Source organism: Manihot esculenta, chromosome 4 (genome assembly GCF_001659605.2).
Source record: "Manihot esculenta cultivar AM560-2 chromosome 4, M.esculenta_v8, whole genome shotgun sequence".
Taxonomy (NCBI): Eukaryota; Viridiplantae; Streptophyta; class Magnoliopsida; order Malpighiales; family Euphorbiaceae; genus Manihot; species Manihot esculenta.
Window position 1 is genome coordinate 2,723,798 of NC_035164.2, and position 141,330 is coordinate 2,865,127.

Sequence of the window (141,330 nt, forward strand, 5' to 3'; positions counted from 1 at the left end):
GAATTAGGCTCGTTATTAAACTGAACGAGCCTTTCACGAGTCGAGCTCGAATCGAGCTCGATTATAATATTTAATTTTCGAGTCGAGCTCGAATCAAATATTAGAGTTTGAATCGAGTTCGATCTTCCAAACTTTTTTAATAAACCAGCTTGAGCTTTACAAAGCTCAGCTCGGCTCGGCTCGGTTCGATTACACCCCTACAAATCATGGAAAATTTGTCGTAATTTTTTACTTGATAAAAAAAATCATATATATATAGGCAGGCTTTATAATATGATTGAACGTTAAGACCAACACATTATATGAGGGTGGAGAGGCAGCATTATGTGTGTCCCCTGAGTTTGCATGTATTAGAAAAATTTACCCATATTTGATTTATGACGGAGTTAAAATATAATAATATAATAAAATTTATATAAAAATTAAATAAAATTCACTTATTTTTTTTTTTTTTAAATAGGGGTTGGGGGAGTAGAACCAGACCTCTCAAGTCTATCAAGATTCATTTTCCATCCGTTTAAGTCTCGGAGTGCTAAAATTCACTTATTTATATTTATTAATTTTATATAATTTTTAATTAGATATTGATAGTTATTCTTTGAGAAAATTACCTTAATAATTTTAATTTAGCCTTAAATTTTGCGTTGAATTTGATGGATTAATGGATCGTTTAATTTCAACAATTACTTAACTAAACAGAAGGCCCATGAAGAGTTTCTATAACGGTAACAATCAGCCCACATATATAGAATCTCTCGCTCGAACCTGGCCATGAAACCTGAACTATGGCCTCCATCGAGAAATCCAAGAACGAGGAAGAGCAGAAGAAGAAGAAGAAGAAGAACAAAGAAGGAGCGGTGACCTCCAAATCTCCCATAAAAAAAACACTCACAAAATCACCGAAGCAAGAGGGCGAGAAAGAGAAAAAGAAAAAGAAAAAGCAGCAGCATAGTAAGACTTCCAATGGCACAATAAGCGAACCACCTGAGGTCTTGATAATCCCATCCTCAAGCTGCGACTCCCAGGAATCACAAGATGACGACAGAGAAGAAATTGCAAAGAGAATCGAGCCCAGTAATCGAAGCAACAAAAGCTCCAAACCCGTTAAAACCAACAAGAGAAAAGAAAAAGCAGAAGCTGATAATGAAGATGGAGAAGATGGGACTATGTGTAGGTTTCCAATGGCCAGGATAAAGAGGATAATGAAAAGCGAAGACCCTGGTCTGCAACTTAGTCAGGATGTCGTTTTTCTCGTCAATAAAGCCACGGTACATTATCATTTTGCTTCCCAATTTCATCTCCCGGGTTTCTGATATGTTGCAGTGCTAGGGTTAGGGTTCCTTTTTCTGGGGTTTTGGCTTTACGGACTAATTATGTGGATGGTTAGGGAAATTGTTTAATGTGCAGTTAATCTTCTTTTAAATATTGGGAAATTAGTTGTTTTCTTCAATTATGGTACGAATAAAAAAATTGCCTTTACAAGGTTTTTGGTTGGTTACAGGAGAAGTTCATTGAACAATTTTGCGAGGAAGCATATGGATGTTCAGTCCGAGATCGAAAGAATTATCTTGCTTACAAGCACCTGTGTAATCTCTCTTTCTATCAAAAATTTTCCCTGTCAAGCATAAAATTTTAATTTTTTTTTGGTGAATGTTATGCAATATTGATATAGGATGTGCATTGGAAGTTGGGAACTCTTGCAAACTTGTTAAGCTGCTTTTGAGTATGTTTCTTATCATAATTTTAATGCTCTATCAGAAACAGATTGCAAGACGTAATAGCTGAAGTAAAATTTAGGATTTTTTTGTGTCTTTAGTAATGAATTATTCTGATGATTTCAGCTGTTGAGGTCCAAATTGTAGGGGATTCATGCAATTGTTTGTTCCGAAGGGATTCTGAATAGTTCATGCTATTTGTTTCTTTTATTATTTTATCCTTTGATTTGATCCGTTGAAGGAAATTTTGCTATAGAAGAGCTACCATTGTGTGGAGTCTCCCTTGTGTAAAGATAGGAACCCGTATCCAGCTTGAAAATTCTAAGATGTTTTGATTGTCAACATATAGTGGGATCAAGCCATTCAACTGACCAATGAATCATTTTATGTTTGGATTTAGATCCTTAGTAACTGTGTGCCATTTTTGTGCGACCATAGAATGATTATACTACGCAGTGGGAATAGTATTCTCTTATTAATTGAGATGGTATTGAGATGCTCTCTTTTTGGCTTGTTTCCGGTTTCAGCAACAGCTGTTAGTGAGCAGAGGAGATTTGATTTTCTTTCAGGTACTTTTTACAATTCTTCTCCATGCTCTGTTGTGTCTTTCTCATTTAATGCCTAGATGTAAACTTTTCAGCATGGACCGAGTTATTTCCTATCTTGTTTGGTATTGTCATGTTTCATGATGCTATTACTGTACCTTGCGTTTGTTTATTTATGTATATAATGTTTTGTGTATCTAGATTTCGTTCCTGAGAAACTAAAGGCGGTGGATGCCTTGGCACAGAGGAATTTGGTGGAGAACAGGGAAGGATAGGACCGTGTTAACATGTGAACTGAGATTATAATCCTTGAAATTACACAATTTGCTTGGTAATTCATGCTTATCTCATAGGCCTTCTCCATTAGTTTTCAATTGGCTGTATATTATGGAGCTGAAAGGCATCAGTTTCTAACAACTCAAATAGGTTATTCGCTTTAATTTCATAGTAGCCCTGTGTTTTCAATTGGCATTGTATTTTACTGATGAAAAACAATTCCTTGTTACAAGGTAGATTGGTAAGTTATTTTCATTTGCTGGGCCTTTCCTTTGCTTTCGATTGGCTGTGTATTTTAGCAGGCAATGGTTTTGATTCCTAGTGATTCGGATGGGATCCATGTGTATGCACACATCTTTCTCTTCACGTTGCAAAAGAAAGGGTTGATGCAGCTATGACCCCATATTTTCTGTAAATTGAATTACTTTCACGTTGGGTTAATGACTATGAAATTCTCTTTTGTTTGCTTAAGTATACACAATTCTTGTGACTAGAATTGGTTCATTCTCAGACCCACTGCTGAAAAATTCCCTTCAGAGGATCTCAAGCCATGGGATATGTTAGTTCCATATAAGAGAGATGCTCTGCCTGCCCGCCAAAAACCATCAGCAGAGTGGTTTATAATCCAACAGAATGAAGAAAAAACAACAACAAAATGAAGAAAAGGGCCAGTACCAACTTTATGTTGTATTAAGAAGACATCCTTATCATATTTACATGAAATTTAGTGCCACCCCATTGGTTCTAAGTACCAATTTTCCTAAAAAAAAAATAAAGAAAATCGAACCTTTAAGATTAGATTTAGCAACTAACCAACCAATATTTGGGTCCATGATGATGGTGCATAGGCTGAAAGGGCACTCAGCATTAGATGAAGTTGGCTGGTCACCTCTGTACAACAAATGCAATGTCACTGTTGGTTGGTCATTATATGAATTTCACTTGCAATCATCCCTAAATACACCTACCGAAGCCTCTCATTATCTCTTTTATCATCATTATTATCATTATTCACTTTATGAGTAACTAAATTCTATTCTTTCCTTTAATACTTAAAAAAGAAAAAATTACTATAATGGATTTAATTTATAAATATCGAATTCATTTTTAGAATAAAAAGATTTGAGTTTAAATTAGGAGTGAATTGTATTTTATGTAAATTAAAATAATTGATCGAATTAAATTAATTTAAAATTTTAATTATTTTTTATTTTTGAAATTTTCGGTTAGATTTGATTTTAATTTTAATAATTTTAATGATATCGATTTGGTTAGATTTTAGTAAAAAAAATTAGTAAAATTAAATTTTGTTTTTTTGAAAAGGAGGGATAGAGCCCTTTAATTTATTATACGATCATGAACAACATTTATACAGTCAGCATCTAAGAGGAGCTTAATACTAGATAAAGGCAAATCAATAAGACTCATATCAAAAACTCCACCATGCGCACTATTCGCAAGATAATCCGCTACCATATTAGCTCCCTATATATTTTCACGACCTTAACCACCCATTCCCGCAGGATAAGAGCTCTGCAATTAATAACTAAAGACTGCAGTCTATAAACACCACTGCCTTGACCTTGAAGAAGCTGAACAACAACTTGAGAATCAGTTTGGATAACAATTTTCCGCCATCCCCTACTCCAAGCCACATTCAAAGCATGATATATGGCCCATAATTCTGCCTCAACCACACCACAAACTCCCAACACACAATGAAAACCAAGTAGCCATTTCCCATAACTGTCTCGAAAAGAACCCACACAGGTTGCAGCTCCTGAATTTTGACGCACACTACCATCTGTGTTGATTGTAATCCACCCCATAGCTGCTGGTGTCCAGGCCACTCTAATCACTCGACATTGACGTTGAATAGAAGAAGGAAAATAACCATTCCAGGCTTGATATATTTCCTTAGCCTTGCCCAAGATTAGTGGGTGAGGAACTGATCTTTGGACCCCAATATTGAAGGGTCGTTCATTGCGAAATTTCCATGCCCACCAAACTGTAACCATAAAAACCACAGGCCAGGGAAGCTTACCAATACAAAAAGAGCTTTTAAGACACCAAGACAACCATTCGCGGATATCAACGAAGCCAAAAAAGGTTTGGACTTCCTTAGCAGGTAATAAATTAAGCCAGCAACTCTTAATAAAGTTGCAACCTCTTAAAACATGTAGCACCGACTCAGACTGAATACCACAGCTCATACACAAGTCTGAATTAATCCATCCTCTCCGAAACCGCTGAATATTGACCATAATTTTTTCATGGGCAACTTCCCACAGAAAAACTCGCATCCTCTGCGTGCCAGGTGCTTTCCAAATAAGCTTCCATAATGGTAAGGCAACTAGTAAACCACATTTCTCCACCAGAAGAGAGTACCCCGTTTTAACTGAATACTGTCCACTAATGGAATGTCTCCATATTATTCCATCCCTTGAGTTAACATCATCATGTAGGCAAATGGGGAGTAAAAATGCTAAAACGAAATCAGGTAGCCATAAAGACAACCGATTCCAATCCCATCCATATCCAGGGATCCAATAATATCTCACAACCACCTCTAATTCCAAAGGATCAATAGGAGCAGAAGTCAATCGGAAAAGAGGTCCAACCGAAAGCCAATCATCTTGCCAAAACTTAACATTAGTACCACTACGAACGTCAATAGAAACACCGCTAGAAACTAATTGGAGGCTCCAGCATAAAGCCTTCTAATTCATAGAGGTACCAGGAGGTACTCGAAGATTTCAAGAAATTCTACCATTATTATATTTCCAAAGAAGACATGAGATCCATAAGTCAGATGGTTCATAAATTCTCGCCAACATAATTTACCCAACATAGCTTGATTCATTAATCCAAAATTCCGAATGCCCAACCCACCATTTTTCTTTGGATATTGCAAAGTTTGCTTTGGATAAATATATGAAATATATTTTAAAAAAAAATTATTTTTAGTTTTTAATTTCAAATTTATTGATTTTTTTCTTTTAGTGGTATTTATTAGATGAAAATTAAAATCGAAACACTTTAATTAATTTTTAATAATATAAAAAATAAAGTTTAACAGAAAAAAATCATTTTTTTAAAAAGTCTAACTAATTAAATTGAATCAATTTTAATTGAATGAAAATGATTTGATTTAACTTAATTCATCTTCAAACTCAATTCAATTTGATTTCAATAAATTTCTAAAATTCCATTTTCGGTTTATACAGTTACAACTTAATGGTGATTCTATTTTAAATCTTCATTAAAGCTAATTGTATAAAGATAATTGCTATAATTGCGGAGCACAAGGAGCCCACAGTGTCAATGAGAAGTGAAAGCAGATGAAATGAAACATGGGTCGGAGGATAAACTTAACGAGGGTTTTTGGTGGGGCAGTGGACCCAACTGACAAACCACCAATTAATAGAGTCTTCACAAAAAATAACCAAAACATTAAAAAATGGAAAACCCAAAAACAGCTGATTTCGTAGGATTGTGGCAAGCAATATCAGGCATTTACCCAAAATACATTAACAAAGTAAAAGCAAAGCAATCATGCAAAGTCCCATCTTCCCTGTTCTTTCTGTTTTTCCAAGCAAACTAGCTGATCCCAACAGTTCTCTCTCTCCACTGATTCCCCTCCCACCCCCTTTCTCATAAAGATAAATCCAATAACAGAGTCTAAATTCTTTCCCACAAAAAATCATCATTATACCTAACTTGCATTGTTTCTCTCCCTATAAAAAACCCTTTCCTTTCCTTTCTTTACACATCAAACACTTGTTGTGTTGCAAGCTAGGACTACATTCATTTTTGCTTTCTTTTTAGTAATATGGGCCACCGGAGCCCAAAACAGCCTATCATGGTGGCCAAATTTTTGCTTTTCTTCCTCCTCTATTGCACCACCACCGCCTTTGCTCAAGGTCCGGCAGCTGCTCCTGCACCACCTGGCCCTACCAACGTCACGAAAGTCCTCGAGAAAGCTGGGCAGTTCACTGTGTTCATCAGGCTTCTGAAAGCAACCCAGGAAGATGTCACATTGAATGGTCAGCTCAACAACACTAACAATGGCATCACCATCTTTGCACCAAGTGATAGTGCTTTTCAGAGCTTGAAATCAGGCACCCTTAACTCCATAAACGATCAAGAAAAGGCTGAGCTTGTGCAGTTTCACATCATCCCAACATATCTGTCGAGTTCTCAGTTCCAAACTGTGAGCAATCCTGTAGCTACACAAGCAGGATCAGGTGACAGATTTCAGCTTAATGTGACAACAACAGGAAATGCAGTGAATATATCCACAGGGCTTACTAATACAAGTGTATCTGGAACTGTGTACACTGATGGGCAACTTGCTATTTATCAAGTTGACAAAGTGCTTCTTCCTATAGATATTTTTACCCCTAAACCTCCACCTCCGGCACCGGCGCCGGAGATTCCGAAGAAGAAGAAAGGGAAGAGTGCAGACAGTCCAACAACTTCTAAGGATATTTCTGGAGCAGTAAGCTTTATAGTGAGTAATAATGTGGTGTTTTTTGGAGTTGGGATTGTAAGTGCAATAGTTTCTTTGTGACACAAATGGCTTTTGATGAGGCATGTTGGAGTAAGTTCAGTTTTCCAATGGTGTATGATTTTGATGAGTTGGGTTGATGATGGTGGTGGTGATGATCGAGAAATGGTGAGTGATTTTGAATAATTATTGTTTTTTTTTTTTGTCTCAATTGTATCATTCAAATTTGTGAATTAAGATTGAATTTTTGTGTTTAATTTTTGTTTTTCTTCCTTTTATTTTCTTGGGATTTTAATTATTCCCAATTTTCATTTTCAGATTTATGTACTTTGAGAATTTTGTAACATATTTTTGAAAAATATTGGTACCAAGTAATGTCAATTCTGATGAACAGTGAAAAAAATGAGTAAGAACAAATATTAATTAATGGCTTTAGACAATCGAAATGGAGATCTCAATTTTCCATCAGATTAAAATTGAATTTTCATTCCAATAAATTAATAATAAATATTAATCGTTATTAATTAAGTAATCATAACATGAAAGCTAATTATGATATTATAAAATTATTTTAGTGATTAATAAACCTTATATATAATTAATAGGTAATTAAGTCTACCTAAAAAAAATAATTCCAATTATTTCATTTTTTCACATTGTTTTAATACTGAGAGGTAGTTTCTTTATAATTTGAGGAGATTATAATTTAGTTTCTGGTACTATCATTATTAACAAGTCAGTTCCTATAATTTTAGAAATTTATTAAAACGTACTTATCTTTTTTCTCCGTCAACAAAATAGTCATTCATTTTATTTTTGCCGTTAAAAATATAGTAAAAAAATAAATTACCCTATTCTTTTCCTCCTCCTCATTCTTCACTGATTCTTCCTCCTCGCTTATCTTCTTATTCTTTGGTTCTACTTTTTCTTCTTCTTCTTTGATTTTTCTTCGATTTTTCTTTTTATTCTTCTTTTTTAAGGAGGAGGAGATTTTTCTTTTTCTTCTTATTTTTCTTCATCATCTTCTTCTCTTTCTTCTTCTTTTTCTTCTTCTTCTTCTTTCTTCTTCTTTCTTCTTCTTCTTCTTCTTCTTCTCCTTCTTCTCCTTCATCATCATCATTTTCTTCTTCTTCTTTTTTTCTTTTTTAAGGAGGAGGAGGATGAGGAGGTACTATTTCGTTGACGAAAAGAAACAATAAGGACATTTTAATAGATATGAGAAAAGATAAGAATATTTTAATAGATTTTTGAAAATGTAGGGACTGATTTGTTAATAATAGTAATATTCAAGAACTAAATAAAGGATTTTATTTGAGGGTAAAATTGGATTTTAAAAATTTTCTCTCTCATTCTTTATCTATTTTTAATGGAAAAGATGACAGAAAAACTATTTCTTTGACGGAAAAAAAAGTTAAGAACGTTTTAATAAGTTTCTGAAAATGCAGGAACTGACTTATTAATAATGATAATATCTAAGGACTAAAATGTAAATCTCCTTATAATTTATTATCTAATCATTTAAAATAGTGTTTTAATTAATTTATCAAATATAGTTGTTTCCGAACAGGATTTAATTAATTTACCAAATAATTTGTAGCAAATTAATAAATAATAAAACTGGTAATGATTCCCTGGTTGACTTGAGAAGCATAGTAAAATTATTGAGGACACAATCATAGAATTGTAGATTTCTTATTTGGTACACATTATTTAGAATCATTATTGAAGCTGAATTTCTTACCACAACCGCAAAGCCCTATCAATTCATTCTTCCACTTGCATATTTATTCTACTATGCCTAATTAGCCCATAGGTCCAAAATAATTAACATACTTGAGCATGTGTGTATAAATACACGCGTATGATTTTTTATAGCGGCATCCTCCAAAACCATAAGAATTCTTAACTAAAATGAGATTTTAAATCAAGTCCTTTTTGAAATTTTAAAAAGAATTGCTCTTGAAGAGTATAATATAATGAAAGTTATAAGTTGTGTTTAATTTGGAGAGAATTATTGTCTATTATTGACCTCTAAGTAAAATCAATCGAGGGCTCGATAGGTCATAGTTTACTCTATGACGGATATCAGCAATTCGAGTCTGCTTGTTTTCAACTCGTGAACTTAATCGGTATAGAAATAAAATCAATCGAGGGCTCGAGAGGTCATAGTTTACTTTACGGCGAATATCAATAATTCGAATCTATTTATTTTTAACTCGTGAATTTAGTCGGTACAAAATTATACAATAGTAAGTATATATGTATATACACACTTATCACTATATAAATTAATGAGGGTTTCATAGTAAATTATTATTTTATATATTTAAATTTTAATTATTATAAATTAATAGTAATATTAGGAGAAGTACTAAATCTTTCTCTTCTGTTATAAAATAAAATAATAATTTACTCTCTTACAATGGAAAAAACATAGCTAAATTAAAATTTTATTGGTCTTAAATCAAATTTTTATCAAAATATATTATTATATATAGTAAAAAAATAATTTTTTTTATTTTAAATTATTATTTTAATAGTATTAAAGTAATAATTTTATAAACATTGGTAAGACATAGTAAATGATTTGGCATGATTTATAAGCACTTTTTTGAATTTACTTTGCATATCCTATCATAAATTAGATTCATATACCTTGATTTGTTATGTAAGAAACTGGAACAGACTTACCTGGGCTGAACCCATTAGAGGAAATTTTTGGGTAGCTGTTGTTGCTGGTGCTTTGCAGTTCCTTATTCTTCTAGCTGACCAAAAGCAAACTATACCATAAGAGAAAAAAAAAAAAAAAAAAGAACCGACCTTTTAGCTTGCCTTAGCTGCAGCATGCTCAGAAACTTGGAGAAAATTACCAAATCCAAATCCTCTGCTGCCATTGAGTTTTGCTTTCTTTGTATGCACGAGTATGATGGCTAAAGTTTTTATAGTTTCTACCTTACTATGGTTAAATTAATTGTGCTAGCTTATTTGGATAAAAGCAGGGCTTTAATTAGGCTTAGAACTCATCAAATAATCTGAGAAAATCGGATTGAGGCAGCTGAAACTGAAGTGAATCGACCACTTTCTTTAGCTAAAACGTCACAGCCGACTCTCCTCTCAGTGATAAAGCCATCCTTCCTTCTTGATACATGACAAGCCTCGTATCAGCTAGCAATCATGCACAATCCTCATTTGCCAACTTACCCACTTGAAATCTCCTCCTTTTTTTCCTGCATTTCCAAGCAAACAATTTGCTGCAATGGTGTTATATCCCTCTCCATTGATAATTTGATATACCCTACACCTGTTGCAGATAAGTTACCTCTACAATATAAAACCCTCTCTATCCCCTGTTTGCAAATCAAGCACTTGCACTTGCACAAGTACTAGCTAGCTAGAGCTGGTTTCCTCGTACATTCTTTGCATTTGTTTCTAGTTAACTACCCTACAATAATGAAGCAACAATCTTTCTTCTCATTTTCACTTCTTGTTATCTTCCTTCATTGCACTATAACGCTAGCTCAGTCTCCGGCTGCTGCACCGGCGCAGGGACCTGCGGCTGCATCTCCTCCTCCTCCAGTCATTGCACAGCCACCAGCTACATCCCCTGCACAGCCATCTTCAGTACCTGCACCTACCAATGTAACTAAAATCCTTGAAAAAGATGGTCACTTCACAGTCTTCATCCGCCTTCTAAAATCAACCCAAGAAGAAAACCACTTGCTCACTGTCCTCAACAACTCAAACAATGGCATAACCATCTTTGCACCAAGCGATAGTGCGTTTTCAAGCCTCAAATCAGGGACTCTCAACTCCCTAACCGACGAAGAGAAGTCTGAGTTAGTGAAGTTTCACGTAATTCCAACGTTTCTATCAACTTCCCAGTTCCAGACCGTGAGTAACCCAGTAGGAACAGAGGCTGGAAGCGGTGGCCGTGTATCTCTCAACTTCACTACGTATCCCAACTCAGTGAACATCACTACAGGACTTACCAATACAAGCATTTCTGGCACGGTCTACACAGATAACCAGCTAGCCATTTACAGAGTCGACAAGGTTCTACTTCCGATGGACATTTTTACTCCTAAGCCTCCAGCTCCAGCACCAGGACCAGCACCCGAGAAAAAGCCCAAGAAGGCAACTCCTGTGGCTGATACACCTGTGGTTTCTACTACTGTGAATACATCTGGTGCAGTAAGTTGTATGCATTATCATGTGGTGCTCCTTGGTGTTGGTCTAGTTGCTGCAATATTTTCTTTGTGATCATGCACAAATGGGTTTTGATGGGTTCTTTTTTCTGAATTGGATTGAATGGTGGTGATCAGCATTTGGAGTGCTTTTTAATAATTGCCATTTTTCCTTTCAGTCCTATCTGTATTCCTTTTCTCTTCCTTCCAAGTTTCATTTGTATGGGAATCAGTAATAAAAACTGAGTTTTGTATTAATATATTTGATAAATTTTTTACTTTTTCAATTCTCTGTTTCATACTTTTTAATAACTTGTTAAAGTAAAAGTATTCTCTATTTAAAATTAATGGTGTGTTTGATCCTAATAGATTGATAAATGGTTTGGTTCTGACTGTTTTAGAGAGGAGGATTCATGTAATATATAAAAATAAAAAAACTTGCAATATTACACCAATTTCATGTTTGTTAATGCCTTGAAATACCCAAGGCCATGCACAGGAAAAAAAAAGAAGAAATGTTGAAATATGCTTATTTACTTTTTACTTTTTCACACTTATTAAAAAAAATAATTTTTTAATCATATCTCTCTTAAAAATATTAAATTTTATTAAACATTAAAAAATATTTAAAGAGATTTATAATTACAAATAAAATAAAATTATAATATTCAATTTATATTTTACTATAGCATAATTTTGAAATAACTAAAAAAAATAGATAAAAAGTATATAATCAGAGGAGTATGATTTTAGGATAATAAGAAAAATAGTGAAGATGGAATAAGATTAAAATTTTAAATTAAAATTAAAATTATTTATAAGTTTGATCGGTAAGATTTTTTATTATATTTTTTTATATATATCCGATAACTATTAGACTTTCATATTCAGATCGTGATCAAGTCCATATTGAAAGGTCAAATTATAGTCCATTCAAATCCAACTTGCAAGTCAAGTTACTAGTTCAGATTTAATACGGACATGCCGAACTCAATAAGGAACATGCCCGTGAGAAAGAGGTCCATCTCATTAGAGGTGATTGATACGCAAATATGCAAACCTCCAAGCGTTCGGAATCATATTTGCGTGATGTTGAAAGGTATTAAATGGCTATCCAATAATGAGAATAACAGGTTATAAGAATATATTTGTGTGATGTTGAAAGGTATTAAATGACTATCCAATAATGAGAATAACAGGTTATAAGAATATAGAATGACGGTTAAACATCACAAAAAGACCAAAAAATTTGAGAAAAAAAACGAGACTAAACTTACGCACATATCTTAATTTTATCATTCACTGTAAATAACAACATTGTTATATCTCTTATTCATCTTCTCCCATACACCAAAAAAAATAGTTCTTGAAGAATTAAATGCAACATTGTAGTTATATTTTATACGGGCCATTTCCATGGTATTGGTAGAATTCAACTTTGTTTTGTTAATAGAAAATTTTTGCAGTGTTTATACGTCCAGAAAGCCGATAAAAAAGTCATCAATATGCATTTACAGGTAAACTTACTATAATTTTAGCATATATATTAGTTCTGAATAATTCTTATACATATAGTAAAAATATATATATATATATATATATATTAACTAATATTATGGTAATTAAATAAGTAAGAAGTCGCAGGGTGTTGCACAGTGTCTTTGGATAAAAAGCTTATAGGCAATTCTCCAATCATTGTAACTGAATCTATAATCATTAATAGATATATCTAAACAATCTATAAACCTGTTCATGTGGGTTGGATTATGACTGCTGAAACTTGGTGAATCTTCCTCATTATTTTTCAGCTAAAATGTCTTGAGTGAAAAGTGCTGGCTCCCCTTTTTGATACAGACAAAGGACATTTCCGCACATCCATGCACATATTCATTTGCCCACATACCTACTTGAAAAATCACACCTACTCCAAAATATATTATTATTTTTTCCTGCTTTTTAAGATAATTGGTTCATTTTTGCACCTAATTTATTTTTACCATTATAAAAATCTCTCTCTATCTGCTCTTTACACATCAAGCACTTGCAAGCATTGATCATTTTCCTGCAGCGCGGCCCAAAACCATTAAGCCAGTACAAAGATGAACTGCCAAGCTTTCTTCTCGTTATTTTCACTTCTTCTTCTCTGCCTAAACTGCACCAGAACGTTGGCTCAATCACCAGCAGCTGCTCCAGTGCAGGCACCGCCAGTCTCCCCAGTACAATCACCGCCTGCTCCACCTGCACAAGCTCCGTCTGGAGTACAGGTAGCGGCATCTCCTGGCCCAACCGACGTTGTCAAAATCCTCGAAAAGGCTGGTCATTTCACTATCTTAGCACGCTTGTTAAAAGCCACCCAAGAGAATTCTGAGTTACTTTCAGAGCTTAATAACACTAACAATGGAGTAACCATCTTTGCTCCAACTGATAATTCGTTTTCAAGCCTCAAAGTAGGAACTCTCAACTCGTTAAGCGATGGACAGAAGGCTGAGTTGGTCAAGTTTCATGTAGTTCCTGCATTTATATCAAGTTCTCAGTTCCAAACTGTGAGTAATCCTGTAAGGACACAGGCAGGAACCGGCGGCCGATTATCACTTAACGTCACCACAGTAGGGAGTTTGGTGAACATAGCTACAGGGCTGACAAATGCAAGCGTTTCTGGAACTGTGTACACAGATAATCAGCTTGCTATTTATCAGGTTGACAAAGTGCTACTTCCTTTGGACCTTTTTACTCCTAAGCCTCCAGCTCCGGCTCCGGTACCTGGACCAGAGAGCCCCATCAAAAAGGCTCCTGCTGTGGACAGTGCTACTGTTCCTAACGATCTTTCTGGTGCAGTAAATTCAATTGGGTACAACAATGTGGCGTCTCTTGCAGTTGCTATGGTGGCTGCAATATTGCATTAAGAATTCAATCTTTTTTTTTTTTTTTTTGAATAATTTTGTGGTTATTGACCCTCTGAATGAATCGATGAAGGAGAGTGATTTTGAATAATTGTTTTTTTTTTTTCTCAAATCTAATTTATTATGCATTTGACATAAATTATTAAATTTAGAATAATTTATAATCATTTCAATATTTCAAATGATTTGAAAAATTAAATATTCAATTTAATTACCTATATATATAATTTGATTCAAAATTAATTTGATGGAATTTGAGTTTGATATATATGATATGTTGTGTGGGTAATTAACTTAAATTAATAAAATATTAGTTTTTTAATCTAACAATATTAAAAACTTTAAAAATACTAAATCAAATAAATGGGATCAAAGTCCTTTTGGCTCATTATATTCCAAGCCAGGAGTTCAATTTTTAATGGCTATTTTTCAAGTTATGAAATTTTAAATTAATTTTGATCAAAATATATGTTTTAATTTTCTTAGTTCTTTATTAAATTGATATTAAATTTAAAATTTTGAATTAATTTAGATAAAAAATATTAAAAATTGATTAAATTGAACTTCCTTAATAACTGGAGAGATGAAATTGAGAAATGAACACTTAAACTCCCAAAATATTTCTTTAGAAATTTTACCCTGCAATTCTAGCCTTAAAGTTAGGAATCAGCATTCAATTGATTCGGTTTAAAATTAAATCGAACTGAATAAATTAAAAATTAAAATTTTAGTATTTATAAAAATCAAATCGAATTAATTTTGATCAGAAATCAAATTGAATCGAACCGATCTGATTCGATTTAATTCAGTTCGATTTGAATTTTTTAATTTTTTTAATTTTTTACACTTTATTTTTAATATTTTAAATTTTAACTAGAATATTTTAATCTTGATATGATTTCATCTCTCTATATTATTGAAAATAATATATTATTATCACTAATCGATTCAATTTTTTTGATTTTTTTTATCAAAATCGAATCGAATTAAAATAATCAAAATTTTTAAAATTAAAAATCAAATTGAACAGAAATAAATAAAAAATTAAATTAAAATTTTAAATTAATTCAGTTCGATCAGTTTTGTTTATTTAAATTGAATAGTGACCTATTCTATTAAAAGCTACAAAGAGATATTACAATTTAAATAATTTATTTAAACTCTGATTCACTCGTGAACTCAATACACAACTTTAATATTTTAAAATCATAGTGAACTCAATCTAAGTAAATTTTTAAGTTGGACATTTTCAAAGGATAATTTGTTGCTAATGGTGAAGATTGCAGATACAGCAACCTTAGCGATGATATTTAGAGATGGCAATATTCCGTTGTTAATTTATGGCAATATTCCGTTGTTAATTTGTAACTAATTAAAAAATATTTATGTGATACTCAGTTTTTTATTTTTCATTTTGTATCAGCGAAATATAAAAAATTAAAATTGTATGTAATAATTAATATAAAATTATTAAATAATTTAAATTAATTTTTTTAAATTAAGTGAAAAGTGGGTTAAATGAATTGAATTTAAATGAAATGATAAAAAATAGGTTAAAAAATAGATAAAATGTGTGACGTTAGATAAAAATGTCGAGGAAACGAGAGTTTGTGAAATCTTATAAAATATTTTGATTTAGAAAAGAGTTGCCCACTCACTTTTGTTTTTTTTTCTATTCTATTTCTCTTCAGCTGAAACATCATAAACTGCTCCATCAGTGATGGAGCCATCTTTTCTATTTGATGTTTACAAATCCCATTTTCTTTGTGTACAGATCTAATTTGCTTTGCAGGCAGCAGTGTAATTAAGCTTTTGTAATTAATACATCTTCTCTCTATCCCTATAAATAAAACCCTCGTAGAGCCCTCTTTGCTCATCAATCACCTCTTCACTTCCCAAAGATTTAAGCTTCATCACCTAGCTAAAAACACTAGCAAAATGAAGCAGCAAGCCCTCTTTTCATTTTCACTTCTCCTTCTCTTTCTCCACTCCAGAACTTTTGCTCAATCACCAGCTGCTGCTCCAGCACAACCACCACCAGTAGCCCCAGTAAAAGCACCACCTGCACCTCCTGCACAGTCACCATCAGGAGTTCAAGTAGCCCCATCACCTGGTCCCCTTGATGTCGTTAAGATCCTCGGAAAAGCTAGCCACTTCTCGGTGTTCGTCCGTTTATTGAAAGCTACCCAGGTGGATACTGAGTTATTCTTGCAGCTCAATAACACCAACAATGGCGCAACCATTTTTGCACCAAGTGATGGTGCGTTTTCAGGACTCAGAGTAGGTACCCTCAATTCAATAAGCGATGGAGATAAGATTGAGCTGGTGAAGTTTCACATTGTGCCTTTGTTCATATCAACTTCTCAATTCGATACTGTGAGTAACCCAATAAGGACACTGGCCGGAGCAGGGAACCGATTTGCTCTCAATGTGACCACCGGAGGAAATTTAGTGAACATAACTACAGGACTCACCAATACAACCATTTCTGGAACTGTGTACACTGATTCTCGGCTTGCTATTTATCAGGTTGACAGGGTGCTACTTCCTCTGGACATGTTCACTCCTAAGTCTCCATCTCCGGCTCCGTCGCCAGCACCGGCTCCAGAAATGCCTAAGAAGGCTCCGGTTGTTGAGACTCCTGTTGCTCCGAAGAAGGATATTTCAAGTGCAGTAAGCTTGATGGTGTATGATTATGTATTGCTGGAATTCTTTGCAGTTGGTATTGTTACTGCAATGGTTTCCTTCTGAAAAAGCCTTGTCGGCGTCCATGCATGGGAAACTTTATTTTTTTTTTTGGTATTTCACGGTTGTGGGAAGTTGGGTGATTGAGTAGAGATTCGAGTGAGTGTTTCTGAATAAAGTGTTAATATATATTTTAGACCTTTATTGTATGAAAAATTTTGTCTTTCAACATACTTGACCAATCCTCAATCCACCGTACTGACCAATCCTCAATCCAACAGACTTAATTTTGGTGAGTGCATCTCAATGAGAAATTTCAGATTCTAATTTCTGATTTTTATTTTTTTTTAAAAATATACTTGACCAATCATTTTCTTTTTTCTTTCTTTTTAAAAGAAATCAAATAATTTTTTTAAACAACGTAAATGGAAAGAAAACAAAATAAATAATTAACTAAAAGTTACTATTTAGAATTATTCCTTTTGTCCCAAAAATATAGTTAATAAATTAAACTAATAAATTTTATATTGACTATGTATATGCTCTAGTTATATATTTTTTTAGTAGCAAAATCATTTTTGAAACTTATAGAGTTTACTTTTTCAATGTATATTAAATAAAAGTATATTAGAAAGCTGATAAATAAATGTCAAAGCTAATAAATAAATTGACATCTATAAAAGCAAAATAAGTAAACTTTGAGTTATACGAAATTTTTTTTTTAATGAAACAGTGTGAATATATCTAATTAAACACTTATTAATTAATTAATTAAAGATTTTTTTTCCTTTTCATTATTTTGAAATGGTTCCTTTTCATTATTATAATTTTAATATAAATTGTATGTTTCAAATTAATGAGATCGATTAAATTTAGATCAGATTTAACTCATTTCAAAAACTAATTCAAAGGGGAGGATAAGCGGCATATTACGCTTGATGATAAATTCAAAACTCTTTGGGGTTACAGTATTTGGTTCAAATTGAAAAAATTGATCGAATCAAATTAATTTAAAAATTCGATTTGATTTTTTATTCATTTCGATTTGATTCAGTTTTTAATTTTAAAATTTTCGATTCGGTTTAGTTTTGATAAAAAAATTGAAAGAAACCGAAATGAACCGATTAGTGATAATAATATATTATTTTTAATAATATAGAGAGATTAAATCATATTAAGATTAAAATATTCTAATTAAATTTTAAAATATTTTAATTAAATTTTAAAATATTAATAGTAAAGTGTAAAAAATAAAATTTTTATTAAAAATTCAAACCGATCAAACCGAACTGAATTGAATTAAATCAGACCGATTCAATTTGATTAAGTTTCTGACCAAAATTGATTCGATTCGATTTTCATAAATACTAAAATTTTAATTTTTCAATTCATCAGTTCGATTTGATTTTGAACTGAACAGACCGATTGCTCACCTCTACTTACATCTAGAATTAGATTCTAGACCGAAACGTGGAGTATAACATATTACCTCATAACGTCTCTCTCAACATATATATGCGAGATGTGAGACTAAATAACTTAAAATATTTGAAAGAAAAATTGTAACATCATGATTGTGAATCGATGGATATTGGGAAAATGCATGAGATGCACAAGTGCGAGCTACTGCTGAATGTGATTGCCCATGACAAGCCTTTATAAAATTTTTACATCTTTAAGTCAATTTTTGTCAATGAAATTCTATTAAGAGAGTAAATTAATAATTATAAACCTACTCTAATAAACTAGATGAAATAAAAGGGCTAGCACAAATTTACAATCAATTTGCTAAAGATGATTAGAATGTCAGAATCGGAAGTACTGGCTTAAATTATAGTATTAATAAAAGGTTGGCATCCTTTGTTATTAGGCCTTAAAACAATGAATCCAATCATTGGTGATGATTGGATTAAGCCATCACAGAAGAAAGGCTCAATGATTGACAAAAGCATTTCTCCTCCTCAATTAATCTTTCAGATTTTCATTTACCCTACACACACCCACTTCAGAAATCTCTTCCATTGATACCCCACCTTTTTAGCTCTCTGATAAGGTACTAGTAACCAAGTCTCTATAACTAAGAATTATGCATTGCACCTAATTAACTTCACCCATCTTCATTTCCATTATAAAAACCTCCTCCATCTCCATTTTCCACATCAAGCAGTTTCAAGCAAAACAGCTTAGTATAGCATATACAGTTCACAGCAACATCAAAGCCCAAAACGCCACAAAAATGAAGCAACAATCCCTCTTCTTGTCTTCACTGCTTCTTCTCTTCCTCCACTGCTCCAAAATCCTAGCCCAATCACCAGCTGCAGCTCCAGCACCAGCAAAAGCACCAGCTGCAACCCCTCCTCCACCATCAACACCTGCAGCTGCTGCTCCGGCACCCGCTCTTGTCCCTGTAATGCCATCAAAAGGCCCTCTCAACGTTGTCAAAGTCCTTCAAAAAGCTGGTCACTTCACATTCTTTGTCCGTCTCATAAAAACCACCCAGGAAGATATCCAATTATTTTCCCAGCTCAACGACTCCAGCGATGGAGTAACAATCTTCGCCCCAACTGACGGCGCATTTTCAAGCATCATCAAATCAGGCACACTTAACTCTCTATCTGATCAAGAAAAGATCGAGCTGGTGCAGTTTCATATAATCCCAAGATTTCTATCTGTTTCTCAGTTTCAGACAGTGAGCAATCCTTTGAAAACACTTTCAGGAGCTGGCAACAGATACGCTCTCAACGTGACCACCACTGAAAATTTAGTGAATATAAGTACAGGACTTACAAATACAAGTGTTTCAGCCATTGTTTACACAGATGGGAAGGTTGCCATTTATCAGGTTGACAAGGTGCTGCTTCCTCTTGATCTCTTCGCCCCTAAGCCTCCTGCTCCGGCGCCGGCACCGCCGAAGGCTAAGAAAGATGAAGGAGCAGAAAGCCCTGTGGTTCCTAAGGATATTTCTGGTGCAGTGCTAAGCTGTCTTGCGCAAGAAAATTTGGTGATCTTTGGGGTGATTGGCATGTTTGGTGCTATATTTTCTTTGTGACGAGAATTCTGGCGAGGTATTCAGTTCATCGACAGTGTATGATTAATTTTGCTGGGATGGGATGGACGGTGGTTATCGAAAGAGTGAGTGTGCTTTGAATAATTGCCCTTTTCCTATTTTTATCTCAATCTCATCTGTATCCTACTAAGTGTTTTTTTTTTTTTTTTTTTTTTTTTTTTTTTTTTTTTCTGTATCCTTTTAAGTTCGTGAATGATTTTGGGGGATTTTTTTTTTCTTACTTTTTTTCCCTAATTTTTGTTTCCTTCCTTTCCCCTTCGGCTTTTATGTATTTTCTGAATTTTGTAACACAAATTAAAAATATTCTTGTATTGATGTCTTCATGACTATATATGTGGACCATTATTTATTTCATGTATTAATATCAAAAAATAAATCATTGAAAATATTTAAAATAAAAAGAATAATACCAATTAAATGTTGTATAAATAAAACTTTCTGATTAATAACGATAATATATATGCTAAGAGAATAAATTAATTAAAAATATTAAATTTATATCAGAATTAATATATATATTCCGTGATGTTGAGCTTTCTTTTGGCGCATGATTAGTCTTGGACGAACATACGGTGTTTTTACTATGAGGAAGAAGGGTCGTCAATCGCCAAGGAATGCAAATCGATGATTAACGAAGAGTGAGTTAAAGAAGAATCTATTATAGATTGAGGAGGGAAAAAAAGTGGTTGGAGAGATATCTGAGTTGGAAGAGATTGATGAGGATAGAGCAAAAAGCACATCTAAGATTTAGCATAGGAAGAGTGAAGAACAACAAAACATAGTGAAGAAGGAGGGGAACACTGATGGGAAGAAACTGTGGGTAGATCTGTTTGCGAAGAATAGGATCAGAAGTTCTGGTTGTGTGCTGAAATATATCTCGCCGGGCTGTCTCAAATGGCCAAAAAATTGTAACTTTAGATCTGATGAGGTTGATCCAAATATTGGAAAATGGAAGAGTGCTCTATTTGGAAGTATATATGGATGGAGCCCCCAATTCAAAGGAATGGAGAGCTTTGCTATGGGGAGATGGAAAATGTTTGGTCTAATCTTTGTGCAACTTATTAAAGATAATATTTTCCTGCTTAATTTTGAGAATAAGGAAGGTAAAATGAGAGTTTTAGAAGGTGGGCCATATACTTTTGATCGCAGACCCTTAATTCTGCTTCCATAGAAGTCTAGACTAAGAATAGATCTTGAATCCATTCAAAAACTGCCCATTTGGATTCAGCTACCAAGCTTACCATGGGAGTTTTGGTCTAATATAATTTTGAGTAAAATAGGCAGTGTGTTAGGGAAGCCTCTATTTTCAGATCAATATACTGAGAATCAATCAAAGCTAGGATATGCTAGAGTTCTTGTGGAAATGGAATTAAATGATACATTCCCTGAGAATATAGTCATGAAAGATGAAAATAGTGGGCAGTTTATCCAGTAGATTGTTTATGAGTGGAGACCTTTGAAGTATAAGGAATGTAGTAGGTTTGGGTACACGGTAAAGAATTGCAAAGAAAAGCAAGGGGGATAGATTTGGCAGGTCAAGAAGAATGGTGAGGGAGAAAAAAGTGGGAATATGAAAACAATAAAACAGGTGGAAGTGGAAGTATGGAATATAGTGAGCAAAATGGGGATGAGCTGAGCAGAAATGGCATCACAGAGGCGGTTAGTAAGGATAAAGAAGCATTAGAAGAAAGTGAAACTTGAATCAGGGTTGGTAAATCAGAAGGAAATGACAAAATAGGTGAGAATGATGATAATGTAGAGGAATTAGATGCTGGGAGATCAAAAGAAAAGAATGTAAAGACTGGAGTTATAGGAGATGGGAAGAGATCCAGAAGAATAATTAAACCTCCGGATAGGAGGAAATGATTGGGTCTTGGAATGTGAGGAGTCTTAATGACCCCAGGAAGCAGTCAGAGGTGCACACTCTGGTTGCTAAAATTAATTTAGCTGTTATTGGTTTAATTGAGACAAGGGTGAAAAAGGAGAGATGTCAACATGTGTGGGACTGCCTTAAGTTGCAAGGGTGGAATTTCTTTGATAACTACCAATTTGCAAATAATGGAAGAATTTGAGTTGCTTATAATGCTCGACTAATACAAATACAGGTTGAGTCAAAATCTGAGCAGTTTATACATTGCAAGGTGATGGTGGATGGTGATGAATTTTGTTGGACAGTTGTTTATGGTTGTAATCTATGTATAGAAAGGAAGAGGTTGTGGGAATCCATTCAAGCGATCGCTAATGATATGAATATCCCTTGGATAATCCAAGGAGATTTTAGTGCAATTTTAAATATACAAGGAGTGGGTGGGAACATAGCAAATGGTGAGTTTAGTCAGGACTTTGTTGAGTGTGTGGCTGCAGCAAGCTTGATAAAATTGAGATATAAGGGCTGCTTCTATACTTGGACAAACAATCAAGAACAAGAAAGCAGGATATCGAGGAAATTAGACAGATGTCTGGTGAATTTAGCCCGGCTAGAGAAGTTTGCTCTTTCAGAATATGAAGCTCTACCCTCTAGAATCTCAAAACATTCTCCATTGATTGTGAGTATTGGGAAGGGTATGGAAAGCTGCCATTTATATTCTTTAATATGTGGACTTCACATCCTAAATGTGTTAGGATTGTGCAGAGATCATGGCAGAAAGAAGTAGGTGGATCTGCTACGTACAAATTATGGTGCAAATTGAAGGGCCTCAAGCAAGAGTTGAAGAAGCTGAATAGAAGAGAATTCTATGAGATACAAAACAGGGTTTGTAAGTAAATAGCTGGATAATAATTCCATTTCAATTTCACATCTAAAGTTTAGGAGAGCGTCAGATATTGTTAAATCACGCACTTTTAATCAATTATAAAAAAATAAGTAAATTGTTGTTTTATATTATAGTATCATAAACAAATAGAATTATTAATTTATAATTATAATTTAAATATGTAAAATTATAATTTTTGATCGTTATTTAAAATTTATTTTTGTATTAATTTATTAAAGTGAAATACATATAACTAATTTATAAAATATTATGAAAAAATATAGAAAGTAATTTTTTTTATATTTTTTTAATGTTGAATTCACAATCAATCAATTTTAATGGAGAGGTAACTATTCACAAAAATAAAATAAAATAAAATAAAGAAAGCAAGCAAGAGATAGTTTAAAGAGGGATATATATATTATCTTTTTACATACCCCTTTCTATAAAACATAGATATATTTCAATTTTAACAAGAATTAATTAAAAATAAATAGTAATTAATTAAAAATAAATAGATATATTTCTCACCTTTTTTCTCCTCTTTCTCCATTTGAATAAAACTCTAGCCCTGCCATTACCAAAGTCCTTGAAAAACTTGCCTATTTCACACCTTTGATTCGTCTTATAAAAGCCACTCATCTCGTGTGGTTATTAAATTGTCCTCTGAATTCAACGGCTCAAAGGTTAGACATAATTGGCAAAAGGAAACATTAGTATTTAATCGGGAAAAAATTTATTAATTAATTCCATAATTGTAAAATTTGTATTACAATATTTTTGATATTTTTAAAAAGTCAACTAGTTAATATTTCTGTTAATTTTATCGTTAAATATTTTACTATTTAATTACTTAATTTATTAGTTATTTTTTAAAATATTTAAAAAATTTATTAATTAATCGATCTGTTGATATTATTTTAAATTTTTTTATAATAATTAATGATTAAAATTAATATAAAAAATAGAAAATAAATGTTTTAAAGTATTAAAAATATTTTAATTTATTTTATAAAATTAAAAAATTAATTAGTAAATTTTTTTATACTATAAAAATTAAATAGGAATTTTTCCTTATCGAAATCAAGTTTCCGAGAAAAAAAAAAAAGCAAAAATTGGGCATAGAAAAGGCTGAAGCTTTGCTGTGAAGAAGTAAGTAGGCCCATTTGATGGAGAAGCCCATGCACGATGCTACTCCAAAACTCTACTCAAACTCAATCCATAACACAGATCTCTTAAATTCCTCCTAATTAGAACTAGGGATGCTAGTGGGTTGAATATTTCAGATTTATCCGCTTTAATAAGTTTAAAATAAATTTAAATTTAAAAATTAATACTATCGAATTTAAATTTTATATATTAGATATTTATTAATTAAATTTATTTATATATAATATATATTTTATACTAATGTTATAAATTTTTCCACATTATTTCATGAAAAATTTAAATATATTTTTTAAAAGTATTAATTCTTTTAAGAAGAAATATTATTTTTTTAAAATAAAAATTATTAATAAAAAATATTTTTATATAAATTATTAATATATATATATATATATATATATATATATATATATGTAAGAGTAAGCGAATTCGGGCCATTTTGTATTAACCGGTGATTTTCACAATTAGCTAAGTAGAACCAAGAAAAGTGGAAAAAAAAAAAAAAAAAACAGAGAAAATTGGGAGATTATAAATCATTTCCGAGGATGGTTATGGCAGCTGAAACAAAGGAAACATGTGCATTTTCTTAAGCTGAAAGGTCACAAAAGGCTCTGAAACACTCTTGAGTAGTAGAGCTTTGATAATGCCAACCCCATTTCTACAATTATTGATTACATCTTCATTACTTTCCCTGCACATCCACTTCAATTTTCCTCATCTTTTTCCTGCTTTCTCAAGCAAACTACTCCTCCACCACCATTATATCCCTCTCCATTCATCTGCTCCACCTTTTCAACTAAGACAATTTACTAGCATCTCTTCTTTTTTTAACTAAAAAATGGCACATAATACCTAAATTCATTCTCTTCCCACCATCATAAAAACCCTCACTATCCCCTCTTTACTCATCAAACACTTGTGCAACTTACCATTCCTGCTTCAATTTTCTACGCTTTCTCCAAGCAATTCAGCCCACTACCACCCACAAAATGCACCAATCTATTTTCTCATTTTCACTTCTCCTTTTCTTCCTCCACTGCACCAACACACTCTCCCAGTCACCAGCCTCTGCACCAGTAGCCCCTCCAGCCCAACCACCATCACACCATCCATCCCACCGCCCACACAGCTCGCCGCCGCCTGCGCCAACAGACGTCATGCAAATCCTCCTAAAGGCAGGCCACTTCATAACCTTTGTTCGCCTTATAAAGGCCACCCATGTAGATTTTCAGTTAACTTCCCAACTCAACAGCTCAACCGACGGTATCACCATCTTTGCTCCGACGGATACTGCATTTACAAAACTTAAAGCTGGCGCTCTGGACTCTCTAAACGACAGAGAAAAGTTGTCGTTTGTGCAGTTTCATATATTGCCAAGATCTCTCTCGACTTCTGACTTCCAAACTCTGAGCAACCCAATAAAGACACTTGCAGGATCCGATGATCGTTTCCCAATGAACATATCCACCACCGATAGTTCAGTGACTATAAGCACAGGACTCACAAAAACAAGCATAGTTAACACTGTATACACAGATAAACAAGTTGCTATTTATGAGATTGACAAAGTTCTACTTCCTAAACGGCTTTTTCCTCCGGCAGCAGCTCCGGCACCAGCCAAGCCAGCAGAGAGTCCGGAAGTTAATACTAAAGATGCTTCTGATGCAATGAGCTCTGTTTTCCATTATAATGGGGTGGTGGTTCTTGGAGCTGGCTTAGCTTCTGCAACGTTATTTTTTTGACACTCGAAGATTTGTGGGGTGGGAGAGAGACTCTGAGATTTTCTCTTGGTTTATTATATTGAGCAATGGTGATCTTCAAGGAGGTGAGTTAGTGGTTTTTCAATAATTTCTGATTATGATCGAATTGTAAGCTTTCAATTTTCTTCTTCTTCTTCTTTTTCATTTATTTTATTTTTATTTTTTTCACAGATCATTATTTTAAAGATATTATCCCATGGTCACAGTGTGGATGAAATTATTGGCCATTATTTTAATTCTTTTACTGTTTATTACATTATATATCTTTTTTAAAAAAAAATTCAACTCATTGTTTTTACTTTTTCTAAATTTATATTAATATAATTTTCTAATTTGTTATAGTAATAAATCAGTTCAATTATCCTAAAAATGAGATTGAATTTTAAAAAAAATAAAAATCTTCCAATGTACTTTAGTTTTTAGTATTGAAGACTGAGTGATCTCAAATTTAAGTCTTAAATAAATTAAATTATGAAAAAAAAATGGGTTCATTGTGATAGCTAAGGGAGGCTTTTCTATCAACCAGTACTAAATGTTGTTGTGGCAATTAAAAATAATTTTTAATTATGATAAATATTTAAAATTTTATAAAATATATAATTTAGTTCAGATATTTATAAATTTAATTATAAAATTTTGTTTCATAATAAAATAATTCCTTTAGTTATACTTATTTCTATATTCTTACAAATTGACCCCTAACTATTATTTTTATTTACAAATAAGTACTTATGCATTTTGTTTTCAAATTAATCTCATGCTTATTAAATTTAATATCTTAAAATAAATTAATAAAATAAAAATTAAATAAAAATCTTAATATAATATGCATCTAAATTTAAGTTCAAAAAATCTTTTCTCAATGATTTTTTTATTAATTAGAATAAAAAAGAGATATCATATTTTTATCTTATTTTTATTTTATTATTTTTTACATCTAAAATATTAAAATTTAATAAATAAAGAGATTAATTTATAAATATAAGTAATTACAATATTTAATAACAATTTATAAAAACATAGAAATTAATTTAAATTAAAGAATTATTTATTAATCAAATAAAATTTAATGAAATATAGAGACTAAAATATAGATTTTATTAAATATTAAAGAGTAAATTGTGATTTACCAATGATATGTGATGGAGTTTTGTTAACGAATTTAATATACATGACTTTTTTTTTACAAATTAAAATATAACACTCTACTTGAAATTACGTAAAATTAGAAAATAATTTTTTTTAATTATCACTAAATTATAAATTTTTATAATAAAAGATAACTTAAGGACACTACTGCATTTTCATATTTAGACTATAGAATTATAATTTTATTGCAATTTTTATTCATTATTTAAAAAAATAAATTATTATTTTATGTTTATAGGATGAAGATAGCGATTTTAAAATTGTTATTATTAATTTATAACTATATTTTATATTTTAAATACATGCTATTTTAAATTTATTTTTGTAAATGGATAATATAAATTTATATATATTATAATATTTAAGTTACATACACATATGCATTCTTTATGAAAAGGGTAAACTGTAATTTAGTCCCTCCGGTTTAGTGAAATACAACCTTTCGTCCCTCTGTTTTAAAAAACCTTTAATTTAGCCACTGTGATTTTTAAAAACTATGCCATTAGTCCCTCCCGTTAGATTTTCAGTTAAATCACCGTTAATTTTAATTAAAAGACTAAAATACCCATACTCATTCTCTCTCCTTCCTCTTCTTCTTCTTCTTCTCCTCCTTCCTTTGCAGCCAATTATTAACTACAACCTCGTCTGCATCCGCCTCCACCGTCTCCACCGCCGCCTGGCGGTCTTGGGTATGAAGGTGTAGGTGATGGTTTTATCTCCACTTTTGGTGGTTCAGGTTTTGGTTGCTCTAGTGGTTTCTTCTTCATTTCCTCCTGTTGTTTCCTCTTCATTTCCTCCTGTTGTTTCCTCTCTAATTCCTCCTACATCTACAACACAAATAATAAAGATCAAGTAATGTCCAGCATAATAATTTCAAACCAATCAAATAATGCGACAGAGTACGTACCTTGAGTGCCAAATCTTCAAGGCATTTCTCCACATTTGCTCTAGTTTTAGCACTCGCTTCAAGAAACAAAAACCCATGTTGTTTTGCTAGCACCATTCCTTCTTCACTACTCACAGCCCTTTTCGACTCCTGAAATCATTTGCAAACTCAGAAATCTATAATTATAAAAATTGATAAATAATTTTCAAACAGTAGTAAGGCTGGCTGCATTTTGAAAAAAAAAAAACTAAAGTTAGATCCTTTGAATCCCACATTGTTGAGACGAAATTTATCTATTAGAAAAGAAAACTTACTTTATCAACTTTATTTCCAACTAGTATTTTCACACAGTCTTTATTTGTGGAGTAGAGTTCCACTTCTTTAATCCATATGTTTGCTAAGTTGGTAAATGTTTGTTTCTGAGTAACATCATAAACTGTAATAACAACGGGAAGGAGAAGAAGAAGAAGAGGAGGAAGAGGAAGGAGAGAGAATGGATATGGGTATTTTAGTCTTTTAATTAAAATTAACGGTGATTTAACTGAAAATCTAACGGGAGGGACCAATGACATAGTTTTTAAAAATCACAGTGACTAAATTAAAGGTTTTTTAAAACAGATGGACGAAAGGTTGTATTTCACTAAACCGGAGGGACTAAATTATAGTTTACCCTTATGAAAATTATAAAATATATCAAAAATTGAAAAATGGGTATATGAAAAGAACAAAGAATCAGAATTGAGCAAAATGGTAAACTTAAATTTGGTCCCTTTTTATATTAAGAATTCTTGTTTTTAATTCTGATATATTACGAGATAACAGTGTTTTTCAATTGAGTTTGGAATACAAACAAAAAGAGCATTGCTGCTATAATGGGCCATGATAGAGAATACAAACTAAAACATCCATTGGATTTGGATGTTTCAGGTTTCTGCAGTGACAAGCAACGGATATCTTTTAGGCACTCAGCTGGGTTTTTCAAAAAAAAAAAAAATCTCTTTTTTTTCTTTTAACATTCATGTTACCGTATTTATAAGCCTAAATGACTAAAATACAACAAGTAGAGGCCTGAACCTGTACATCGTTCAGTAATTATTTAAATTAGAGGTTATCATTCAATCAGTTCGGTTAAAAACTCAATCGAACTAAATAAACTAAAAATTAAAATTTTAGTATTTATAAAAATCGAATTGAATTAATTTTGATCAGAAATTGAATCGAACTGAATTGGTCTGATTTGATTCAATTCGGTTTGATCAGTTTTAATTTTTAATAATTTTTAATTTTTACCCTTTATTTTTAATTTTTTAAAATTTAATTTAAATATTTTAATTTTAATATGATTTAATTTCTCTATATTATCGAAAATAACATATTATTATCACTAATCGATTCGGTTCAAATTTTTTATTTTTTATTATCAAAATCGAATTGAATCGAAATAATTAAAATTTTTGAAATTAAAAAATTTAACAGAACTGAATTGAATAAAAAATCGAACTAAATTTTTAATTTAATTCAATTCGATTGATTTTTTCTGATTGAATCGAATACGGGTCATTCCTAGATTAAATAGTATTTATTGTTTTGATTTAATGGTTGGGTGAGTTGTTTATGAAAAAGTTATTTCTTATAACATTTATTTAAATATTACGTGAACAGATATCCACTGTTACAACAGTTAATGACTACTACAATCATTAATATTCAGTTAACGGCTACCGTATTTAAGGCTACAGAGAATACAAATCCAAACCAACTCATGGTAACTTAAGTCTAAACCCAAAAAACTTAACCCGAGCAATAGCACTGCCACTAACCCACACTCCAATAGCCAAGTACCGCCACCTACCACAATGCATAAGCTACCACCACATAGACTAAGAAACCACTGCACAAATGGCATGTAAAATAATTAGAAAACTGCACAGGCAACAATGGATGGAAACCTAGAAGCCAGCAACCCAATATCATGCATTAACAACAGGAGACGGTGGGAGAAACTTCACCAGCATCTCTCTGGTCTTGAAGAAAATCAATTTCCAAATGATGGCTATCAAACTCCTCAGAAGATTTACTACCAGTTCATATAAATAACTTAAGAACAAAAGTGATACCAACCAGTTAAGGCGAGGAGAACCTTCACCCGAATACTTGCAAAATTAAAATTGACTTGAATTCTAAGATATCAGTATTATTACAATAGTAAAAAGCTAAATAGTTGGCTTTTGTCTCTTGCCTTTTCTTTTATGGACGTAAAGAAAACATGCCCTCAAGCCTAGACACCGACCACATGTGAAAAGTAAGCTGCCACCTTCATTGCAATCAATGATCATGAGAATAATGAAATTGCAAGTTTTGTCAATTATGGTAAAGGCATATTGAAAGCTTTGCTATTTTTTTTTTGTTCCTGATACTCTAAGCAAGCAAGTTGCTGCAACATCTCTCTCCCCATTGATTCTTCACTTGTTTTTTAATAAAAATTTTTCTACTATCCACCAAATTTTCCCTTGCAATTTCATCCTCCCCACCATAATAAAAACCTTTTAAGTGCAAAGTCTGCTGCCCAAGAATTTCAACACTTCAAACATGAAGCAACAATTTCTCTTCTCATTCTCTGTTTCTATATTCTTCTTCTTCTTCTGCTTCTGTTGCACCACAACCTCCTTAGCTCAGTCACCGGCTCCAGCTCCGGCGGTGCCACGAGGCCCTACTAATGTCGTAAAAATCCTCAAGAAGGCTGGCCAGTTCAAGACCTTCATTCGCCTCTTGAAAACCACTCAATTAGATAGCAACTTAAACTCTCAGTTGGGAAACACAAACAATGGCTTAACAATCTTTGCCCCAAGCGATACTGCTTTTTCAAACCTCAAGAAACGAACTCTCAGCTCATTAACCCATCAAGAGATTGTGGAGTTGGTGCAGTTTCACATTGTCCCAACGTTCATCTCCACTTCTCAGTTCGATACTGTGACCAATCCTTTAAGGACTCATGCAGGATCAGGCAGTAGGTTTCAACTCAACGTGACGACAAGTGGGAGTTCAGTGAATATAACTACAGGTCTCACCAATACAACAATCGCTGATACTGTCTACACAGATGACCATCTTGCTATATATAAGGTGGACAAGGTGCTGCTTCCTTTGGATATTTTTACACCAAAGCCTCCAGCACCAGCACCTGCACCGGCAGCAACAAAGACTGAGGTAGAGAGCCCTAACGAGGAAGAAGATGATGATGATGTTTATCATAAGAATAAATCTGGTGCAGTAAGTTATGTTATGGATTATAATTTGGTGGTATTAGGAGTAATTGGTATAGTTTCTATAACATTTTCTTTGTGAGAATGTGTAATAGTTTGGTGGGGTGAATGCTACCAAATGTTGGATGATTTTTGCTTGGTTGTGTTATGATGGAAGATGGGTGAAAGGATTTGAAGATGCAAAAAGCAATTTGAATGATTAATCAAGGCTGTGGTTGAGATTGAATTTTGAAGTTATAATTATTATTATTTTTGTTTTATTTGAGCTTTGTGAACAAAACATTAGTCTCACAAAAAATGAAATATTGTATGGAATGGATAATATAGATGGGTCTATTATTTTTTTTCTCCCACTTTTCAAATCACCTTATTGCACCAATTGATGCACAACATCTAAACGACTCGTTGCTTTTCAAATTTTAAGTGGGGAGCAAGAAAAGACGTACATTGTGCCCAGTGCAATTAATAAATAACTATTTGGATTCTATAAAAAATTTTAATTATTTTAATCAATATCATTTAATTAAAATGATACAAAATAAAAAATAGATTAAAAAATAAAAAATTTTATTAAAATTTTTAAAAATTAAAAAATAAATTTTTAATAGTAAAAAGAGATTATTTATAATAAAAAAAAAGATTTGACATGCAAAATTATAAAACTGATAGATTTCGTCAAAAATTTTAATTAATATCATTTAAATAAGATGAAATAAGAGAAAATATAGATTAGAATACTAAAAATTTTTATTGAAATTTCTTAAAAATTAAAAAAAGTGAGTTTTTAATAATTGAGAGAGGTTATTTATAATAAAAATAAAATTCTAATAAGTAAAATTATGAAAAAATTCAAAATTTTAAAAAAATAATTAAAATATAAAATTTACTCTATATAATAGAATTTTCATATTAAATTTTGTCACGGCCCTCATCACACTTTTGAAAGTTGTGTGTCTCAAAATTTTCTTTTTAAAATGTTATTATGGATCTCTATCGGACGTCGACAGTAAAAATTAGACCGATTCAAGTCTGTCGTAAAATTCAAAATTAGTTGCTTCACGTTAAAAACAATTTTGAAAGTCGTGCATTTCAAAATTTTTTTTTCTAATAATTATAGTGGGCCTCTATCGAATGTGGATAGTAAAAATTAGGACAAGTTAAATCTAACTGTGATATAAAATTTTAAAAAATTATTGTGGGTCTCCATTGAAGGTAGATAATAAAATTAGTTCCACTTAAATCTATATGTAACTCTGTGTCGGTAATATTTCGTGTCAGTAATATACGTGAAAAACATTAGTGTATTTAAATAAAATGATGTATAATATTCAGCTCAAATTATTCACTAATTTGGGTTGTCTATCTCTGAGCTTTCTTAGAGAGATAATCTCTCTCCATCTTTTCTCTTTTTCTTTTGAGACAATAGGTTTTTGCCTTGCCAGTTCCGTAGCTGCTCTTATCCATTTTGGGTAGGGGCAGCTTTTCCTACTTTATCCAAGAGGGACTCGTCTTTCTCCTCTTCCGAGTGAAGTTATATATCATTTGTTCTATTTTATTTGGTTATTTTGTTTTTCGGTAGGTGTGCTTTGAATGGGGAAGACTTTTTCTTCCTTTATCCTTTTTGTAATTGTGGTGGTTTTGTTTTTCCAGGTGATGATAGCTCCGAATCCGGGGTTCCGAGAGTTTATTCCCTGTATATGGAGGGCGATGATTGGAGTCTTTTCCCTTCTACCGGTTTTCAAGCTTTAGTGCCTACTTCTCCCCGGACTCTAGCCGATGGCGGCTGCTAGGGTTAGAGAAATCTGTCTTCTCTTTCGTTGATGGCCAATTTCCCTCATCGCTTTTCTGGATCTAAGTTTGCATGTGCTTCAAGCATTTTGCTTATTTCCTTGTCTAAGAAGCAGAGATTATCGATGTCCCATAAACGGAAAGAGGCGTTTGCTGCAAGTGATGATTCTCTTGGTAAAACCAATAGTTTGTTTTATATTTAATAATAGGAATATTGATTAAAAAATTGTATTTAATAAAATTTAATATTAATTTAAAAAATTAATAAAAAATTATTTTTAATATATATAATAAAACAAGATTAATAAAAATTTATGGAACAAATTAGACCGAAAGGTTTAAACAAATTTCAAAATATCAATCTTAAGCAATCACATGCATGATTTGCAATCCGGCTACAGAAGGCCTGTCTTTCTATAGCATGGAATTGAGTAAAGCTTTTTCTTTTTCTTTTTCTTTTTTTTAAAGAAAATAAATAATCAAGTGAATTACAAAATATTATATTATTAATATTAAAACTCAAATCCTAGTCCATGAAATTCAATTTATATTATAAAAATAAAAAAAAATTGAAAAAAAAAAGTGTAGGATAGAGATATTACATGCATTTCCTCATCATCTGTTAGCTTGAAGTTCATGGAGAACTTTTGCATTTTATTGCAAGTCGATCATTATTTCTGTGATTTCATTGAAAAATCTTAACTTTCTGACAAAAGCCATAATATCGTACTATAATATTCCAAAAGCACATTATGATGTAAATGCAATTAAAATTAACTTAAATAATTTTAAAATATATTTTTAATTACCTCTAAAATAATTAATTTAAATTTAAATTATTATTAAACAATTAATTGGATAATCCCACCCTTCACTTCGCAACACATGAGCGCAGTGGTAAGAATAATAAAAGAAATTTATATTTTAGTCTATGAATATTATAATTATTAACAAATCAATCTCTATATTTTCACAAACTTATTAAAACGTCATTAATTTTTCTGTCTGTCAACGAAATAGTCTTTTTTTCACATTTTTTATAAGATAGATAATGGATGAGAGAGAAATTTTAAAATTCAATTTTACTCTCAAATAAAATCTCTTATTTAGTTTTTGGATATTACTATTATTAACAAGTCAATTTCTATATTTTTAAAAATCTATTAAACTATTCTTATATTTTCTCATATTTATTAAAATTTTCTTATCGTTTCTTTCCGTTAACGAAATAATTCATCCTTTTCCTCTTGAAAAAAGAAGAAAAAAAAAGAGAAGATGATAATGAAGAAAGAGAAGAAGAAGATGATGATGAAGAAAAAAAATCTCCTCCTCCTTCAAGAAAAATAAAAAAAAATAAAAAATAAAAAAATGAAAGGAAAAGAAAAATCTTCTACTTAAAAAAAATTTAAAAAAAATGAAAAATCAAAGAAAAATAAAAAAAAAAAGAAGAAAAAAAGAATTAAAGAAGAAGAGAAAGAAGAATCAATAAAGAAAACGAAAGAGGAGGAAAACAATGATGATAATTTGATCTTTTGCTATTTTTTTAACTGCAGAAATAGACAGAAGGACTATATTATTGACGGAGAGAAAAAATAATAATATTTTAATAAATTTCTAAAAATATAAAAATTGACTTGTTAATAATGATAATATCTAAAAATTAAATTATAAATACCCTTAATAATAATTCAATCGCAATCATTCCTTTTGAATTATGGTTTTGCTATTCAATTTTATCTTAGTATTTATTAACGAATTTTAATTTAGTAATTTTTTCTATTTTTATTTAAATTAATTATAAAATTTTAATAAAATTTTTTATCCAAAATTATAGTAATTTGTTGCGTGAACGAAAATCCTTAATAAATTATTTCTTGGAAGCCAATCAACACATTCCATGCAAAACAAGAAATGCCTAAACCATTCTCTAATAGACTAACTTTCCCTATTTAATTTCTTATGTTATAAATAATATTAATTAAAATCACATTTTTTAGCAATAATTGAGTTTTGTTTTTTTTTCAAAAAAAAAAAACATTAAAGAAGAGGGTAGCTCTGAATCCCGTGATCTGTGATCATCTCAGTCACAGAATTAAGTTTTTTTTTTTTCTTTTTTTTTTTCCAAGTTGAAGTAAAAAAAAAAAAAAAGAAAAAGGAGATCAGATGCTACAAACTACATGCATGGAGGGTCCCAGCAACCTCCATTGATTGATTGCCATATCTGTCTTTTTCTGTTAAGTCTCTTCCAACATGCAGTGGCCCCCACGTTCCTGACCACTCACAAGTCACAAGTCTCCCTTTTCAAACTCGTCGGAGTTCACTCGCTTTCTTTCATTGAGTGTCACTCGGAGACTCACTCCCTTCATAAGTTTTCTTCGTCTGTCACCTAGTGTCTACTCCTCAGTTGTATTCTGCTGCAATTTTAAAAAGAAGAAGGACAATCTTTACCTTCTGAAATTCGATGAACTTAGCGATTTCCAGAACAATATTGGCTCAAATCCATGCCTGAACTTATCGATGCAAATTTCGCTATCTCTTGCTGCAACAATGGTCTGCGAGTTTCACCTCCTACACCAAGAAAGTCTCTGGTTAAACTTCCCTCTATTTCACTGGAGCTCCCATGGTTTTGCTTCCTATTTGATTGCATCATCAAATGATTTAAGTTCTTGGTTGCATTATCACTACCCAAGATTGAGCTCGAGTTCGAATCACCCAACAACGTCGCTGGAGTTGAAGCTGGAGAGAGTGAATTTGCTAGTTCGTTAAAGTTTTCTGCAGCTTGATTTGGTTGTCTGCTCAGAAACTTGAAAGTTTCAATACTTTTGCTTTGGTTATAAGAATTCAAGTTCGACACATTTGGGAGAGATGGTGGGCTCATTAATGGAATCCCATTGCTCCTTGTCGATCCCATTTGGGCTGCTTTTTGTAAAAGTGCAGTAGCTGACATGTGAGCTGAGTTTCTTTGTTGCTGGTGCTGGTTACTTGAATACAAGGAAGCTGCCGATTCAGATAAATCTCCTTCGTTTCCTTCTTCCTCTTTTAGTCCTAGTGGCAATGCCGGTACAGAGAGATTGCTGCCACCTGTAAACGGTGCTTCTTGGTACTTGTTGAACCACTGAGCTTGTGATGTTGCTGGACCAAACATATCCATTTGTGGGGTTTGAGCCAATTCAGGTAAGCAAGCTGAGTTGGTTGCCAAGAAAACATTAGAATTAATTAGGTTCATCTGAGGATTGGCATGATCCAGCCATATTGGAAGCCTCGATTTTTGGCCATCAACAGTGCTAAGATCAGCCACCAGCTCTGATCCATTGGCGAATTCTGGTCTGAAAACTGATGAAAATTGAGATATCCCAGTGGATTGATGAGGATTAATACTATTAGTAGGAGCTCCATTGATCAAATCGTTTCTAAAGTTTGCATTAATGGCTGCTGAAACTGAAGTGAATCGTGCACTTTCTTCTGCCAAAGCATCACAGAAAGCTCTGTGGGTGATGAAGCTATCTTTCCTGTTTGATAAACACAAAACCTCGTTTCAATAATTCGTTGTATATTTATGGATAAAAAAGACCCTTTTGATCTGACTTCATTGAATTCCAATGCGTCATATAAAAATAAAAATCTCCATTAAAGTTTACCTGTGAGAGCATTGATTTCTTCACCAAACTAATCATATAAAGTGGAGAACATTTTACACACCAAACAAAGAATCAAAAGAGAGAGAGAGAGAGTTGAAATCCATAATCAAATATGCATGTACCTGGAGAAGAGAGTGCCACAGTCACATCTGTACTCTCTGGTGCCACAGATCTTGCTATGAGCTTTCCAATCTGATTGAACTGCGTATTTTTTTGAACATTTCTCGCACTTCCACTTCTTCTCTCCATGTTTTCTGCTATAGTGTTTCTTTATTCCTGTGAGGTCACCTAGGGCTCTCGATGGATCGTGGTGCACACAGCTCTTTTCAGGGCAGATATATACTTTCTTCCGAATCTCTTTGCTTGATCTTTGCTTGAGCTTCCATGGAAGATTGTGACCTCTTCTATGAAGTTGAAGATTCTGGTCTCTCTGGAAACCCTTGTTGCAGATTTCGCAAATGAATCGGTTTGTTGCCATGAGAGATTTCGGTGATAAAGCTATAACTTCTGCATCTGGATCTGCTTCAAACAAATAAACAAAACCCAGAAAGAAAATTCATAACTTGAAACAATCATGCAGGAAAAAATTAAAAACTATAGGTGAAGAGAATTTAAGCTTGCCTGGTGTTCCTGGTAAATTTCTCTTCTTCTTCATAGTAAGATCAGGATTAGGGTTAGGGTTTGGAGTTGGTTCTTGATGAACAAAGCCTCTGATAGATGAAGGAACGGAATACCCATCTTCAGACATCATCGTAATGGATATGGTGAAGTTGAGAGCAAGTGGATTTGTGTCCTAAAACTAACTAAAAGAGAAGAAGTAACAGAGAGAGAGAGCTACGAAAAATTAAAGCAAGAAAATAAAAACAAAAACTAAACATTCACTGCTCAACATAATTCCAACAGATCTCTTAAAAATTCTCTCACTCTTAAAAGAAAGAATTCCAATTTAGACTTGTCTCCAATTCCATAAATTCCATCCTTACCTTATCTCAAAACTCATGTTTTTGCTCTTTGCTTGAAGCCAAGACAAATACACAAAACAAAAAGACAGTGCTATAACCATACATAGAATCTCTCTCTCTCTCTCTCTCTTCTTTCTCCTTATCTTAATTACACGTCTCCTCTCCAAGTCAGTCACCCGTAGACTCAACTGGACCACCACGTACGTCTATAAACATATATATATAAATAATCTAGGGGTTTGAATATTTGGCTATCAACCTATCCTAGTTATTTAAATTATGAAAAAAAAATATTATAAAGTTTTGTAGAGTATTTTTTAAAATTGAGCGAATCTTCTAGCATGATATTATAATAATATGTATGAGTTGAAGCTTGTATTATATACGTGGAAATAAAAGACAACAAAATTAAAAGAAAAGAAAAGGGCTTAGTATTCTGTTTAAATTAAAAAAATCAATTGAATCAAATTAATTTAAAAATTTTATTCGATTTTTATTCATTTCGGTTCAGTTTGATTTTTAATTTTAAAAATTTTAGTTATTTCAGTTTAGTTTAATTTTGATCAGAAAAAATAAAAAAATTAAACTGAACCGAACCGATTAGTTATAATAGTACATTATTTTTAATAATACAAAGAGATTATATCATATTAAAATTAAAATATTTTAATTAAATTTTAAAATATTAAAAATAAATTGTAAAAAAAAATTTATTAAAAATTTAAATCAATCAAATTGAATTAAATCAAATCAAATCAGATCGGTTTAATTCAATTTAATTTCTAATTAAAATCGATTCAGTACAATTCACCGAATGTTTATCTAAGTGAAAGACCGTATAAAAAGAAAAATTATATAATAAAGCGTTCTATCGTATTAAATTGTTTACAATAATTATATATAAATATATATATTTCAATTATGTTTAAATTGTAAAAACATGATAATTAATAGTAATTTTTTTTGAAAAAAATAAATATTTTTATATTTTATTAATTTATTATATTATATAGATAATTTTAGTGTATAATTTTTGGTAAGAAGGAGAGTGATTTGAAAAAGGAGAATGTAAAGTAATGGGCAGTGGAGGATGGAGAGAAAAGTGAGTTGCCTTTACAGCCAGCAAAGCAAGAGATCAAAGAGATTAGAATGATTATGGTATAATTGTTTGAGAGTTTGCAAGGAGATTGAGAGAGAGAGAGAGGGAGAAAGTAGAAGAAAAAGAAGGAAAATAATTGAAAAGGAAATAATGAGAATGCCGCCCGTGAGAGGTGAGTGGCCAGCCGGAAGAATGGACCCACAAAAGAGAGAGATGATGATAGAAAGACAAAAGAAGATTGGTACTGCTTGATTTGTCGACCAGCCAACCCACGAGACACTCACCACTCCCACTATTCTCTCATCACAATTCTCTAGAAATTCGTTTTTCAAGCCGAAAATTATACAACACAACAGAAATAACACGCCTGTTAATTATAAAATCCAAAAAAAAAATATTTAATGAATTGATAAATATTTTTAGAGTAAATTATAATCTCCCTTTAATAATTTTTATTTATTTTATTTTAAAAAATTTTTAATTAATTTTTAATTATATTTATTTTAAATATATTAAACTTTATTAAATATTAAAAAAATTAAAAAAATTTTAAAAATTAAATAAAATTAAATAGAATTATAATAATAAATTTATATATTACTATAATTTAAAAAATAATAATTTTAAGATAATTTTAAAAAAATTATAAAAATTTTGAAATATTTTTATTATCTTTTTAAATAATAATTATTTATTAGTTTTTAAATTTTAATATAATTAATAGATTGATTCTATATTTTTAAAATTAAATATTTAAATCATTTTATAATCAGTTTATTTAAATTTTAATTTTTTTATCCATTTTTAACTATTAAAAGTATAAAGATATCTTTATTTTTTTTAAAATTAAAAATATTAAAATTAAGGTTTGATTTATTAAAAATTAAGATTTAATTTATTTTCTCTCACCTATTAAAATTTAAGCATTTTAATTTTTTTATTTTTTATTTATAAAAACACTTAAATCTCTATTAATTTTTATCTAAATTATTATATTCAACTAATTTTTAATATTTTTTATTTTTCAATTTTTATTTATTAAAATATTTTACTGCAACATACCAAAGGTGGTAAATCTTTACAAAAAGTGTTGTAAAAAAAAAATTATACTTTCAAATACTCACTACCTTTAAATTGATGTCAATACGAAATAGATTAACTGTAATTTTGGATAAAGCGAATATAGAGAAATTTAAAGATTTAATTTTAAAAATATAAAGATTAATATGTTAATTATATTAAAATTTAAAAATTAAAGTATAGTTTATATAATATAAAATATTTTACATATTAAGAAAAAATTTAAGTATTTATAAAAGTATTTTAAGAATTTAAAATATTTATTTTGCTTTTAATTTGTTGATTATGAAATTATGAATGAATAACTTTTTATTTGGATAAACTTATTGTAAAAAAATTTAAATATTAAATTTAAAAGTAAAAGTATCGATTTATTAATTATTTTAAAATTTAAAAATTAAAAATATAATTCATATTTTTATTTAGTTAATATATTTTAAATTTATTTAAAAAATTTTAAATATTTCTCACCTTTTACATTTATATCATAATTTTAAAATCTTAATAATAAAATCAATTTTTTTGCAGATTTTTTTTTAATAAATCTATATTTTAAGATAAATAGTGAAAAACATCGTGAGATAATCCGAAAGCACCGAACAATTGCTTTCTTCAAATGCCCTCTGGTTTCAGAAGGGCTGCTGTAGTGCACAATTTGGAGAATCTTTTTTCTCTTCTACTTTTCTTTATAATTTTTTTAAGAAAAAAAAATAATAATCAGTGAGTTGACTGGGTCTTTGATTTGATATTTTATGTTCATATCTATTATTTAGCTGCATCTCACTTGACTTGGTTACCCTTTTCTGTCGGGTTGCTTGAAAGACCTGCAACTTTCTTAGGTGGGGTTACTGTGAATATATCTGATATGCTTAATATTAAAATATATTAAATTTAAATTTTCAGTGAGGAAAATCACATTAAATTCTTAACAAAATGGTATTAATAATAATAGAATATTATCTCACTAGATATAATTTTATTATTTTATATATAGAAATGGACTCAAGGATGGACCAAGAGTTATGGCTCCCTTAGATTTTTTGAAATTTTTATAGGAATATTTATATAATATTTATTATTTCTAGATAAATAAAAAAAATTATTATTCAGTTTTTAAATTTTTTAAAAAATTTATTAATTTATTTTATTTAAAAATTATTCAATTAAAATATTTTTATATTTTATAAAATATTTTTTTTTTATATTTATAAATTTATTATCATATTTTAAATATTTATATTATTTATTTTTGAAAAAATTACTTTTTAGTCCCTGAGATTTAATGTAATTAATATTTCTGTCCCTCTATTTTGGTGACCTAACACTTAAGTCTCTCACTTTCTCTTCTATTCAAATTTGTAGTCTTTCCGTCCAAAATAGTCGTTTGGGACACGTGAATTGATAAAATTGACTCTCACTAAAAGTCCCGATATTTTAAAATTATGAAATCCAAACCCAATGCCTTTTCCCTATATATTCTTCTTCTTTTTTTTCTTCTTCTTCACTATAACTTCTATCCTTTCTGCAACTCTCAAATAATGTTTCAGGGAGAAGAAAGGTGGAAAAGAGAAAAAAAAAATGAAAAATCAACAATATCAAAAGAAAATAGAGAAAATATAAGGGAGAACAAAAATGAAAAAGAGAAATAAAAAAGAAAAATCAACAATGTAAAAAAAAATAGAGAAAATATATGGGAGAAAAAAGATGAAAAAGAGGAGAAAAAAAAGAAAAATCAACAATGTCAAAAGAAAATAGAGAAAATATGAGGGAGAAGAAAGATGAAAAAGAGAGAGAGAAAAAAAAGAAGAGAATTAATAATGGATAAAAGGAAATGAAGAATATATGAAAGAGAAGAAAAATAGGGATTTCACGTTGAGAGGATGATATTTTTGGAAAAAATTATCACATTTCACCTTTGAATCTTTTACCAAACGGCTTAAATGGACGGAAGGACTATGGATTTGGACGGAAGAGAAAGTGAGGGACTTAAGTGTTGAGTCGCCAAAATAGAGGGACAAAAATGTTAATTACATTAAATTTTATGGACTAAAAAATAATTTTCCTTTATTCTTTATACATTTAAATTTGGCTAAACAATTTTATTTTATAAAATTTATTAATGTTTTAAGTGAGTGATTTTTATAGAGATGATGATTAATAAAATTTTTAAAAATTCAAATGATAATTCTCATATATAAAGTCTTAACATAAATACAATTTTAAAATTGTTATTCTAATTTATCTTCATTTTCTTTTCTATTTTTTTATTTAAAAAATTTACATTTAATTTTTGAGATTTTAACTGATTTTAACTTCACATGTCTTCTGCTTAATTTTTTTTGTTTTTAAAATATTGATAAAATAAATTTTAACTTCACATGTCTGCAGTTTAATTTTTTTTTTTGTTTTTAAAATATTTATAAAATAAATTATTTACTAATTATTTAATTTATTAATTTAATATATACGTATATCTATAATAATTGAAATTCACTCATTAAACAATAATTAAATATAAATTAACTATTATTAGAAAAATATTAAATTAATTGCTCTAAATTTATTGAGTGTATTCTAAATTTTTATAAATTAATAAAATTAGACAATAATAATTTTATCATTTCATAAATATTTAAAGTATAATTAATACAACTATTTAGTATAAATATATATTTAACCTATTTATTTATATACACCACTTTTTTATTATTAAAAAGTGAAATTATTTTTATTTATTTCTATCTATGTGATAAAAATTATATATTAGACTATTTAAATTTAAAAAATAAATCTTAAATTTGTAAAAAAATAGTTTTAAGAGAAACAGTTAAATTGTTTAATAGGTTTTATGGATTATTTAATTTAGAAAAAAATAAAATTTAAATAAAAATAATTTAATAATTTACTGTTATTTAAAATTTTAAAAATTTTAAATATGGATGAAATTATTAAAATTAATCGAATATGTCCTAATTAGATTTAAAGTTTTTTTTTTTTTATCTTCTCTGTTCAGTAATGATTTTAAAATAGTATTTATCATTTCAACTTAATTAAAGTACTATTATTTAATAATTCAGTGATTGATTTTGTACCTAAACAGCCATTTACTGTTATAATATTTACTATGACAATTAGTATTGTTGAATAAAATTTTTAATTTTTTAATATTTTATTTCTTTTATAATTTTCAGACTCGTTATATATTTTTAAAATTTATTTCCCTTAACGTTGTAAAGCCTTAGATTGGGATTTTGGGATGATAGAATGACTTATTTTGCTAAGTTTTTTTTTTAATTTAATTTTAATAAGAACTTATTTTTTAAAAAATCCACTTTCTAAAACATTGAGGGGAATGACAAATTCCGCCTCCACCTATCTATCAATTTCTGATACAACATAAAACTTTAAGTTTTCTAATTATTAATACTCAATTTATCTGCATTGTTTATACTTATAAATTTTATTATTTCATATTAACTCAAAATTTAATTTATTAAACTTTAAATTTATAAAATTATAACAGCTAAATACAAATAAACTATATTATTAATGATTTAAAAAAAATATAAAAAAATAATTTAACTGTATTCAAAATTTAACTTATTAAATATTTAATTTTTATAAAATAAGAATATAATACTTATTTAACTTTATCAATTTATAAAAATTCAGACCACACGTAATAAAATTAAAATAAAATATATATAATAAATTTTTAGTTTTTTTATGATAAAATATCAATAACGAATTATTAATTTGTATTTAATTATAATGATATTTATAAATTCAGGTTTTTAATAAGTTATAATTTTAATTTAAATATTTAATAAATTAATTTTAATTAATATATAGGTGTAAATGTATATTTAATAATCTCAATTTTGCTGAAAAATAAAGAAATTGAGCTTCTTATATACTTTTGAGGATAAATCTAAATATCAAGAGATTGACTTCAAAAATCAATAAATTTAGATTAAAGAATTTGATTTTAATTTGTTATAATTTAAGCTTAAATTGAAAAATCTAGATTAATTTGAAGAAAAAGTTTAAATTGGATTAAATTAAACTTTTTCAATAAATTTAAAGGTGAAATTGAAGATTTGCTTTTTTGTCATCCCAAAACATTTTTCATATTAACCACAGAATCTTTATCCTAATATAATTAGTTAACACCAAATCTCAATTACATATTAGTAGTTAAATAATTATATTTTATAAAATTCAGATGATAAATGTAAAATAATTAAAAATAAAGATATAAAGTGATTTTTTTTACACAAATTAGAACTAAAAAAATAAGTTTTTACTTAAAAAATATTCACGCCTAAAATTATGAAATGATAGAAGTCCATTATATACGGACGAAATAGAGATATATGTTATGTGAAAAACTCACTAAATTCTATAATAGGAAAAAATTTATTAATTAATTTTTTTAATTTTAAAATATATATTAAAATAGTTTTAATATTTTAAAAATATATTAATTAATTATTCTGTTAATTTTATTATTAAATATTTTATTATTTAATTTTTATAATTTTAAAAAATTTATTAATTAATTTTTTAAATTTTTTTAAAAATTACTAATTAATTTTTTATATTAAAAGTATTTTAAAATTTTTTATAATATTTAATCGTTAAAATTAATAAAAAAATTAATTAATAAATTTTTTAAATTATTAAAAATATTTTAATATATTTTTTAAAATTAAAAAATTAATTAAAAATTTTTTTCATAATGTATAAATTAAATAGTAATTTTTTCTATTAACGATTGCATGTATTTAGATTGGGTGGGCTAATTTGGGCCTTTGGGCTCATACTTTAATAAGATTGTAGACCTTCTATAATTTGGGCAATTTAACTTTTAATACAATAAAATTTACCGTTAAGAAAAAAAAAAACAATTAAAACACTTTATAATCAACTAAACAATACACTCACGCTTTATGTGAGTTTACAGCATAAATATTTTTATTGATATGGATAATAATAATAATTATATTAACATAAATATTTTTATTTATTTAAAATATCATTTTGACTAAAAGTTTTAAATATTATGAACCTCATCGATACTAGTAATCAAATTATAATTAAACATATTTATGAATTTTTATTTACTTGTGATTAAGAATTTTATGTGCGATGAAGATCGTTAAAAATTATTCACATCTAAATTAAAAAGAAAACTCCATAAAATATATTTTATACTATTGTATATAATTATTTTATGTATAATCTATAGTATATATTTTATAATATTAATGCATATGTTAAAAATTTTATATTATTAATATTATAATAAAACCATGTTATCAATTCTATTAATTGTATAATATTCTATTAGTTGCATGATATATATTTGGATTTATTTTATATATATATATGTTGATCTAAAAAAATCCAACATAATATATTACATAATTTTCAATAAAATTTTAAAATAAAAATATAAAATAGTACCTTTCATTTAATAAAATCATATTCATGCTAATTACAGAATGATTACTTTTCGTATTTAGTGCTATCCATAGTTTGATGAGCCTTACTCTGATTCTCTCTGTCTCTTTTTCACTTGTTAATTCATCAACATTACGGAAACTCATATTTTTACAGCCAAAAATTAGTACAAAACTTCTTGCAATGGTATAGGAAAAAGAATTATTTTAATCATAATAAATATTTCTTAACACATGTAATCATTTGAAGAAAAAAAAAAAGCAATATGTATAAAACTAACCTTGATCTTATATGAAGGTATTTCACGCTACCAAAAGAGTTTCCAATAATACTTAAATGCCTAATCAAATTCCATGAATCTCTCTCTCTCTCTCTATATATATATATAAGCAAAATATGTATCCTTTCATCTTTTTACAATTAAATAGTATAATACATTTAATAAATTAATGCAATCTTAGATTTTTATGACCATCTTGATTAATTATTTATATATTTTTTATTGAACTTTTCATTTTTCTCTTAATCACTACACTGACAAATAAAGATGTTGACAAACTCTTAAACTTCAAACGTTATATACATAATTTAATATTTAATCTAAAAAGTAATCGGATCTGTATGAGTTGGTAATCTAGAACTTATAGCGGTTCTCGATAAACATGTATATATATATATATATATGTAAACATACACTTGCTCAATAATGACAGAAATAACTACACAATTGTGGCACATAAAATCTGCAGTCAATTCGTAGGCATAAGAAAGAATGTTACCTCCTCTTCATTTTCCCCATCATCCTGTCACTGTTGCACATCTACAATATTACTTGCATCTAGTTGGTTGAAATATCTCACTAAATGAGATATAAAGTCCTGTTTTTACAGTAAGATGACTGGGTACTGTGACGAGTTAGACAGAGAGCCAATGTGTCAAAATATGAAGTTCAAGATGGCCAGAACAAAGAATCAGTCTGTTACGTAACAAAGATGAAGGAAGCATGCCATACATACACTGATTATAAGACTGACATGATTGCTGATTGTTTAAACAAAGACTGTAGACTCTTAGCTTCCGTACTTGCTGGCCAAACTTTACCTTCTATAGAAACCGTTTCATGTGTTGGCAACCAGGCGAGAGATAAATTAAGGACAGCAATTTTTCTTCGGTTTATGAAAATGGTAGCTACACGTTGAATACTCTGGTAACAATTTCTTCTTTCGACAATTATAGATCACTAAAGAGGAATACTAATGAGGAAAGTAGGAGCGACAATCTTCATCCATCCAACAAGAAGCTCAACAATGGAAATAGAGATGAGGATCTTCTACGTACGTAGAGGCACCATGCAGCACTGATTTGAACTACTGCCGCCAAAACCAATCACGAGAAAACTTCTACACGCCAAACACATTTGATCCAACCAATGGCCTTCTTGAGCTTAATGAGTTGGCCTTCAGTGGCAAGTATTTACAATAATGAACAGAAGACTATTCACAAAAGTGAGACTACAGCACAAATGTATATATGGCAGCAAATGTGGACACGGACAGGTTTGGAGGGAGATGGTCAACGGATCAACCAAAGCAGCATTTAGTATAATCTGTTAGCTAATTGTGACAATAGAAGCAGATTCACAGTTAAGTATTTAACATATGTGAATTTCCTATATGCCAAATTTGTGAAAAATATTCTTAAATTAAGAGGTGCTCATTAGATGCAAAACTATATTTGTATAATATGCAATAATGAATGCGTCAAGTCATCTGCAAGCAAAAGGGCTGTAACATATCACAGTGTGACAAATTGTTCTTTTACTACATGTTTAAAGCTCCAATTATTATTTTCAAATGGTTGATACAAGAAACCAAATATTCGGGGGAAACATAATAAATAAACATACGCTTAAGATACTGAAAGAATCAGAAGAGGCCCTCAAATGATGGAATCCATTATACCAGACGACATTATGATAAAGTAGTCAACAGAACAAGCCCACAGAAACTCTTCATCTCAATGCACTGCAAGAAACAATAAGAACTAATTAAATAGTTTTTTAGTGAAGCAATCAATAAATCAAACAATAAAAAGGTAACAGTCAAAGGCTACAAAATTGATATATAACATAAGTAGTTGTCTAGTTATTATTCTGCTAATATTAGGAAAGCTATGAAGGGCAACATCTCTTTAAGTTCACTATCTCAATAAGACGGGTATTTTGGCAAGATCTATGTGGAAATAGCCCATTCTTCCTCCAATTGCATTAACATTTGAACTTGATCGCTATTTTTAAATGTGAATAAAAAAGAAATAAAGGACATGATTATTGCACACTGAAAATTTGTTTTTGCGGTACTTGGAAGGGTAAATTACAATCAGGTCCCTAAGTTTTGTCAACATCAACTACTTTGTCCCTATTCTTAATCACTCACTTGAAACACCTTATATTTTGTAAAAATAATCTCTTTAATCATTTTGTCAAATGAAATGTTAATCAACTTATGTTAGTCTTAGTTAGAGGGACAAAATAATATTTATATTTAAAATTAAAGGAAAAAATACTTTATATAGTTAAAATTATAAAGACTAAACAAAATAAATGTTCTACATTAAAATAAATTAACTAATGTTTCATTGACAAAAAAATTAAAGAGTTTAATTCACAAAACATACAAATTTTATAATTAAGTAATTTAGAAATAGGGACTAAGTAGTATAGAGCCTTTTTATACATCAGTTTGACAGTTTCTAGCTATTCATATGCAAAAGGACATAACATAACCAAACATTTATTTTGCCGTCAAATTCTCACCCAAATACATTTTTTTTTTTAAACAAAAAATTGCATGGTCAAGCATTGTTATAAGTTATAGGAAGTAAATATGTTAATATAGGAAATAAATATTGATAGATGGGTTAGTTACTTAATCTTAGGGATTGTATAATCATAGGCTTGATTTTCCTTCTTATTTAGATATTGTCTATCATGTATAAATAGGTTGTAATCTCTATTATAATATACAAAAAAATATTATCTTTCTACATGGTATCAGAGCCATTCTCGTAGAGATTTTTTTTCTTTTCTCTCTCGTTAAGTTTTAAAAATTTTTTTTTGAAGACTTAGGGCTCTGTTCATTTGGTTATCCATTTGGTTATACATAAAGGGTAACTTTTGGATCTCACCATCGCTGGAGTCACCACACCGACTCCTTGTCAGGTTTGTTTGCCATTCGGGTATTGGGTGGAGGTGTTTTTTTTGTTCACGGTACTGTTCATCGGCACTGTTCATGGTACTGTTCATCGACACTGTTCACGGGTACTGTTATTCTGATCCTTTGCTATTTTGATTGTTTTGGGTTGGTTGTTCTGATGGCTAAAGTTAAAACCATCGTAACTGATGTGATTCCTATGATGACTAAAATCACGGAACACAAATTAAATGGATCTAATTTTTTAAATTGGAGTAAGACTATCCGTATTTATTTACAAAGTATTGCAATGGATGATCATCTTACCAAGTATCCTCCAACTGATGAAACTAGTAGAGATTGGATGAGGGATGATGCTCGTTTATTTCTGCAGATTCGAAATTCTATTCATAGTGAGGTGATTAGTCTTATTAATTACTGTGAATTTGTTAAACAATTAATGGAGTATTTGGAATTTTTATATTCTGGTAAAGGGAATATTTTTCGTATTTATAATGTGTGTAAGACGTTTTACCGAGTCCAGAAAAATGATAGAATTTTGACATCCTATTTTATAGATTTTAAAAGAGTTTATGAAGAATTTAATGTATTGATGCCCTTTAGTACAGATGTGAAAACTCAACAAGCTCAACGAGAGCAAATAGCTGTTATGAGCTTTCTTGCAGGTCTCCCTCCAGAGTTTGAGACAGCTAAATCTCAAATTCTTTCTGACTCTGAAATATCATCGTTACATGATGTGTTCACTAGGGTATTGCGTACAGAATCTCCAATTCCTTCACACCCCACTAGTGCCCTTGTTAGCCGCAATGACAGTAGCAGACATAATAATAGAGGTGGGCAAAGGGGAGGTTTTAATGGTGGCAAAAGATCTCAGCGTTCTGGGGAAACAGGTTCTACTTCTGACTCAGGAGGAATCATTTGTTATTACTGCCGCGAACCAGGACATACTAAGAAGACATGTCAAAAACTACAGAATAAGAATCAGCGTACACAAATGGCGCATATGGCAGTTGAGGCCCCTTCAGATCAAGGGATTTTGATATCTGAAGATGAGTATGCACAATTCACCCAATACCAGGCATCTCTGAAATCCTCTAATTCCTCCTCTATCACTGCAATTGCCGAGTCAGGTAACTCTACTGCATGTCTTGTATCTTCATCCTCCAAATGGGTTATTGATTCTGGTGCTACCGATCATATGTCAGATAATTCTACCCTTTTGTCCAATCTTGAGTCTCATGCATCGACTTCTTATGTTACTCTTGCTGATGGTACTAAATCTTTTGTCATGGGTTCTGGTCATGTCAACTTAACCCCTTCTCTTTCTGTATCCTCTGTGTTATGTCTCCCTAAATTCGCATTTAATTTGCTTTCTGTTAGTAAACTCACTCGTGCATTGAATTGTTGTGTCTCATTCTTTCCTGATCACTGTATTTTTCAGGATCTTTCGACGAAGCAGATTATTGGTAGAGGGCGTGAGTCAGAGGGTCTCTACGTCTTGGATCAGCAACTACCTAGATCACTTGCATGTTCCACGCGTTTAACACCTTTTGATGTTCATTGTCGTTTGGGGCATCCTTCTCTCTCAGCTTTGAAGAAGTTATATCAACATTTTCATTCTTTGTCTGTTTTAGATTGTGAGTCTTGTCAATTTGCCAAACATCATCGTTTGCCTTTAGTATCTCGAGTCAATAAACGGGATTCGTCCCCCTTTGAGTTAGTACATTCAGATGTTTGGGGTCTTTGTCCTACTGTGTCTAAGTCTGGCTTTAAGTACTTTGTTACTTTTGTTGATGACTTCTCTCGTACTACTTGATTATTTTTAATGAAGAGTCGTTCAGAATTATTTTCTATCTTTTGTGCGTTTTATGCTGAAATCCAAACCCAATTCAATGTTCCAATTCGTATATTGCAAAGTGATAATGCTAAAGAGTATCTCTCTGGAGAATTTCAATTTTATTTGTTACAAAAAGGGATTCTTCATCAGTCCTAATGTGTTGACACTCCGTCACAAAATGGAGTTGCCGAAAGAAAAAATCGACATCTTCTTGAAGTAGCCAGAGCCCTCTTATTCCAAATGAAAGTACCTAAATGTTTTTGGGCTGATGCTGTATCCATTGCTTGTTTTTTTATTAATCACATACCTTCCTCCATCCTTCATGGTGATATCCCTTATAATATTTTGTTTCCCACTAAATTTTTGTTTCCTATTAAGCCATGTATCTTTGGGTGTACTTGTTTTGTTCGTCCACAGGTTACTAAATTGGATCCCAAATCACTCAAATGTGTCTTCCTTGGCTACTCTCGACGTCAAAAAAGGTATCGTTGTTTTTCTCCTGATCTGAATCGGTATCTTGCGTCTACAGATGTAACATTCTTTGAGTCCACTCCGTTTTTTCCACCATCCTCTGTTTATAGCACCCAAGGTGAGGAAGATGACCTTTTGATATACACTGTTCGCTCTCTGTCTCCTCAGACTACTCCTACACCTTTCGCTCATGTGCCAGGTCGCCCTCCCATCTTTCATGTGTATTCCAGACGCTTAGAGGACTCTGACTCCGCTCCGCTACCCGCTTTTTCGTCGACAGATCCTGCTCCCACTGATCCTTCACTGTCTGATTTGGATTTGCCCATTGCTCTTCGCAAAGGTAAACGTACTTGCACTTATCCTATTTCAGCTTGTGTCTCTTATGATCAATTATCCTCTTCTTCTCGTTGTTTTGCCACTGCTTTAGATTCTATTTTAGTTCCCAAAACTGTTATTGAGGCTTTGTCCCATCCTGGTTGGCGTGCTGCAATAAAAGAGGAAATGATGGCCCTTGACACTAATGGTACTTGGGAGTTGATGTCCTTGCCCCCAGAAAAGCGGGCTATTGGGTGCAAATGGGTGTTTGCAGTAAAAGTAAATCCTGATGGATCTGTTGCTTGCCTTAAGGCCCGTTTAGTGGCCAAAGGTTATGCACAAACTTATGGAGTTGACTATTCTGATACATTTTCCCCAGTTGCCAAACTCGCATCTGTTCGATTGTTTATTTCCTTGGCAGCTACACATGATTGGCCTTTGCATCAACTGGATATTAAAAATGCTTTTCTTCATGGTGATCTTCAGGAGGAGGTTTATATTGAGCAACCACCTGGTTTTGTTGCTCAGGGGAAGTCGGGCAAGGTTTGTAGACTTCAAAAATCCCTTTATGGCTTGAAACAGAGTCCTCAAGCATGGTTTGGCAGGTTTAGTGAGGTGGTCCAACAGTTTGGAATGAAAATGAGTAAGTGTGATCACTCGGTGTTTTATAGAAATTCTGATAGTGGAGTAATTCTGCTTGTAGTATATGTGGATGATATCGTTATCACAGGAAGTGATATTGCTGGCATCACATCCCTAAAAGAATTTCTTAAAACACAATTTCATACAAAGGATTTGGGTTCATTGAAATATTTCTTAGGAATCGAAGTTATGCAGTGTAAGAAAGGCATCTTCTTGTCTCAAAGAAAATATGTTCTTGATTTGTTAGCAGAAACAGGAAAATTGGGTGCTAAGCCTTGTAGTGCCCCAATGACCCCTAACCTTCAACTTACCACAGAAGACAGTGAGCCATTTGCAGATCCTGAAAGGTATAGAAGATTAGTTGGCAAGTTGAATTATTTAACGATGACTCGTCCTGATATTGCATATTCAATGAATGTGGTAAGTCAGTTTATGTCATCTTCTACTGTTGCCCAGTGGAATACTTTGGGATAGATTCTTTGTTACCTTAAAGGGGTCCCAGAGCGAGGGTTATTCTATGGCAACTATGGGCACTCAAATATTGAATGATTTTCTGATGCTGATTGGGCAGGCTCGAAGGTTGATAAGGGGTCAACTACTGGGTATTGTGTTTTTGTGGGAGGTAACTTGGTCTCATGGAAAAGTAAGAAGCAAAATGTGGTCTCCCGTTCTAGTGCTGAATCTGAATATCGAGCCATGGCACAAGCCGTTTGTGAAGTCTTGTGGATACGTCAACTATTAGAAGAAGTTAGGTTCAAAAATTCGGTGCCTGTTAAGTTGTGGTGTGATAATCAAGCAGCTATCCACATTGCCTCCAATCCAGTATTTCATGAGAGAACTAAACACATCGAGATTGATTGTCATTTTGTTCGTGAAAAGGTCCAACAAAAGATAATATCAACAGGATATATCCGAACTGGAGAACAATTAGGAGATATCTTTACTAAAACTCTAAATGGAACTCGAGTTGATTATATATGTAACAAGTTGGGTATGATTAACATTTATGCTCCAACTTGAGGGGGAGTGTTACAAGTTATAGGAAGTAAATATGTTAATATAGGAAGTAAATATTGATAGATGGGTTAGTTACTTAATCTTAGGAATTATATAATCATAGGCTTGATTTTCCTTTTTGTTTAGATATTGTCTCTCATGTATAAATAGGTTGTAATCTCTATTGTGATATACAAAAAAATATTATCTTTCTACAAGCATAAAACTAAAAAGTAAAATAAAGCAAAAAATTTATGATATATGCCTCCAAATATTTCTCCAAATATGACAACTATAAAAATTGGATAAGAAAGGAACTTACTTGTAGATGTAGGACGCAATTCCTAGGATTATACAAAGCAGAATCATGTCAATGCAAAAGTTTCTACTGGACCTTACCTGGAAGGAGGAAGTAGTAGTAGAATTTAAAGAAGAGGGAAAGTCTATCCATTGGAACAATGTCAAATTCAGATAAAAGTGCCGGTGGGGGAAGCGCATGATGCCTCAAGACAGTATGGTGGAAATTTAAATTTGAAATATTCATGTTTATATCATTACCTCAACAATTGCTTTCTTCAGCCTAATATTTGTATTTCTAAGATCTGAAGATGCCTTATCCACCTATTAAAGCATCCAAACAGAAGCACTTATGAAAATATTCATATTGTCTCCATGATCTGATTGGCAAGACATCATGAAGAATAACACTCACCTTTGTATCAATTTCATCCATTAAAGGAACTTGCCTATCCAATTCCTGAGCATAGTAAAGCAAATAATTAATCAATATCTTCTTTTCCTCTCCTTTCTTATGTAAAAGCATAAAAAGATTGAGTTATGCAATTCATATCAAGAGCCAAATATTCATATCATGTGAGTAACAAACCTCACTCATGTCATGAGCCAAATCTTTCAGCGTGTCCAATCCTTCCGATATAAAATCAAGACCTTGATCCTATGCAAATGAGAAGGCATAGGAGAATGTTATGAAGTGCGGAATCCTAATACAATCACTTGCCTATAATCTTTCAACTATAAAATAGATATTGAAGCAACCAAATTAATCAGGAATCTTACATGCCTGTTTTAACTTCCGCATTTCATACTCTTGTCTGAATTGACTTGATTCTTCAGATTGTTGGAAAAACCCATCATCAAGGTGTTCTTCTGTTTGTTGCCAGTATTCTAACTAGTAATTCACACAAGCTCACATCCAAAAACATATGAAAGAAAATGCACTAGCAATTTAGCGATACTAATCACCTGATGTGTCAAACTTGATATTTTTATTAGGTGCTGATCCTGCCCATCCTCCACTTTGTGCTGCTCCTGCAGTCCCATCTGGTATGGCTTGAATCCTCTCTGGCAGTGCGAGAACCAGGTCAGGACGGACTGCATGTTCTTCTTTTGAAAGCCCTTTGACCTACAATTACAAGCATTCCAATGCAACCATGCTAAGTTATGAGAATGCACCATATACCCTAAAGGAAATTGAAAAGGCAACACAAGTAGTAGGGAAAGCTAAGAATGGCCATTAATTGGAGTTCATAAGCCTATTATATATTGGTTTAATAGTATAGTTACAAAAGAGATATCCAATTGTAATTATGACTAAATAAGAAACTCCTATCCTTTTTCCGCAATCCCTTCTTATGAAAATAACTTCACTTCTTCCAAATTGAACTTTTTTCTTGTAAACTTCAATTCACAATGTGCACCGCTTTGGATACGCATACTGGGTCGATAATTAGCATTGACTTATAATACCAAGGTTTTTGTTTGTTTCCTTTATATCTTCATTTATAATCATCTCCGTACAGTTCCATGTGTACTTTTCATTAGCTGTTGATAGAAATTCTGGTACTTACAAGACTCCCTAATCACATTATGTTTCTTCATTTCTGACAATTTGTCCCATTATAAAACTCTTTTATCCTCAATCTAAGTCCATACCAACATTATCGATTACTGATTACCAAAGACATAATAGGAGTTGGACAGTCCAATTTATTTTCTTGAACACCGATAGATTTTGAGATCAAGTTGGCCAAATAATAGAAAATATAAACCCATTTATGATAGTAATGTTACACAATGGGCAATGGAAGCAGAGACGGATCTAGGGAGGGTCAAGGGGCTATGGCGCCTGAAAATTTTCAATTTTTATTGGATATTTAGGTAGTTTTACATATAGTAAAAAAATTACTATTAAATCTCTATATGTTTAAAAAATTTATTAGTTAGTCTTTATTCTAAAGGCACTCAATTAAAATATTTTGTACTTTATAAAATTAATTTTTTTTAATCTTTTAATCAAATAAATCTTTATCCACATTTAATACTATTTAATTCATTTAATTTTAGTTGTTTATTTTATTTTGTCCCTCTCATTTTCTATTTTTTCCAATTAAAAAATTTATTTTTCATCTTTAAAATTTCAACTCTAATATGTAATTTTTTTAAAAAATTATTCATTCATTGCATAATTTAATCTTATATGCTATTTTAATTATTAAGAAGTAATTATAATTAGTTTCTAATCTATTTATATAATTGAAATTGTTTGTTAAACTATCTAAATTTAGAGAAATCAATTTTAAATTTTTATAAATAAAAGTGTTTTATGAATAATGTAAATTTAATGGTAATAGATTAGATAATTTAAATTTAAAAATATTTAAATATAAATTAAATATTATTTTTTAGATAATAGGTTAGATTATTTAAATTTAAGAAAATAAAATAAAAATATTGTTTTTGAGTTAGATAATTTAATAAATAAATAAATAAATTTTATATTAAATATTATATTAAATAGTTATGATACTTTAACGGTATTTTTTTATGAGTTTGCATATCACAATCATAATAAAAAGAGTTTTTTTATAATAAATATTATTAAAAGTCCATTTCACGATAAAATAAGAGATAAACTCTTCATGATAGAAATATTGTTTCTGAGTTAGAAGTTTACTGTTGTACTATTTTGCAATAAGACAAGGATACTCAACCTTTCAAGAAATTAAAAGATTATATATATGTATAAATTTAGAAAAAAATAGAAGAAGAAAGAAGTAGAGGCAATTCACCTTTTTATGAGCCAATTTTTTCAGCTTAGGAAGTTCTTCCATCAATCGAGCCTTAGTCCTACGAACCTCAGCATTCATTGCCGCCGCAGCAGCCCTGTTCTTCTCCGTGGTAGCCGATTCAGATTTCTGCATAAATTAATAAAATCCTAACATGAACCTATACAATTCAGATCCTAACCTCATTCCTTTTTGTCTTCCTCTTATTAAGCTTCGATGATGCTGATTATTAGAAAACTAAAATTGAAATTTTTTTTTTTTAAAAAAAAATGCTATTTCTAAAGCTTTGATCCTCGAAACATCTGCGCAAATCTGAACAAAATCAGAGCTATAAATTTCAATTAATATATATGTGGAATATAAGGTTATGACTTCATTTTCGTGTGATTTCCTGTCTACCAAAGAGAAGTAACAAAAATGAAAGAATATGAGGAAAAAGCATGAAACCTGCAGAGCAGCTTCAATGTCAGACTCGACAGAGGCATAGAGATGAGCGAAGGCGTCATTGCCATAGGTATTAAGATCCCGCTGCTTGTCGATATCGTACTTGTCATATTTCTTGCAAATTTCATCTACTCTGAATAAAATGTCTATGACGCCCATCTTGTTTGCTGCTTGATGCGGAGAGAGGAAAGGAAAATGAAGGAAAGGGAGGGAAAATGAGAAAAAGAGGGGATGAAGATTCTATCTCTAATTTTAGCATGGCTTTGTGGCTTTAACGTAACGTCTCTGGTGGCTATTGGCATCATCTAATGAAGCGTGGAACGTGTAATGCGCTTTTCGGAGAACGAAGATAGAAGACGCTTTCATATGCCGCGACGAGCTGCGTGAAATTTTTTTTTTTTTTTGCTTTTTTCCCTTGAAGAATGAATTTTTCTTTTTTTTTTTTTTAAATCTCTTTTGATCTTGTATTTACCAAATTGAAGGGACTTCTTCTTTTTTTTTTTTTTTAATTTGAAAAGAAAAGTAAATCGAAATCGATCAAGTAACATCAATTGTTGTTAGAGAATTTTCCTTCCTAAAAATAAAAACAAAACCCCATGATATTTACTTTTTTGGGTTATCACTCTTCCCATCACCATAAAAATAATTTAGTCTCTCTAATTAATTAACCAACACAAAAAATCAAATTTGTTATAAACAACAAGTTAAATTTATACATAGATACCTAAATTTATTATTTAAAATTTGATGACACATTTAATTTATATTATAACTTATTAACTTTAAAATTCATTTTAAAATTATTAAATTTTTATTAAACAGTATTTTGATTCATTTACTATATAAGACTCGATACAAATTTGGCATTCTCTCCAATGAGTAGCAGCAAGGAGCCAAGCCTATGACCACATCTACCTCTAAATTTTTATGGAACTGAAATTCATACTCATGAAATAATACACACACTCACCTGGGTATTTTGTCCGTGTAGCTGAATTGCTACAAGCTATCATCTCACCAATCATCTCGTATTACCGATGTCATAAACTAGCATTTAGCAACAAACAAGCGACGGAAATTAATAAACCAGAGAGAAATCGATCAAAGCCAAGAACAGAACGCCCAAAATTCACTTGTTAACTTCCATGAAGCAAGCATCCAACGATTTCAAATTCCAGTTCAACAACAAAAATCCTATTAGCAACAACCCTCCCATCATTTCCAGAACAACACAAGGGAGGGGGTAAGTCGATTTAAAAAGAAAAGGTAAAAGAGAAGCATTCAGTTCAGTTACCAGTCAAAGATCCGAGACATCAGGCACCTCCTCCGATTGCGACTCATCTGTCCCGATTGAGCAGTTTAGGGTCCGGAAGCTACATTGCTGCGATAAAGCTTCCAAAAAACGTGAAAGAGCAGTGACGAAACCAATGAAGCAGAGGCTCATCACGAGGACGACAGTGGGGGAGATCTTCAGGCCTGGTGCATCATCAGTGTATAATCGGAGCATGTTGCTGCTGCCTCCTCCAAGCCCACCGACAGCAAAAGACGCAGAGCCGCAAGCAGAGGATCCAAGACGGCGGCGACGCAAGCCATCCGTGGCAGCAGCAGAGCCGCGAGGAGCCATGATGTCGGGACAGGAGGCAGAGGAGGAGGCGGTTTGAGACTGAGAAGTACCTCGCGCCATGGTTCAACCGTAGAAGCGAGTGAATCAATCAGTTGCGAAGGTCAAGAGAGTATGCTTTAAAAAATATATATATATATATATTTCACTTTTAATTAATTAGTCTTTTTAATAAGTGTAATATTTTTTAGGAATAATAAGTTTAATATTTTACTTATTAAAATTTATTAAATCTAATTATTTATTATAAATTTATATTACTAATTTAAAATTTTTATTTTATTTTATTTGTTTACTTTATATATAATTTTTAATAAATTAATTTTATAAAAATTATTTATTAGTTTGAAAGACTAAGGAGTGTTAATTAATTTTTTTAATTTTACCTTTACATCTACTAAATACAGTAATTAATTTTATAATTTCCTAAAATCTGTGTTATTTACTTGTTTTTTCTCTTAATTATTTTATTTTCTTTTCAATGTAAAATGGAAATTTATATATTATTTCTCGTCAAGCTTATATCTTCACAATCTAGTCAATAAAAAACTGAGTTACAACGAGAAAATCTTTATTAACAATTTCCTCAAATCCAAAACAAACATTTACCTCAAATCCAAAACAAACATTTTCGTACAGAACTCCTGATCTCTTTCCATTGAAATGGAAAAAGAGACTAGTAATTAACAAACATAAACAAAATTCTGGAGACGACTTAGTTGGGTCAGTTAGCAGAAGCTTTTGCTGGAACGAATTGGAGGGCCATGAATGGCACGAAGGCTAGGAGTCGTGCGTTCTTTAGGATGGTCTATCAGCTCATCATCTTCAAACAAATAGCGAACTACACTCGCAGACACGAGAATCACCCCTAAACACAACACTGCGTAGCACTGGCGGCCGAACCTCCCTAATAATTCCACCACCATCTCCATCTCCTCTTTCTTTCTCTACTGTTTTAATTTTTATGGAAAAGAAAAGGAAAAGGGTATGCGTTTATAAAGCAGATAGAATTTGGGGTGTGGGTTTGTTGGGAAGAGAGAAAACAAGGGGCAGAAAGAGAAAGCAGGATATGGCATGGCCCCTGGGAAAGTTGCATAAACAAGGGGAGGGTTTTCAAGGCAACGCTTGTCGTTTTGCAAATTTTGCAGAAACTGATTGTATTGTATCAGCTTTTTATTGAAACTTTGCTGGAGCTTTAACACGACAAGCGGTGTGTTTTTATTGCGGCGCAATACTTGAATTGGATACATTGGACTTGCATTGCGTTTAATAGTAGTAGTAGCCTATTATGACTTTATGAATTTTTGCATTGGTTAGTGGATCTCGGTGTTTGGCTGGTAAGAGATCTTAGGGAAGAACAGTGCCTTAACGCTAATCCAATCCAGTTATATAGTACAACGTAAAATAAAAAATAAATTAATAGAAGACAGAGGTTAATTATTTATACTAACATTATTAATTTTATGCAACATTTCATTACGATAGAATAATACACTTGAAATATCCAATTCCTGAGTGGTTTTGGTCTCCTCTCAATGCTTTATTTGTTTGTTTGTTTTATTGATGATTGATTCTTTGTTTTATTTATTCGTCATACTCACATCAAACGACAATTGGATTCAATCTGTACATCAATTCCCTCACATATGTGGAAGCAGATTCCACCGCCTAGAGAATTGCTTTACCTCCTTAATTTGCTTAAACACTTGCTCTTCTATCAAATGAAAATTCCTTTGGCTCTACATCATTTTCATGTTGTGAAATTGGTCTCACTTCACTTGAACTTGCCTCATTATTGCCTTTCTTTTCATACTCTATTCCATAACTTAGTTCAACCCGTTGCAGTTGGTGGTGGTGTTGTGAAGATGATCCATCGCCAGAATTAGGATGATAGGTCGATGATGAATCATTGCCTTGATAGTTAGTGTAAGAAGGTGACGGAGTATCGCTTTTCCATCTAATTAAATTTGATTTTTTAGGAGAATTCTGGAGACTATCCATTTCATTTTGATAGTATTTAAGTAGGTGCAACGGAGACATATAGTGATGCAATGGTGTGGCTGGTTTGCTAGATATGGGGGTGATAGAGACAGGTCCCTTCTTTCGTTTAATGTGTTTTTTAGCCGCTTGGTGCCATTTTCTTAGAGCTGCAGCTACTCTCTCGTTAAAGATGGTTGGTTTCATCGATGAGCCCATCTGTTATTATCAACTACAATGAGCACCTTAAATTTATTAATTTGTGAGTAGTGAAATTTTTCTTGTTTATTTACCTGAGTTACTAGGGCATACAGAGGGAGAGTAACATAGCTGCAGAGTATTTGTACAAGGATCCTGAAAAATGAGAAAATCAACAACTAATTAATAGAAAAATATACATTCGATCCAAATTACTTGATAATATAAAAAAATAATGAGATCGATATAAAAATTAAGAGATAAACTTACTTATATTTTATATTTATTGTATATCGATTTAGGAAAGAATTATATTATATTATAATAATTTAGTAATTAATTACTAAAAAAAAGAGAAATCAATCTTACCCCATTGAAACTCTGATGATTATGTCCTCCAAATGTTCATGGAAACAAGATCTTAGCCCAAATTCTTTCTGGAAAAAAAATGTATGTGTTAACCCATTAGATTAATAAGAAGAAAAAAATCACCCTATTACTCAAAAAATGTTTAACGGCTTAATTACCCAACTCCATGCAAAGAACGCAAGCTGGAAGGCATTCTGCAATAATAAAAATAAAAATAAAAATGACACCATGAGGCTATTAATTTTAAATAAAAGGAAGTCAGAATATTAATTTTTTAATTTTTAATTTTAAAAATATATTAATAAAATTTTTGATGCTAAAAATAATAAAATGATTAATTAAAGAAAATTTTAAAATTTTGAAAATGCTTTAACGTTTAAATCGAGAGCAAATAAAGAAAAGAAGAACCTGAAAGAGGACAAAATTGATAAGGTAAAGAATAAGGCGAGGACGGTTGAACCAGAAGAGATCATCTCCAGGCTGAACCACAGGCACTCCCTTCACTACTTCTCCTCTCTCTTGAATTCTAAGTGCCATTTGGGTTATTATTACCTGTAGCTTCGTCCCCACCAAAAGGATGATCTGTACGTGCATCATCCACCATCAGACATATAATAAATGAAATCGTGGTCAGCTTTGAATATTTATACTTACAATCAGTGGAATAAATGGAAGCCATAGATAAGTATACCACCCTGTTCACAATATGTCAACACAACTAATTATTAGTCAAACAATTTTTAAATCTCTCTAATTTTTTTTATAATAATTAATTATTTATTTTAGCATGACTTTTTCCACATCTAATTTTTTTATAATAATTAATTAATAAAATTTTAACTCACCATGAGTGTTGAAGAGTAAGAATATAATCGCGAAAAGCCAAATTGGTGCACTGAAGGGTAAGAATATAAATTAAATTAGGTTTTTTTTAATTTATTTAATATTATTTAGATTATTTATCTTTTTAATAATAAATTTAATTAATCTTTTTGGCATAGACCAATTACCTTATTCCCACAACGACTTTGAAATCTTCTTCCAATGACCTATTAATATATTTTTGGAAATTAAATTTCTGGTGGCTTTGAGGTGCCAAATGTGCCTAGAAACACACAAGGAAATTGTGAAATTCCACTTAATATATAATCCATGAGAAAAAAAAAAAAGAAATTAACCTTTTCTGTGGAATTTTCACAAAATAAAATAAAATAAAATAAAAAATACCATGATAAAACCATGTCTCAAGGTCAAATAGTCAACTTTAGGAACCGATCTTACAAATTGCCTAGAGAAGCAAACCTGCCAAAGGAAATTAATCAAACAATTTTGAAAAATAAAATAAAAAAATAAATATAGACCCTTTTATTAATTATTTTAATTTTAAAAAATATATTAAATTATTATAATATTTTTATAAAAAATTTAAAATTATAATATATATTCTCATGGTACACTAATTTATATTATTTTTAATTATTTTTATAATAAATGTGTTTATAAGTAATTTTTTTATCATTTATAAATATTTATATCAAACGCATTACATAATAAAAATTTAAAGTGCTTTTATAAACTCAAATTAAATTATAATCAATTAATACTTATAAACTAGATTCCAAAACTTAGGTCGAATACCCCACAGTTAAAAGGACAAACTATTAGTTTATGGCCATGAAAAAGTCAAAGCAAAGAGACTAGTGGACACGGAAAGCCTGAGTCGTGAGAGAAGTATTCTCTACGCCAAACTATGGACGGTGATGGTCGTCCTTTATGATTTTCTTTTTCGTAAAATTTATAATATAAATTTTAATTTAAAAATTCAGTTAACACTCTAACATTTAATTATTAACTTTTAACATCTGATTTATGTAAAAGTTTAATTAATTAATTTATATATATATACATAATTTACATGCATTTTAAATTTTTAAAAGTAAAATGATTATAATTTATTAAATTTATATATTAAATAATTATACTCTGAAAAGATCAATAATCAAAAAATTAATAAAAAAAATTAAGATACTATTTAAAAATAATTTATTTAAATAGAATAAAATTTCAGTCTCATTTTTCTAATTCTTTAGTAAACAAAAGAAAAAAGCACTGGGAAGACAAAAAGACCGTTAACACTTAACACTGTTTTGGGCCATTTTATTTATTATTCCAAGAAAGTCGTTTGCTTTTTGAAAATTAGGCTCTTCACATTGCAAAATTTAATATGTTGGCTTTGATTTTTCTGAATTTTCATTAAAATAAATTAAAAATACAAATAAAATTAGGGAATGATTTTTCCTTTTTTCTCTTTATATGGTTATAGTTTAAATTTGAAAATATATAATTTTAAAAAATTTCAAATTTTTTAATTGGTCAATATTTACATATATGTCATAAATATATAACGATTTTATAATTATTTAATTTTAATTAAAATTTAAACTCAAATTTAAATTTAAGAGGATTAAAAATTTTGTGAAAATATTTTATTATAGAGAAATGATAAACAAAAGTGAATTAAAGAATAAAGAAGAATTCAATAGAGTTGATCTAGTTACTAAAAGGTGGAAGTTTTGGAGTTCAGTATAATTATGAGAGAATTTACCTTTACACTCTATTTGAAATTAATAATTTTATAACAATTTAATTTAATTAAAAAAATTTATTTTAAAAAATAAAATTTTATTTAAATTATTTTTTTTAAAAAAATAAATCGTATCAAATAAAAAATTAAAATGATTTAAGTGATTTATTCATTAATAATAGCAATGAGCCAAAGTTGGGTTAAAATATGTCTAACTGTAAAAGACTAAAGAAAGAGTTCTTACAATCCATATAAGGAGTGGTGCCTTGGTCGGAAAGCTCAAGTGTCTCCTCCCAAATGATGTTTCTCTCGCAAATCTGAACCTTTCTGGATCTGTTGCGCAATAAATATAAACTATTATTAAATCTTTGAATTTTATGAAAAATTACTATTTTATATATATTTTTAAATTATTTAATTACCACATCCCTCTTTATTTTATAAAAATCAAATTATTTTTATACTATAATAACATAAATTAATAATTATAATTTTATTTTATTTTTAAATTTTTTAAAAATATTTGATAAAATTTAAACCTTTTTAAAATAGAGATAATTAAAAATTAATAATTTTTTTTTATTTTTATTAATATATAAAAATATAAATATAATTAAAAAATTAATAAAAAATTTATTTTTATAAATATATATAAAAAAAAGTAGAAATGTATAAAAATTAAAGAATATTATAGATAAATAAATATACCGTGAGAGAACTGGTACTCGGCTGTTCCTGTTTCCATTTCCCAAGATTTCCACCGTCTCATCTGTAACCGATTGCAAAAGAGTCAATGAAAGAAAAAGAAGAAACCTACGAGAGGCATTTACACTTATATCCATATTCAAGCCACAACATAGCAAAAGAAAGATTGAACGTGTACCAATTAATAATTGCTCATGTGTGCACTAATTGATGCAATATTCACATCTAAATAAATTAAAATATTTAAGTGCTATTAATATAGTATTTAATATAATTATATTAAATTAATTTTAATTTATTAAATTTAAACTTATTAAAATTTCATTTTGCTAATCTCATAAATAAACATTCTTTTAATTATTTTTTAATTTAAAAAGCTAAATATAATAGCCTATTTAAAATAGTCATATTTAACTGATTTTTCTTTAAAATTTAATTTTTTATGTTTATCCATTACTATATAAACATATTTAAAATAATGACCATAAATTATTATTTTATGTAGTTTAATTGTAATTATAAGTTAAAAATAAGTTAAAAATAACCATTTAAAACTCAATATATTTGCTTCTTATTTAATTATTTTTTTACAGCGGTTAAAAAGTGTGACTAAAATAATGATTTTATTGAATATAAAATAATTTTTTCATTAAAATTATTATTATATAAAAATAATTTTTTTTATAATAATTTAAGTTGTTATCAAATAATAATTTTATAACCGTTATCAAAACACCATTATCTGAATTTTAAAATATAATAGTGATTATTGCATGCATGTGTATGAGAAATAACATAAAATAATTATTATTTGATGAGGTATGATATAAACAAACATATGATCTAGCTAATACCTTGGCTCTGCCCAAAGCCATGGTGATGACACAGTAAAGCACATGAAAAACCGCTAATACGAATATGAAAATGTGGAGTTGATGAATGCCATCTGACGACACAAACGGGACTTTACCCTGCATACATATATATATAAAAAATGAGAGATTTAAAGATAATTAAATTATGAGTATTTATTTATAGCTCGGATATATACTGACTTTGATTGATATCTCTTTTCCTTGACAAGCAAAAATCAAGCACTTACCGTGCCACAATTGTCGGTGGTTCCCCCAGCCAATAAACGTCGGAGACTTCCACCGGAATCTGATACCTTTAGAAGTTTCCTGCGATTCTCATCTTCTCTTGCTGGTAATTCAACCTTGTTTATATTCACTTCTTTCTTCTTGCTGCATGGATGCCAAGTAGATCCAACTTTTTCTGATATGCATATGTTTGATATTGGACTTTGTCCTATCGTTAGAAGCAAGGATATAAACCCTAATAGCATAAGCTCTGCGCAGAAAGAAAGAACTAGAAGAGATTAATTAATGAACAAATTAATCGTAATCCTGAAAACCACTCCAATAACAATTAGATAAAACTCGATGGTTCGACCGTGAAAACGATTTCAGTAACAATGAGATCAAACTCGTTGGTTCGATATAATCACCTGACTTGATCTTTTCAAGTGCTTCATAAAGAGCTCCCTTTTGTTTCTTCTTTAACCACTGAAGTAGGTGCAAAAGCGTATGTTATATACTTGTTAATGATGAATTTTGATTAGTTAAATAAAAGAATATAACTAATAAAGCAAAGATGGAACCTTTCCAATAAGATGAATAATGTATTCGATGATTAATGAAATCAAAACCAAAACAAAACAAACTATGGCTACTGCCCAAGTTGACGTTTTCTCCAGAGATCTTCCACCTCCACCACCGGCCATGGATCGACGGGGAATTCCTTAAAAGAGAAAAGGAAGTATAACTTCTGAGTTCACTTGCAGAGACCAATGGAAATGAAGAAGTTACGTGAATGAAGTAGGGTTGAGGTTTTGGAGATATATAGAAAAGGGAAGTGTGTATGAACTTGAGAAAATCTACGGTTGGTTCTTCGAAGAGGAGAAAAAAATAAAGATAATGATAATAATTTAATAAAAAGAAGGAATGAGTGAGGATGACTTTGACTTTGTTAACGCGTATGAGAGTGACAGAGAGACAATGCTACCTCACTTGACTTGATCAAGTGTTCAAAGATTCACATGTAGCTCACCAATCATCACAAAAAGAAGGTGGGGCCTCTTCGTATATTAAAATTTTTTTATTTAATATTAAATTTTGTATAAATATATTATATATTAATAAAATTTTGAGTGACGTGATAAATATATTAAATTTCATATTAATTATGAAAAGAGAAAATAACTTTAAATATTACTCTCTTCTCAGCTAATGGCGAATTTTGGAGGTTTTCTTCTTCCGTTATGATTGCGATGGAGGCCAATAACAATAGACATCGATTTCTACATTGATACTGTTCCGTAAAATGTCTATCTTAGTAATAAATCACATTGAAATTTTCGCTAATTGAAGCAGAAATCCACCACTATGATAATGGAAAATATCAAAAAAATATAAAATTTTATCACTCTTAGATTATTTTATCTATTATTCTGTTAATATTTTAAAATAAATTATTATTTCATTTTAAATATTGCAATTATTTATAATTTCATTCATTAATTTTATATATTTGTTTTCTTTATCTCTCCAATGTTAGATTAGAGATAAAATTTAAAAAATATAATATTATTTTTTAATAATAAAATATTATTTTTTCATTTAAAATATTAAAAATTTAATATTTTTTAAACAATATAAAAATAAAAAAATACGTAGAAATAGTAATAATTTTTAAAACTGTAAAAATAAATTTTATTATTAAAAAATAATGTTTTATTTAGTGAAAACTTATTTAAAGTTTAGGAATTCATTTAGATAAAAAAATTAAATCGAGTAAGAAACAACAATGGTGGCCTCAGCTGAGATTGATTTCAAGTTCCTTGCTCTGAAATGGCAGGGGAAAGGAAACACACTTCCGTCAGAGAATACTGCCGAGAAACCTCAGGATCTCCAAGTAATCCTGAAAACCCAACCCAAAAGATTTCCACTTTCTTGTTCTTTAATTCAATTTCTCCCTGTTAATTTTCTTTCCTTCCCCTGTTTCCAGGTAAAAAATGATTCTTTGGTTACCATTCTTGGGAAAAACAGAGTGGAGAATTCCAACGGACAAATTCTCGGGTCAAGCAGGAGACACATCAATGGCAAAAACATAGGCTGCTCCTTAATTCTTTATCCATATTGTTCTAATATTTAAAAAAGTTGACGGCGTTTTCGCTCTCTGGAAACTTGAAGAAAAAAATAAATTGAAAAAGGGGCATTCCGAGAATTGAACTCGGGACCTCTCGCACCCTAAGCGAGAATCATACCACTAGACCAAATGCCCTTGGTTGGTAGTGGAACGGCGTTCTATAAATTATTGCATATCTTTTCTCCTCAGAGTAATAGTTCATTGGAAGAAAAGGCTAAGCCCTGGTTACAAAAGCTTGCATAAAAGCCCATGGCAAAAAAAAGGGCTAAAAATACAAAAAGGCCTAAGAGTCCAATTTTAATAAACTTTTTTTTTTGAACTGGCAATTTTAAAATCTTAAATGTATAATTTAGCGGTTAATTTTAAAATTAAATCAAATTAAAAATTTTGAAATATATAAAAAAAAGATAAATTTGAATTGAATTAAAAATTTTCAGTGATTTCTGATTTTACTATTCTCTATTGTCACATTTAACACATTTAATGGAGTAAGAAATAAGAAAATGCTCAGATCTATTTTCACTAACAAATTTGCATAAAAATTAAAATAAAAAAAAAAGCAAACAAACATACAATTTGCAGTAAATTCTCAAACCAATAATCTGAATAAAGATTAAAGAAAAAAACCAACAGGAAAAATCTTAAAATATACATGCATAAAATCAAATAGTAAAATTACAAACATTGATATGCAAAACTCAACACCAACTCATTACCTATCGATTTAAACAGAAACAAAATGATAATTCACTGTTGATGAGCATAATATTGATGATAAATCTGTGAATTTAGATCAATAAAGATGAGACAAATGAGATGACGACTGATTTTGTGACAGAAATGAGAGATGTATAGAACAACAACAGCACCGCCAAACAGACGGTAAACTAGCAAAATCCTCATTTAGTCTAGGTTTAAATTAGAAGTTTTATCAGAAACGAAGTGGTATTGTTTTATATTCAGTTCGACAGAAAATGTTTTAATTAAAATCGAACTAAATTAAAATAATTAATTTTTTAAAAAATTAAAATCAAACTTAATTGAATAAAAGATAAAATCGAATTAAATTTTCAAAATTAATTAATGGATTCAGTTAATTGTTTCATTGAATTTCCTAAGTAATAATATTAATTTAATAAATAGTAATGTATATATAAAAATTATGATTTCAAACTATTCCAATAACCAATTTAGTTCTCAATAATCGATTTGATACAATAAATTAAATTATGCATATATAATCTTATAAAAATTTATTTAAAGATATTTTTTAAAAATTTATAATAAATATAATTTTTATATTATATGTATTTAATCATAATATTTATATATAATTTAGAATAAATTTATTTAGACCTTAATTATATCATTTCTTATTTCTTACTAATCTATGATTACAATTGTATTAAATCAATTAAATTATAATTATCATCAATTAAACTTTATTCCTAACTAAAAATCTTTGAGAAAGTACTTAATATTATAAAACATTCATTAGAATGCTTGAACAGGTTACACTTCATAAATCAATTATTTATTAACATTATGAAGGGATTAAATCTATATTATATAATAAATTTAAATAAATCAATGATGAAAATAATATTATAATAATTAAATATAAATTAATCATAATCGTTGGAAAACTCTAATATCATATTAAATTTAATTCGATGTTGCTCACAAAAAATAACTCAAAAGAAAAATAAATATTTAATACTCTTATAATCTGATTTAATAGTTGAAAATATATATAACTGGCATGCGGAATTCTATCTAATAAAAAAATTATTATTAAATAATGAATAGTTTAATCTGATTTTATCTAAAAATAATTATTGAACAATATTAATTTTTATTGAACTTCAATCTTTAATTTTACATTGTTTAAAAACAATTTTGAATATTAATTTCTAAAAAGCAAATAAATATAATAATAGAAAAACTAAATATCATGTATGCCTAACAAATTAAGGTGACATGAAGGGTCAGTGTTCCTACATGTCTGGGGCTAAAAACATCCATTACAGCGAGAGGCAGTGAAGGTTTGTAGGGTTTAGGGAACCATACATGTTGGGAAGCAAAAGCAAAAGCAAAAAACTTTGTTTGTCGTGAAGATTAAGATAGAGAAATTAAGATAGGGTTTTCAAAAGCCCCAACATCAACCCAACAACACACACCTCTGCATTGCTTTGCCGGTAACTTCCTATTCACGGTGACTCAGATGATCACCTCACCAATCCAATCCTTATCCCCACATAACAGACAACCCCATTAAAAAGAATGCTAGCAACGGTCGTCATTAATGATACTTTAAACTTTGACAATAGCATCAACTATTTAAAAGTAAGATTAAGATCATCTAACAATTCAAATCAGGAAATAGTGTAAATGATATACAATATTTTTATACTAATTTAAATTAAAAAATAATTCTTTTTAGTTATTAATGTGACTAAAACGAAACTGTACTGTGATTGGTTAATTTATAAAAAAGAGATAAAGTGAGATAATTAACGCTTATAATAACTATTTCGACACTTAAATCAATAATTTGAAGAGAATGACGAATTTAAAGAATTACTTAAAATTTAAAAGTAGTTCTATAAAAATTCGTATTTTAGTCTCTGCAATCATTAGATTTTATACCGTAAGAAAATAAAGTTAATTATAACATTTTCCGATAATTCAGTTTGATACCGGCTAATTGATCGGAAATTTTCGTAGGTTTAATGGGAATCTGCTGGATTGTAGCTGATAACTTTATGTGAAGACTCGATCTATTTAGGAGAGGGCGAGTCTTAATGGAGAACCAAGTGACAATTGTGACGGCTCATATCTTACTTTGGCAAATTATTGTATTACATTATATGTTCTTCACTTGATTTTCGATTCTTTAAATATCAAAGTGACAATTGTTTTCACGATCTTAAACATGTGGTATATTTACATTGGCTTTCCACACTCGCGTCGCTCTGTCTGTCCTTAATCATAAATAACAATTGTCTTGTGGTTATGAAATAAATAGCTTAAAAATAATAACTGAACTTAACGTCCGGTCACAATAATGACTTAAGGTTTTTAATAATCAGGACTAACACTCGATCACTCGCCTGGCAGTTATTTGCCTCATAACGTTTTTTGCTAAAAACTCGCATTTTATTTTTTAGGACTAACACTCGAAGACTTTCTTGATAGTTACCCGTCTTGTGACTCTTTATAATAGAAGCTCGCCTTTTGTCTTGTAAGACTAATACTCAAAGACTCGCCTGATGACTATCTTCCTCGTAGTGATTAGTTATAAATATGTGTAGTTATAAATTACGCCACAAAATCCTAGATTAGGTTTTTTACGAAAAGTTTAGTAAAAATATCAAAATTATTTTTTATGTTCAATTAGTTCATTTTATAACTTAATAAAAATAATTTAATTTATTAAGAATTATATTTAAATAAAATTTAAAATGTTAATTATATGTGTGTATATGCTGTAACAATTGAAACTTTTAATTAGAAAGACAAAATTCTAAATATTTTATAAAACTATTCATAAAAAAAAAAAAAACTATTCCGGAAGTTTTTGACTGAATTTATAACCGAGTTAAGTAGAATTTATTTATTCAATATTTTTATTTTATAACTAAAAAAGAATTTTATAACTGTTTAAAATTACATATTTAATTAAAATATAATAAAAATAAAATGAAAATTTAAATAAATATAAAGTAATAAATAAATTTATATATTAATTATTAATTTATAATTATTTTAATATATACATTTTATATCAAAAATAAAGAAAAGAAGGACAAAAAAATATTAATTAGATATTTTTTGATAAAAAAAAAATTATATTTTATTTAAATATCATTTAAGATGTGTCTAATAAGAAAATATTATTTTTTAATAAATAAATTTCAAATTAACACTTTTTTATAAATAAATTTTTTAAAGACCCCTTTCAATCAAAAGTTCAAAAAAATGGTGATGAGAACTTGACTAGAGGATTTTTTCTTTTTTTTTTTTTTTTGGGTTGTTGCTGATGAGTAGCAACTCTTTGTTAAAAGCAGCTGTATTCATGGTGGTGATGCTACTTGCAAGTTTGTAATTATGTGATGCCATTTGCCCCTTATATTGGACCCCACTTTGTCGATTCTCATATTAAATCAATTCCTTTTTTAATCTAGCATGTCTATATATTATTGATTTCCTTTTTTACCCCTTTAATATTCCATATCTCTATTCGGATTATACAAGTATCATACTTCATTTTGGAGATTTCTCTTTATTTCTTTGGATGGAGGAAGACCTTTCTCTGTCCGACGTAAAGTTTGCCTTTCCTCTATCGAGTGGAGATATAAATAATGTGTTGTTTGTCTTTTGATCATGGCAGTGAGGCTTATGGGAGGTTGTTTCTTTTGGCTGTCATTTTCTTTTTTGGGTTTTCTAGTGATGTTTTCTAAGAGTGATGGTGAGGGTGCAACTCTCTTTGTAACCATTTTCTATTCTTCCAAGAAGATCTCATGTAAGGTCGAGGCTCGAATAGCGCTTTGCGAAAATTTCTTTTACATACGGAAAGTGGTGGTCTCTCATCTCCCTCTCTCTTGTTGGATATTTGGTCTCAGATTCTCTTGATTTTAGCTCGAATGGTGGTGGAGGCTGGACTTAATTATAGAAGCTCTTTCTCCTCTTTCAGGAATATTCGATCTACTCTGTTCAACTCGATCCTGGCATTGCATGTGCCTTTTGTGTTTGGCAACATTCTCCTATGCTTCGTTTTTAGTTACGGGCTATCGGCTACGGTCCCTCTTCTTTGTTTTTTAGTTTTGTATAGTCTAAGCTACTGTTTGATATAAATAATTTTGAGTGAAATTATTTCTTATAAAATTTTAATAATTTTGATAAGATTTATTTTTAATTCAAAATCAATTTCCATAATAATTCAAAAGAATTAATTTTTTATACTAATGATGTTATGAGATTCAGAAAAATAGGGTTTTACAATGGTTGAGTAAGTTTGTTATTGAAAGAAGGCGTGCCTCCTCCTTTATGCTTTTTCCCCCTTGTACGCTAGTGACGTGTAACGGTCTCTCTGCTACAGGACCACCTTTCCTGTTGCACTGATCCATACGTACGGATACCACAGAGACCCTCTCCATGTCAGGCAGCCATTTAATTCCCCTCGATGTGCAAGTGGGCGGGACTGCAAAGTGAATGGGCCTGCTGTCTTCCTTCTTGTCAGATCACATAGCCGAATTTCATCTTTCCTAGTTTGGGCTTTTTGACAATTCGACTTGTTGCTTGTATTGGAATTCGGATTGAAGCAGTTGGTTAGGCCTACCGAGGGGCGCTCCAAACCTTAGGCCTGTTTCAAGACCTGTTCTGTGGACCTCGACTCGACTTAGAGAGATGCGAAACCTGGCGGTTATTATATATTATTAATCTTTCCAAAAACACTAAAATTTAAGAAAAAAATTCTTCTTTTTTGAATGTTTTTAAAATTAAACATTCCAAACAACAGATTCAATAGACACGGTGCAAATTCAAGGAATTGATTTTAAAATCAGTTGTGGCTTTAATAAAGAAAACTAATTCCCTATTGTATAGCAATTCTCTCTTTCTACACAAGAAGGCACTTGCGGCTTTAATAAAGCAAGAAAGAGACTATTATTTGTACATGGGTTTTGCAGACAAGTAATGGTGTGACGTCTCAGTTATTTATTTATTTATTTTAAATTTAATTGCGACATCTCAATTTCTTTATGATGTATACTTGTAACTTTAATTACCTTCCTTTTTAAGAATTTTAAAAAATATAAAATCTCCACGTGCAAACAAAGGGAGCGTCATCACACGCTCTTATAATTAAGGGTAATTTACGATTTAATCCTTAGATATTGCCATTATTAACAAGTCAGTCCCTGTATTTTCAGAAATCTATTAAAACGTCCTTATATTTTATTTCTGTCAACGAAATAGTCCTTCCGTCCTATTTTCCGTTAAAATTAGATAAAGGAGGAGAGAGAAAAATTTTAAAATCCAATTTTACCCTCAAATAAAACCATTTATTTAGTCCTTGTATATTGTAATTATTAACAAGTTAGTCCTTACATTTTCAAAAATCTATTAAAATATTTTTATCTTTTTTCATATCTATTAAAACGTCCTTATTATTTTTTTCCATCAATGAAATAGTCCCTATCTTTTCTCACATCTATTAAAACATCCTTATCGTTTATTTAAGTCAACGGAATAGTCCCTCCTCATCGTTTCTTTCTGTCAACGAAATCGTCTCTCCCTATATTTTTAGAAATATATTAAAACGTCCTTATTGTTTCTTTTTGTCAACGAAATAGTCCCTATCTTTTCTCAGATCTATTAAAACATCCTTATTGTTTCTTTTTATCAACAAAATAGTCCCTATCTTTTCTTTCCTCTTCCTCCTCCTCCTCCTCCTCCTCCTTCTCCTCCTCCTCCTCCTCAAAAGAAGAAGAAGAAGAAGAAGAAGAAGAAGAAGAAGAAGAAGAAGAAGAAGAAGAAGAAGAAGAAGAAGAAGAAGAAGAGAAAGAAGAAAAAGAAGAAGAAGGAGAAGAAGAAGAAGAAGGAGAAGAAGAAGAAGAAGAAGGAGAGAAAGAAGAAAAAGAAGAAAAAGAAGAAGAAGAAGGAGAAGAATGAGAAGAAGAAGAAGAAGATAAAGAAGAAAAAGAAGCAAAAGAAGAAAAAGGAGAAGAAGCAGAAGAAGAAGGAGAAAAAACAGAAGCTGAAGAAGAAAAAGGAGAAGAAGCAGAAGAAGAATAAGCAAAAGGAAGAAGAATTGATGAAGAAGAAAAGGAAAGAGGAGGAGGAGAAAAATAATTGGGGGTAATTTAGTCTTTTACTATATTTTTAACGGCAAAAATCGACAGAAGGACTATTTCGTTGACGGAGAGAAAACATAAGGACGTTTTAATAGATTTCTGAAAATACAGGGACTGACTTGTTAATAATGGCAATATCTAGGGACTAAATCGTAAATTACCCTATAATTAACTCTCTTAACTTCTTCCGGGAAAAAATCCCAACTTCTGTTGAGGAAATGACAAAAATATGAACTTATAAAACTTATTAATCAAAAGAAAAAAAAAAATAATTTATTGGTATAAGAGCCAATCGCTGCATTATATATATATATTAAAATTATTTAAATATAATTTTTAATAAATTAAATTATTTTTATTCATTTATAAAATAAAAATATAATAAATATTTTATACTAAATTTTATAAAATTTTATTTATAATATTTTAAATTATTACTCTCTATCTATCATTTTTTTTGGATAATTTACGATTTAGTCCCTAGATATTGCCATTATTAACAAGTCAGTCCCTGTATTTTCAGAAATCTATTAAAACGTCCTTATGTTTTCTCTCCGTCAACGAAATAGTCCTTCTGTCGATTTTTGCCGTTAAAAATATAGTAAAAGACTAAATTACCCCCAATTATTTTTCTCCTCCTCCTCTTTCCTTTTCTTCTTCATCAATTCTTCTTCCTTTTGCTTATTCTTCTTCTGCTTCTTCTCCTTTTTCTTCTTCAGCTTCTGTTTTTTCTCCTTCTTCTTCTGCTTCTTCTCCTTTTTCTTCTTTTGCTTCTTTTTCTTCTTTATCTTCTTCTTCTTCTTCTCATTCTTCTCCTTCTTCTTCTTCTTTTTCTTCTTTTTCTTCTTTCTCTCCTTCTTCTTCTTCTTCTCCTTCTTCTTCTTCTTCTCCTTCTTCTTCTTTTTCTTCTTTCTCTTCTTCTTCTTCTTCTTCTTCTTCTTCTTCTTCTTCTTCTTCTTCTTCTTCTTTTGAGGAGGAGGAGGAGGAGAAGGAGGAGGAGGAGGAGGAGGAGGAAGAGGAAAGAAAAGATAGGGACTATTTTGTTGATAAAAAGAAACAATAAGGATGTTTTAATAGATCTGAGAAAAGATAGGGACTATTTCGTTGACAAAAAGAAACAATAAGGACGTTTTAATATATTTCTAAAAATATAGGGAGAGACGATTTCGTTGACAGAAAGAAACGATGAGGAGGGACTATTTCGTTGACTTAAATAAACGATAATGATGTTTTAATAGATGTGAGAAAAGATAGGGACTATTTTATTGATGGAAAAAAATAATAAGGACGTTTTAATAGATATGAAAAAAGATAAAAATATTTTAATAGATTTTTGAAAATGTAAGGACTAACTTGTTAATAATTACAATATACAAGGACTAAATAAATGGTTTTATTTGAGGGTAAAATTGGATTTTAAAAATTTTCTCTCTCCTCCTTTATCTAATTTTAACGGAAAATAGGACGAAAGGACTATTTCGTTGACGGAAATAAAACATAAGGACGTTTTAATAGGTTTCTAAAAATATAAGGACTGACTTGTTAATAATGGCAATACCCAGGGACTAAATTATAAATTACCTTTTTTTTTTGTTTGAGGAATTTCAACTGCCAAAAGTAAAATGGAGTTTTGACCGCTAAAAGTCCTAAATCGTAATTCAAATTTAAAAGTTCTCTTATACAATCCTTTAGAAGCCAAGGAAGGAGGTGGACTTGGCTCAGATGATAATGGAAGATTGATATTAGGGAGCTGTGAAAGAATAACTGACCGATTCATCTCTCTCAAATTCATTATGTTGCAGTGAACCTGAATCCATGGAAAAAAGTGTAGATGGATGATAGTTCTCCATTGACAAGGTTGTGATGATTATCTCCCCTATGTTTTTCCTTTTCCTTCTCTTCTATTCTTGTTTCTTAGAGGATGTGATTGTGATGAGTGCCTCCCCATTTTTTTCCTTTTCTTTTTCTTCTATTCTTTTTTCTTAAAGGTTGCGATAATAGAGGGGATAGTTCTTAGGGATTGGATTTTATTTAACATGAGAGTAGGGGTGTAAATGAACTAAACCGTTCGTGAGCTATTTAAGGTTCGATTCGATAAAAACTCGACCGAGCTCGACTCGATTTATAAATGAGCCAAACTCGAACTTAATTTTTAGACTCGTTTGGTAAACGAGCCAAACTTGAGCTCCATAGTATTCGGCTCGTTAAGACTCGTGAGCTCGACTCGTTTCTAAGTTCATGAGCAGGCTCGCGAATAGGCTTGTGAATGGTCTCGTTAAGCAAACTGAAATTACTATCATAAGAGAAATAAACTCAAACCCTGCATATACTTTAATAAGTCAAATCTAAATTTTTTAAAATTCAGCTCTATATAATTTAGTTACACTCTTAAACTTGCATATATTTGGATCATTAAGATTTAAAAACTCATCTTTATAAGTTTACATGCTAATTTGTATATATACTTATTTAATTAAAATTATTTTAGTTTTAAACTTATTAGTTTTAAACTAAAACTCATTATACATGTAAATAAATTAAATTACTCGTGAACTATTCGAGATTCAGTTTGATAAAAGCTCGACTCAGCTCGATAAAAACTCGACTCGTCTAAGCTCGTTTGCTAAACGAGCCAAGCTTGAACTTCTTAATATTCGGCTCGAGTTCGATATGAGTAAAGCTCGAATACGGCTCGAGCTCGAAAAAATTTTAACGAACCAAGTTTGAGCTCTTTAAAACTCGGCTCGGCTCGGTTCGTTTACACCCCTACACGAAAGGATAATTTAGGCAAAAAATTTTTTTTTTTTTGCTTTTTAACCAATAGTGTAATGAAAAAATAGTAAAAAATGCGATTATTTTTTTCAGTTAATGAAATTAAACTGTAAAGAGATTTTAATATATTTTTAAAACTATAAAAATAAATTTATTAATTAGGTTAAATTATAGGACTATGATAATAATTATTTTTTTTAAATATGAATATAAAATTAATGAAGGGGTTGATTAAAGTTTATTCACAACGGTGCATATGAGTCAAAGTAATTGAAGTGCTAAAGTTTAGCTTATTAGATAATTGAAGTTGGAGCTTTGCTCGAATCAACTTGTTTATATTGAGATAATGACAAAAAAAAATATTATTCTTTGTTTTTATAATTGCACTCTTCTTTTTATGATTCTCAATTAAAATCTGCACTTTAATATTAGTAATAATTACACTCCAATATTAAATTTTTCATTAGAAACTAATGAAATTATTACGTTATTTAACATATTATTTTTAAGTTATTCTACCACTTTAATAAAATTTATATTACAATTAATTACTACTTAAGTAGATTAGGGTTGGTTTAATTGATAAATTTTTAAAATTTATAGTGAAATTGTAAAATTTTTTAAATGTTAGAATTTTTTATTATTTATTCTAAAATTAAAATTGATAATATTAAAAATTAATTTATGGTATTATTATAAATTTTTTAATTTTATCAATAATTTAGTATTTCAATCTATTTTAATTTAATCCTGAATTAACTCATCTTCTAAATTATTTTTTAAAAATCATGCTAATTATTATTATAGTTTAAAAAAAACCTACTAATCTAAATAATTTAAATGTTTTGATTAAATTATGTTTATATTTCAAAATTTTAATTTTAAACAATTAAATCAAACTTTTAAGATTTGTGACGATTTTATGCAAAATTAATTTTGACCATGATTTTAAAATACCACATGTCATCGTATGTGATTTTTTTTATTATTTTTTATTAACTATATTTTTTTAATTTTTAACAAAATAATTTAAATTTTTTTATAACTTCACATTTATATCGCAATTTTTTATTTATCAAATCTTTTCATAAATTTATATTTATATTATAATATTTAAATCATGAAGGGTGATAATATAATTATCAAAACGCACAAATGATTTTGCATTCTTATCAAGATATCGACATAGAGAAAAAAGTCAAATTGATTAGTGGTTTTTTTTTGCAGTTGTAGTTGCAAGAGAGGTGATAGAATCTAAATAAATTGAGTGATAATAAAAAAAAAAGTAATAGGTAAATGAGATTTGTTTAGAGAGAAAAATAATTATATATCTCTTACTATCGATTTTCTTCTCTAACTTAAACTCTCTTATCCGTTCTTTTTATTTTTATTATCATTCATTTAGATTTTATTCTCTTACGAAAAAGATCTCTGATCAATTTGATTTTTTTCTTATTTGTCAGTGCTTATTTAAAGATGTGATTATTGATTTTTCGAATGTCTTGATAATTGTTTTTTAACTATTCAATATTGAAAATTAGGATATAAATGTAAATTTTTTAAAAAATTTGAATTATTTTATTCAACAAATTAAAAAAAGTTGGAATATAAACTTAAATTCATAAAAACGTTAATCAATAAGTAAACAATATAAATTAAAAAATAATAAAAATGTCAAATAGAATAATAGAATGGCAATCTCATATTTTAATTTGAGTTTATAAATAAAATGGTGAAAAATTTTAAAAATATCGTTTAATTATTTAAAATTAAAAGTTTGGAATATAAACCTGTGAATAAAATATTTAAATTATTTGAGTTAATTAACCTTTAAAAAATTAAATAATTAATAATATAATTGAAAGTAAAAAAAAATTATTTTAAAAAGCATATTAAAAAATAGTTATAACTGTTTTATTATTTTATATAAAGTATAATTTTAAATCAATTTTATATTTCATTTCCATTATGAAATATAATAAATATATATCGTTGATTATACAATTTCTTTTAATTACAATATTATTAGTATAGATTTAAAATAGAATGTGAGTTAATTTTGGATTAAATTAAAATAAATTGATATATTAAATTATTAATAAAATTAATAAATTTATAATAATAATAATATAATTTTTTTAATATTATAAATTTTAATTTTAAATAAAATAATAAAAAATATTAATTTTTAAAAAATTTATAATTACATCTTAAAATTTAAAAACTTTCTAATTAAATTATGATGTTTTAAGTTGTAACAAATTATACTTTAAATTTTATTAATGTGGCAAAATGATATGCTAATTTTATTAGTTTTTAACAGAAAATTTAATATTGGGATACAATTAAAATAAATATAAAAATATAAGATTTAATTGATAAATTATAAAAAAAATCAAAATATGATTGTAAAAATGAGAAAATAATGAATTATTTTGATATTAACCCGTTTATACTCATGAAATCGACTCTCATTTGGCTAGTGAACTTCAATTCCACTCCCCCTCTAAATTTGATTATCTAAATTACTAAAAAATGGGTTATTAATTGTTATCTAAAAACTATAAATCACATAATCTTTATTTTATAATATAGGTGTTATAATTTACATAAATAATACATTAATTTAAGTGATGTAACAGTAAAGTATTTGATCAATTTTTTTAAAAAATTCAAACAAATTATTTAATTATTTTTTAAAAAATTAATAAAATATTATATGTAAGTGTGGATGTATGTATATAAGAGTCCCATTAGTAAAATAATACAAAAAGATGCTCTTATAAATAAAATGTTGTTTTTATATTACTTAAATTATTTAATCACAGCATAATACAAAAAAGATGCTCAAATACTTCGTAATAAAGGAAATTTAATTTTTATACTTTTTTCTTTTACCTTTGTTTGCTAATTTTCTAAATTTTAGGGCGGCTGTGTGAATCTCTGTTTTTATTATTTTTTATATTTTGTGCTGTTGCTAAAATCTTACTATAGTGATATGGAGGATGCTAAATGATACTGATAATAGGTAATTTATTTATTAGTTATGACATTTCCTATTAGTTCAAGAAATGAGTGGCATGAAAGATGGTTTTTAAATCTCATTTTTGAATTTCTTCCGAGTAATTTCTCTATTTAAGTTTAGAATTTTTATGAATTTTGTAGGTTTTTTTTAAAACACCATGTCTTGTTTTGATTATGCTTTTTGACAATGTATTATTTTAGATTCTGGTCTATCTAATTATGAACTTTCCTTTGACAAAAAAAAAGTTGAAGAAAGATTTATATTACCAAATAAAATTTATTTATCTTATTGTCACATATTTTAAATTGGTGTACCGTCTTATAAATTACGCATTAAATTTGGGTCCCATAATGAAATTTTAGATAATGTATGGGTTAGGTAGCAAAAAGTAGAGAAATAAAAGAAGATTTTGTTTGCTGGGGGGAGCAAAGGTAAGGAGGTGGAGACAGCTCTGTAAATGCTGGTGCACTGCGGGTGTCAGCATAAATTTTAGTAGATAGAGAGAGAAGGGGGGTATTTCTGTAAATAAAGTGGAAGTATAAGGGCAAAAAGGGTCGAGGAAATCGAGGCGTGAGAGAGAGGAATGTATGTGGGCCTATGCTGCAGCGCCAAAGGCGCAGGCCACCCGATAGCATCACTCCTCTGTTTCATATCATGTCTTGCTACACTCGCGGCACCGTTGCGTGATTGTCACGTCCTCCTACGCCTTTTTCTTTTTGAGAAACTATTACTATTTAGAACTGTGTTTGGTTTAGCCTCCCATCCCATGAGCTCCCAAATAGATAGATAGTTTATTTAGTTATACATTCAGTTAATAGCCAATCAACTATCAAATATCTAACTCTTGTAATTTTTTTTTAAGCAAATATTAAAAATTTTTATTAAGTATTATTAAGTATTGATAAATATGTTCCTCTTCCTGTTCCATGATAGATCTAGTTTTCTTCTGGGTCCCTTCTTGCTGGGCTCCCTGGTGGATCTCTCCATATTCTTCCCGGTGAAAGGACCTGTAAATAAGAAAGAATGGTCAGGGGCCTACCGGGTGTGCCCCGACAGAGGCCCTCCGACGCTCAAGTCAGATTTTATGGCTCAGAGTAGTATATTTAGGCAAGGGTTACAGTAAGAATAAAAATGGTGTCCAGGAAGGAGAATGATGAAGAAGAGAGTCCCTCCTGTGTGGCCTTTACCGTGATATATATATCTGTCTCTCTGCCACAATACTAGCTGTCTTCTGCCACAATGCTAACTGTCTTCTGCCGCCTAGCTCCATATGTACGGATGTGTCAGGCGCCCGCTCCATGCGTAACGGCCATTAATTCTCCTCTGATACGCATGCGGAAGGACCTACCAGTGGAGCATCTTGGTCATTTTCCCCTTTCCGAGCTGGGTTGAATGGTAGGGCTGAAGTTGAGCCTGGTGAGGGCCTGATTACTGGGCCAAGAGGTTTGGACCGGCTTGATTGAGGAGTCTAGGCAGAGTCCGGCCCTGTGACTGAGCGGGCTGGACCTGGCTCTAGAGGGGAATATTGAAGCCTTCGGATCATGGACTGTTTTTATGGGTCTGGCCTTTAGACCGGGGTGAAGAAATCCAGCGATCATCAAGTATGATAAAATATAAATAAAATAAAATATAAATAGAATGTGAAATAGTTCATTTTATTTGATGTTAATATATTTCAGCGGTTTTTTTATAATTTTAATTTTAAAATTTTAATTTATTTTAATTATGTCACTCTTTTAGTATTTATTAATGATTAAATTTTTATATTAATATAAATTTTAATACATACTAATAAATTATTTATATTATAAAATAAATATAAAAATTATAAAATCAACAGAATCAACTAATTTTTTTTATATCACATAAACTCCATAATGCTTTTTTATAAATCAACAAATTGTTATTGCAAGGTTTTTTAAAATTAAAAAATAAATCTAAAAATAATAATAAAATAATATCATTTCTTACTTTATAGAATTGTGCTGATAGGGTTGTAATATAACCAGCCTGTTTTTTTATTTTTTTTATCATTAGATTCTTTTATAATGAGTTCAAATCCAGTTAATTTGGCCTATTCAACCGTGAATTGAGTTATCCAATGGATTTTAAATTGATTCTTGCAAAACTCGACTCGACTGTATCTTAAATATCATTAATTCAACTGTTATCATAAATATATCAAAATGAATGATTTAATAATTTAATTATCATGATATTTTTTTATATTAAAAAAAATTAGCTAATTACATTCAATATATCCATCACTTTGATATTTATACAAATTATTTTCCATAGTATACTCATTAATTTTCTTTTAGATTATATAGACTTTAGAATATGTTTAGTAAAGTTTTTTATTTTCTTCATGAAAAAATAATTGATATTACTTTTTTTTAATGTTGTTATTTAATTTGATACTCTCCTTTTTTTATTCAAATATTAATTGTGCTAAAGTATTTTTTAAATCAATGAAAAAAATAATATAATATATAATATTTTCCAAAACTAAAAAAAAGTTTTATGTTGTCAATTTTTTTATATATTTTTTATTCATGCACTAAATCTCGAAAAAGAAAATACTTTTATATTTTTGAATTATATCTAAATTAATATATATATATATATATATATATATATATATATATATATATATTTACAACTCAATATTTTAATTTTTATATTTTGATTTTATTAAATTAAAAGTCCTTCAATGAAAATACTATACTTTTCAGTTTGATAAAATTAAATTTTAGAAATTAAATTATTTATTTTTAAAAATTAAGGAATATGAGTATTTGTTTTGATATAATATGAGAGTAAAAAATATTATAAATTTATAAGTAATCTAATTATTTTAAAGATAATTAAAAAAAAATTAGATAAAGAAATTCCAAGTTGATGTAATCAAAATATAGAAATTAAATTAATTAATTTTAAAAATAAAAAAATAAAATTAATTTACTCTATTTAAAAATTTATAATTTTTTTAAAAATTATTATTTAATCTTTATAATATAAAAAAATTAATTAAATAATCTTTTAATTTAAAAAAATATATTAAAATGTCTTCACTTTCTTTACTACTTATTTTTTCCTTTAATTTTATTATTAAATATTTTATTATTTATTCTCTATAATTTTAAAAAATTTATAAATTGATCTCTTAAATTTTTTAAAAAATTTATTAATTAATCTTTTCATATTAAAAATATTTTAAACTTTTTTATAATATTTAATTACTAAAATTCATGAAAAAATTAATTAATAAATTTTTTAAAATATTAAAAATATTTTACTATATTTTTTCAAATTAAATAATTAATTAATAAATTTTTTATGATATGAAGATTAAACAGTAATTTTTTTATTAAATAAAATGTTATTATCTAAAAATAAAAAAATATTCCCAAACAGTAGTAGAATCACGCGCCGGACAGTGGGAAAAGGCTTGTGGAAAAAAAAATATTTTTTTTTATTTTATAATTTTAATTTTTTTTAATTATTATTCACTCTTTTTTATTATAAGATATGTACATAAATTTTTAAAATTTTTTAATATATTTTTTAATATTTAATATATTAATCTTTTTTTATTATAAGATATGCACATAGCTTTTTATAATTTTATTTAATTTTTAAAATTTTTTTATATATTTTTTAATATTTAATAAATTTAATATATTTGAGATGAATATAATTAAAAAATTAATAAAAAGATTATATTTATTAATACGCGTGATAAAGTAAAATGAAAAGAAAAAAAAAGAAAGGATGACGAGACTTGAGAGGGTATATAAAAGACAAAGAGTGGGACTTCTGGGTCTCTGAATCACCGAGTCCTAACAACGAGCAACCCGCCCATGATAGTTGCTGCCAAACTCTCAGGGACCCAACTCTCTCTCTCTCTCACAGAAATGGGGCATTTCTCTGTCTGGTTGCTGATGCCTATAAACTGTACTCTTTTGAATGAAACTTAACTGGAAGAATTTTTAATTTGGATCATTGAATAATTTTACCCTCTGTGTAGAATTAGATTAGATTGATTGTTAATGAGTTTTAGATATTTCTTATGGTTTTCTGTGGATTCAGCATTGTTGGGTTGTTTTTTTCTGATTGTTTGTTTTGAAGCCAGAAACATTTGAGGGGAGAAAGTTGAGTCTTTTTATTTGGCTGCATTGAATGAAAACCCTCCTTTTGTCTGGAGAAGGACCCTCATGCAATTTCACTGTGAAAATTACTTAAAGAATTGAAAAAAGATATTAATTCTAATAATAATAATGAAAAAAAAAAGAAGATAAAGCTGAGGCAAGGAAAGCAATGGAGAGAGAGAGAGAGAGAGAGAGAGAGAGAATGAGGAGGGTGGGAGAGAGAGTGTGGGTTATGTACTGTCTTAGCCTGTCCCCTCCACCCAACACAGTCTCTCTCTTTCTCTCTCTCTCTCTCTCTCTCTCTCTCTCTCTCTCTTCTCATCAACAGTTCAAATCCAAAAGCCACCACCACATTGGCTTTTTTTTTTTTTCGCCTTTTGCTTTCTGTGCTTCCTATGCAATTGTCTACATCTGCTATTTCTGCTCCCTCTTCTCAGTACCTGCAAATGGGAGAGGAATCATTCTTTGAATTTCTGTGCTTTCTTGTTATTATTTGATACCCTTTTCTTTCTTTCTTTCTTTCTCCATCTTTTAGCTTTGTGTGTGAATGCTTTCTAAACATGACCTTCTTGTTGCTTTCTATTCATCTTCTTGCGCTACTCTCCTGTATTTAGCTTTATGGGTACCCTTCAAAAATATGAGTTTTCTTGCCATGATTTGACCTCATTTCCAATTTTCTATGGTTTTCTCTTAGCTTTGTGTGTACTCTTCTTTTCCACTTGATTACTCTCCGACCCTACTTTTTTTTTTTTTTAAAAAAAAAAGAAAAATTCCAGATATTTTTGCCTTTTTGGGGTTGGTTATGTTGTTGTACTGGTAATTTCGAAGCCCAATACTAAGATAAACAACACTGGGTTGGTTTTCATGGAAATTGATCTGAACCATGCAGTGACTGAGGTGGAGAAGAATGCATTTTGTACCAATGGGGATTCTTCCTCTTCTTCATGCTCTTCTAATTCATCTCCATCTCCTGCATCCTCTTCAATTTACTTGGAGCTTTGGCATGCTTGTGCTGGCCCTCTCACTTCACTGCCCAAGAAAGGGAATGTGGTGGTCTACTTCCCTCAAGGCCACCTGGAACAGGTCGCCTATTCTGCTCCTTTCTCTCCTGTGGAAATGCCCACCTTTAATCTGCACCCACAAATCTTTTGCAAAGTTGTAAATGTGCAACTCCTTGTAAGTACTAAACTGGGTTTTCTTCAATTTCTCTACCTTCTTTTTATTAGCTTCCTTAGTCATAACTTTACATTATTTGATTCCTTCTAGCTTGCAGCTTCTTTTTTAACTTTTCTTTTCCTAATCTGAACCAGGCTAACAAGGAGAATGATGAGGTCTACACTCAGCTTGCTTTGCTTCCTCAACCAGAGGTATCCTCTTGGAATTGACGTTATAGCTCATTCCTTCACTTCTTCCTTTGGGATTTATGTTCTGTTTACTTGTATTATGCAAGGAAAATTGCATTCTTTTGGGGAGCTAGGTACTATGTTCTTTTAGGTCTTAATAAATATATTGTTTGTTTTTCATTTTACTTTATAGTCTCACTCTAAGAGGTAGCTCAAATTCTATACTTTGAGTTGAGGGTGTTATTTTTGTGGGGAATTCTGTAGTTGGTAGGACAGAAGTTAGAAGGCAAAGAACTTGAAGATTTAGGAGTGGATGAAGAAGGTGGAGCTGGATTACCAGCAAAATCAACCCCTCATATGTTTTGCAAAACACTCACTGCTTCTGATACTAGCACCCATGGAGGGTTCTCTGTTCCCCGGAGAGCTGCCGAAGATTGTTTCCCTCCTCTGGTATGATTTTTATGCCTTCAATTGCTCTAATATTACTTGGTAGAATAATTTGTATCTCTTGTTAGAATTTGTTGTGAATGTGATGATATTTCTTTATCTGTAGGATTACAAACAGCAGAGGCCCTCTCAAGAGCTTGTGGCCAAAGACCTGCATGGAGTAGAGTGGAGATTTCGGCATATATATAGAGGTAAAACTTAATAGAATATTGGCTGGGATTCAATTGAGGCAATATTGATAGTGTTGTTTAATGTTTATTGCTTTTTAGGTCAACCAAGAAGGCATCTGCTTACTACTGGATGGAGTATTTTTGTGAGTCAAAAGAATCTTGTTTCAGGGGATGCTGTGCTATTTCTGAGGTATGCATATGGATAATGATTCTGAACTACAGGTTTATACCTTATTTGAAATTTAGGGAGATTTCCCTCTTCAAATTTCAAATTTAGCCTTTTAGGGAAAAAATCATTAGAAGGAAATGGAAGTATTAAACTGCAAAATTTGATCAACAGAAGCACTTAAAGCATCAATAAATCCCAAAAATGCAGCAGTGCTGGAGCCTGATAGGACAAAGGTCTTTTTTTTTTTTGGTATCAAATAAAAAATATAGAAAGTTTCATTTGCTGTATAAATGTCAGAGTTTCCTCCATTTGGTCATATACTCATAATCTGTTCATTGTGGACTTTGTAGAGGTGAAAATGGAGAGCTCAGATTGGGTATTAGAAGAGCGGCTCGACCAAGAAACGTTCTCCCTGATTCAGTTATTGGCAAGCAGAATTCATATCCCAGTGTTCTTTCTCCAGTGGCTAATGCGATATCCACCAACAGCATGTTTAATGTTTTGTACAGTCCAAGGTATCCCTAATATCAGAAATTGGATGTTATTTATCTTTCATTTAGTCATATTATTTTGTTAGAATTGTTAACCTGGTTCTTCAATACAACATCTAAATCTTAATTCCAGGCTAGTTAGGGTTTGTTATATGCCTCATTTTTAATTATTCAGCTTGGTTTCAAATCAATTTAGCATCAACATCTAAAAATTATAAATCTTTTGATACTATTTCCATCCATATCATTTTAGGTCCCCCATTTCCCTTTTCCACGACTGCACTACTAACTTACACATTTTCATACAGGGGTATCCAATGCTCTATGTTGAATATGACCTAACCATCTTAATCAACCTCCTCTTGTTTTATCCCTGATATCGTGTTCTATATTATTCACTCTCTAGGGGATGCAGTCGTTGTAATTTTATCCATTATCATAAAACTATAGATCCATTTTAGCATCCGTACTTATGCTACATTACTCTTGTGGGTATGTTGTGTCTTAGATGCCCAACATTTATTCATGTATAATATAGCTAGCCTAGCCACTATTCTATAGAACTTATCTTTCACTTCGTCAGGGATCCTATGGTTGCATAGTACACCACTCCTTCATGTCATCCATCCTATTTTGATCCAATGGGTTGCATGCTTATCTATTATTCCGTTCTTGTTGATGATAAAACTTAATTACTTGCAGCACTTGCATTTTGACACAAAAATTCCATCCATTAACCTCCCTTCCGTTCCTTCTATAATAGTTGAACTTAAAATGCATTTATTTTGTCTTACTTTTACATTGCTTGTTCTCAAGATTTCTCTTTCATGACTCTTTAATCTTTTTGGTTGACTTCTTCACTTGTTCTTCTACTGAGACAATGTCATCTGTGAATAATAGGTAATTATTGATATAGAAACATGTAGGATCTCAAAGCCGTTAACTGATATAAATATTGTTGTGGAGAACTCATCCATAAGCTATCATACACTTAGTAATGTGTTGTAATTGCCCTCTCATACATTGTTATGGAGCACACATCCATAACATTTTACAATTGAAACTGACTCCTTTTTCTCTAGCATCCTCCAGAAATTTCCATCAATATATCATTTGCTGTTTTTTAGGTTAATGAATACCACATGAAGATCTTTCTTCCTCTTTTATAGATTTCCATTAATTTTCTCAACTTAAAGATAGGCTTTATTGTAAATCTACTAGGCATTAATTTTCAGTGACTACAACTTCGGGATCAGGATTTTTGTTACTATAAATAAATTGCTCGTCCAGAGTAAATAGGTCCCCTACACAGGCTTATAAAGTTTGCAATATAAGCATTGTGTTTCATTATAGAATAACATTAGTCGCTGGATCAAATATCATGCGTGCAGTGGCTATGAACAATTTGCACTAAATCATTGGTTAATTTTGGATATTACACGAATTTTGACTTGCTACCTAATAAACAATTTGTTGTATTGAAACTAACCTTTATTCTCAGCAAATTGTTGAAGTTTTTCATATTTATCAAATTTATGGATATCAATATGGAAATGATTTCAAACAGCGCAAAATAGTGAAAAGGATATGCCAACCCTAAATAGTTTGGACTTAAGGCTTAGTTGTTGCTGTTGTCCTTTCTTTTTTTTTTTTTCTTATATTAATCATGCCAACTATGTTGTTATCTTACACATAAGGAGGCAAAACTTGGCGAATTGTTGACCGCATTTCTGCTCGGATGTTGAATGTCTTAGAGGATTCATTAATCTAGTCGTACACAAAGTGCAGTGGATGCAGGCTACTTCTACTGGGAAATTTTAAAATGGAAACCAAATGAATTCTTAATACATAGATTTAAGGTTTCAGGTTGAGTGCCTTTTCAAATTCAAATTGAGGATTTCTGGAATGGTTCAAATAGCACTTCTTATGTGGTGTTATCTATTAAGCTATCAGTGGTAGCTATTATGTGCATAGATATTTGACGGGGATATATTTCCTTTCACTTCTTTCCTTGTAACTCTATTTGTCTCCTTTTTTTCTTTTGCCCATAATGAGGCATATATTAGATGAAAAGGGAATTTAAAATTGTTAGGAATCACTCAAATGCAGGGCCAGTCATGCAGAGTTTGTTGTACCCTATAAAAAATACATGAAAAGCATCATGAACCCTGTGTGCATTGGGACAAGATTCAAGATGAGATTTGAAATGGATGATTCTCCAGAAAGAAGGTGTTGTGCAATTTAGTATTAGTGTATTACAGCAAAACTAATTCATGTCCTTGCAGTTATTTTTTAACATGATGGATTTTTTACTATCTGCAGATGCAGTGGTGTAGTTACTGGAAAAAGTGACTTAGATCCTTATAGGTGGCCTAACTCAAAATGGAGGTGCTTAATGGTATGTATTTTAGTCTTGCTTTACTTATCACTGATTGTTACTCTTTGTTGATTATTCTGTTTTCCATATACTTTTATGTGATGTAAGCATACCTTTTTTTTTTGGCTTATGTGATGTAAGCATACGAATGTTTTTTGCCACCTTGAACATGAATTGTATTATCTCTTGCTTATGTTTAGGCCAAACCTGTTTGCTTTGTAAGCTTTATATTTTTTTCTTATTGTGGACTCAATGATGAATATTTACATTATATAAAAACAATGTTGGGTACCGTTAGACAGTGACCCTCAAACACTAGTACATTATTGTTTCTTTATGAAGCAACATGGAACTTAACCCAAAAATAACATTCTATAAAAACAGCTTTGGTTTCATGTAGTCTAGTTGATTGACTGAAGTACCGAAGTTAATATTGTTTCCACGCAATCCAATTATCTAGTTGCATAGTTTGCATTTGTTGTCCCACATTGGTTTGAGACATGAGACGTGGATTTGCTACTAAATGTAAAGACTTGGGCAATCCCCCCACCCCCCCCAAACCCGCTTGAGCTAGCTATTTTTTTTAATGAAAAATTGGATACTATGCAAGATGATAATTTCTAAATAGTCAGATCTTTGGTATACAAATGGATAATAGGATAAATATGGGGAGTATGTGTTCATGTTTGTAATATAATGAAAAATTAAGAAGGTGGAGAGGTTATTTTATGATCTTCACATGAGATGTGACTTGGTGATTAATATAGACGTCTTTGATGACCCATTAAACAGGTGAGGTGGGATGAAGATATTGGCAGTGATCATCAAGAACGAGTTTCTCCATGGGAGATTGATCCTTCTGTTTCACTTCCACCCTTGAGCATTCAATCTTCCCCAAGGCTGAAGAAACTGCGGACTGGGCTGCCAGCAATGCCCCCTGATAACCCCATAACTGGTACAATATTTGTCCCTCTTCTTAATCTTACTAATTTGTGCACGTCTGAGATCTGTTGTATGTATTTGCAGGAGGGGGTGAGTTTTTAGACTTTGAGGAGTCTGGAAGATCCTCTAAGGTCTTGCAAGGTCAAGAAAATGTAGGTTTTGTGTCACCCTTGTATCGAGGTGACACATTAAACCGCTCACCAGATTTTGAGATGCAAAATTTAGCACATCAAAATCTTGTGTCAATTGGAAGAGAAAAGGCTAATATTGGCGAGATAACAAGGGCTCGCTCAACCACTTACACAGGCTTTGCGGAATCCGATAGGTTTCCGAAGGTCTTGCAAGGTCAAGAAATATGCCAACTGAGATCACTGACTGGAAAAAGTGATTTCAACCTAGGCGCTTGGGGCAAACCCAATCTTGGATTTGGTCCTTTCAACATATATCAAGCACCAAGAGCCAATTTCTATCCACTAGCAGCAGAAAGCCTGCAAAATATGTATTTTCATTATGGTGATATATATAAAACTGGCCAAGATCCTAGAATGCGCTCTTATGCTACTAACTTCCCAAGAGAAAATTTCCAATTTGGTGCATCTTCTATGCTGACTGCTAGAGATGAAGTTGGAAAATCAAACCAATCACATGAGCACAAGCCACAGGAAACAATTTCTGCTACACCAGCTTTAGGTGTAAATCTAATAAATCAGGAGGATAACTCTTTTAACGGGACTTCTAGTGGCTGCAAGCTGTTTGGGTTCTCATTGACTGCTGAATCAGCTATTCCAAATTCACAGAACTCTGGTAAGCGGAGTTGTACAAAGGTAAGCTGCATTAGAAGCAATACCAGACGTTGACTTGCATTTTCACTTTCTTTCTTACTCATCTTCATAAATTTGTTGAAGGTTCATAAGCAAGGCAGCTTGGTTGGAAGAGCTATTGATCTCGCAAGACTGAATAGCTACAGTGACCTGTTGGTTGAACTAGAGCGACTATTTAGTATGGAAGGCCTTCTACGAAATCCTAACAAAGGATGGCAGATCTTGTATACTGACAGCGAGAATGATGTAATGGTTGTTGGTGATGACCCATGGCAGTAAGTGTCTCTGTAATCAAACCAACCTTCTGGTATCTGCTATCCAGTGTATCACAAAATTGATGTGCACGCAATATAAATCATTCCATATTAATAAAAACAAGCCTTTCTTATGTTCTAACATAGTGGTGTCTTTGTTAAAAGCTGGGTAGCTAACCAGTCAAATGAGTGCGTGTGCCAAACAGAGTTGGTATTTTTGGCATTTCCCTTTGATGTTTGCATATTGAATTCCAACTTTTTATAGCAAGGTATTCCGTTTATAGGATTAAATGGCTGTATTATGGTCACCTTTTGAAGCTGAATCTTTTAGTTAATGAGTGGAGCATTGTGCATGCATATATTATATATATATATATATATATATATATATCAAATTGCACCTGCAGAATCCGGCAATGAGGGGAAAGATGGAAAGGAAGTTAAATATTTGTAGTGCATATTTCCGTGCATTAAATTAAAATAAAAAAAAAAAAACAGTACCCAGTATCCCGTTTCTTTCTTTTTTGTTGATGTTTTAGAATGATCAATAAATGCTAATCAGGACTCTTAACTAGATGATCCTTACCATGAGTTTATTTTTTTTCCTGGTAACAGTGAGTTCTGTAATGTGGTATCCAAGATCCATATATATACCCAAGAAGAAGTGGAGAAGATGACCATTGGAGTCATCGGTGATGATACTCAAAGCTGTTTGGATCAAGCTCATGCTGTAATGGAGGCATCAAAGTCTTCATCAGTAGGTCAGCCAGATTTTTCTCCCCAGTAATAAGTGTTTGCAATTCATACATGGTGGTAAGTACTGCGCTTGTGCAACTTGCCATAAAAACACGAACCTTGTTATGTATCTCATATCATTTGAATTCCAAGTTCATTGCTTGTCTTTATCAATGGAACAAATTGATGCTAAGAAGCTACTGTTCCTTCTGTGGCATTAATAATGAAAACTGAAGTGTGTTGAACTGTTTTAGGTTACTTCTTTCTTCTTGTCAACTGTATGTATCACCATAGAAATGTAGTACTGTTCTTCAAGCTTTTGCCTTGGGTAGCATATGAAGGCTTCAATTATTCTAATGCATCATATTGGCATGGATAGAACAAATCCCCGAGAAAGACATGACTTTCAATGAAGCACTTATTGTCTGAAGTCACTCCATTCGTGGATTATTAGGGGGTATCCCTGCGGCTCGCTGGTCGATGGTTCGTCCATCTGGGATCCTAAGATGTCAATTTTCTGCATTAATTAAACTGTATATCCAGTGCTTTCCCTGTGCTGTGAGTAGTTTACATTTCAAAATGAGTTTAAGAAAACAATAGTTTACTTGACTGCAGCAGGATGTTTTAAATAGAAACGTACTGTGGAGAAACATTGCTTAAAGAGTTGACAACCAATGAGTATTCTTCTGATTTCGCAAACCCCTGCCCGAATTTCATATGGTTTGGCATCTCGAAGACGGCGGGCAGTTGGGTACTCATTTATGGGAAAGATTTACATAAACTGGGACAACATGAATCATAGTGTAAATGCATGGAGTTTCATGTAGCTCTGGATCTACATGGATATGGTCGAGATAAGAATAATATGTATGCTTTGATAATCTAAGTTTGATTGTATGCTTATTAGCCCCAGGTCAAGATATGAAAAGCAGCAGCAGGACTCATTTCTGTAAACTCTCAGGAATGTCCCACATGATAATAATGAAAAACATGAAGACACCAGCTTTGGTCAAGGCTGGTAGCAACATGGTCCCAGACAGAATTTGAGATTTTCCTTCAATGTTTGCTTTTCATTTCTTGACAACCAAAACAAGGAAAAAGAGGAGAGGCAGACTGAGAAAGGAACCCAATATTCATCCAGATATAAAATTCTGTGATTCATAAATTTTTTTAAAAAAAGCTACTTTTTGATTTCTAAAATAAATTATTTTATGAAATTGTACTGTTTAAAATTATATATAAGTAAATTAAATTATTAAATGATTAAATTCAAGTTTTTTACTTGTAAAAAATATTATTTTTTATTTAAATTTAATATTATTTTAATTTTTATTTTACTATTTTTTACGTTTTGTAAATGGGCACATTTTGTATAATTTATTTATTTAATCAAATATATATTTAATAATATTTTAACATTTATATTTATTTTTTTATATTTTATTTAAATTTTTTTAAAATTAAAATCAAATTAACTATTTAAATTTAATTGAAACTAGAATCAAAATTATACAAGTCATAACAATAATCATTGTCTAATTGAAATTAGAATGTAAAATATATAAAATTAATAAATAATTTTTAAAATTATAAAAATTAATTTTTATTATTAAAAAATAATATTTTATTAAATCATTACTTATTTCATATTTAATAAAATATAAAAATTTAATTAATAAAAAAATAAATTTAATTTATTTAGTCTTTAAATAAAAATATAAAAATTTAATTTGACTAATTTTTTTAAATTGATCACCCCTATCACATTAGGGACAGAAATTTAAAACTATAAAATTTAGAGTCTTTTTACAAAAATTTTCCATTAGAAAAACCAGAGGGTACTTTTGAGCGCTCGGACGGAAATTGAAAGTAGCTGTTAGCCTTTGAACTTTGAGCTCAGAGAAGAAAAAACCCAGGCAGAGCAGAGAGACCCCTCTTTCTCCTCGCAGCGCTAAAACCTCCCCTTCTTCTCTTCTTCGACAATGCCATAAACAAGCCATTTCTATTTCCCTCCTCTTCCAATCCCAGTTGCTGCGACTAATTATTACTAGCAATGGAAGTTGGCGGTGGTGGAGGCGGCAGTAGAGACAAGAGTTCTTCGCCGGTGACCAAACCATCAAAATTTGCAGTCTATCAAAATCCTGCTTTATCCGCTGCCTTAACCGCCAACAGCCTCCAGCCCTCTAAATCTGTTTTCCTCTTTATCTTCTTTCTCTCCTCTGCTTCCGCTTTCGCTCTATTCTCTATTATCTCCAGGTATAGACTTCACATGAACACAAGTCTATGTTGATTTGTATCTGTATAATCTTGTAGCTTGACTTGACAATGTAGGGCCTCCCTTTGGAGTTGTTAGCTTGTGAATGTTAATTAGGGTTTAAGGGGGTTTAGCTTTGATCTTTTCTTATTTTATTTACACTTTTTTCTTTATTTGTTTTGTTTGTTTGCTAAAGAACACTAGGAGATTTACTGGATGATTATCATCATCTGTGTCTCTTTCTGGTTTTTTTTAACCTTCCCTGTGGAGGTTGATATGATAAACTAGGGTTAGTACTTCAGTTAGAGCTGTAGAATATTTAGGGATTTCACTATGCATTTTGGTTGGTTTCAATTGTATATTGTTTTCACGGTACAATTTAAGAATTTGATTGCAAGTGGGAAACAAAACTAATGGAATAGTTTGTCTATAGTCTCATGTTATGATGATTGATAAGTTTGCACCATCGACTAAGATTGTCAGACCTACATGCTATTTGATGTTTGTACAATTCGTCTCCCTCCTCCCCCCTCCCTTGAAGTTTTGCTGTGTACTTGCATTTACAAAAAGGTAGAAAAGTTTTTTCTAATAGGTAAAATCAAAAGAAAAGAAAAAAATTGGCCTGTTAGTTCCTACGGAGAGAACAACTTGAGTCCATAATATGGCGGTCATTTATCTTGAAAGAATTCTCAACACCAAGTATATGCTCTGTGGCTGCGGTAACCTGGTAAGGTTGGTTTAGTAGAATCTAATGTGACTGACATTATCATTTGTCTTCACAATGATGAAGGGAAAATGGACTGATTGAAACAATGAGATACACAAATTTCCCCCTAGAGGCAGCTTGTAAGTTGTCTAGTTCAGTGGAATTTCCTTAACCATCTGATTAAATATTATGTCACTGTTGCTATATTTGATATTTGTTACATTGTATTTTGTTGTGTCAGATATATTCTCAAAAGTCATACAAGCTTTCGTGGGTTCAGTTTTTATTGGATCTTTATTTTCCCTCTACAAAGCCATCTCTTGGCATAGAGGTGCAGCTGGTGTTCCAATAAAATCTCCCTCTAAAGAAACTAAGGATCAATCACTTCTAACGACCCATCAGCTGGGGCTTTTGGGATTAAAGCCAAAAGTTGAATCAGTTATAACTGAAGCTTCAAAGAAACCTCCCAAGTCCAAACCCATTTTGTCTGCTTCAGAAGTCCTTGTCCCAATTCACCAACCAATTATCAGTTCCAATCGTAAGTCCCGAGTTGGCCCTGATAAATCAAATGCTGGCAGTGGGAATAAAATGACTTCTTTCAGCACCCCATCCATGTCACAGAGTTCTCCATCCTCTTTATACCTTGTTGCTGGGGCTAGTTCACCTCTAGCCTCTACTCACTCTTCTCCAGGGATCGATTCAGCAGTCTCAACTCCTTGGTCAGGCAAGCGAACCACCTTTACTAAAGAGATAGCCACAGAAGAACAGCTTGAGCAGTTTTTGGCAGAAGTAGATGAGAAAATTGCAGAGTCAGCTGGGAAACTTGCAACTCCACCCCCCACTATTAGGGGCTTCAGTGTGGCTAGTCCTAATGCTGTAGCTAGTCCAGCTAATACATCTGGAACTACAAGGAGCACACCCTTGCGACCTGTGAGGATGTCTCCTGGTTCACAGAAATTTACCACTCCACCTAAGAAAGGAGAGGGTGACCTTCCTCTACCAATGTCCATGGAAGAGTCTATTGAAGCTTTCAAGCATTTGGGCATCTATCCTCAAATTGAACAGTGGCGTGACCACCTTAGGCAATGGTTTTCATCAGTTGTACTGAATCCTCTACTTAACAAAATTGAAACCAGCCACATTCAGGTCTTCCATCATCAAAATTAGCTTGTCGTTTATTATTTTTACAACTCTATGGTTCAGTAGAAAATCTTTCATTTGTGTTATTATTCTGTTTAATTAGTATATATCTGTTTGTTTTCAGTGTTTAAGTGGAATTTGTGATTATAGCATTCTTCAATGATAGTTTACACTTCATGGAAAAATCTTCTGCATGTCAATTGTTAAGAGCATTCAGTTATGCTCTTTTTCTTACAGGATATGTGCTCTCAAATGATTAATATATGTCATTTCAGAAATCTTTTGTAGTATATGGGGCAGAATATTCTGCATAATTTGTGAAACAAGTCTTGATTAGTCATCATGTGTTATGTTCAGAAGTTGGCATCTTTTTGAAATTAGCTTTAAGTTCAGAAATCTAAGAAATTTATGTTGAAAACTTGAAATGAATGCTTGTTCTATGTCCCTTTTTCTTGCTGCGATTCTCCCTGTAAAATGGCTTAAACAAATCTGTTATATAGTTATCACTATTTTAGTTAAGCATTATTATGCGTAGGTAATGCAAGCAGCTGCTAAACTTGGTATTTCGGTCACAATTAGTCAAGTGGGAAGTGATTCACCAACTGGTGGAACTCCTGCTTCTATGTCTTCAGTTGATAGGAAGGAATGGCAGCCAGCATTCGCACTTGATGAAGATGGACTTCTATATCAGTTACGTGCTACTCTTATGCAGGCTATTGATGCTTACATGCGTAAGTTTGTCCACCACTACTTCTCTCTCTCTATCTTATATCTATATGGCTCTGTACTATGGGTTGGGTTTATTATTTGGATTGTTGATAAGCATTTATGTTTTCTGATCTTACCACATGTAGCTAAGTTGCCTCTGGCTAACCTGCTACAGTCCCCACAGCAAAATCCTATGCTCCCCATCATGCAGGAGTGTGTGGATGCCATCACTGAACACCAAAGGCTCCATACATTGATGAAAGGAGAATGGGCCAAAGGTTTGCTTCCACATACCAGTGTTCCAGAAGATTATATGGTACAGAGGATTCAGGGTATTCAGAATCTTAAACTTGTCACTTTATTCTTATTATCCATTTTTCATCTCAATTTATCTTTTAGAAAATTTCTATATCTGACGTCAATGTGCAACTCATCCTTAGTATACCTGCTTGTGGAATTTTACAGAGCTTGCCGAAGGAACCTGCTTGAAGAACTATGAGTACCTGGGAAGTGGAGAGGTTTATGAAAAAAAAAAGAAGTGGACTCTTGAGCTTCCTACAGACTCACACTTGCTCTTATACTTATTTTGTGCTTTCCTAGAGCACCCAAAGTGGATGCTTCATGTGGATCCTACATCTCATGCTGGAGTGCAGTCTAGCAAAAACCCCTTATTTTTAGGGGTTCTTCCCCCAAAAGAAAGGTTTCCTGAGAAGTATATTTCTGTCTTGTCCAGTGTCCCTTCCACTATTCACCCAGGAGCTTGTGTAATGGTTGTTGGAAAGCAAAGCCCTCCAATCTTTGCCTTGTACTGGGATAAGAAACTACAATTCTCTCTTCAGGTAGGTAATGCGATATTCTAACTTCGTAGTGATGGATGGAAAGAGTGAGGGCTAAAATGGCAATAATGAAATTGCTCACGTATCAGTCGAGGGTCTTAGAAATGCTCCCTCATTTACTAAGGCAATTTCAACTTTAATAATGAAAATAAGCAATTTATGAAAGCATCAATGAAATGTTAAGGATAGTGGCATTGATATGGGCATGAGGCTCAACTGAAACACCAAAAATATTGCACAAAGGGAAAGCAGATTAGAGAAAGGATGGATGGAAGTAGTAAGATGCAAGGTTGGATAACATTATTATCATAATCAATTTTAGAACGCATTGTGATTACGTTAAATGTGCATTCATCTATACTCTTGGGGTCAATACATTAACAAGATGATAGCTGCATCACACATTAGTGTGTCTGCCGTAATGTACATTTTGCATGTGATGTGTGTGAGCTTACTTCACATTTGACAATTGAAGTGAAACACAGTGATGATATTTGAATGTGTTAGTGACATATAGTCTCAGGCTGCATAATATATGGTGCTGCGAAGTTGAAAGTAAAAAGAAATTTTGTTCTTTGATTCCAGGGAAGAACAGCATTGTGGGATTCCATCTTGCTTTTGTGCCACAGGATCAAGGTAGGATATGGAGGCATAGTTCGGGGCATGCATCTTGGTTCGTCAGCCTTAAGCATCCTTCCAGTTCTCGAGTCAGAAACTGACGACTGACTATTTAATAGATGTGCCTGTGTATGATGGACAATGCAAGTCTCAACCCAATGGCTAAATGTTCAAGTCACTGGACCAGTTAAAAATCTTCCTTCCTATAAAAGGGCTGTCCAAAATTTTGGTAGTGTACTTTTTCAGTCCACTCTGCTTGTCTTGCCGTTTTCTGGAGAGAAACTGACAAAGTTCTCTGAATCTTTCCCCCAAATTGCCTTTCTTTCTTCGGCCTTAAATGTTTGTAAGGATGAAAGTTTGTTCAAAAGTATCAGTTATGTAGATTTCCCTAGCTAATGTTCTGTTTTGATTAACCCGTGCTGATTTATGGCCCTCTTAAATATGTTCCAAAAACAATAGACCAAGACAATGATTTTTTTTTTTCCTTCAAATTATAATCCTTCGTGTCGTATGAAACCGAATTTGTGATAATTAACAGTTGCATGATTACGTGATATTTAGGTTTTAGCGTCTAAATTCAGACGGTTTAATCTTGGTGAACCAAATAATTTCATTTAAATTGTTTAGTTCACAATTTATATTCTTAACATTTATTAAAGGAAAAACTACTGAAAAAAATTTTCAAATATTTCCATTATTTTATATTTATAATCAAAATGTCAAATCTTAGATAATAAAACTAAATAAAATTCTAAAAAATTAACAGTAATTTTTTAAAAAAATTTATTTGACTAATAAAATGTCATTAACATACATATTTTATTTTAATAATATTATTTTTTTATTAATTTATTATCTATCTCATATTTATACTTTTCTATACAATGTAGTAACGAAAAATAAAAATTGGAAACAGATTTTGAAAAAGAAAACTATATAATATTTTATTTTATTCAATATTATTAATATAAAATAAACTTTTACATAATATGAATATATAATATAATAGTTTCAAATATTTTTTTAAAGCAAAATTAATTATTATATTAATAAAATTTTATCAAATAAAGAGAGATATTATTTCAAACAGACAGACGATTATACCTAATAGATTCTCTAATCAAAGTATGAACCGTGAGAGTAGTATTACGGCGAACCCGTGTAATATAAATATCAGTTTTAGAGTCTAACAAAGATTTATGATCATTTAAAATTAAACCCCTGTATAAGATAATTTGACAAAAATTGCTCCTCAAGTACTTGTCTAAACCCCCTGCACAACATATATTAGCAAAGATGTTCCTTCTTCTTTCTCATCTCTCGAGTATAAATCATTAAAATCTCCCGAACAAAATTATGGAAGAGAGTTTCTACGAGATAAATCTCGAATAAGATTCCAAGACTGAGGTCGTCGTTGCGATTTCAGAAACTCATAATAACCAGTAAACCTCCATTGGATATTATCTTACCAAATAATCGAATCAATAAAATTTAAAGAAAAGCTAATCACAGAAATAGACACATGACTTTTTCACATGAAAGGTCACCTTCAAATCCTTATCTGAGATCCTTATCTGAGAAGCAAACTTTTTCACATGAAAGGTCACCTTCAAATCCTTATCTGAGAAGCAATTATCAAAATGTAAAAGTTACGAAAAAATTTTATGTGAGAACTAAGAGTTTTTGTTTCTATCAAAAATAAAATGTCCGACTTGTAACTAGTAATCAAATCCTTCAATACATTAAATGTCCGAGAATTGCCGAGTTCTCGGCAGTTCTAACATAGAACGATCGTTGCTTTCGGCTATCTTGACTTTTGATGGGAGAAGCCACTTGGATAGTCAATTAATGCAGATCGTCTTTCATGGAAAAGAAAAAAGAAGTTAAATTTAAGAAGAGAAAAAGGCGAGAGTATCGAGTTACAAAAAAATTACAAAGAAAAATAATAGTTTCGAATATTAACCTTTAAAATATTTTAATATCTATAATATTTTTATAAAATAGAAATCCATTTATAATAAATATCTATTACTTATAATCTATTTATTATTATATAATAAATATAAAATATATTTCTTTTTAATATTAAATTAAAATTTTATAATTTATTAAAATTTTAAGAATTATAATGTAATTTATTGTTAATTTTTCATATTCAATTTAATTTTTTATTTATAATACAAATTAAAATTATTTTATTTTATTATAGAATTTTAGATATAAATACGCAGTAACGTGTGAAATTTTTTTATCCTAAAGCTTTTAAGTGTTATGTTTAAATTTCATTTAGTCAACTTTTGTTCATATTTACTTTAGTTGTTCAAGTTTCCCATAAGCCCGTCTAGCTCAGTCGGTAGAGCGCAAGGCTCTTAACCTTGTGGTCGTGGGTTCGAGCCCCACGGTGGGCGAAATTATTTTTCATTTCATTATACTGCATACGGAAATAAAACGCACCGTTTTTTGTATCAAATCACCAAGCAATCGGCTCCCACAAAGAGGAGAGCGCTTTTCAGTTTAAATCAAACTAAATCGGTTTGGTGTTTCACATGATTAACCAAGTAAACTAACCCAATCCAAACCAGCTCACCCCAGCCCAAACTCAAAAGTTAAAATCCCTCAACCTAAACCACTCCTTATAATCTCTTCTGCAATCGCAAGGCGCATCACACTCCCGTAGCAGTCGCAGCCCCTCCTCCACCAAATCAAGCCACCGAAGCAAGTTGTCGGCCCCTCTACCCACGTTAACGCAAGTCGCGACCGCCTCTCGATCCGATGAGTTGGTAATACTGAGGATTGGAGACTATGCAGAGGTCATTGTGCTGAGATTTATTGTTTTGAGGTGGGATTATTGTACTTGGGTGTTAAACTTATTTAAATCTGTGGGTTTATTGATTTGAAGTGTGTGTATTTGGTATTAGGGGTTTGAGGATCAGGAATTTTGAAATTGGAGTGTAGTTGGTTGAATTGTATTTGGGATTAGGCCAGTATTCAATTGTATTGAACAATAAATAGACATAAAGTTCTTTGTCATTTTACAGTATGAGCACAGGTGAAAAGAGGCGATTGAATGGAGAGGCTGAAGAAGAAGATGATGATGACATAGATGGTGGACTCGATGCATGGGAGAGGACTTACACCGATGAGAGATCATGGGAGGCTCTGGAAGAGGATGAATCAGGACTGCTTTGTCCTATAGACAATAAGGCCATCTACCATGCTCAGTATCGGCGACGCCTTCGTTCCCTTTCTGCCAATGCTGCTCGCATCCAGAAGGGCCTTATTCGCTTTCTTTATATCGTTGTTGATCTCTCCAGGGTATTTCTCTCTCTCACCACTCCATGCTTCGGTCTATCTTTTGTGATTGAAGAGAGAGATCTGGCATCAGTAGTAATAGGGTCAGATCAACAGAAATGGTGGTATATCGCAGTGTGACGCAATAGGAGCATGGATTATTTTTCATCTCTATTTGGAAAATTAAATTGTAAAACTTGTTAAAGACTTGGGTTAACCTTTCTTTCAATATGTCCATGACTTTCTGTGAAAACTTTCTCAACTTCACAACTCTGCAATACTCTATTAAATTGAGATGGTTGGCAGTTTAAGCGGATTATATACAGATTCCTCCAGAGTTATGGAACTAATTTTTGCAAAATTGAAGTTATTCCACTATAATAATAAGGCTTAGTTTCTTTAAGTTGTGACTTGTGATTGTGAACCCAAGATTCATGCCAACATAAAAGATAAGCATGGGAGCACTGGAAAGCTTGGCTGGTGAGAAGGGAACTATCTTCAATTGATACTGAAAATAGTAAATTCAGAGGTGTGGCGATAGGCACTCGGCTAAAGAGCCAGGAAGTGAAGCTCATGGCCCCAAATAATTAAGGTTACATTAAGAAAGAGCCAAGGAGGAACCTATAATAGAATGGAGGAGAATGGAAGGAGAAGGGTCTAGAAAGAGACGGCTGACATTAAAGGCAAGATGGTTAATTAGTTAGAAGAACAAGGGAACTAAAATACATGAGAATGTTGCCAGAACTAGAATCTATGTATGGGGACCCATTTCAGTTGAGGGGGATTTATCTGGTATGGAGGGCAGTACAATCTGCTCAGGGAATCTTCTATGGGCTCTTTGCAGCCATTTTTATTTTGTTAATACATTTTTTGCTCTCTGCTTCAGTATTTCTTTTATCATTTGAGGAGGCGAGATATGTTGTAGCTTTGCAATATTAACTGTGAAAGGGCTTTCTGACATTGACATTGTCATTGCAGTACAAGTTTCAGTTCTTTTACAAACTCTCAATTTACAGTTCAAATGATTCCTAACCGTATCGTGCGGCTAACTTCTGTAATTGTGCATTTTGTTCCTGTCAACTTGTCTAGGCAGCATCAGAGATGGATTTTCGGCCAAGTCGAATGGTTGTGATCACAAAACATGTTGAGGCTTTTATTAGGGAGTTTTTTGATCAGAATCCACTCAGCCAGATTGGTTTGGTAACTATAAAAGATGGGGTTGCACATCCCTTAACGGAGCTTGGTGGGAGTCCAGAGTCCCATATTAAGGCTTTGATGGGAAAGATGGAATGCTCAGGTGATTCCTCACTACAGAATGCCTTAGACCTTGTCTGCGGATATCTTGATCAAATTCCATCATATGGTCACCGTGAAGTCCTGATCTTATATTCAGCTCTCAGTACCTGTGATCCAGGAGATATAATGGAGAGCATCCAGAAATGCAAGAAATCTAAAATAAGGTGCTCAGTTATTGGTCTTTCTGCAGAAATGTTTATATGCAAACTCCTCTGTCAAGAAACTGGTGGATTATACTCTGTTGCAATGGATGAGGTGAGTTTTAGTGGATTTTCAGATTCACTTGGAATTGAATGAAATATTACATTTTCTTTGCAATTTATGGTGAAAGCCATCATCTGATAGTTCTCAGCACCAGAAACATTTTATTAATGCTTTTAATATGCGTGCATGTTCTTGCTACTCTACCTATAATTGTAGGTATTCACTTTGTTATTGTTGCTTCTTTATCAATATAACTTCTTATCTATCTGAGCTCTAAGGCTACGTAAAATTCAGAGATTTGTGTAATTTACCTGTATCAATTTATCTGATTCAGGCCCATTTCAAAGAGTTAATGCTGGATCATGCACCGCCACCTCCAGCAATAGCAGAATTTGCTATTGCTAACTTGATTAAGATGGGTTTCCCACAGAGGGCAGCCGAGGGCTCTATCGCTATATGTTCTTGTCATAAAGAAGCTAAAGTGGGTGATGGTTACATTTGTCCAAGATGCAAGGCACGTGTATGTGAGCTTCCTACTGAATGCCGGATTTGTGGATTGACACTGGTTTCTTCACCCCATTTGGCAAGGTCCTATCATCATCTCTTTCCCATTACACCATTTGATGAGGTGTCTCCACGGCAAAATACGCCACTTCAAAGACCACCAAAAACTTGTTTTGGCTGCCAACAGAGCCTCCTCAATCCTGGTACGTTAGGAACTTGTGGTTGTGGTTATGCATGTGACCTCCAATATATGCTTCTGTTACGTTTGATATGCTGTAATATAATATGATGCAATCAAATTTTCTATTAGATCTCAATAAAGAATTTTGTTTCCATTTTGTATTACAGTATGCTAGACATAGCCTTCATCCATATGCAGTGTAGGGCCTGCTTGTATTTTTTGTTGCAAGTAAAGAATGGAAAATGGGTGTCATAAACTACACAACCTAATTGCAAGACAAATTTAATTACGCTAGGTAATGTAAACGCCTTATCGAAGACAGCTATCATTTTGTAAAGAAGTTGATGAAGAAAAATGTACGCTTTCAGGTCAATCACGTTTACTCATGGAACTTCCATTAGTGGAGGCCTTAGGTTTAGGATGAGTTATGTCTCTCTTCCTCCCTTGGCCAGTGTTTCTCTCTCTCTCTATCTCTCGCTCTCTCTCTGTCTGTGTGTGTATACTGATTTATTGGTGATTTTGTCATAGGCAACAAGCTTGGCCTTTCTGTTGCTTGCCCAAAATGCAATCAGTACTTCTGTGTTGATTGTGATATTTACATTCACGAGAGCTTGCATAACTGCCCAGGCTGCGAGAGTTTCAGACATTCATAGACGCGATTAGCACTGATGAAAAATGAGGAATTTTTGCTCCAACTTTTATGTCTTCCAGAGGCCATACAGCTATGATTATTGTTCTAGTACTGGACCTTCAAGCCAAGTCTGAGCAAGTTCAGGGCATACATCCCATCTATAAGATCATCAGCTTCAGAAGCGTAGATGATTATCTTGGCCTAGATGGATGAAATTAAATGTATTTGCATATCCTTTGTAGCCTTTTTTCATTTTTCCTCAATCTCAACTTTTGGTAATGCAAACAGGAAGAATTGAAACGTAACTTGCTTATTTGCGGCTGTTATGATGCTAGATGTGGCCAATGTGTTGAACTCATATTAGAACCAGTATCCATTTCAATTTTCAGGAATATCAGGACCAAAATTGTATCAGGCTTTTGAATTTTACATCGATTTTAATTTAACTGGTGAATTTTATTTATTTATTTAGAAAAAGAGAATTTTGATCTACAATCTACAAGTAGTTCGGCAGGTTCATTCTAGTTCAAAAGTATTTGATCTTTGATTTTGAGTCTGATCTCGGTTCTATATGTTTACTTGCGATACATTCCCTAATTCCACATGGCCCAGGTCCAGGATCTAAAACATCAGAGATTATCAAATGCATTCGTACGCTATGGAAGGCGTATTGGTTATGGCGACGAAAGAACTGATGTTCATATTGGCCAAGTCTGATCGTATTATCCAAGCGCATGCCCGAGTAAAGTGAATAATAAAGATAATAATAAAAAACAATTTTATATAACCAAGAAACTAAATGGCAATTAAAATGTGATTTCTCTTATTTGGGTAGTTTACTTGCGGATGTTGAAGTCTTTGTACATCAATGATGTCTCTTTAAATCATGTTAGAAAGCTTGCAATTAGAGGGCCCGTCTTTAAGTTAAGACGGCTATTTCTTTGACAAGCTTGAATATATGGAGTTTATTTTCCTCTGATGGATTTGTCTAGTAAAAAAAACAATTAAAATGTAAAAATAATAATAAAAAAAAATTTTAAAACATATAAACAGCAACCAGTTGTCATTAGTAATGCCAAATTTGAAAACTTGATCATCGAGAATGTACTAAAGCACATGCCTAGGCTATCAAAACATCAAGTTAAGAGCTAGCGAGCCTCAAGTGTGCCTGGATCAGGCCTTTAATGACTATGCTCCTACATCATGAACCATCTGGAGCTGAGGTGAAATGATGGAGAGCAACATTAAACCAAGTTGTAATGTCTAGTTCCTTTAAACCTCAAACCAAATAACATCCAAGTTCCAAGCACTAGGCGATATGCATGTGAATAAACCCACTGCAAAGATAACAAAAGAATTCCCAGGGAGTATAAATCTAAATTTGTTGCATATATAGGATTATGTAATACTTTATTCTACAATGCCAGCCATAGACCAGGAAAGGAAAATTTATGCATTATGCCTTCCTATGCTCTTATAATGCCTGTCAAGCTGTGGGCGTGTGCATGAGAGAGAGAGAGAGAGAAAAAGAGGGTTGCGGTTGATTGGAGGGGCATCCCTACAATCAAGTAACAGAAGCAAAATTAAAGCCCTTCAACATCAGACTTTGTGCTTGGCCAAAAATTGATTTCAAAGGAACACCTAATGTCAAGTGCCATAGCCCTGCCCCCTGTATCAATGATTTCGAGCAAATAATAAATATTCAATGTTCAATATTTGAGACCCAATTGTAAAAGACAACAATAAAAACAAACTTGCAAAGTCGTACACTTGGGAAATATCTTATTCTTTCTATAATTAACTGTAACTGAATCTATGGGACATTTACAAAAACTATTTGCTCTCGTCATTAAAAAGAACGACCCCCCCCCCCCCAAAAAAAAAAAAAAAAGAAAAAAAAAAGATGGATACTTGTCTTATGAACTGGGGGCTTCTCTTTAACTGACCAATGGTTTAATCCAATTTTCAGAATTAAATGACTATCTGCTGTACAATTTACCAGAACTGCACATAGATCTTTGTTGAGATGAGATTGTCTGCTAGTAACAATCCAGATAGAACAAAGTAAACCGCATAAAATTTAGGGGGCGTTTACGAGGCCTGCATCTCACCAATCGCACAAAATAATCTTCAGCTGTCAACACAACTTTAAGAGGAGAGTTTTTCCCAGCAACATCACTCCCAATGTACTGCCTCATCTGAGACTTCCATGTCACAGGAACCAAATGTTGATCATCTTTTTCTTCTATCACTCAATCATCCCAGAAGATTTGTCCAGGAAAAAAAATTCAAAGGTAGTATTCCCAGCAGAAAAAGGGAAAGGGCACTTCACTACTCTGAGTCTGAGTCGATGGAAAGATACAACCGCTGTCTTACAGAACGTTTTTGGCGAGGGAATGTGAAAGGGCTATCAGATCTTGGCCGACTTGCCTTCTCAGATCTACCATCATTCATCTCAAGTAGCAAAGAAGCTGTAGGAGCAGGGATTATTAGAACTATAAAATAACTACACAAAAAAGTTAGCATAGATGTACTGTCGCATAAAACTACTTGCTAGACTGATAACAGAAATTCCATAACTAAAAGCAGAAACATGGAGTCTAAAACTGCAATTACTAAAGGGACATACCAGTGTCGGCCAAAGACTCCATTGCACCTTCTCTCGATGGAATATGCTGCCTCGAGTTCAGTCCATTTTCAGGAACTGAATCACAGCGACCAGTGGCACCACCACCACCAAGACTCAGAGAGATCCAATCCTCTGTACGGACACCATTTGACACATCAGCTTGATCCCTCAAATCAGAATGCCCTGACGCATTTGAAGGTCTAGTTGGAAGAAAGATTTGAAGAGAAGGATCTTCACCACCAAATTGTAAGGGGTTATCAACCAAGCCATCATTTATGTCAGCATCAGATCTACCAACAGAAGAATCTGGCACAAAACTAGCAGGTCCAATAACAGTATCTGGAGCCAGTGTGTAACCATTCATTGACATGGGACAGTTGATAGGACCATGCTGCAAATCCAAGGCACTTGATACATCTGAATTAAATAATTGGAACCCTGGGCCAGCTTGGCTTCCAGGTGGCAGCCAGAGGGGCATACCAAATTCATCATCATTAGAATTTAGAAAGCCCAAACCACTCCCCACTGTAGGATCTTCAGGATAGGGATTTGCAATTGCAGGAGGGGGCATTGGATAAGCAGCCCCACCATCAGCAGTTTGATCATTCTTGTAAACAGCAACAGGTGCCATCAATATATCATTATCATCATCAGAATCACTAAGAACAATAACTTCTGCATCCACCACTGGTGCAGAAATGTTTCTATCAGCGAATCCATATGCTGAATCTACATTTAGAGTCAACGAATCAAGTTCAATCCCATTGCTTGTGAAATCAAAATTTCCACCGCCATCCTGATTTACACTTAGATCTTCACCATCTCGACCACTACCTGTGGCACTACTGCTCATAGGAATAACTTTCTGTTCATGGTTTTCAAACTTATCTAGCAATCTACTACCAGAAGAGGACGTATTCACATCCTCAGGTTTGCTGACTTCCCAAAAACCGTTGCAGTTCTTCCTAATTCCAAGTTTCAAACCAATACCATTATGTCCATCTGAAGGTCCTTCCTGCTTGATCAGCTTTTCCATTTCCAATTTTGTTTTGACATCTCCCCCAATAGGTTCACACAGAGAACCATCAGGATAGTGCCATTGTGCAAGTTCACCAACATCTCTACGATCAGCTTCAGTTTTGGTTTTCACACGCCAAGAACCATCTGGCTTCACCTCAATATCGGTTATATCTTCGCCACAGTTCCACATCTGGCACCACCAAAGTAAATGATATTTTGCATGCAAGAATTCATCCAATTTACAGATGTAAAAATCAGGAAGCACTACCTTAGAAGTGATACGATTGAAATATGGATCAATGATTAGATTCTCTAACGAGTAGTTCTTGAGACAAATGGGGCACTGCCACTGCAAATTATCCAATTATCCAATGCTCAGTCGAACACACAAAACAGCTATAATAGAAACCCCCAAAAAATGAGATAATGATTAACTTGCCTTCCTAGAACGCTGGTTCATTTCTACAAAAACTTCAAGATCGAAACAGCCCATGTGAGCACAAGGTTTAAATCTTCCAGCAACCTTCATTCTCGTACCACTCATCTGCACGAGTTAACAATGAAATCAATATCTAAAACAATCCCTGACTTTCCATAATAATTGTAGAAACTCAATGTCCAAAAACATCCTCATATTCTTCCAAGTTCCACTCAAAGTTCACTCCACAGATGAAATGGAGGAGGCAAGTCAATCATTTGAAACAGAAATACAATAAATTACAAGAAAAAATTTTAATATTGAACAGTTTTCACATGTTCAAATTTCAAAGTCTCAACAGAGAAATTTTACGTAGTTTTGTATCAGTGTCACCTGGAGGCCACAAATTGAAATCACGAGAATAGCTGATTCACAATCCATGGCAAAGGCTGAACCCCACCCCTCTGAAAAAAAGAAGGGGAATCGCTGGATTTGCTTTAATTGTTGGATTTGTTGAGTAAGTACTGCACTTTATTCTTGTTGATTTATATCTTTCTCTAATTGTTTGATTTGTTGGGCAGTTGATGAATTGAGGAATTTTCTTATTGGTTTGTAACTGTTCCTGTTGGTTTTGTTCTCGTGTGAAGTAGATCATGCGATTATTGATTTTGTTATAGAACTGGCCAGACAGAGGCGGAAGTTGTTCTTATTCTTGTTGATTTTATTCTAGCTGATATTGTTGGATTTGGAGAGTGAGATAGAAGGAAGTCTAATGTCCTTTCACCCAACACTAAAGAAATCAGATGAACAGACATAAAAATTTTGATAGAAGCAGAAGTTAGGGATTAAATAGTTCAATTTTCAAAAAGCAGGAACCCTGTGTTAATCATGGTGAAATCTAGAGACTAAATATCAAATTGCCCTTATTAGAGGAGAATGGCTGCACTACAAATAGTTATCTCCCACAATGTGAGAGATGATATTTGACTGTGTATAATTCAAATATATGCTATGACACTTCTTTCTCTGAAAATTTTATACTCATTGCAAGAATCATCTAAACACACCCAATATCCAGGAAAATTAGGAGCAAATGTCAGTTGTGATGAATATTATAAGGGCTATATTATCACTCAATACAGAAAGAAACATATTTCAAGGATATTTAGAGCTTGAGTACCAATTTTCATAGAACTTATTTGACATTTTATCGACATAAACATATTGCAAAACTAGACACTCGCATGGAAGCATGTAATCACAATACAAAATAGTTAAGGTGTAACTTACAGGACAGCGGAGACTAACAGCAAAAGAATCTGCAACAACTTCCAGGTCACTGTCACTATCAGCATTATCAGCTGCTCCACCACCAACACAACGACAAACTCGGGCAAGTGCATCTTCAAAATGTTCACCATCAGACTCCTTTGGAATCAAGTTAAGTATCTACACAGCAAAACAGAATTGAACACTAATTCTAAGAGTACACTGGATCTAAGGAAAGCATGTAGATTATCAAGTTAAGTATCTACACAGCAAAACAGGATTGCACACTGATACTTGAGAGTACACTGGATCTAAGGAAAAACATGTAATTGTAGATTACTTTCCCCTTTAGCAGATCCTATTCAACTGAGAATATTCAAACCAGTAAAACAACACAAAGGGGATGAAAGGGTAGAGAGCAAGAGATGCAATTACCTGTTGAACAGTTCTTCGCTTCACAATTCTGACTCCTAAACAGAAGATACGAGCATCACATCCAGTTAATAATATCTTATTGATCCCGTCTTTTGTACATGGCGTGATCTAACAACAAGAAAGGTAGCAAATTAAGGTGACAAAAAAGAAAACAATTCATAACCCAAAAGGAAGTCCACTCACCCCCACCTCCTCCTCCCAGAAACAACAACAAAAAAAACTAGATAATAATTTTTGAATGTGAGAGAGATGTAACCAAGTGGGAAAAATACAACAGAAAGATAAAACACATACAAAAGGAAGGTATAAACAAATGTAAGTCAAAATTATGCAAAACAGAGAGATAAAGACTCACAATTGGACCATCATCACGACCATTAGCCCCCAATAGTTGTGAACCAGGTCTATTAATAGCTCGAACTGGCACACCTGCAGGTCACACGTAATTTTATAAATTGACAAGCAAACAGCAGTGTAATTTTAAAAACCAAAACAATGTATATGTATTTTCAATAATAGTATGCAATAATTGAACAGAACTGACATAATGCATGCATGTCATGTTCTATTGCAGCGAACCAAATTATACATTCATACTCTGATCCTTTCTTTCTAGATAAAAAGGGTATCAGAATATTTCTCAATCACAACAAGTAGGGAAAAAAAAGAAAGAAATATATAGATGACCACCATACCATTGACCTGTAGATCTGCATATTGTGGCCATTGCATCCTAAATGGAACCTTGTCATTTAAAAGCATACACCAAGCCTAAAAGGAAGCAGTATCACAACAACCATCAGTACATGACATGTATAATTGAATTGGATATAAATCACTTGTACGCTACACCAACCTGAATATCATATTCTTGTTTTGTCAATAAGTCCTTGTCAGCCCTTGTAAGATGAAATGTTTTCTCCACACTCTGCACTGGGCTTGGACTGGAAAGTCCAGCATAAAAGACATTAAACACAAGTGATGTCAATAATAAGCTCTGGCATAAATAATGACGACTCATTTACATTCTTCATTAAGGACAAAAAGGAGAAACAAAATGCCAACTCTAAATTCAGTGCTAACATTATGCACATATAAAGGTTAAACGCATGTCTAGTATGCATGTGAAATAAAAAAAAAAAGCTCCAAACATTTACATAGCAAGTATTATATGTTAAGAAACTCTGTTTGATCCGGCTTCTAAGGAAAACTGGGGAAAAATAAGTATGTTATCACCTTCTCGGAAGTCAAAAGAGGAACATGTATATGATGCACTCACCCATCAGCCGGAATATTTGTAGTAGCCAGCTTCACGGGATACAAAGGATGTGCAACAGTAACCCAAAAACTGTATATATGAAGGGACAAATCATTACATAAGATGCAACAGCAGCATCAATAATAGAGTAAAATGACAGCAATAAGACAAACCAAACCACAACATGAAACAAATAAGATTTAGGGATTAATGAAAAGAATTATCCTACACGAGATGCTGTGAAGAATACATGAGAATGAGCATCTGAGAATTTTTTTATCTTTGGCAATTTAGCTTTCACCCCACAAGATGGAGATAGCAAGAGAAAGGATAATCATATCTTTTTGGTTAGCACTTCCCAAATCTAAAGAACACAATAGTTCATACAGTATAAGATTTTTAAGCCAAAATCTATTATTCCTTCCCCATTGGTCTTGAAAATCAAGCTTCTTAATATTCCTCTTACAATCATAATCACATAACCTATTGACAATTTTACCCACTGCCCCTCACCTGCTCAAAACAACAATTGTTTTATCCTAACCCCTTGATAATAAGACAAGTATTAACTGTAAATCACTCTCATCTGCAATTGATTCCACTTGATTGGAAGTATCATTTTATTCCATCTCAAATATTCATATCCCTACAATCACTGACTGAACAATTCTACCTTCATGATCTATTAACATCAAAAGCTATGTATGTTGCCTCCTTCAGAGCCATAATGACATCATATTTTTATTAATATACCATGAAAATACAGTAGCATCTTCAGATCACTAAATTAAACACTTCTAGAATAGCATGCAGTTATAGTTTCCATTATTCTCCAGCAACTAAACATCAATACACTTAACATGTCCATAAAAACATTGTCGAAGTAATGAATCATTGTGATTGAGTAGCTTGAGGAACACAAAAGGCACATGAAAATATACAGTCAGATGTGAAATAAATAATCCCAAGAAAATTAATGTTTAAAGATGTATTATAGTGGCACATATGATACAACAAACAAATAATGTGAACTCTCTCCACTCAAAATTAGACAGAAGAAAGAGGGATTATGTGCCTTACATTCCAACCCATTCATAAAAACAATAAATACAACAGAAGGTAAGCATGGACAATACATACGGGTCAGCACGGCACAGACGACAGATCTCACAGTAAAACAAGTCAGGAACTTGCAGATTGCCCTCTATGGGCTTTTCAGGTATTATAACACAACCAATGTGTTGCCACACTCGACATCTGGGATCCTCACACTGCCAGTAGAATATGGCCAAAAAGTATGAGAAATTAGTTCATGGATTTATGTGCATGTATAGTGGAGAAAAGGGTAACAACTTCCACTCAAAATCAATCAAATTCCTATTCAATCTTAAACTTAAATATGGTAATTATTAAAAGAAATAAGAGTCATGTCATATACCTTAATCATTGACTCTGTCTCCAATGAACTTCCACATGGACAACGAACTTTTGTATCCAAGAGAAAGGAATCATCCATTTCTCCTTTAATAACTACTTTGCTGCTATCCAAGACACCCTGTCCCTTTGATGCTAAATCAGTGGCCCCAGAAACCTGCATTTTTCTTAAGACAATAACAGAAGATGCATGTCAATGGAGAGGAACAATAGTATTAGTTTGTAGCCACAAATCCAAGTAGCAAACAACGTAGTATGTTAAACATAAAAGACAAAAGACAAAATACAAAATACAATTAAAACAAGAGCGTCCAGAAATGGAGTTGCAAATCAAGCATGTAATGTTGAACCTGTAAATGTCATCCACCAGTTTGGCAACCTCCTCCTTTCCCACAGCACTTTTTTTTACTGACGTCTTTGGAACTGCAAATAAAATTGCTGATCATTTGAAATAATTACAGAATACAGGATATTACTTGACATATAACAGCATCAAATGAACTATAAAAACATTAAAAAGCCACTGGTACTAAAATCACAACATTCCAATTTGTCATGTATTTTATGCTTAAAAAACAGTTAAACTCATTATCCTGAACTAGATCCACATAACAACTTTTCATAGGTAGTACCACTAAAATTATGATCAGCATTTAAAACGTTAACAATGAAATAGCAACAGAAAAGAGCCCGGATGAAGGGGTTTATTGATTCATTGTTAATCTATATCTAATTATCTACAAATATAAATGGCTAATACTTTAATATTTAATATGTCCTTAAAATAAAATAGAAATACATTTACGCATAATAGGTCGAGGGGAGTATTTACCTTGCTCATCCGCAAGAACAGCTAATATTCTGTCAACAAGGTCCTACATTTTAAATTACAGCAAAATTATAGTTACAACGCAGTAAATGGGCCATATAAAGAAGAAGCACGTGTAATTCATGAAGTTTTTTTGTTCATGAATAATATGCAATAAAAAGAATCTTCAAGCACAGAACCATTATGGCAACAGGTAGGGTAGGGACTTCTGAAACAGGAGACAAGACATGACTCAAAACTATGCAATAGTAAAATGGTTAGGATCGTGAATTACAAAAAAAAGTAAAAGGGTATGAATCAGGCCATTATGCCAAGGTCAGCAAAATAGCAACATAAGGAATGTTGCAAGCACCTACCTGCTTCTTCCCCTGCTTCGAAAAACCTAACTGTGTTAGGACATCCTTGAGCTCTTTTATCCGAAAATATGCCAATTTATCCTACAAGGTGGGAAACGGATTTCACAATCTCTTCAAAAAAGAAAATATACTGGGGGCAAAAACATGACCATATCATTAAGCAAAACTGTGAAAAGAACACCACTTGACAAAAAAGACATCAGAATCGCGTGGTACCAACTAGTTCCGAAACAAATGATTGTGGAGTCAAGTGTTTTCCCATATTCAATAATTTGCCAAAGCTCCATAAAGACATTTCATATCAAATTCAAAAGGAGTATTGAAAATAATGCATGTTCCTAGCTTAGAGTGCTTTTCAAATTATGTTGAGAAATAGATGTATGGAATAAAGAGTAAAGTAGCAAATTGCCAATGCTATGTTCACAATCACCAAGAAAATTCTAAAAGGAGTAGCTGTATGATATCCCATTTTTAATTACTACCTAAACTATACAGTTCACACTGAATTATAAGATTTAGCTGCTAAAATTCAGAAATTCAGTTCTGTAGTAACTTTTGATATTTCTTTTTTGTTTTTGGTTTCTTAAGTTTGGCTCGGTTTTAAAGAAAACTATATCATATAACCGGAATCGATAATTACTGTGGTTTTTAACTTCTAATATAAAATGCTATGTTCTCTATCGCATAACTAAACCTAAATAAAAACCATCCCACTTTTTGATGCCCGATCCCACCATCTCCACCATTGCTTCCTCAATCAATCCTAACTCTCTACGTCTCTTTCAATTCCTGCAATTAGTCCACAATCAATTCCTCCAACTTTTTTCCCTCTCCACTCACCAATCAACACTCATACATATGCAATCTATCCCCACTCTATGAATGTTAGATGCACAGGCTCACCACAATTGTGTGTTTGTAGTTGAATGAGAGGACTAGAGTTATTATGATATTTTTGAGGAGCAAGGGAGAGGAAGGGAATGTCTCAGTAGTATTGAAAATAGGCTTCTAAAATGAAGAAGCATAACTCTTGAACAAAAATGGGAATCAGGATAGCATTTTCTTGGTCATCAAATCAATTCTGACTCATGAGAGAGAGAGAGAGAGAGAGATGGAGGAGGCATTAGCATCGTCCATAGGTCGTCCAAAACAAAGAAGAATTATCGAACAAAGAGGGACTTGGGTTTGCATTTTCTTGGTCATCAACTCCTATTCTGACTCTAATCCTGTACTATATTTTAATCCCCTCAAGGTGCAAATAACTCTCTCTCTTGTAATGGCATCAATTTCATGTTGATTGATGATTAATGAAATTGAGCATTGAGCATTGACTGTTGATAATGAAATTGTGTTGACCGTTTTCATCTGTGGACAAGTTTCATTGTAATGTCAAAACAAATGAACCAAATAGAATCAAATCAAACAAAACTAGGTTGGTTCGATTCAGTTCAATTTTTTACATTTCTTGAAATGAACAAAACCAAGTCAATCGATACTCATCTATAAGTAAGGAAGCTAACGGCAATTTATCGTGGTAGACTTTGGGTATGCCCATAATTTAAAACTAAAAATCTAAAATGAAAAATAAAAAGCTTCAATTGTACCATCACTAAGCTCAATCACAAGTCACAGCCAACAAATACTCACGTAACCATACATCCCAAGAGAATTGCTAACGCCAGTTGCAACTTCAAACCACTAAACAGTCAATGATGCCACTCAAGACTCGCGAAGCTAAATAAAAAAACACATACCAATAGCACTAATTGAATACCAGACTCTCGCTACCATATGCGAAACTAATTTGCGTGCTTGAGCAAACTAAACTGCTTCTAACGCTACCACAGCAAACAAACATGAAAAGCACACAACTAGGCGATAGAACAAAACAAAAATTTATCCAAACAAGTAAAAATACCTTGCAACTAGTAACCAAATCCATCTTTGACCTCCAAAAACTCGAAGCCCAAATTCGGTACCCAAATGAAATACTTTAAATTAAACCATCGATTACTCAATTAGCCAACCAAACCAGCACATGCACAGTCTCGAAACAGCGATCGATCTATTCAAAAATTTCCCGAACGAAAACTAATCAAACTAATCTCCAAACGAAAGGAGTTAAAGAGACATGACCGGAAAATCGCCAAACTGCAGAGCACTGTGAAAAACCATAGCCAATACAAACACTTACGCGTCGAATAGAAAGAATAGAAGAGAGAAATTGGTTAGGGTTAGCAGAGTCGTAAACGCCGACTGCTCTTCTCTTGTCTTCTCTTCTTTCTTCGTTTTGTTGGGCGTGGTGGTTTCGCTGCTAAAGCGTTTCTTTTATTTCTTTTTCTTCTATTTTGACCAAAGCAAAATCATGCTCCAATTACAAAAAGTACCCGGACCTATTGGCGATTATGAAATCCGGTTTATGAAACGACAACACGTCCGGGTTTGGTTTCAGTAACTTGCTTGTGTGCTTCGTGATGCACGGCCTTGCGTTCCGTTCATACGTTGTTCTTCTTTGCTCGCCTCGGGGGATTTCTCTTGACTCGAGTGTGATTTCTTTCGTCTCTTGCTGTCACTTTGAGCGGCTCTGCTTCCGCCACGTCAGCAACCAAACGAATTTTGAATCCTTGATTGGGTGGTGCACCCGTCTATCGGAGATGATCAGTGTGATCCACTGATCTACGCCATCTGATCGAACATATTTTGCTTGACTGTGTTTTTCTCTTAATGGATGGAAACACATACATATTTTTACTAAGCTGTATCATTTGAAATTAATTAATTAAACCCTAAATTAAAACTAAAACTTATTAAATATTTAAATTCATAAAATCATAATGATAAATATAAATAGTCTATTATTGTTGACTTTCCTTAAATTTAGCTAACTATTTTTTAATATTTTATAAAATATCAAAATTATTCTCAGCTGATATTATGAAAATTTAAATCATAGTCAATGATATTTAATGTGATTTGCAATTTGATTATATTCACAGTAGTTAAATTTTTTTTTAAAATAAAAAAAAAAAATGAGAAGATGTAGCCTATAGATAATCAAGACTGAATAAAGAAGACAACTTCAGGGCAAGGAAGGAATCACATGAACACTCACATATCTTCAACTTATTACTCTGTTCTTAAATTTAAAAATGATTTTTTAACTCAAAATTTTAAAGTAAGCGGTTAAAATAAATACCGTTTAAATAGGAGAGGTAAACAACAGCATGTTTTCTCTTTTTATTATATTTAATTTAAGGTTATTAAAAATAAGACATAAAATATAAAACATAATCAATATATTGAATTGATTCGATTGAATGATTATGTTTTTTAATTTTAAAATCAAATTAAATTAGATATGCTAAAATTCAAAATTAAATTTCTTAATTAGAGTGAAAAATTTTGATAATATGATTCACATCTCTAATCTCATCTTTCAATTTTGATTTGTTGAATTAAGTCTCCTATTACATAAAATAAGCAATCAATCTAAAATTTCATTGCTAATCAAGTGATACACACTAATAAAGCTAACATAAAGCAAATATTTTTACCAGAAAAAGAAAAGAGTCATCAAAATTCAATTAGTATTTGCATTTGGAGTATTGGTGATAAAGATGCTTACTGAGCAATGTAAGTGTCAATGCCTATCGAGACGCTGATATTGATGGTGTCATGTAAGATGATAAGACTGAAAAGATGTTGATGCTAATGAAGGAGTTAATGTAGGATGACTATTAGGTTCCAAACGATAAGGTTTATCATAGCCCAAATAGAAAGGGACCTAAATTGATTTAATATGGATTCAATGCCTAATGAATGGACAGCTCTCAAATCAATTCATGTAGTACTTTTTAAGTCGGATAAGACTCGAATGGGCTCGAGGCAATTAGGTCCGACCAAACATCGACCTCCGTATAAAAATAAAATCTCGCAAGTAGAAATTATGTCTAGATAATACTAAAATGAATTAAATAGTCGTCTGAAAAAAGTAAAAATACGATATTTGTAGACAAGCTATCCACATGAAGGTGATAGGTGAATACGAGTGTAGGACGGAAGAAATACCTCTGAAGAAAATAAAGAGAATAATAATAATATATTTTTTCAATAATATAGATAAATTAAATCATATTAAAATATTTTAATTAAATTTTAGTGTAAAAATAAAAAAAAATTATTAAAAATCAAAACCGATCAAACCGAACCGAATCGAATTAAATCAGACCGGTTCAATTCGATTCGGTTTATGATCAAAATCAGTTCGATTCAATTTTTATAAACACTAAAATTTCGATTTTCGATTTATTCGGTTCGGTTCGGTTTTGAACCAAACCGACCGAATGGTCAATTGACTGAAATATCTAAAGTATGATTATACTATTTAAGCTTTCTACATCATTAAAAAAATTTTGATTGTGTCAAATTTTCAAATCTATAACTAACAAATTTATAATGTTCCGAAAGAAAAAAAAGTCATAAATGGTTTGCTCACTTGTTCTTTTTTATTTCTTTACTAATTTATTATCCTTTTAATTTTATTTGCTTTAATATTTTTCCTTTTAAAGATATAAATTTATAATTTTTGAATTTAATTATAAAAAATAATCTAAATATTTGCATATTTTAGTAACTTAATCTAAAAAAAATTATTTTTAACAAAATATACCAAAATTTTATTTATTTTTAATTGAATATTTATTTACTTTCCAACTTATTTACAGCGGCCTATGGAAAATCCAACTTATTATTGTCATCAAGCCCTTTTATTGATTTTGATATCCACATGACACTAAACGACTATTGTGAGTAGGTAAAAATATCTACTACTAATTTTTATCTCCATATTAAAGATATCTTAATTTTTTTATAATAAAAAATTATTATTTAATTCATATAATATAAAAAAAAATCATTAATTAAACTATCAATTTTAAAAAATATATTAAAAAATATTAAAAATATATTAATTAGTCATTCTATTGACTTAACCATTAAGTGTTTTATTTTTTAATTCATATAATATGAAAAACTTTATTAGCTAGTCCTTTAATTTTATAAAATATCTATTAATTAATCTCTTCGTATTGAAGACATTTTAAATTATTTTATAACATTTAACGACTAAAATTAAAATAATTAATTATTGTATTTTTTAAAATTAAAAATATTTTAATATATTTTTTAAAAAATTAATTAGTGAATTTTTTTATATTATAAAAATTAATAATTAAATAATAAATTTTTATTTGTATAATATTTAATAGCTAAAATAATAAAGTGATTAATTAAGAGAATTTTAAATTTTTTTAAAAAATTTTAATATATTTTTTAAAATCAATAAACTATTAATAAATTTTTCTATAATATAAAAATCTACTAATAAATTGCCTACTTTATAAAATAATAATAATGTGCAACCATTAATAAATGCGTAATTATTAAAAAAATTAAATATTTAAATATTTTGACAATTTTATCTAAATGTTTTAACTTTAGCAATTTAGTTTAAAATTAAAATATTTTATATAAATTTTATTTTTATTTTAAATTACAGTTAAGAGATTGTGTTTTTAGTGATGTGATACGGTAGGTGATATTTTTTTATTATTAAACTGTATATTTCATTTTGACACATAAATAAAAAATAATTAATAAAATATCAAACGTTTACACATTTTAGAATTTTTATCCAAATTTTTTAATATTGACAATTTATTTCAAAATTGAAAGTTTTATACAAATTTTATTTAAATTAAAAAATATTTAACATGTGTATTTTTTATTATATAACTTTTTTTATTAAATAAAAACTTATTTTACATTTAAATAAACATTATTAATATGTAATATTAACTAAATCTTATGATTTTTTTCTATTTCTAAAAATTATAAATTTTCAAATATAAAAATTATTATTTAAGTAAAGTAATGTGAGAATAAAGATGATTCTGTTTCAGTTATGCTTTTATCAATTATATGGTCGGTGAAAAAAAAGAGAAATTATGATACAAATAGAAGAAAATAATAAATAAATAAATAAAATAGAAGTTAAAAATATTTTTAAGTTATTAAAATAATTTTTATTTATTAATTATGCATTACAAAATTTACATATCTACGGATATTCTGAGATTCAGAGAAAATATGATTTATAATAGTCGAGTAAGTTTGATCATGAATAAAGCTTTTTCCTCTTTCTTATTTTTTTTTCCCTGCTTGCTAGTGATGTGGCTTTTCTACTACAGTGACGTCCCTCATTGTCGGACAGGTCCGTACATATAGAAGTGTCAATTTTTTCATCTACGTCAGACAATCATTTATTTTTTTTTTAATGCGCATACAAAAAAAGGCTGCAGAAGAACTGTGTCGATTTATTTACCATTATATTTGGTCCCTGGACTCAAATGTGATACGGCCCGCTGAACATTTGATGGCCCAAGTCGAGGCTGACAGGCAGGCCTGCCTAAAGTCATTCTCAACTCTGGAATTAATCATTCTTGCAGCCCTGACTCGATCCAGAGTAAGGTGAGAGGGTCAACAGTATCAAATGAATCACACGTTTAAAATACTACACAATAAAAAACATTTCAAATTTAAATAAAATTTGTGTAAATTTTTTAATTTTAGAATAAATAATTAAAATTAAAAAGTTTAAATAAAATTTCTAAAATTAGTAAATATTTGGCTTTTTAATATTAATTATTTTTTATATATGTTTAAAATGGAAGCATATTTAACAATAAAAAAATATTACAGGTAGTGCCACATCACTACGAGCAGTCTCTTGATTCTTATTTCAAATTATAATAAAATTTATATAAAATATTATAATTTTAAACTAAATTATCAAAATTAAAATATTTAGATAAAATCACCACAACACATATATGTTTGACTTTTAAGGTTTATATTCTTGTTTTATTTTTAATTATCATATTTAAAAAAATATTTTATTATTTATTTTTATATAAAAAATTATAAATTTATCTTTATAAAAAATAATTTTTTTTTTGAAAAAAGTAAATAGCAAAAACCAAAAACTTATTTTAAATAAAAAAAAGCATAAATATTACAACGTTAGTAAACACACTCTTAATAATTAAGAGTTTCAATAATCAAATTTGCTAGATTTCTGTGTGATGTGATAATTCAATAATCAATAATTAATATTTTTCATAAGTGATAAAAATATTTTTTGATATGATGGAGAATTATGATATATAAATATAATAGTAAAAAATGTGAATCCGAGTAAATTATATTTTACTTCTTGAGTTATATTATAATTAATAGATCAGTTTCGATATTCTAAAATCGAATGTTTAAATCCTTCTATTTTCATCCGTTCAAATGAACGTTTTTTTCATCTATTTATTTGTTAATTTAAAAAAATAATAATTATTTAAATAAATGGAGGAGTTTTAACTCGCCATTTATTTTTAAATTAACGAAAAAATAAATGGAATAACTTTGTGTTTGGACGAAATGAAAATAGAGAAATTTTAGTGTTCATTTTTTAAAATAAATCCGTTAAGACATAATGAAAATAGAGAAATTTTAGTATTCAGTTTTTTAAAATAAATCCGTTAATTATGATATAATTCAAGAACTAAAATATAATTTATCATATTTTATAAATAAAAATAAAATTTGTATCGCATAACATATTATCCCAAGATTTTTTTAATTATATTTTTATTTGGTCTATTAAAAATACCTCACACTGGTTATCTTTATATATAAATTTATATTAAGTTACTTCCATTTAAAAATTAAAATTTTAGAGATTGGACGGCTCTTGATTATTTATCTTTAGATTCATAATTACTTCAAAGTATAAATAAATAAAAATATTAAAAAATAAAAAATAAGAGAAAAAATTGTTATGTAAGAATTTCAATTGCTTAGTTTAGTTTCAATTTTTTTAATCAAATTTTATTTTAATAAAATTATTTTTTATAATAATGTAATTAATTTATATGCCATACATATATTGAAAAAATAAATAATTAAACTGTATAGTAATATTAATATTATCTTCAAAACCAAAGATATCAAATTCCATGTTACAGTCATAGTTAATTTCAATAATGCTAAAAAGATATTAATATAATTTTTAAAATGATGGTTAATATATTTTTTAAAATTAATAAATTAATTAATGAATTTTTATATATGATAAAATTAAATAATAAATTTATTTAAAGTTAATTATTTACTAAAAAATTTGTTAAATAAAAAAATAAAAACATTATTCTTTACCAAATAAAAAAAAACTCAGCCCGAAGTTTGAATGAGGTTGGAGGGCCGAACGGCCCATGAAAGACCTAGCTAGTGGCAAATTCAGGCCCAGTCTCTCTGATCTCTGCGTTTCCCCTCACCTGCGCGCTGTCTTCGCCAACAAGTCTGAATCCCCTAATAAGCTTTCTGATTCTTCTTTCCTCTTCCTTCACTTTTCCTATTTGCGCTTGATCGATATACAAACCATGGCCCCGTCGATGGTGAATGATAATGGCTCCGAACCCGCTCAGCTTTTGGGCCCCGAATCTGCGTCTGAAAGAACACTGTGAGTCACCGCACCCTTTCTTCACTTCTTATTGTTTACATTTGTTATTTTTCGTTGATTTATTTGTAAAATCTAGTTGAATTCTGACGGATTTTGTGTGGTGTGATTTGAATCCCTATGGGTGTTTATGTTAATTTTGGTCTTTGTAGGTACCCATATGTGACCGGTACATCTGTGGTGGCTTTGAAGTATAAAGACGGAATTTTGATGGCTGCTGATATGGGAGGTTGGTGTAATTTTTAAGTTAGCTGATTTATGAAATGTGTGCTATGGTTTCCGTGTTGCGAGAATAAAAGCTAAGTGATTGATTGGTGCTTTAAAATTGGGATTGGATGAACTCGATTATGATTTTTGGACAATGACAGACTACACATCACTTGTTTCTTTCTTGTGACTTGACCTGTTTTAGTAACTTGAAGGCGTTTCAATTTTTCTGTTTTGGAGTATGCTGGAATATCATTGTATTTTATGTCTTGCATTTTTTCATTCAGAGTTACCTTCCTAGTTTCTGGGTTGTTTTATATTTTCTGTAACATTCTGTTTAATTCTTTCATGCTTATTTGGGTTTTAAAGTTGTTTACCACGCCTAATAATATCTAGGCTGAATGATGAGAAAATTTCCTTGTTATGTTCTTAAAATTGCCAGCATCTTATGGATCTACCTTGCGATACAAAAGTGTGGAGAGAATAAAGTCTGTTGGCAAGCATTCTCTTCTTGGTGCCAGTGGAGAAATTAGTGATTTTCAGGAGATCCTACGCTACCTTGACGAGCTCATGTAAGTTTTGGTTGCTGTTGAAGTGGAAAAGTTAAAGTTTACTTAGAACCTTGCCATTATTTTTCTTTATATATATATATATATATATATATATATATATATATATGTTGTATTGTTTGAAACTTCCAAAGAACTGTTGATTATTTGTTTAATATGTGCAGCCTGTATGACAATATGTGGGATGATGGCAACTCTTTGGGTCCTAAGGAGGTGCACAACTATTTGACAAGGGTGATGTATAATAGGCGCAACAAATTTAATCCATTGTGGAATTCACTTGTTCTTGGTGGAGTTAAAAATGGACAAAAGTATCTTGGAATGGTAGGCGTTGGTTACATTTTTCTACCTTAATGCTTACTTGGCCATAAATTTATTATTTTTTGCTATCTTTTGACACCTGTAGTAGTAGGAGAAGCAAACAATGCTTAGTTTAGTAATGAGTTTCAGTTTTCCTAAATGTGCATCTCTCAGGTTAGTATGATAGGAGTAAATTTTGAGGACAATCATGTAGCAACTGGATTTGGAAATCACCTTGCACGACCAATACTTCGTGATGAGTGGCATGAGAACTTGAGTTTTGAAGACGGTGTTAAGTTACTAGAGAAATGCATGCGTGTGCTTCTGTACCGTGATCGGTCTGCTGTAAACAAGCTTCAGGTTTGGTTCTTTTTCTTCATTGTTGCGTGGTTATTAATATTTTGTCCAATTATTTTCTAGGAAGTGATTGATTTTGTTATAGTCTGTTGAAAATTTTTCAATGTGCTTGGTTGTCTTTATGGTACTTGCTGCTTCAAGCTCGTCAGGTAGGATGCTTATATCTTGGTACAAAGAATGAAATGCATGTCTCGTGTTAAGCATAAGGATATGGATACCTTTGATCAAAATAGTGGGCGCCGCAGTCCTTATCTTTTGGTGTTTCTCCAGGTTTTGGACAGTGCCTTTGAGCCATGCTTGTAATTTCCTTCTAGAGAATAACAGCTGATCCCATAACCATTCTGGCTTGATGCTTGTTACGTACCTCTTTATTGGCCTAATTGACAAATCACAGAATCTTGCTTTAATCTCGCATCTCAGGACTGCACTATCTATGTTTTATTGATATGCTATTATTACCTCCTTCCAGATGGTAGATTAGATAAAAATAGGAGAGAAGGAGCTGTTATAGAATGCTGGCTTAGATGGTTGGAAGACAAAATAGTATGATAGGAATAGTGGGTTATATTTGCAGAAAACACAAGGGTGAAAAAAGATTTTCAAATACAAAATTCAAAAGCAATAGATATATGATTATATCATGTGGTTGGCACATCTTTTCTGTCTTAGAAATAAACATTGATCTTTTTTCACAATAAGTCTTGGGAGAAAGAGTAAAGAACAATGAAGTCAGATTCTTAATCTCTGTTATCCAATGTTCCTGAAATTTGATATTGAACTGTCTAATTAACAATGTTATTGGTGATTAGTTGCTCTACATTGGTTATCTAAAACCTTTGCATCTGTTTAATCATTTCTTAAGCGAGTTCATTGTGTTGTCTATATGTGCAAATTGTGCATGACAAGCATGTCTTTAAATACAGTTTTTGTAGAGATTTTTCCTACTCAAATATCCTTAGTGGGTAATTCTGAAAGCCTCTTGTTAAGTGAGTCTTAGATTATTTAAAATAACTTTTTGGGATAGCCTGTTTTGGTAAGGTTAAGACCTTGGCTTGTAGGCACGAGCTTAGACTTTTAGAAAGGCTTAATGGTATAACATGTGAATTTAAGGATAAAAATGTTTCCAAATAAAATTGTTTGGTTTCAATAAGTGTAAATCGAACATAATTCTTTTGTTCTGACAGCAGTTGATTGCCTGAATCATACTTCCTCTCAAATTTGATACATGACATGTTTGCACTCGTGAAAATTGCAGATAGCTAAAATTACTGAAGAAGGTGTAACAATTTCCCAGCCTTACGCCCTAAAGACCTTCTGGGGATTCTCTGCATTCCAAAATCCAACAGTTGGTGCTGAAGGATCATGGTAGATGATAGTTGATGGCTGGCTTGGGGATTATTTGGAATATAATAATCTGAGCCTCAAACCATTTTGAATTGTCCTTAGGCTGCTTTTTATAACATGGAACAATGCATAATTACCTAAAATGTTATGGTTTTTCCTTTATCTGCTTGTACTGCTGTTGGCTACACACACCTTTAGGAAGAAATTTGATATTGCAATTTGTTAATGTGGTGGTTTCCCTAATTTTCAAGACAGGTTTAATTTAGTTAATGTCGAATTGTTCCATCTGTGATGTTTGATTGGGAGACCAATTCAATTTGGGATCCTGGGCATTGCTGAGCAGATGCAACAGCAATTGACAGTTCATGTTCTACTTATTTAGATCAATTATGGTTGTGATCTGAGATTTGAATAGCCCAAATAAACGGTCTAAACAAAGACCTCTAACATAGGGAATGAAAGGTATGGTTAATGGTGTAGGAATGCAGTTAAGAATTCTGAACCAAAATCCTGGCGGCACCAATGAGTTCAACAAAGCAATAAACGGTTTTAACTGGAAAATTAAACTGAATCGATTTGATTTTTTGATTTGGTGTTTTTATTAATCAGTTTGATTTTTATTTTTATTTTTTAAAACAATTGATTTTTCGGTTTGGTTAAGTTAATTTAGTAAAAAAATCGAACTAACTTAACTGAACCGGAGATATATGTAACACCTTAGCAAACTCTATTCACATTCTCTTTTCTCATTTCTCTCACACTACCTGTGCCTCGCTCTCTTTCAATCTCACTCACCCACGACCCATCTCGTTCCTTCTCTACCTTACTCACCCAACACCTACGATACCCACCTCCCTCTCTGCCTCTTTGTTGTCCTCTCTCTACCCTCTTCCCGTATCTCGTTTTTTCTTCTTCTTCTTCAATTGGAGACCGTTGACTTCTTGGCGTGCGTTCGTTCGAGATTTGCAGGAAGTCCATCGATGATGCTCTTGAGCTGCGTTTGTTCGAAGGAAAAACCAAGGGAGACTATTCTCAATATGATGCATCAGATCGAGATTTGCAGCTCTCATTAAGGTTGCTATTCTCCTCAAGAGCAGCTTCCTGTCTATGCATTTTGGGTTTTGATTCATTGTAATTTATTATTTGTAAATGCATTTTGTATTCTGTGGCTTGTTGGGTTTGGATTTGTCTCTTTAATTTTTGAGTGCATTCCAAATTTTGTTGTAATTGATATTGGTTGTTTTCATTCATGTAATATTTCTGGGTTGCTAATATCTTTTGCTGATTTTTTATTACATATTGCTTTGCCTATTTTCACTTTTTAGGTACAAATGAGTAGATGTATTGAGAGTTTAACTGATTTTGTGGCTGATTGCAGTCAAGAAATTTTGAGATTTTGATGCAAAATTAAGTGAAATGATCAATTACTCAAATTGAATTGAAAGTTGAATTGGATTCAGCTATTAATTCAATTCGATTGTACACTATATTTCGAATATCACGAAATTTGTTGTACGACTGCTTAATCGATATTCGATATCAGGTTCTTTATATATAGATCGCTGGACAAATCCAAAACTTATATAAAAAGTAGGAAGGTGCATTAAACTCTAATAGAATTAAGGTCCAACTGTTTTAGAGCAAGCTTAGACATGGTTTAAGTGTTTAGAGACTGATTTTGTTAACAATATTATGTCATTTTAATGATACGAAAAGATTATATTTTAATTAAGATTAAATATTTTAATTAAATTTTAAAATATTAAAATATAAATTATGAAGAATAAAAATTTTATTAAAAAATTTAATTGATAAAATCAAATTGAGTGAAATTAAATTAAATTAGTTTGATTTAAATTAAATTTTCTTTTAATTTAATTTAACTTTTATAAATAATTAATTTTCAATTTTCAATTTATAATTTATTGAGTTAAGATCAATTATAGAACCGAAATGATACAATGCTCACCCTAATTGGAATGCGTGTTGCCTTTGCCATCCCTGTAATGCAGGGTTGATTTTAAAGTGATTTCATTGTTTCTTTCTGTTTTTGCTCTGTTTGGCAATGATCTTTAAATTATATCCAAAGCATTAGTATAAATTTAGGGAATAAATAATTTATATGTGTTTTTTAATTAATTAATTATTAAAACAATTAATAATTATTAACACAGTTTATATTGTGTAGCAGTTAAGAAAATGATGGGCTTTCCTTGCTACACGATTTGGGTTATTGGGTATAAAAAATAATTTTTCATAATCTCTAAATACTAATATTTTGATCAGTTCAAAATACTGGATAATATTTTTAAAGTTGTTATTAAAGTGTTGTTGGATAATCATTTTTAAAATAATATTTAATATTTTAACACATTAAAATACTATTATTTAGTAGTTGAGAGAATAATTTATAAAAAAATATTTTTTATAATGTTTAATTAATTATTATCTGAATAAATAATAATACACTACTTATTTTTATTTAAATATTTTTAGTATGTAGTTCAAAACATATATAAATTCATTAACATTATTAAAATATTTATTTTAATAATAATAATAATCTTATGTATTTATACTAAATTAATAAGAGAGAGCATGTGATACTAAATTAATTATCAACTGTAATTAATTATTTTAATACACAGTACTGTGATCAACCATTTGGTCTTTGGCTTCATGTTCTTTGTTATTTTTGGCAATCTTCTTTAATGTCCTTTGTTGTTTTCCTTTTAAAATTTTTGATAAAATAACCTTTTTTTTTTTTTGAAATGGGGAATGGGAGATTCAAACCTGAGATCTATCAGGTTTAACCGGATGCACTTACCATCAGACTAAGTCTGGGAGTGCATAAAATAACCTATTTTTCAGTGATGATTTGGCTTCAGGTTCATATGTCTCCAGAATTTTTGCAGCCCTTGTTTTATAATGAAATAGATGATATGTTTTCTTCTTTTTGTGTCTGTCAGTTGTGATTTGTTTGCTGGACTTGGACTTTGGCATTTTTAATCAAATCTTTGACTATCATTTGCTGTCTTACAAAGCTATGAGCATTCTGGAAATTCATGAGAACCTCTCCTTTTGATTGATTCAGTTGTTGGTAAATTGCTAAATTGGTGCATACTTTCCCAATAATAAACTTATAAATTAAGACAAACATCTTTCCAGTAATAAGAAATTATGCAATACTTTTGAAGATCATATAGTAAAAATGATGTGATACTTTGAATTAATAAAATTAAAATATTTATTATTTTATTTTATTTATTACTATTAAAATATATTAAATGAGTTAATTAGAAAGAGTAACCATCAATCCATTTATTTATTTTTTGATGTCTCATAATTGAAATCATGAGAAGTTTTACCTTATCATGTCACATGCTACTTATAAACTTAAATTATTTCATATTAATTCATTAAATAATTGAATTATTAAATTTATAAAAGTTATAACAATTAAATATAAAATAATAAAATTATTAATGATTTATAAAAAATTATTTAAATTAATTAAATACTTAAAATTTTACTAACAAAACTCTTTCTATAAAACTATACTCGTCCAATTTTATTAATTTATAAAAATTTATACCACGATTAATAAAATTTAGAATACAATCAATAATTTATTTAATTTGTATTTAAATTAATTTTATAAATTTAGATATTCGACAGATTTATACTCCATTTGTACCATAGTTTTTATTTAATTTACTTTTTCCATATATTAAAAAAATAATTTTTTTATTAATTTTTCCATCATACCCATTTTACATATATTAATTTCTATAATATCAAAAGTAGACAATAATATTAAAAAAAATATGTATAATAATTTTAAAAAAATAGAAAAAATTACTTTTTAGTCCCTGAGGTATAGCATAATTAACATATTCGTCCCTCTATTTTTAGAACCCAACGCTTTCATCCCTGAGGTTTAATTCCGTCAAAATTAGAGGTCTCTCAGTCAAAAATACCGTTAGTGATAGGAAAAATGACCGAATTACCCTTTCTAGAACTCAATACTTTAGTCCCTAAAATTTAATTCCTACAAATTTATAGGTCCCTCTCTCAAAGAATTGAAGGAAAAAATATATTTTTGTCCTTAAGATATTACATAATTAATATATTTGTCCTTCTATTTTTTTGAATTCAACATTTTAGTCCCTAAAGGTTAATTTCGTCAAAATTCAAGGAAGAAAATCTCAAACTCAATCTCCATAAACAAATAAAAATTTTAATAAATTTAAGATTCAAATTCAGCAAAAATAATAAAAATCAAAATATATAAAATTTAAATTATTAGAAATAAAAAGTTAAAACTCAATATAAATATTTTTTGTGATGCTATTCGTCATCGATCACTGCTCGCCATTTTAAAAATTCATTAAGATATCTATGATATTTTTAAAAATTTACTAGTTAGTCTTTCCGTTAATTTTAGTCGTTAAGTATTATAAAAAAAAATCTAAAATTCTCATGATATGGAGTGACTAATTAGTAAATTTTTTAATAATTTGAGGGACTAATTAATTTTTTTCTAAACTATAGGGACTAAATAGTAAAATATTTAGTGATAAAATTAATAGAGGAACTAACTAGTAGACTTTTTAAAATGTTAGGGACATTTTAATATATTTTTCAAAATTGAGGGACTAAGTAGCGAGTTTTTCCATACTATAGGGACTAAATAGTATTTTTTCATTTTATTATTGATAAGGGTATTTTTGGGATTATATTTATTCTCTTTCCTTTAACCAGGTGAAAATTATTGACTTAACAGAAAGTTTTGACGGAAAGATCTTGAATTTTGACAGAATTAAACCTCAGAGACAAAAGTGTTGGATTCTAAAAATAGAGGGATGAATTCGTTAATTACACTATACCTCATAGACTAAAAAATAATTTTTTAAAAAAAATATATAGACAAAAATTATAAAACTAATGAATTCAAGGTTTCTATATATAATTCCCGTATATGGTACGAGTTTTAAAATGGTTAACTTGTCTGTTCCGGAAGAAGCGGGTAATCTGATCTTTATACTTGATGAGTCAGTTTTTTTACTATTCATATGATTATTTTAAATTCTGTGTATATGTGTCATAATTTTATAAGGTTATATTTTTTATATGTCATGGAAAACTGAGGGAGTGTATACCCATATAATTTTCTCTCAATAATACCCACCACATGGTTCCTGCTCTACATGTACAAAAATAGATAGACAGATGGATGCTATAAATGCACATAAATGATATGGGCAGAGAAATAATAATAGAAAGAAGAGATAAAGACTTGTTCGGAATTCAACTCTTACACTAAATTATAATTTTTCAGTGTCAATTATTAACAGAAATATTTTCATTTTCTTATTTATTTATTTCACATTTTTCAGATCTTCTTCATCCTCATATAACCCTCAAAAGAAAAAAGATGCAGTCCATGCTCAACCTCCATGGCATCTATGGCCTTCCTCTTCCTGTTTCTGGGATCACTCATCGTCATCTCCCTCTCTCTAAAGAGTACTCTCTCTCTCTCTCTCTATATATATATATATATAGTTATTTAGCCATCTATCTGTGTTCTAATTCTTAGTGCAGGATTGTAGATCATGATCGCAGAAGGGAATCTATGAAGAAACAAAGATCACAAGCTAGAGAGATTTTGCATGCAAATCAAGAACTGGGTATTGAAAGAAACTTTGAGAGAGTTCTCAGGAACATCCAAGGAAGTGAGATGGATGAAGATCTAGCAAGTCTTTTGCAGGATCTTTCTTCTTCTCTGGCTTGCACTGCTAAAGCTGCGTAGCTTGTTTTATGTCAAAACATTAGATTGATTAATTAATTATAATTTTTATGCTTTTTGAACCTTTTCTTTTAAGATTCATCTCCCATAATTATCTATCTATATATATATATAATTATTACTATTTCCATATTTTAATTTTAATTTCTCTTTTGTGATGTTTGGTTTGGTTTGATTTTCTTTGTTTGTTTCTTTTGTATTGTAGTGTTTTGTGGACTTGTTTCAGTATTTCTTTCGACCCATATTATAAAAAAAAAAACTTATAAAAATCATTTTGATATTACTAGCTGCTTGTCACTGTTCGGTTTCCAGGAAAACAACTAGAAAATGAGAGGGAAAGTTTATATCATTCTTTATTAGGAAATTAACATAAATGTGCATCATCTTAGATTTTGAAGAGTGACCCTTCTGTAGTGAATAAGAAAAGCATGCATAGAGATTATATGATAATTAAGGGCGTTGCCTGTAGTAAATGGTTGTTGATTCTTTGATCATCATCAACTATTGATCATGATAATAAAAGCACCCACTTAGCTTATTCACTGCGATAATCCTTCTCACTTCTCACATTTCTGCTAAAGTTTCCCAAGATCTTGCCAAGATCAGCTACTGATCTTGATTTTGACAATGGTTTATTCTTATCCTTAGAGCTAGCGTGCATGTGTCTATCTCTAAAAACAAATGACATAAGTCCCACCAGCAGAGGCCAAAAGAAGAGGAAAAGTAAATATAAAGAACTAAAATTTTATTTACAAATCTGGTAAACTCATCATTCAATTAAATAACTGTAAAACCAACTACAGGAAAAGGATACTAAAGAAGGAAATGCAGAAAAGAAAGAGCTACAACCAGCGATGGTCACCCTATTCCCTAGTCAAAACCCATGAACATATCAGTTTCATAGCTCCTGCTGATCACCTTTTGCACCCTCTTAGAGTGAACCTTCTTCTCCGCCATGTCCAGTGTGGCTACGGATGCTGAAGGCAATATAACAAACTTGCACTGTGCCTCGACTTGAGCAAGTAATTCAGACTTTTGTTGCTCATGCTGTTGAGTTAAATCATGTTCATATAGGATCGGTCCGGATTGGCTCACTGGAGAGAAAAGAGTGCCGAATCAGCCTCGCTGTTTATTTATAAAATGAGAATTGAAGAAAGAACAATACCGCAGCAAAATCGACATGATATACAACAATACCAGCATGCTTGATAGGATCACAATCAGAGTCATAAAGGGCAATGCTAGATCCACAGTTGTTTTTGAATTTGCGGGGTTTCTTGTAGATAATACAGGATTCAGGAGATTTGCCAGTTTTCTCACTCCTTTTTTTTTTTTTTTTTTTTTTTCTCATTTTCCTGTCCAAACAAAGAATTCAAGAATTTCCTCGATGACCGTGTTGTTTCCTCTTCTTCTTCTTCCATGGGTTCTTGTTGGAACTCCATTAATCTCTTTGGGTTTTGGAGTCTGTCTTTCTCCTTCATTTGAAGGAATTTTGTCCACATGCTGGATCTTGGTACTCGGGAATCGTCATATATACGATTGGACCATCTTTTTGCATGGAAATAATCTCCTTCAATTCATCCACTGTGACCTGCAACGGATAGAAAAATCAGTCAGTCGAAACCAGCGCCAAGTTATTGATATGAAAGGCTGAAAATGATGTAAATTTTTCATATGCTTACATTAAAAGCAGTTGCAAGTGTTTCTAGTTCAAATCCAGAGAGTACAGATGTTGGATAGGTCCCTCCACTAAAGAAGAAAGGCTGCAAATATAAGGAAATCCAGAAAAATTCAGCAGCCAAGCTAGTAGTCTCCAGGCGAAAAATAAATGTAAAATTTCATTGGAGAAATTAAGATACCCGGAAAGCTCCCAATCTCAAGCTTTCAGATTGGTCAATGCTGCAAATGATGTGAAGTGTCTGCCCCTCTCCTGTGTTCACCAAGTAGAATGCTGAACCAGTGCATTTTAGGCTTTAGGCAACAAAATCTTAGCAGCTGTTATGATAGATATCCCACTTTTCAATCCTGATTTTTTTGTATATCAATCTAATCTTTGCTTCTCCTGCAGGCCAATTGAATCATGTTTCAGAACTTTACATTCTAACATTTGCAGAAAACCTCTCAAAGAAAAGTCTAGAGAAGCTACTTTCTCACGCTCCCTGTAATTTGGCCTTAGCGTTGGTGACCAACTCCAATTGGTGCTTCTTCCAGGCAGGGATAATAGTTTTGAAAGTCCTTTTAACCCCCAGAAAACGCAAATATGCTCCTTATTATATCTGATTAATTGAGTTTTTTATTTAATATAATCGGCTCCCATTGGGTTAGATTTCCATAATTCGAGAGGATTTCAATGACTCCAGAAGACAGGATTCGAAAATATTTTTAAATTTTATGTGAATTTATAATTATTTTTTCTTTTATCATGGATTGAAAAAATGATCGAAGATGAACGGCTAAATCCCGTTGATTCTTAGTTCCAGAGAGTACTTCAGTTTCGATGAGCTAAAGTCTGATTAACTGAGTTCTAATGACTTGTAATTATATGTCTACTTGCTTTATAAAAATTTAGTTCTAAAACATATTTAGATTTATATAATTATATTACGATATTTTTAAAAATGTATATTTGTATTAAGTAACATATTTAATATTTTATTTTTATTTTTAAATTATAATTTTATATTTAATAATAATATTATTAATTTGATTAAAAACAAATATTATTAATATATTCATAATAAATGAAATTTATTATTTTTATTATTACCATTTATATATGATTTTTTAATTTTTTTATCACTATTATTATATGTGATTTTTTAATTTTTCATCATTATTATTTTTTTATTTTCTATAACTTTTTAATATAATATATTAATCACAATAAAATAAAAATTTTAACATATATATTTTATTTTTATTTTTAATACTAAATAAATTAAAAAATTATAATCAATATTATTAATTAATTTATACTATATATTTTTCATTTTTTATATGAATAATAACAAATATATGAGAGATTATCAAATACCTACATAATTATATTGTATAAAATAAATTTATAATTTATAATTTTATTTTTATATAAAATAATAATTAATATATATATTAAATATAATTTATTACTTTTACCATTAGTATTAATATATGATTTTTTTTTTATTTCTTACTTTTTAATATAATAATTATAATTTATTGTATTAATTGTTATTAACTTTTGATTTTCTATTATTTTATAATATAATATATTATTAATATTATAATAAAAATTTTATTGTATTTTATTAGTAAAATAAAATAATAAATATATATTAAAAATATATTTATAAAAATTGAATAACTTGTTTAGATAATAAAAATAAATCACTGTCAATATATATAAATAATATATGTAGGTTGATGTAATTATAACAAATGACATTATTAAATTTATATATTTATATTGAGGGAGACACTTAATATATTTTCTTTTTATTTTTAAATTATATTTTTATATTTAATAATATTATTAATTAATATATACATAATAAATAATTTTTTAAACTTTATATCATGTGATTTTTAAATTTTTTATAATTTTTTAATATAATATATTAATCACAATAAAATAAAAATATTAACATATATATATATTTATTTTTACTTTTAAAGATAAATAAATTAAAAAAAATTATAACCAACAATATTAATTGATACGGCATGTATTCCATTTCTTATATGAATAATAACAAATATATATTTTTGTTTTTTTATCTATATAAAATAATAATTAATATATATATTAAATATAATTTATTATTTTTATCATCACTATTAGTGCATAGCTTTTTGATTTTTTACTTTTTAATATAATAAATATAATTTATTATATTAATTATTACTAATTTTCTGATTTTCTATTACTTTTTAATATAATATATTATTAATATTATAATAAAAATTTTATTGTATTTTATTATTAAAAAATTATTATATTTTTTATTTTAATAATAAATATAAAATATATTTGTAAAAATCAGTAACTACCATATAAAAATATTTAGACATTTACCTAAAAAAATGGCTAAAAACAGTTTCTCTCCCTAAAAAAAATTAGAGAGAAAAGTTAGAATGTGTCATGTTAAGATTGTATCATGATCTTATTGTATAATTATTTTACCATTTCAGCCGCTATATAAAATAAACAATAAATCTCCTCTTTTACTTAAATTAAAATTTTTCTCTTGTTTAAAATTTTATTTCCTGTCGAGGGCACCAAAGGCCAAGAAATTGAAGTCTTACATGGCACCTTGTAATTGGAGAGTCATATGTCATACATTAGAGGTTGTTGCATACGATCAATCTCCTCACCAACAATTCCAAATTCTCAATCTAAAACCCTAGAAGCAAAACAATTGAAATAGCTGATAGCCAGAGCCAGAAGTTAGGGTTTTGCCAGTGTCTAGCTGTAGCCATGGCGCAAGATAGTAACAAAAGGAAGAAGCCCAATATACTGATAACAGGAACTCCGGGAACCGGCAAAACGACGACATCGTCCGCTCTGGCGGAGGCGACGCAGCTCCGCCACATAAATATCGGAGATTTGGTCAAAGAGAAGAACTTGCATGACGGCTGGGACGAGGAATTCGATTGCCACATCATCAATGAAGACCTGGTGCATCTCTTTAGCTAATTCCCAATTTTATTGATTTCTGCTTTCATATTTTCTGTTGTTCTCTAGTGATTAGTGATTTAATTTTCCTTTCACTAAATTTCTCCCGATTTAGGTTAAACCCTAAATTTTGAACAATTACCCATAGTTAGATGTTAGATTGAGTGGTATATAGTGAAACAGTAACGGATTGGATTTTGCAAGGTTTGTGATGAGCTTGAAGATATAATGGAAGAAGGGGGAAACATAGTGGACTACCATGGCTGTGATTTCTTTCCACAACGGTGGTTTGATCGTGTAGTGGTGCTTCAAACAGACAATTCAGTCCTGTATGATCGCCTGAACAAAAGGTACTGATAATCTAGTTCATATACTTGCTGCATATTTTGCAACTTTTAAGTATATCTTCATTCTATTGCATTCCTCTGTTGTACTCCATTTTGCTATGTTCTACCAAACACGTTCTTCGATTTGCATTTGCTTTGTGGTCTCAAAGAAAAAAAAAACATTTCTGTGTGGTAGGGGATATTCACAGAACAAGATTTCCAACAACATTGAATGTGAAATTTTCCAAGTTCTGTTAGAGGAGGCAAAAGAAAGTTATGCCGAAGATATTGTTGTGGCGTTAAGGAGTGATTCTATTGAGGATATCAGCAGAAATGTTGCTACTTTGACAGACTGGGTGAGGGGTTGGCAACCTGCATCATAATCGTATTGAACCAATATAATACTTTCTTTTCATGTTCCTTACTTGGGTGAAAGGAGCAGCTTAAGTTATTAATTCTTGCTTGAGAAGGTTTTTGACATATGTATTTTGCTTTTCTTGAAATGTTGGGAATGTTTTGGAGGCTAATTCTGGTTTGAACGTGAATATACACATATGCAAGATGTACAAGGTAACTATTAAGCCGTTGAATATCTTCTAGCCTTTTTAGCCAAATTATAATTAGCTATGGCCAATGGCTTTGTCATGGAATGGATTATGTAATTGTGAAGTTACCGATCTATTTCAGGCAATAGTTCTTATTACTGGAAACAGTTTTTAGTGGTTGTGCTGTGTGGGTGGTTGATTTTTTTGTTAATTGAAGAAGAATTTCCTGTAAAAGTTCATTTTTCCAGTTCTTTAGAGTTCGTCTCAAAGGAGATTATCCTGTACAGATCTGGGATATCATGTAAAGGATGCACAAAAACTCTGTAAGAGCTTGAATCAAAGGCTATAGGGCATTTACGGTGCCGTCAAATTATTTCAAAAGGCTTTTATCATGCCTTCAAATTTTTACAGGGCATTGGGATGTTCTGAAAGGGGAACACTCAGCTAAATTTCAAGACCAAGGGCATTTCTCTGTTTTTGTAAATATGTTTGAGTGGTTGATTGGCTACATGATGAACTTGCTTATGATGTTTTTTTCTTATGATGATTGAAAATTGGGATAATCACTATCAAGTCTCTGGCTTTTTAAAAAATTCACTTGTTCACTCAATTGTATTTATATAATAAAATTTTTTAATTTTCTGTTAAATAAACCTTAGTCAATTTATTTTAATTTTGGTTAGAAAGATTAAATAGTGTAAATATTTAAATTAAATTATATATAATTAAAGTTATAGAGATTAAATAATATAAATAATTTAAAGTAGTAAATAGAATTTTTAACGAGAAAAATTAATGAATTAGATTTTATATTTTATAAATATTTTAATTAAGTAATTTTTAAATAATTATATTTTATAAAATTTATGTACTAAATAATTATACTTTTACAAAGTTTAGTTATCAAAAGTTAATGATAAAAAATTTAACATTCTAACTGATATTTTTTTTAGGACAAAGGTTGAATTATGTAATTTTAAGATGAAATTGTAACCGCCAAACTCGTGAGGATAAAGAATGATTTTTCAAACCCTTTCAAAAACAAAAATCTAACTAATGATTAAGGCCAACTTGAAACATTCTCTCCCCTAGCAAGAATATTCCTATTCGTCTCCTCCTCCTTGCAAGAAATGCAACCCAAAACGCCAAGCAAGAAGGGCTTCAGCCTCCGCTCCATCATCCTCCACTCCTTGTGGATAACCATCATCGGCATACTCCTGTTTCTGGAAAGCCACCGCCAACAGAGTCTTTTCCGTCAAATTATTTGCAATATCCGGTGCTATTCTTGCCACTGTTCGTTCTGTTCATCCTCTCCTTTCAACGACTATTATATTATTATTCAAAGCCAATGGCCTGTGATCTCACATGTCTTAACTTCATATTGTTAGGAGATGTACGCAAAGATATGTGACTTTCTACTGATGCTTCGGTCTTTTAAAATTAGTGGAGAAATGACCTCTGCTTTTGGGCGGAACTGATGGCAGTTTTGACATTGCAAGGACAAGATCAAAATCTTGTAATTCTAATGGTTTATCTCTTATGGAGCATTTGGAAAAGCCGGAATAACCTTGTGTTCAAAAATCTTCTCACCAAGAGATTGTATCGATGGAGCTAAATGGTTTCTCCAAGTTTAATGCCTTGCAGGATTCTCCTCTTCCACAAGTTCATAACAAATCTGGCAGTTCTGGTTCCTCCCCCTCGGATTCCATCAAGAATAATTTCGATGGAGCAACCACCTCGGATTCCTTCAGGCTTCTCCTCTGTTCTGTAGCTGTCGTCGCTTCCTTAGTATTTTGGATCCTTTTATTTTGAGTCCCTAGCTTTTAGAGAAGCTGTTGCTATATCTCAAGCAAGAGGCTTCCACAGGGTGATGCTCTTCAGGTTGTTAAAATAGCTCAAGGCCAAAGCTATTCTTCCATTAATGGTCTCGTGTCTGACATTAAACGATTCTCAAACAGTCGGCATGTTTTCTCATATCATTATGTCAAGAGGAAAAGAAACTCCTTAGCTCACAGAGTCACAATATAGCTAGATCCTGTTTAATGAACGATTCCCTTTATTATAACCCTTTATCTCAATAGCCTTATGAATTTCAGAAATACCAGAAAAGCAAGTAAAAAAAGTATTTACTGAACAGAGAATTTTTATGAATAAAATATGCAGGTTTCAAGCTTATTTGAGCATAAATAAATTGTGTAGTCAGAAGAACTTACCTTGCTGTATATTTCTCCATCCAGCCAATATCTCCAAAACTTCCCAGCAATACCCATTTTCCCACAATCAAACTCCACAATCATTTAAAAGCCATAACAAAAAGAATGATGTGGATTTCTAAACCTTCACTCCAAGGGTAGTAAACCTATGTATATACATTGGTAAATGGTATCTTTCTAAATTATAATTACTAACTCTCATCTTCCTCTTCAGTGTGTGTTTCTTCCTGCTCTTGCATATCCTCTGCTAATGGGGTTTGATCTATCTGTTCCTCTTTTTGATCTGCCTCCTGCACCGTCACGTTATCTTCGTGTGGATGATCCACTTCTATTTGATCCACCTCCACACTGTCTTCATATGGAGTTTGATCTACTTCTATGTTCTTGTTTAGCGGGCCTTGTGGGGTCCCAAAGAGTGTAGTGAATATCTGCCTATGGCATTCATCACAAAAGTAAAAATATGTGAAATGGCCCTCATATGGTAGCTTATGAACTGCAGCTCCCGGCAGAACCCGGTGTACAAAATCGGTCATCAATGGTGGAACGACCTTGTCATCCATCCCCTGAAAACATTGCCCAAAGAAAAAAGAAAAAAAAAAGAGAATAGAATCAATAACAAATTTGTTAAATTCTATTGATGAACATTTATAACCAGTCAAAATAAGGAATACATGCATTTCCAGGCTCTATGAATTTGATCCTAGCTTCAATCATTTGCTTGATAATTTCAAACACACCCTTAATCACATAAGCTAAAGCTTAAGCCTCACCTAGCTTGATCTTTATTTCTTAAAGCCATTAGCTTGCAAGTAAAGAACAATCGAGTACAGCTGGGCAATCTTCTTTTTCCATTTTAATTTAGTTCCAATAATTTCTTTCAAATATAAAGCAATCTCAAAAGCTTTTATCAGCATGACCCATAAGAAGAAGCAAATAATGCACCAAAGTTGTTTTCAGATAATTCATCTTTACGGCTAATGCCTTGTTGGAACACTAAGATGAAGAATGAATATGTCAATACATGCATTGCAGAAGAAAGAAACCTTATAAAATCATAGAAGTGCACTGTTGTAAGATCTTCATGAGTCATGACACTAAGAAACTTAACTAAGAGACTCTTCAAGTACCAAAACAATGAAGCTTGAAGTTTGAAGCAGCTGAAGATAGAGAAAAGGACAATGATGTCACTTACCTGCCATATGTGTATGGGGCCAAGGAAACCTGTATACTCATCTTCAGATCCAGTAAGCACAAATTTGAGCCAATTGAGGAAACCTTTCCCTGGCTTTTTCTTCTCCAACTTGATGTCTGCAAGGCTGAACCCCCAATTTGAAACTTGCAGAACAGCTTCCTCTATAAAGGGTTTTGCATTTCCCTGTCGGATTGACTCTTCTACATCCCTTTGCCAGAATTCTTCATAGATCGGATCCTCTATCAAAGCTTTATCCTAGAAAGACCAGGAACATATTTAGTGACGTGACAAGTTACTGAAAGTGAATTATTGAAGTCCTATTTCATTTTCAACATTTCTTCCTTACAAACCTTTGATGGCATACACACTTAAAAGAATAAACCCACTCCTCAATCATGCATTTCCTCTCAATATCTCAATAATAAATGGCCACACTGTAAATTTGAACTTCCTCCCAAGTAAATGGGAAAAGATATGCGCAAACCCATAAGAAAATATCAAAAGATATATATTGTTATAAACCTGCACAGCTACTGATGATAATAAAATTACTTACTCTCTTTCCTAGAGACAGTGAGAGCCATGCATCGATCTTATCATGCTTTCCGGACAGGAAGCTCCGGTGGTAGAAGTAGGAAAGTAATCTAGGAAACCTCCGAGCTAAGAAATACATAAATTTTCTTTTCCGTGTCCACTTCTCCCAGATTCCACGTCTTTCATCCTTGGTCATCAATGGATCATAAGGATTAACCATAGGAGCAAACATAACAGCACCTGCAAGTCAGCCACAGTATATCATATAAGTTATTATAATTTTGCATTAGAATTATTATAACACAAAATTGCTCCCATTAGCATTCTAGCAAAATTGTTATTTCTTTTAATCAAATAAATGAGTGGTAATAGGATATTGTAATAATTTAAAACATAGGTAGAATGATGGTCTGTGCAGTGAAATGCATTACAGAAAGAATAAACACAGGAAACTGTGTTTCGCTACAAGCTTCAATTCTACATAGTCATGACCTAGAATAGCACAAAAGAAGTTAGAATTAGGGGCTGAAAAAGACTTCTAACCATTCTACTTCATCAGAGTGAAACTAAGAGAGCATATCCCATATCTTCTCATGTTAATATGGATTATTTATCCAGTGGGTTTTGAATCGCCTTTACAAAGCTTTTGACTAAATTAAAATCTCAAGAACCTCCTTTTTCTCCTTTTTAACAGGCAGGGAGATCCAGAAAGTCTGTTACTCCCAAAGTTTAACAAATTTAAAGTGGAAGAAATCACATTAGGAATACAAGTGAAATTATCATCATTCAGCCTTTAAAAATAAAATGAATTTGAAACTGTAGTTAATAGTGCTAGCTAAGCTAAGACCACTCAAGAAGACATTTGCATAAAGGTATCATATATACGCATAATACATTAAAAATAATAAATAATAATAATAAAATAAATTTTACCAGCAAGTTTATCAGGAATGTATTTAAGTGCTGCCCAAGCATGAAGGCTCCCAGTTGAGTATCCCACAACCCAGAACTTGTCCTTAACACCCCGAGAATTTACTAGGTATAACATATCCAATGCTGATGACTCGAGGTTTCTGTTTGGGTGAGGATCACTCTCTCCAAAACCAGGAAGATCACATGTTAACAAGTAGACGCCAAACTCTTCCAGGAGTGAAGCCTTAAGTCCAGGTATTCCTAGTAAATAATTAAAAAACAAAAACAATCAATAGACTGAAAACTAGCAAGATCATATCTGCAAAAATTTTAGTCCTCTATGCTGGCTAGATATTTTAGCAGAAAACATCCAACCTGCAAGTCGAGATGAAAGAAAAGCATGTGGAGCTATCATTGCAAATCTAGCTCTGTCGGTTGGAACACCTTGCTCCCTATATGCCATGTATCTGCCATCTGGAAGCAATATGCGATGAGCACTAGGAGGATGTATGAACACCTTCTTTATTGATGTGGATGGGGCGTCATGTTCACCACTTAAACTCAAGACTGCAAATTATTAAATCCATGTCAGCAGGAATCCAACAGCTATGCTGATGGGAGGAAAACACAAAATCCTGGAAGAGCAAGTTGAAAAACTTTTTCTGTTTTATTTA

At 31.0% G+C, this 141,330-nt stretch overlaps 19 protein-coding genes, 1 long non-coding RNA gene, 2 other non-coding genes and 2 pseudogenes across 30 annotated transcripts in view; 16 read left to right on the forward strand and 8 right to left on the reverse strand.

Annotated features, from left to right (window-relative positions):
• Positions 1-752: 752 nt before the first annotated feature.
• On the forward strand, positions 753-2,791 carry LOC110612883 (protein FAM133B). Its single transcript, XM_021753721.2, has 4 exons — positions 753-1,268; positions 1,502-1,586; positions 2,243-2,284; positions 2,462-2,791. Exons 1-4 carry the CDS (start codon positions 786-788, stop codon positions 2,533-2,535), a joined length of 684 nt encoding a protein of 227 aa, XP_021609413.1. The 5' UTR covers positions 753-785; the 3' UTR covers positions 2,536-2,791.
• Positions 2,792-6,188: 3,397 nt separating this feature from the next.
• Positions 6,189-7,303, forward strand: LOC110613211 (fasciclin-like arabinogalactan protein 12). The gene has a single exon (XM_021754238.2). The coding sequence runs from the start codon at positions 6,369-6,371 to the stop codon at positions 7,107-7,109; it is 741 nt and encodes a 246-aa protein (XP_021609930.1). The 5' UTR covers positions 6,189-6,368; the 3' UTR covers positions 7,110-7,303.
• A 3,114-nt stretch (positions 7,304-10,417) lies between these two features.
• On the forward strand, positions 10,418-11,488 carry LOC110613974 (fasciclin-like arabinogalactan protein 12). Its single transcript, XM_021755416.2, has one exon. The coding sequence runs from the start codon at positions 10,497-10,499 to the stop codon at positions 11,304-11,306; it is 810 nt and encodes a 269-aa protein (XP_021611108.1). The 5' UTR covers positions 10,418-10,496; the 3' UTR covers positions 11,307-11,488.
• Positions 11,489-13,281: 1,793 nt separating this feature from the next.
• Positions 13,282-14,202, forward strand: LOC110614066 (fasciclin-like arabinogalactan protein 12). Its single transcript, XM_021755529.1, has one exon. The coding sequence runs from the start codon at positions 13,330-13,332 to the stop codon at positions 14,131-14,133; it is 804 nt and encodes a 267-aa protein (XP_021611221.1). The 5' UTR covers positions 13,282-13,329; the 3' UTR covers positions 14,134-14,202.
• Positions 14,203-16,011: 1,809 nt separating this feature from the next.
• LOC110614009 (fasciclin-like arabinogalactan protein 12) lies at positions 16,012-17,045 on the forward strand. The gene has a single exon (XM_021755453.2). The coding sequence runs from the start codon at positions 16,069-16,071 to the stop codon at positions 16,879-16,881; it is 813 nt and encodes a 270-aa protein (XP_021611145.1). The 5' UTR covers positions 16,012-16,068; the 3' UTR covers positions 16,882-17,045.
• Positions 17,046-18,775: 1,730 nt separating this feature from the next.
• LOC110613303 (fasciclin-like arabinogalactan protein 12) lies at positions 18,776-20,041 on the forward strand. Its single transcript, XM_021754359.2, has one exon. It carries the CDS (start codon positions 19,052-19,054, stop codon positions 19,862-19,864), a length of 813 nt encoding a protein of 270 aa, XP_021610051.1. The 5' UTR covers positions 18,776-19,051; the 3' UTR covers positions 19,865-20,041.
• Positions 20,042-24,536: 4,495 nt separating this feature from the next.
• Positions 24,537-25,786, forward strand: LOC110614047 (fasciclin-like arabinogalactan protein 12). Its single transcript, XM_043956212.1, has 2 exons — positions 24,537-25,627; positions 25,734-25,786. Exon 1 carries the CDS (start codon positions 24,792-24,794, stop codon positions 25,542-25,544), a length of 753 nt encoding a protein of 250 aa, XP_043812147.1. The 5' UTR covers positions 24,537-24,791; the 3' UTR covers positions 25,545-25,627; positions 25,734-25,786.
• Positions 25,787-27,197: 1,411 nt separating this feature from the next.
• Positions 27,198-29,503, reverse strand: LOC110613639 (annotated as a pseudogene).
• Positions 29,504-30,049: 546 nt separating this feature from the next.
• Positions 30,050-31,124, forward strand: LOC110613982 (fasciclin-like arabinogalactan protein 12). The gene has a single exon (XM_021755426.2). The coding sequence runs from the start codon at positions 30,187-30,189 to the stop codon at positions 30,940-30,942; it is 756 nt and encodes a 251-aa protein (XP_021611118.1). The 5' UTR covers positions 30,050-30,186; the 3' UTR covers positions 30,943-31,124.
• Positions 31,125-32,162: 1,038 nt separating this feature from the next.
• On the forward strand, positions 32,163-32,807 carry LOC110614138. The gene is made up of 2 exons (XR_002487743.2): positions 32,163-32,435; positions 32,511-32,807. It is a non-coding gene; the product is annotated as an uncharacterized LOC110614138 (long non-coding RNA).
• Positions 32,808-34,698: 1,891 nt separating this feature from the next.
• LOC110613958 (zinc finger protein BALDIBIS) lies at positions 34,699-37,403 on the reverse strand. Its single transcript, XM_021755395.2, has 3 exons — positions 36,908-37,403; positions 36,409-36,805; positions 34,699-36,157 (listed from the first exon to the last, which is right to left on the reverse strand). The coding sequence occupies exons 1-3, from the start codon at positions 37,035-37,037 to the stop codon at positions 35,116-35,118; spliced, it is 1,569 nt and encodes a 522-aa protein (XP_021611087.1). The 5' UTR covers positions 37,038-37,403; the 3' UTR covers positions 34,699-35,115.
• Positions 37,404-45,665: 8,262 nt separating this feature from the next.
• On the forward strand, positions 45,666-46,375 carry LOC110613640 (annotated as a pseudogene).
• Positions 46,376-46,661: 286 nt separating this feature from the next.
• Positions 46,662-57,329, reverse strand: LOC110612726 (syntaxin-72). Of its 2 annotated transcripts, XM_021753496.2 has the most exons (11): positions 57,191-57,329; positions 56,867-56,943; positions 55,900-56,063; positions 55,456-55,581; positions 53,630-53,789; positions 53,448-53,533; positions 53,253-53,321; positions 53,079-53,123; positions 52,925-52,987; positions 52,689-52,765; positions 46,662-46,917 (listed from the first exon to the last, which is right to left on the reverse strand). In XM_021753496.2, exons 2-11 carry the CDS (start codon positions 56,919-56,921, stop codon positions 46,905-46,907), a joined length of 858 nt encoding a protein of 285 aa, XP_021609188.1. In that variant the 5' UTR covers positions 56,922-56,943; positions 57,191-57,329; the 3' UTR covers positions 46,662-46,904. The 2 variants fall into 2 exon arrangements, with proteins under 2 accessions (XP_021609188.1, XP_043812143.1); XM_043956208.1 differs by lacking the exon at positions 52,689-52,765.
• On the reverse strand, positions 56,369-57,627 carry LOC110612727 (protein transport protein Sec61 subunit beta). The gene is given in 3 exon segments (XM_043956209.1): positions 56,369-56,943; positions 57,191-57,303; positions 57,305-57,627. Coding segments are annotated over 2 exon segments (324 nt in total). The 5' UTR covers positions 57,581-57,627; the 3' UTR covers positions 56,369-56,943; positions 57,191-57,255.
• A 443-nt stretch (positions 57,628-58,070) lies between these two features.
• On the reverse strand, positions 58,071-65,241 carry LOC110612724 (MLO-like protein 6). The gene is made up of 15 exons (XM_021753495.2): positions 65,011-65,241; positions 64,858-64,915; positions 64,453-64,700; positions 64,205-64,321; positions 63,354-63,414; positions 62,890-62,978; positions 61,289-61,363; positions 61,072-61,166; positions 60,907-60,956; positions 60,716-60,756; positions 60,470-60,643; positions 60,220-60,255; positions 60,062-60,129; positions 59,788-59,848; positions 58,071-59,713 (listed from the first exon to the last, which is right to left on the reverse strand). The coding sequence occupies exons 1-15, from the start codon at positions 65,131-65,133 to the stop codon at positions 59,216-59,218; spliced, it is 1,794 nt and encodes a 597-aa protein (XP_021609187.1). The 5' UTR covers positions 65,134-65,241; the 3' UTR covers positions 58,071-59,215.
• Positions 65,242-66,620: 1,379 nt separating this feature from the next.
• Positions 66,621-66,692, reverse strand: TRNAP-AGG. The gene has a single exon. It is a non-coding gene; the product is annotated as a tRNA-Pro (tRNA).
• Positions 66,693-83,635: 16,943 nt separating this feature from the next.
• On the forward strand, positions 83,636-91,426 carry LOC110613671 (auxin response factor 4). Of its 4 annotated transcripts, XM_021754901.2 has the most exons (13): positions 83,647-84,538; positions 84,673-84,729; positions 84,970-85,155; positions 85,259-85,343; positions 85,422-85,512; positions 85,842-86,006; positions 88,092-88,211; positions 88,305-88,380; positions 89,152-89,314; positions 89,386-90,125; positions 90,207-90,397; positions 90,992-91,189; positions 91,366-91,426. In XM_021754901.2, exons 1-12 carry the CDS (start codon positions 84,227-84,229, stop codon positions 91,161-91,163), a joined length of 2,358 nt encoding a protein of 785 aa, XP_021610593.1. In that variant the 5' UTR covers positions 83,647-84,226; the 3' UTR covers positions 91,164-91,189; positions 91,366-91,426. The 4 variants fall into 4 exon arrangements, with proteins under 4 accessions (XP_021610594.1, XP_021610593.1, XP_021610592.1 ...); XM_021754900.2 differs by having other exon boundaries at positions 83,648-84,538; positions 90,992-91,426; XM_021754902.2 differs by lacking the exons at positions 90,992-91,189; positions 91,366-91,426 and having other exon boundaries at positions 83,636-84,538; positions 89,386-90,105.
• A 1,474-nt stretch (positions 91,427-92,900) lies between these two features.
• On the forward strand, positions 92,901-97,769 carry LOC110613807 (transmembrane protein 209). The gene is made up of 7 exons (XM_021755134.2): positions 92,901-93,367; positions 94,156-94,211; positions 94,313-95,217; positions 95,747-95,942; positions 96,066-96,251; positions 96,385-96,758; positions 97,341-97,769. Exons 1-7 carry the CDS (start codon positions 93,165-93,167, stop codon positions 97,479-97,481), a joined length of 2,061 nt encoding a protein of 686 aa, XP_021610826.1. The 5' UTR covers positions 92,901-93,164; the 3' UTR covers positions 97,482-97,769.
• Positions 97,770-99,708: 1,939 nt separating this feature from the next.
• TRNAK-CUU lies at positions 99,709-99,781 on the forward strand. Its single transcript has one exon. It is a non-coding gene; the product is annotated as a tRNA-Lys (tRNA).
• A 160-nt stretch (positions 99,782-99,941) lies between these two features.
• LOC110613446 (general transcription factor IIH subunit 2) lies at positions 99,942-103,926 on the forward strand. Its single transcript, XM_021754573.2, has 5 exons — positions 99,942-100,212; positions 100,412-100,688; positions 101,754-102,215; positions 102,499-102,871; positions 103,378-103,926. The coding sequence occupies exons 2-5, from the start codon at positions 100,413-100,415 to the stop codon at positions 103,500-103,502; spliced, it is 1,236 nt and encodes a 411-aa protein (XP_021610265.1). The 5' UTR covers positions 99,942-100,212; position 100,412; the 3' UTR covers positions 103,503-103,926.
• A 1,246-nt stretch (positions 103,927-105,172) lies between these two features.
• Positions 105,173-115,640, reverse strand: LOC110613116 (E3 SUMO-protein ligase SIZ1). 4 transcript variants are annotated; one of them, XM_021754072.2, is made up of 17 exons: positions 115,323-115,640; positions 115,047-115,193; positions 113,129-113,209; positions 112,776-112,818; positions 112,294-112,381; positions 111,948-112,110; positions 111,650-111,780; positions 110,531-110,599; positions 110,108-110,195; positions 109,947-110,022; positions 109,607-109,680; positions 109,252-109,359; positions 108,838-108,996; positions 107,569-107,673; positions 107,398-107,478; positions 106,110-107,319; positions 105,173-105,951 (listed from the first exon to the last, which is right to left on the reverse strand). In XM_021754072.2, the coding sequence occupies exons 2-17, from the start codon at positions 115,068-115,070 to the stop codon at positions 105,812-105,814; spliced, it is 2,640 nt and encodes an 879-aa protein (XP_021609764.1). In that variant the 5' UTR covers positions 115,071-115,193; positions 115,323-115,640; the 3' UTR covers positions 105,173-105,811. The 4 variants fall into 4 exon arrangements, with proteins under 4 accessions (XP_021609764.1, XP_021609763.1, XP_021609765.1 ...); XM_021754071.2 differs by having other exon boundaries at positions 115,047-115,640; XM_021754073.2 differs by having other exon boundaries at positions 112,294-112,366; positions 115,047-115,639.
• Positions 115,641-121,424: 5,784 nt separating this feature from the next.
• On the forward strand, positions 121,425-124,697 carry LOC110614171 (proteasome subunit beta type-4). Its single transcript, XM_021755662.2, has 6 exons — positions 121,425-121,697; positions 121,847-121,923; positions 122,344-122,473; positions 122,635-122,794; positions 122,945-123,130; positions 124,383-124,697. Exons 1-6 carry the CDS (start codon positions 121,450-121,452, stop codon positions 124,494-124,496), a joined length of 915 nt encoding a protein of 304 aa, XP_021611354.1. The 5' UTR covers positions 121,425-121,449; the 3' UTR covers positions 124,497-124,697.
• Positions 124,698-134,645: 9,948 nt separating this feature from the next.
• LOC110612852 (adenylate kinase isoenzyme 6 homolog) lies at positions 134,646-135,970 on the forward strand. Its single transcript, XM_021753679.2, has 3 exons — positions 134,646-134,937; positions 135,139-135,284; positions 135,457-135,970. Exons 1-3 carry the CDS (start codon positions 134,737-134,739, stop codon positions 135,641-135,643), a joined length of 534 nt encoding a protein of 177 aa, XP_021609371.1. The 5' UTR covers positions 134,646-134,736; the 3' UTR covers positions 135,644-135,970.
• Positions 135,971-136,771: 801 nt separating this feature from the next.
• Positions 136,772-141,330, reverse strand: part of LOC110613832 — a 7,121-nt gene continuing 2,562 nt past the window's right edge. The window contains exons 2-7 of one of the 2 annotated variants that reach the window (XR_006350526.1): positions 141,032-141,223; positions 140,678-140,917; positions 139,767-139,984; positions 139,211-139,465; positions 138,019-138,581; positions 136,772-137,840 (exon numbers count right to left, since the gene is read on the reverse strand). Coding sequence is in view for 1 of the 2 variants with exons in the window: in XM_043956144.1 (XP_043812079.1) it covers positions 138,210-138,581; positions 139,211-139,465; positions 139,767-139,984; positions 140,678-140,917; positions 141,032-141,223 (1,277 nt within the window). In the remaining variant the exon portion in view is untranslated. Of the gene's footprint in view, positions 138,582-139,210; positions 139,466-139,766; positions 139,985-140,677; positions 140,918-141,031; positions 141,224-141,330 lie in introns of both variants that reach the window. The other variant, XM_043956144.1, reaches the window with a different exon arrangement.

Bases quoted from the DNA above. Each gene is read 5' to 3' on its own strand.
- LOC110612883 (XM_021753721.2), top strand. From the start codon at position 786: ATGGCCTCCATCGAGAAATCCAAGAACGAGGAAGAGCAGAAGAAGAAG. The intron at 1,587-2,242 runs GTAATCTCTCTT...TTCCGGTTTCAG, and splicing joins TCTTGCTTACAAGCACCTGT to CAACAGCTGTTAGTGAGCAG. The intron at 2,285-2,461 runs GTACTTTTTACA...TTGTGTATCTAG, and splicing joins GAGATTTGATTTTCTTTCAG to ATTTCGTTCCTGAGAAACTA.
- LOC110613211 (XM_021754238.2), top strand. From the start codon at position 6,369: ATGGGCCACCGGAGCCCAAAACAGCCTATCATGGTGGCCAAATTTTTG.
- LOC110613974 (XM_021755416.2), top strand. From the start codon at position 10,497: ATGAAGCAACAATCTTTCTTCTCATTTTCACTTCTTGTTATCTTCCTT.
- LOC110614066 (XM_021755529.1), top strand. From the start codon at position 13,330: ATGAACTGCCAAGCTTTCTTCTCGTTATTTTCACTTCTTCTTCTCTGC.
- LOC110614009 (XM_021755453.2), top strand. From the start codon at position 16,069: ATGAAGCAGCAAGCCCTCTTTTCATTTTCACTTCTCCTTCTCTTTCTC.
- LOC110613303 (XM_021754359.2), top strand. From the start codon at position 19,052: ATGAAGCAACAATCCCTCTTCTTGTCTTCACTGCTTCTTCTCTTCCTC.
- LOC110614047 (XM_043956212.1), top strand. From the start codon at position 24,792: ATGCACCAATCTATTTTCTCATTTTCACTTCTCCTTTTCTTCCTCCAC.
- LOC110613982 (XM_021755426.2), top strand. From the start codon at position 30,187: ATGAAGCAACAATTTCTCTTCTCATTCTCTGTTTCTATATTCTTCTTC.
- LOC110613958 (XM_021755395.2), bottom strand. From the start codon at position 37,037: ATGATGTCTGAAGATGGGTATTCCGTTCCTTCATCTATCAGAGGCTTT. The intron at 36,806-36,907 runs GCAAGCTTAAAT...TGTTTGAAGCAG, and splicing joins AAATTTACCAGGAACACCAG to ATCCAGATGCAGAAGTTATA. The intron at 36,158-36,408 runs GTACATGCATAT...TTTATCAAACAG, and splicing joins TGTGGCACTCTCTTCTCCAG to GAAAGATAGCTTCATCACCC.
- LOC110612726 (XM_021753496.2), bottom strand. From the start codon at position 56,921: ATGATTGGTGAGATGATAGCTTGTAGCAATTCAGCTACACGGACAAAA. The intron at 55,582-55,899 runs GTTTCATGCTTT...TAATTTATGCAG, and splicing joins ACATTGAAGCTGCTCTGCAG to AAATCTGAATCGGCTACCAC. The intron at 53,322-53,447 runs GCATGTAAGATT...TCATTTGCATAG, and splicing joins AAATGCGGAAGTTAAAACAG to GATCAAGGTCTTGATTTTAT.
- LOC110612724 (XM_021753495.2), bottom strand. From the start codon at position 65,133: ATGGCCGGTGGTGGAGGTGGAAGATCTCTGGAGAAAACGTCAACTTGG. The intron at 64,916-65,010 runs GTTCCATCTTTG...CACCTACTTCAG, and splicing joins TTATTCATCTTATTGGAAAG to TGGTTAAAGAAGAAACAAAA. The intron at 60,130-60,219 runs GTAATTAAGCCG...TTTTTTTTCCAG, and splicing joins CGTTCTTTGCATGGAGTTGG to AAAGAATTTGGGCTAAGATC.
- LOC110613671 (XM_021754901.2), top strand. From the start codon at position 84,227: ATGGAAATTGATCTGAACCATGCAGTGACTGAGGTGGAGAAGAATGCA. The intron at 86,007-88,091 runs GTATCCCTAATA...ACTCAAATGCAG, and splicing joins AATGTTTTGTACAGTCCAAG to GGCCAGTCATGCAGAGTTTG. The intron at 90,126-90,206 runs GTAAGCTGCATT...AATTTGTTGAAG, and splicing joins GTAAGCGGAGTTGTACAAAG to GTTCATAAGCAAGGCAGCTT.
- LOC110613807 (XM_021755134.2), top strand. From the start codon at position 93,165: ATGGAAGTTGGCGGTGGTGGAGGCGGCAGTAGAGACAAGAGTTCTTCG. The intron at 93,368-94,155 runs GTATAGACTTCA...ACAATGATGAAG, and splicing joins CTATTCTCTATTATCTCCAG to GGAAAATGGACTGATTGAAA. The intron at 94,212-94,312 runs GTAAGTTGTCTA...TTGTTGTGTCAG, and splicing joins TTTCCCCCTAGAGGCAGCTT to ATATATTCTCAAAAGTCATA.
- LOC110613446 (XM_021754573.2), top strand. From the start codon at position 100,413: ATGAGCACAGGTGAAAAGAGGCGATTGAATGGAGAGGCTGAAGAAGAA. The intron at 100,689-101,753 runs GTATTTCTCTCT...CAACTTGTCTAG, and splicing joins TCGTTGTTGATCTCTCCAGG to GCAGCATCAGAGATGGATTT. The intron at 102,216-102,498 runs GTGAGTTTTAGT...TATCTGATTCAG, and splicing joins ACTCTGTTGCAATGGATGAG to GCCCATTTCAAAGAGTTAAT.
- LOC110613116 (XM_021754072.2), bottom strand. From the start codon at position 115,070: ATGGATTTGGTTACTAGTTGCAAG. The intron at 111,781-111,947 runs GTATATGACATG...TTCTACTGGCAG, and splicing joins AGACAGAGTCAATGATTAAG to TGTGAGGATCCCAGATGTCG. The intron at 108,997-109,251 runs GTAATTGCATCT...TTTGCTGTGTAG, and splicing joins AGCGAAGAACTGTTCAACAG to ATACTTAACTTGATTCCAAA.
- LOC110614171 (XM_021755662.2), top strand. From the start codon at position 121,450: ATGAAAGACCTAGCTAGTGGCAAATTCAGGCCCAGTCTCTCTGATCTC. The intron at 122,474-122,634 runs GTAAGTTTTGGT...TAATATGTGCAG, and splicing joins CGCTACCTTGACGAGCTCAT to CCTGTATGACAATATGTGGG. The intron at 122,795-122,944 runs GTAGGCGTTGGT...TGCATCTCTCAG, and splicing joins GACAAAAGTATCTTGGAATG to GTTAGTATGATAGGAGTAAA.
- LOC110612852 (XM_021753679.2), top strand. From the start codon at position 134,737: ATGGCGCAAGATAGTAACAAAAGGAAGAAGCCCAATATACTGATAACA. The intron at 134,938-135,138 runs GTGCATCTCTTT...GGATTTTGCAAG, and splicing joins ACATCATCAATGAAGACCTG to GTTTGTGATGAGCTTGAAGA. The intron at 135,285-135,456 runs GTACTGATAATC...TCTGTGTGGTAG, and splicing joins TATGATCGCCTGAACAAAAG to GGGATATTCACAGAACAAGA.